At 36.3% G+C, this 121896-nt stretch overlaps 3 protein-coding genes across 4 annotated transcripts; 2 read left to right on the forward strand and 1 right to left on the reverse strand.

Moving 5' to 3' along the window:
* Positions 1 to 45049: 45049 nt before the first annotated feature.
* On the forward strand, positions 45050 to 67928 carry G2E3 (G2/M-phase specific E3 ubiquitin protein ligase). The gene is made up of 16 exons (XM_027720465.2): positions 45050 to 46033; positions 46949 to 47008; positions 48507 to 48604; positions 50560 to 50661; positions 52442 to 52566; positions 54056 to 54221; positions 54899 to 55005; positions 56039 to 56155; positions 57616 to 57740; positions 57831 to 57963; positions 58596 to 58721; positions 60147 to 60457; positions 61113 to 61294; positions 61448 to 61620; positions 63951 to 64150; positions 64720 to 67928. The coding sequence occupies exons 1-16, from the start codon at positions 46009 to 46011 to the stop codon at positions 64950 to 64952; spliced, it is 2283 nt and encodes a 760-aa protein (XP_027576266.2). The 5' UTR covers positions 45050 to 46008; the 3' UTR covers positions 64953 to 67928.
* A 265-nt stretch (positions 67929 to 68193) lies between these two features.
* On the reverse strand, positions 68194 to 70507 carry LOC120324291 (skin secretory protein xP2-like). The gene is made up of 2 exons (XM_039386390.1): positions 70398 to 70507; positions 68194 to 69037 (listed from the first exon to the last, which is right to left on the reverse strand). Exons 1-2 carry the CDS (start codon positions 70429 to 70431, stop codon positions 68247 to 68249), a joined length of 825 nt encoding a protein of 274 aa, XP_039242324.1. The 5' UTR covers positions 70432 to 70507; the 3' UTR covers positions 68194 to 68246.
* Positions 68544 to 120897, forward strand: SCFD1 (sec1 family domain containing 1). Of its 2 annotated transcripts, none has more exons than XM_027720443.2 (25): positions 68544 to 68604; positions 73848 to 73918; positions 74755 to 74843; positions 75829 to 75919; positions 76733 to 76855; positions 77929 to 78016; positions 80816 to 80905; positions 82029 to 82084; positions 83059 to 83144; positions 84886 to 84985; positions 88197 to 88336; positions 89310 to 89400; positions 89752 to 89825; positions 91281 to 91362; positions 98683 to 98779; positions 102584 to 102654; positions 103512 to 103591; positions 104141 to 104203; positions 105194 to 105269; positions 107435 to 107488; positions 112147 to 112199; positions 114682 to 114715; positions 115679 to 115744; positions 119696 to 119764; positions 120695 to 120897. In XM_027720443.2, the coding sequence occupies exons 1-25, from the start codon at positions 68574 to 68576 to the stop codon at positions 120716 to 120718; spliced, it is 1899 nt and encodes a 632-aa protein (XP_027576244.1). In that variant the 5' UTR covers positions 68544 to 68573; the 3' UTR covers positions 120719 to 120897. The 2 variants fall into 2 exon arrangements, with proteins under 2 accessions (XP_027576244.1, XP_027576250.1); XM_027720449.2 differs by having other exon boundaries at positions 102587 to 102654.
* The last annotated feature ends 999 nt before the right edge of the window (positions 120898 to 121896 follow it).

Raw genomic sequence — 121896 nt, forward strand, 5'->3', positions numbered from 1 at the left:
ATAACAGCTTTGAAATGACTGACGAAATAGGGAAGGTTCGAACAGCACTAGTTAATCTCATGGTTGACATCTGCAATACTGGGCACTGTGTGTTAATTATGTTGTCTGCATGGGTGGCAGGTCCCTATGATATTTGTGTACAAGTGCACAATTTTAAAAAATAAGAAATGTGGAAACATGGAATGTTGATAGTGATGGATCATTGAATTCCCAAGACAGAATATAGCTGGTATTCTTAAGAATTCCCAGTATTACATGTGACAACCATATAACTATTCCCATGCTTTAATCTCTTCCCGCAGTATGAAGAGTGGAGTAAGTCCAGTAAATTAATTTGGAGGTTATAAAACCATCATCCACTAAATCAAATTTTCTTCCAAAAACTAGAGTGTGTAAGGCAAGGTGGCCGTTGACCTGTAAAAAGAAAAGATACACATAGCATAAGTGAGCTAATGTGCAATGATTGGAATGTGGGAGACAGTCTGGTCCAGTCATTCTTTTCTCCCCACTCATCCTAAACTGTTTCTACCTACACTACTGCTTTTTGTTCTTTTGAGGAAAATAACCTGGGGTATATTGGAAATCAGTCAGAGCAAGAGAGAAACTTTTCCCCAATTACTATTAAAGGAGCCTGATCAAAAGAATTAGAGCTGGAAATTAGCTGTGATGGGATAAATAAAATCAGGTTCCAAAATCTGGTTGGGAAAGAACACCATGTTCAAGGGATGTGATAACACTTCCTTTGCAAAGCTTTTGCTGTTTCTTCTCCATATATCTACTTTAAAAATAAAAATGTTGTATTGCACTTAAAGAGAAGAGCACTGATTTTGTCTAAGTGAGACCAATTTCTTGTAGTGGCCCTTTGAGGCACCTCTCAGTATGTAGTTTGGGCTATATAAATTCAGGTATACTTTTTTTTCTACCTGTTTTTCTCATTATTATGCATTATACTTATATCACACTCTAATATCTAATAACATCTCTTTAGGCAGAAGTTACTAGAAAAAAAGAAATATATGTAAATTGTCTTATGTAAAATTTTTGGGGTTCGAATATATAGAACTGCTCTTCAAAAACATTTACTTCAATCTTGATTCTGTCTCTGATTTGCTATAAAATGTCAAATGCAATGTTTTCCTCAGATCTTCCAGTAACAGTGCTTTGGTTCTGTCCTTTCTAACGAGTCTATTTGGAGATGTTGGAGCATGTCCTCTGCCATTTCCCCTACTACTCAGCAAGTAAGGTCCTGTTTCTACTGATCACACTCATATAATATATTCCCACAGACCAGAAGGGGATGAGAGCTTTTGCAATCACCAAAAGATCATGTGCCTTTCAGTTGTTTGTACGCTTGTCTTGCCAATTTGAGCAACAGCGATATTATCATTCAGTACTGATAGCCATAAAGCCTCATGTTTTCAGATTGCTCAGATGTTGTGAGACAGGGCATCCCTGTTGCTGATTAGAGTCAGGTGAAGTAATTTGAATAAGGCAAAGTAATTATATCTGAATGTTCTTGGCTGGAAAACTATGTCACAGATTGAGCGTATGAATGGTAAGATTGTACCTTTGGGCTGGTTTATGACAGTGGCAAGTGAGCACTCTTTTATCCCTAGTGAAATCTGCTTACACTGGAGAGAGTTACCAACATACAAGAAAGGAATAAAGTAATGGTCCTGACAAATCTAAAATTCAATATTTTAGCTATTGAATTCAATAAATTTGAAGGAATCATCGGAATGGGGAGAAAAAACACTGAAAATAAACAATCTTCATTATTATTTAGGTAAAGAATATATAAGGTTACACTGTAATCAAGGCTTTATCTGTTCAACTAAAATGTGTGAACCTACATGGGCAAAAATGTAGACATTTTTGCATTAAACTGATGAAAACTTTCCAAATTTGCCCTCTATAATTTTTCATTTTACAGATACATATCTGTCAAGCTCATGATTACTAAGCGCAGTTCTGTCACATTAAAAAAATGTATCTGTGACAAAGATGAGATGACTGTGAACAAGGCCAGTGACACTGAGCTACAGCAGGACAGAATAAAGCAGAAGGTTTGATAATGAGAGATTACACTTTCCAGCTATTCTTGAGGACCAGAGGGAGGGAATTATTTGGTTTATGCTGGCAGCAATTTCCCTAAGCCATGTGAGATGGCATACCTCAAGCTGTTGCAAATGTAGGCAGAACAACCACAGGCCATGGCTCTTGGTTGGATCTAGATTCCCCAGGGTATAAAATATATTGAAAAGGCTCCTAAATAGGGGCTGATCACATAATTTGACTGTTTGAATGGAAGTCCCACATATTCTTCAATCACGAATCCTTGTTCACAGCTCCCTTGAAGCTTAATAATCACTTCTGATTATTTTTTTAAAATTAGATTAGCTGCTCATAGTTACAGTTTTACAACTGTAACGTATCAGATGTGTTAAGCAGAACTTATGGACTGTACCCTTTTCTAGGTTCTGTAAAGCTGCAATGGACAAAGGTTATTAAGTTCCTGCTGTGTTTAAGTTTCCTACCGATCAGTTTTAATAAAATGTTTATTTCTTCAGAAGTGTACAGTAGCCACATTAATCCTCAGTCCTTGAAAACTTAAAACTTAAGCCAAGATTTCCCAAAGAACGTTTGAAAACAGAAATATATTAGTATTCATTTATGGGTATTTAATTAGCTCATGATTTATATTTTTCTGTAAGGAAATTGTGATTAATTGCAATGGTTAAAGATTGCGTTGTGCATTTTTCAGAAGTGATAATACTTATAGTTTTTTGTCCTTTATACTGTCACTGCAAGAAAAAAGTCATTCAAAGTTTTCAGTTTTAGTGAACAAGAATCACCTTTAACGAAACACAAAAAACATCTATTCTTATGCAAATTCTATTTCAGACATCTAAATGACCTCTTTTGTCATTCCTCTACAGGAGCTGATTGATTCATGCTACTAGTCAAAAATATACATACAAATCAGAGCACTAAAAAAATTTTCTTTTCATAACGTCAGATAACGTAAACTTTATTATAAAATACTTCACAATTACATATATTGTATTTCAATTTAAACCCAGTCAGGTGTTCTGCAAGGATAATATGCCCTAGACTGAAGTAAGGTACTTATACTAAAAATGTACCAATTTTATCCACCTCATTCTGTGAAAGTAGGTAAGAATGTAAATGTGTGTATGTGTGTCTGCTTGTGTGTGTATCATGCAGACCACTTGTAAACTGTCATGAAGATTAGTCACCTAATTAGTCACTGTATATTATTTTTTAAAAGATCCTGATAGAAGATGCATTGGCAAATGTTCAGACCATCTTTATGTTATTATATCTAATTGTAAACATCAACACATTTAATTATCATGCAAGCATGAACAATTATGCCATTACTTTGTAAACATACATGAAAGGTTATTCATCACTGCCATATATTACAAAATATTAGTAATATCATGAAATAAAACCATATCAAACTTTTTCCCCAATCTTTGGTCTACTCATCAGTTGAGAAATTTATAGTAATGAGGTCACTAACATGGAAGAGTGTTTTTTCTGAGGGAGAATATATATCTGTTCTATCTGAAACTGAGATGTATCTGCATTATCTTCCCATTAATTCCTCTTTGAAGTTATTTATACAAATTTATACATCCTTGACAATATTTAGTCACATACACGCCACCAGAGGAAACAGAAGCAAACATCCATTTCCCTTCTGAAGAGGCCTTACGAAAACTGACTTAGACATGTTTCAAGAAACAGGGGAGAAAAGAATCTAGGATCATAGAAGCCAAACCAAAATCAAAATGCTTTTCAATTTGTTTGAAAGCAGGTAAGGAGTAGGCTAACAAAAAGGTAGTAATTTTATATTATCATGTTACGCATGCTCCTACACATAAAAGATACTAATTTTACTAAATATCTGGACTTAAAGTTGTCTAACGCTTTACCATTTTAATATTCAAATTTGACTTGCATTTCAATTTGCTAAATTTTCAAACTCTGGACTGAAATTTTCAAGTCAGGTGTTGGATGCCAAATACTGCATGGACGAAAACTTGCTATTATAAAATTCTTTCATAAGGAATTCTTAGCCCATATGTGCTTTGAAGGAAAATCTCAATTTTGTCCAGCCAAATACAGCCAAGTTATAAACTTTAAGATATTACAATTCATCTTGTACTAAGGAATATCACATACTAGATCTCAGTAAGAAGATTTTAGAATTGAGTGATATAATTTCCTGACCAATAGACATACTTAACTAACTCAATAATTGAGTTTGTGCACTAGGCATCCTTCAACTCTACCCAGCAGCCAACATGCCCATACAGTCCAATGTATTCCAATTTAAAAAGTCCAGAAATGGTTTAGGCATGTCAGCTCCAAACTGCATCCATTCTAATACACCTGCTAAGACCACAGGCTCATTAGCTACAGAGCATCAATCTGCCAACATAATTATACTATTTCCCACCTAATTGCTCTGGAATTCTTCTGTTGCGAGAAAAAATACCTGTGAAGCATGCTGGGAAAATGGCTGTAACATCAGCTTAAAGAAAATAGCCTATTACTTACCACCTATTTTTCCAGATATATTACTAAAGTTCTGTTCTGTTAATTACATACAAGAGATATATATGCATTATTACTTTGCAGCTAATTTTTGCTATTTATTTTCTGCAGGAAAAATAAAATCAGAAGTTGTATGTATTGCAGTACAAGAACGTTAACTTTCTAAGTTCAAAACTTAGGAAACCCAAGAAATAAGGTTGATTCAGCAATGTTAATTCAGCCCTCACATCTACATTTTAGTTTGTAGTTCCTTATTTATCTGTTCATGGAAGAATTTTTTTCACATTTTGGTTAATTAAATAGAATACATTCTGTTCTGGAAGCATATAAAGCATAAACCGTGAAGGACAATAATGACCAAAAGAAAACTGATTAATCCATCATATAACTAGGAAAGTCTGTAGGACCAGGGTATGTCTGGAAATGGCAGGTGAAGGATAATGGATTTGAATCATGACAGTGAGAACTGCATCTACCACAAAGTTCTAATGTGATGGTAATTGAGACACTTACACCAACATTTTCATATGGCTGCTAATGGCTGCTAAAAATGGCCACATTTTCTAGGTACCTATTTGAGTCATCCTTGGCAGATTCATAGAAGTGCCAACTGATCGCAGCTGTGGCTGAAATGAGTTGGATCTATGCTTGCTATTTAAAATGCTCTAAAAATTCAGGTCCAAACTTGTTCAATTAGAAAAATACTAGTGTAAACATGATAATTTTAATCTCTTTCAAATATTTATTTTCTTGCACAGATTCCTTAATAGTGGAAGAATTATTTTACAAGTTCTTGAGGTTTTAATCATCTTATGGTTTTAATACAAAAATTTTTTGTCATTTTGATGTAGCTTACATAGGCAGACTTAAATGCTCAAACTCAGCCAATAATACACCAAATTATCTGTGCCCAGCATCAAATTCAGAAATTACATTAATGCTTGCAATATTGTTTTCACTTTCACTAAGCCAGTTGAGCCTCCGAATGAATTTAGCACTGTAATGTTAGACTGACTGTAAATCTTAGCTGGTTTAATGAAGTTTCAGATGAGCATAGAGATGCTATTTCTATTGCATTTATCCAGGAATTCACTTTCTTGCTTGTTTTCACTGTTCCTACACCCACTGGAAATGTGGAGCTTCTTCACCATTTTCAGAAACTTACAGACAGCATCATGCAAGGACATATGTTGAAGACTGAGATAATCAAGCATACATCAAAGATTTCAGTTTCTGACCTCTGGGCTACTTCCAAGCTAGCTTTCATCTGAGATGTGTTTTTATTTTTTTAATTAATTAAAGTAACTGACAGTTTATTTCCTGGTGGTAACAAGATCATATTTATAAACAGGATATATCCTTTATATCCTATTTTGCAGCAACAGAATTTTAATAGGAAATCTTGGCTGTTTCTAGCTAATGAGAGAAATTAGCCTGGGAGGATCACAGAATCACAGAAGGGTTGAGGTTGGAAGGTCTTTAGTCCCACCCCTTACTCAGGCAGGGTCAGCTAGTGCAGGTTGCTCAGGACCATGTCTAGTCAGGTGTTAAGATTATCTCCAGAGACAAGGACTCCACAACTTCACTATACTAACATACCTGTATTGAAGTTAGCTTATATTTTTTCTATCTTATTTTTCTTTCTCAAATTGCTTAAAGTCCTTGCTACTAAATAGTTATACCATTATAACATAACAGGGATGAATATTCATCAGTTTTCATCAACCTCTAACCTACTTCTCGGACAACTAATTTATTAAATCAAATGCAAATTAAACACAGTACCTTCCAAGTCTGATAATCAGAAGCAGCAGACCAAAATCTTATAGAATTAAAGTCACAATGATTTTGACTGAATTAAATTCTGTATTTGTGGATTTTCATTCACTGTACAGATTTTAAACTGTATAGTCTGCATTTTCTACTCACGTGCTGAGGCTGTAAAGGTGTAACCTGTGCTTAAATTTAATGGATTTTATGTCCATTGAATTCCAAAGCATTACAGTTTCCTATGTTGTAAAGTTTCCATGTTTCACATGGTGGTTCTGCCATTGAAAAAGAGCTGGTGTTCGTAGTCTGAGAAAAAATATTTTCATTAATTTTGTTGAATATCATCTGTTCTTCCTGAAAATTGAGCTTTGAGCACTTACAATGTATGACCACTGATAAATTGATAGTAATATTTTTACTGTGATGGGTTGCCAGCTACTTTCTTTTTAAACTCGAACATATTTTCCAAGTTATTGCTTGGGCTAACTGTTTGGCATTCCTGTTCCATTATTGTTTAGGTAGGTTTTTCTGGATTGTTTTGCTACTGTTTACTATTTTTTGCTGAAGAACATACTGAAATTTGGTAATAAAGCGTATGCTCTTCTTCCTATAAAGCTCATGATTATTGATTCTGATTAAATATTGTGAAAGATATTGTAATAGTTCTGTACATTATTCTCTTGGGGAGACTGAAGAGATAGAAAAGTCTGTAGCTAACACAGGCAGTCTCCCTCCATGCAAAATTCATCACTGACTTTGTAGTTATATGCTCAGACTCTTCAGTCAGTAAGTAGTGCTGGTGGTGCAGGACAGGGTATGCATGTGTGAGTTGTAGGGCTATGGTGAGATATGGGCTTTATTATAAAGGGAAGTGAGCTTTCAATCAAAGGAAAAGCTTTGATCTTGAAAGGGAATGTGGGAAAGGAAAGAGAGAAGAACAATACCCTGAGCCTCAAAGTGTCAAGTGATGGAAGTTTCAGTGTTGAAGTGTTGGTCCTGAGTGCAAAATGATCAAACAGGAGGAAGAGGAAATGGGATAACATGAAATGGGATAACATTTCTGAAGGCAGAGCTTAATTTCTCTTGGAGATCTTAAGTATGAGCTCAAAATGGTTCAATTATGTTGTCAAAACTCAGAGTAGAAGAAAATGTAAAATAAATCACATATAGAATTGGTGGTGTGCATGTTGACATAAGAGGACAAGGCTTGAGCTAGATGTGAATGAATGAAATTGAGAGTGAAGACAGGGAAAAAGTGACACTGATAAAAATTTATCCCAACCTGTCCTTACTACAAAGTGTCACACTTTTCTATTTTAGTACTGAAAGCAAGATGAAGGGTGCCCCCTTTTTTCCGTTGGTTTTTTGTTTTTATTTTTGTTGGTTTGTTGGTTGGTTGTTTTTTTTTTAATTTCTGGCCAACTTCCATTTTCCCTGTGCCAGAATGTTTCCCTGAGAACCCCTGAACACAACACCCCAGTTTTTCACTTTAAAAATACGATCAGTCTGCAAGGAGATAGAAAGAATCTTCAGATTGCTACTGAGTTACCAGTTAGTTTGGCATAATTTTCCACATGACCTATCTTGGATGATATTTTAACTCACTTTCTGAATGATGCTTCCAAATGGAAACCTCGATCTTTAATGGTTGATTTTGCAGCACCAGACAGTCTCCTAATTTTGATCTGAGTAACATCTTGGTCTGATGCTTTTCATATGTGCTATGTTTGCTTTCAGCTACACCAGTGTAAATACACTCATATTAAGTGTCCCAGCCAACTGAAGTACAATTCATTTTGAATTTTGGTCTATCATATCACAAGGTACAACAGAGGTTCAAAACCCACACCAACTTTCTAGAATGTGGTTAGTCTTTTGGTAATCATCTACCTTCATTAGCTGATTGAATACTTAGTATATTCTATCTGACAAATAATTACTGATTTTCAGGCAAAATGATTCCAAATATCTGTCATGACAGCTAGAAAACTAGAATCTCACCAAAAGTCTCTGGATGTAAATATAGATTTGATGTTTAAAGGATAGAAGCGGTTGGTCAGAAAGGGAAATAAAACCATTCATCTTTGACAGAAAATATAAAATAGATTCTGATTTCCTCATCCCTAATTACCTAGGAATGACCTGGGAATTCCATTTGAGCATAAGTCCAGTGGGAAGAAAACAACACAATCTACATTCTCTTGGATCCTCAAACGTCTGCCATCCTACTGGGGTGACAGTTTTTCTTCCTCTTTTGGCAAAAGAGGAAAAGGACATTCTTCATCTGTTGTGCCAGAGAATATATTCCACTACCATTTAAAATGCGGTTTTCCCCCATACTGAGTAAGTTGTAGTATTTAGCTTCCTAAAACAGCCTCTGGATAGAATTGCAATGTGTTCCAATAGAGTTTGCTTTCACATGTGCAATTTGTTTGTGACTCATGAATCCCCATCAATATGCCTTCTGTAGAAGATGTTATAAATGGCATCAATCCTTTACTTGTATTTGAATCACATGCATAAGGCGCTGAGATTTCATAAGATACCAAGCAGATTTTGGGAGGACAGCAGTTTTCAGCTTCAGAACAAAAAAAAAAAAAAAATCATTTATGTGCAAGATTTCAGTGTAAATTCAATGTGAAAGAGCAACAGAAATTCTTGACAATGCCTCCTCCCCTTCAATCCCTCCTGCTGCCTCTCTGTTGTCATCCTTCTTAAGTATCACCTCTCCTTTCCATCAGGACTGGCACTCAAGGATAACAGATGGCAGCCTCAAGATTGTAGCACCCTTTAATGTCTGCCCTTTACTGTCTGGCAAAAGTGTTGACATTTCTGCCTTGAATGAGAACTGAAAACATGTAAAAATATATTCAACATGAACATTCAGTGTCTAAGATGTTTACACACTGCTAATGGGCTTTGACTTTAATAGAATGATCCTTAGGTCTGCAGAACCCAGTCAGGTGTGAACTGTATATTTTCTTCTGTTATTTCCACTGCATTAGAAAAATAACCAGCCTTGTTACCCATGGACTTAAGAGCTGTGCATACTATTTCCATCAGCAAATATGAAGGCACTGTTGTGGGTTTTCTTGCAAGCATCAATCAAGCTATGGGAGTACAATCTCCTAGAACTGCCCACAGGAAGTTCTGTCTCCTCCTCTGGGAGGAGTCACTAAATGGGTAGGATCAAGAAGAGATAAACTAAGAAGCTCAGGTGCTATTAAACACTGGAGTCTTGAGCAGTTACTGAATTTTAATGCTCATCATCACAGGTTTTTGTCTTTCATAGTGCACTGATGTCCAGAAGATAAATTGTATAAATGGCTCCTTGTTGCTGAAAGTAAAGTTAATTTATTTGTTTGCTGAACTGAGCACAGAAATAATGGACTGAATTGTTCATTTCTAAGAGTAAGCTTCAGGGAAATCTCTGGAATTATTTTTTTCTTAGGGACTCAAAATAGGTGCCTGAATTCATAAGACCAGTATTTCTGTAAAACATTAAACTCTCTCAACGTACAGTGGAGCAGAGCTACGTCACAGTATTGGGCATTGGCTGAATGCCCCCCTGGCACTTTTCAAGGAAGCACTGCAACTCCTGCAACTCATTTTTAGCACCAATTTATTTCTGATGGAAATTAAAAATCCCTGCCTCCTCTTCATCATAAACTATTAGATAGATCTTACCATAAGGTTTTTGAAACAGCATTTCATGTTTTATCCATTTGTAGAGGGTTTTTTTTGTTATTGCTTGCCTTGTAAGTATTCTCAGTTGTTATAAGGTAGAAATTGCCCATTAAAAATATATATGCCCCTTCAATCTTCAAATATGTGGAACAATTCAAGTCATATGGGTGACAAAATACAGGACATAATTTACCAACAAATCCCTCAGATTAATGTATACTGCTTAAAGATTTTGCACAGGAGGACTACACACGTCTGGGAAATGTGGACTACTTTCTGCTTGCAAACCCTGTATTTTGACAGGCTATATTATCTTGAGATAGAACGTCAGAAAAAGAATGAATAATTTAATCAGAAATAAATGAGACAAATTGTGTAAGGGACAGTACATGGATTTCCTTCTTGAAAGCTGAAGTCTGCCCATGCTTCACATGACTGGCCAACCATTCCACACTAAATGGTGAGCTGATCAGAAGCAGGTTTCTTCCTGCTAGTTTTTAAACCAAATAAATAAAACATTCAGATTGCTAGGAGATGCAGTGAGTTGTTCTGTGGATTTAAAGAGGCACATAGCTTTTAGTGCCCTTAATAAAAGCCTGTGAAGTAATTTTAAAATTACAACTACTATCCGGTTGATATGAAAATTTTTAATCCATTTTTATATTCAACAAAATAATAAAAACAGTAGGATTCACTTCCATAAAAATATTACATGGATTTACTTTTTTGCAAGCAAGCTTTTAACTGAAATAATATTCCATACATTCCATTGCTTATCTGAAAAAATTGAATACCTTTGTACTTCATTAGGCATCTCCGTTCTCTGCCTCAGCAACATGAGGAATTGTAGCCCAGAGTTATTTTTAGGTGCAGTGAGCAGTGTGAGAAAATCTGTGTCTTATTTAGGAAAAAATACGTATATTAAGAATTAAATGTGAATGGTCTCCTTTGATCAAAAGTGTTGGAATAAGCATGTGGGACACAAATGCCTGATGTCGAGGCATGCTGTTCCTGCATTGCCTAACTGTTCTTTCATGTTTCAAATGCTGTTTTATTTAATCTTCACATTAGAACATGCTGAGTGATAGGGTTAGAGAGACCTAGTGTTTTTAAATTTGCACGTCTAAACCCTGTTTATTGGTATTTTGCTGACATCTAGTGGTGACAAAACTGTTAGCCAGATTTCTGTCCTATGCTGATGTAGCAGGATCATCACATTATGAAGAATGCTTGTAAATGTGGGTGTAAGGCTCGCATTTTGTAAGACGCAGAAGAAAAGGCTCAGCAACCGTTCCCCTCTTTCACTGTCTAATCATAGGGAACAGCAAACTTCTGGTACTTTCAAATATAAAGAAACTTATTCTTGTAGTTTATTTTAGGATTTCAAAGTCAGGTTCCGCTGATACTGTCAAAAGGGGTAGCAAAATAGAAAACTAGAACCAGGGTTAGACGAAGCCATAGTGAATCTATGATAGCCAGCCTGTTCTTCAGTCTCCACCCACTGCCAACAAGTTAAAAATATTGTGTACAAACTGGAAGTGTTTGCCTGCAATAAAGCAATACCTGGTGCTGACAAAGAATCACACGGTGGTTTTGGATGTGTCTAAATGAAAGAGAGCAAATCTCAGCTGCCCTAGTTGTGAATATCAAACCAATTCTACATATATTAGATGGTTGCCCTTGTTACAATTCACCTATATATCTGCAAAATCGTCTCAGGCCCAGTGTATGTAATAAAATAAAAAAAAGGAATCGAGCTGTGAGAATTCTCTTCCCCCTCCCTCAGAGAATTAGTGTTGAATGAATAGAGATACTTTGGTTGAACAGCACTACTTGCTACAACACAAATGTTTTACTTTTAATAAATATTTATGAGGAGTTGGCAGGGGAGGAAGAGGTTATATTTTGATGATTAGAAAAAACAGTGATTCAATAAATGACATTAACTTACTAGCTTCTCTGCTTTTGTTTCAAAACTATGAACATGTAGTGAGAGAGTGTGTGAGTGTGTGTCTGTGTGTGTGTGTGTCTGTGTGTGTGTATGTGTTTGAAAGAGAGAGAGTGTGTGAGACAGGTGGCAGTGGGGTTGCTATAGCAATTACTTGTCACTAATGATAGGAGGGTAATTATTGCAGCAAATTCCCACATAGCTATTCAGCACACAAGTTAGACTATTTCCCATCCCAAAATATTCTTTCTGTATGTGCAGGATTACCTTTTTCACCAGATGGCTACTGGCTACATTTCTAAAATTTAAAATAGTGTAAAACCAGAAGTTCATTAATTATGGTTTCACTGGAATCAGCATTTAGTCTCCCCCATCAATTTTGCAAGAGGCAGTGAAGTTCTGTCCTAGGAGGTATACTTTTCTTAAGGTGCAATACAAAATTTTGTTTTTCAGAACACTTTTTGTAAGTTCAATGTCAAAAACATCTTGAGGTCACCTTCAATGTTGCATTCAAGAAATTGAGATTAGTATGTGATTGAGTCTGACTCATCACTTAATTGCACAAGATGTAAATCAGGTTTTTCTGCAGTGAACTAATAAAATTAAACTATTAATAACTGTGAAAAGAACTACAAATCAGGCCATGTTCGAAGGAAAATAGACACAGATATTGAGAAACTCATTGACAGAGTTTCTTTGCAATATGTTCATTAGCATATTTTTCATTCCCTTTCTTTCCATGATTTGTAGCTTAACAGTGGGTTATCACCTTATGCAAATCAGAAAACCATCTACATTGCGTTTCATTTTTAGGCTGGTTCATTCTACAGTATTTAAAACATTTCCAAAGGAATATAGATGCAAGTTCTTTGCTAACATATGTAATGAAAATTTTTGCTTTTGTATAATCTGCACTAATAAAATGGTCTCAAAAGATGTGTATCTTATTTCCACAAAAGCATGATGTTACCTAAGCTACAGTATTTCTTAATGATTCTTTCTATCCTTTTACCTTCCTTTTACTGAAGGAAATACAAATTACAGACATTATTTTTTAATTAACTGGTGGCAAATATGTGGAATTAAAAGCTGCTTTAGAGAGTTCATTTTTTGCCTCTCAGCTGGCTGGACTGTGATAATTTGAGAGAATATACAATATTTTCTCTCTTTTCTGGAAGATGAAGTAATGAATTTTAGAACTAGGGGCTAGAAAGGTAGCACCTGGGCTTCCTTGGTGGATGAGATTGTCTACTATGCCATATTGAACAAATGTTTGATTCACTCCTACTTGTGTATTTCTTTTTGATTCACTTGTTATGAAATTTAAAACTGTACATCTTTCTGGTTACTCATATTAAAAAACGGTATGAATCTGCTTAAGCTTAGTTCACTTTCCATCCAACGTTGCATTTTATTAATGTGAAAAGATAACTGTTACTTTGTGTTGATAATGCTAGAAGAAACCTTTATAAAATGCAACTGTTTTCAGATACTTTTTGGTACAGTTATTTCAATTCATAAATAAAACCAGGTGAATATGCTGGAAGTTAAAATCCAGCTGGTGACCTTGTACAAGTAAGTAAAATAATACTTGCTGTAACAACACGAATAATTGTATGTTTAATAAGGATTTTCACAATTTTGTTTCCTTTGTGTATGCCTCTAGTGAGGTTGCTTTATAATCTGCTTCTGATGTGCGAATCAGTAAATCTTATGAATCAGTTTATCCTCAAAGACAGCACTTGAATTCCCAAGGATTTAATGAAAAGCGCTTTCCATTTTTCTCACTAAAAATATATAGCTTGGTGCCAATTAAAATTCAGTGCACAGTGTATCCAGTAACCCTGATAATCAGTAAAAACATGTCAGAGAGCAAAATGGTTTCTCCTACTGAATGGAAATCTCAACGAGCAGTTAACCTACAATAGGAAGAAACTCATTACTAGGATAGCTTGCTGCCTTACAGCATTTGAAAAGCTGATTAAAGAAATAATGACGGGAAACTATATAAAATCCTGGCAAAAGTGACAGGGAGGATAATGACACATATTTCAGCTTGTACCAATACTTATTTTGCCTCAGAACAACAACAAAAAATGTTGATCAGACTGCTACATGTTACATCAATGTACAAGAATGACAATTTCTTCCCTAAAACGCCACACTGTTTTTATTGTTTCAGCTCTTTGACTCTTGCTGACTTGAGTTCAAGTCCCAAACGGACTTCTGATCAGCAGGGTAGCTGATTTCAGAATACGGAGAGAGAGAAAATGTGTAAACTTGGCAAAGTACTCCACAAGCTCCAGCTTGCAAACCTCACAGAGATTGCAGCCCATCCAGCTCACAAGCTCTCACCTAATATAACATGCTGTAAGTTGTGAAGAAATGTGTTTAAGTATAAATAGTCTCTACTAGCTTCAGGAAGTAAAACTGTTCCCTTAGTTTAGTCAACACATTGCTTGCTGTGGAAGCTGAGAGGCCAATGTCCTAGACTCACCAGTGATTTCTCCCTGTAAAATAAAAGTTACCAATAATTGTGTGTATAGTATTGTCTATTAGGTGGTGCATAAGGGCTTGCATTGTATGTACATACTGTAATTGTATAGAAAACATTACGGAGTGAGCCTGCTTTTAGCCTGATGCCTCATACAGTGGTAATTAAGGAGAACAGTCTTTTGATTTGCTACTATTTGCAGTTCTGTAGGAAAACTGAGTTTAGGCTATCTTGTGCTGTGCACTGTTGCCATGTTTAATCTCCTGATTCGCTAGGAACAATTACATGCGACACCTATGGGGAATTTAATTGCTTTGCTCCTGCCTTTATGGCAATTGTAATTATGGTGTAGTACTATTGGGGGGGTGGGGCGGAGGAGGAAGAGAGAAAAAAAATGTGATGTTTTTTAGAACTGAATAATATCAAGGTTAGATTTATACAACAGCATAGCTCCAAGAATTAGCTTCCAGAATTAAACCTGTGCTTCTTTTCATGAGAGGCCAGACAAAGTAAAGCACTGGTTATTGCAAATATTCTCATGTAAAGCTTTCCATTCAAGCCTATCAAATGCATGTATCCTCCCAATATATGTGGGAGTTAGCACAGTTTCTTTTTTTCCCCCTCCTTCTCCAGCTGAGGAAACTAAGGCACAGAAATGTGCTGCCTGATTTGTCTTTATGAAAAATCCAAAGGAGAGCAAATTAGTATGTAAGAAATTTTGAATTTCTAGCATTTCCAAGCTCCTTTTACTTTTAGTGGATGCAGCTTTGAAGGAAACATAATGGGCAAAACACATGGCTTTTTAAGCTATAAGACCTTAAAAAAAAACCTGTAAAATGGAACATAATAAATAAATGAAAAAATGTTGCCGTGCACTATTCTGCTGATAAATCCTGTTGAGTAGAATTGAAAATGTCATTGTCTGAATCATACTGCATGATCCCAAGCAAAGGAAGTTGTAGACAGGATTATCCTATTGCCTTCTGAGGGAAATTTTAAAAAGAATCCAAAGAGCAGTACTATATTAGAATTTCTTTTATTCCTTGTAGAAAAGAAAAAATGATCACTGCTTCATTTGCAGTAAGGCCTTTTGATTTCTTTTATCATCTAGATGATTTTCAGAACTGATCTTGATGGCAATTCAGTTTGAAATTAAATTCTCATCAAGAAGTCCTCCAGTGGCTTCACAAGTTAACACTCTTTGAGAAGTGGTGTACAGATCAAAACCAGGACAAATGCTCCACAGAATAGAGTCTGTTCTGGCTGAAGAACTCCATAATAATGCAGAGGTTTACTTGTCTCAAATAAAAGCTAATCAGACAGAAGTGAAATGCACTCACAATTCTCCATAAGTTACCTGTTCACCTTCAACACCTGCAGTAGTCCCTTTTAAATGATATACAACATGGCCAAACACGTGACCTATAGATAGCAAAAAGGCAAACCACTCCTTTGGTATAATTATACTGTACAAGAAATACATGTTTAAGATAACTACTGGGGTTTTCTCTTTGCAGCCTATCCAACATAAGTTTAGTCATGCCAGCGAAGGTATAATGCAACAATCGCCTGTATGAATCTTGGTAGCATTTAGACAATGTGCTGCAAAAGTGAAGGCACACAGTACATACCCCTGCAGATCTGCTGCTATGATTAACCTGAGAAATTTTGTATGAGAAAGAAAGTAACTAAGAGAAATGTGTTTTCTTCAGATAATTATCAACTTCTTTTCATACTGACATCAACAGAACTGACAAGATCTCTTTGAACGTCAAGAGTACCTTTCTGGAGGTTTTGCATTCTTTCTTACTAAAAGAAAAAATATCTTCCTTGACGTTTTAAGCTTTTCCCAATTTTCATCTTAAAAAAGCTAAGGAGTTGATGGAAGACCCTTCCAAGGCCAAAGGGAATAATTCTCATACAAGAGCCAGTATAATTTTTTCCACAGAGTATATTCTTTTTCCTTTCTCTCAGTTAGTAACTGTAACTCCATATAGGTATGAAAACAGCTATAGCCTTTTCACTGAGTTAACAGTTCCACGTGTAAACGATCCATATCCATTCTCCCCACCTTTTATTATGCTGTAAAAGGCTTCTGGACTGGTACAAGACAGGTCAGGTTTTCCACTCAGAACACAGTATGACTGTTCACAGTCAATGTGATGATCTCCTTGAGAAGTCAGCACATGGGAACTATCATTTGAAGGCCTGTATTTGGCCACTATCTGGCCAAACAACATTGGATAAGTCACTTGCAGTCTTTGTTTGAATTTCTTGTTTATAAAGCCATTATCGACCAATATTTGCAAATTGCTTTGTGTTTCTGTTAAAAGTCATTTTTGTTTTTACTTTAAAACCATGTTCTGACTTTGTTTCCTCCAAATTTACATATCTAACCCTCAATCAAGCCCAAACTGCATCCCTTGTTTTGTAATGTTAACAGTGCAGGCATAGTACAAAAGAGAAGAGACTCCAAACAGTGAATCTGAATGCACTTTTAAACGTGCTTTTCCATTGCAGATATTTACAAATGAAACCCTCTGATGCAGCATTTAATTCCCACAAGAAGTACTATTCTCATTGTATCTTCTGTCAGTATACAAGCTTCTGCTGTGTTACTTGTATTGCCATTTTCAGCAGGGACTCAGAAGAGAGAAAGGATAGGAACTCAGACAGAATTACTAAACTGAAACACAAAGATAATGAACTCTAATGCAACAGGACAGCAAATTAGAAGACTGGGAAGTTGTTAGCCCATGTAAAAATAGGAAGAAAAAGAGCTTTATTCCATACTTTTCAAGCATTCTTCAAAGCTCAGAGAGCCTACTAAACGACGCAGTCCAGTTAATCTGCCTAGAGCTCCTCAGTTCGGCTCTCTTTACAAAAGAAATCCAAGCAGACATTTTTAAGAGCAATTATTTTTTTATGAAAAGGAAATAACTAAGACCTAGAAAGGCACATTAGGGGCTAGGAGACAACCAATCAGGAAATGATTTAAAATGCCCATTCAGCTCAATTTGCTTTAAAGTATTTCAAACCCCCTGAATACAGCAAATTCTACAAATAGCCAAGTGGCTGGGAGACATAGTGCATATTGCCAAACAGATTTAAATGCAAAACCAAGACTCCTGTTTCCCAAAGCTGTGGAGGGTGATTTTAACACTGTCTAGTCTTAAGGCAAAGCTAGTCTCTCTGTTTTTATGCATTTCCCTACCAGTGTCCTAATGTTCCCCTTCTGTGCAAATATACCTACAGATAAACATATGTATACAGAAATTTGGTAGTTCCAAAAATGACATAGATTTGGCAAAATTGTGTCCTTTTTCACAAAATTATCAGCCACAAGCATTCCAACATCAAAAAATACCCCCCGTCCTTTGCTTTGGGGCCAAAATTATAAAGATTTGAAATTATACATTTAATAACATATTTTATTTACTTTCCATTTTGATAAGTCTTGTGAAAATCTAGATAATATATTATTTTTTTTAGAAACATGAAGTTATGAATTTATGTTTTCATTAAAACAAATCCTCAGATTCCCCCTCTATACAAATCATTTTAGCAGCTGAAACATACAGAAATGCATCACATATCACAAAACTGTGATAAAATTTGGAAGATGACAATATTGGATCCATGGGCTGCACTATAGTTTTATTATTCTAGAAGTTTATGGGTACTGTCATATGAAAGGGTACAAATCTATTATAATCCTGACCTTTTCAAGTAACTGACATTCTGAAAATGTTCTGACACTTATATGGAATGGGAGAATTTTATTTTTATTCTGGAAAAAAATAAGACATCTAAATCTCTAAGTCTGGATAGGAACTTGAGAATTGAAAGAAATGAAGGCAATGTTTCCAGATTTTTGTAGGGGAAAAAAAAAAAAAAAGCACTACCACTCAGGAAATCAGATACTCAGCTGTGTCTATGGAAAGCTACGACATAATCTTTCTGCAGAATGAGAGAGTCCTTTGAAAGGCTTCCAAGACAGAATAATTCAGAATATTTCTAACAAGACTATTGATTGCAAAAGCACATTTCCTTTCCACTTACCCACACTTTGTGATTTTAAAGGCCTACACGATAATGGTGAAGTTATATGAAGCCTAAAAACTAGTAAAAGCTGCATACAGAATCCCCGATATCTGATCAAAGGCAAGCTATTTCATAAGCAATCACAACTCTTTGAAAGATAAACTAAAACCATCTATTAAGAGATAATATTTGAAATAATGTCTGCTAAATAAAAATTACTAAATGGGTATTAAAACAGAATATAAATATAGTCAAATGGCAAATATCAGATTTTTTTCTAAGACACATGGAAACAATTTCAGAGATTTTCAGTAAAGAAGCACCATGTAACACGCAGTAAAAGCAGTCAGCTTCCATGTTTCAGCACAAGTTGTACCACACAGTGTAAAGAACAGCAGAAGTTTATTAATAAGCATGTAACTAGAAGACAAACCTGCCATGATGACCACAGTTGTGCAGAAAAAGATTCTTTCTTGGATTTCATAAAAATGTGCAGAAATTTTTTTCAGATGACATATTTTCCACATTAAAGAAGGATTAGGAATTATGATGACCTCATGGAAAAAGGTATAAATTATGCCTCTTTTATGTGTAGATGGATGTTGCAAATTCACAATGGCTTTTTTCTGGAATACTAACCATCCTTCAGATTGTGAAACAAAAGTCTCTGAATGCAAAACCCAAAGGTGGGTCCTCATTATCTGAAGAAAGAGGTGGGGACAAAAAACACCTTAACTAACTTGATGATGTCCAAAATTACAATATATGAAAAGTATAATACTGAAAACCATGTGAAACAGCTGTATTACATGTAAGATTCAGATTCATAACCATTCAGACTAAGTAAAAGCTGACCATGACTGAATTCTCAATCATGTGACTGGAAAATCAGCGTTTACCACAATAAAGCAAAACTATTCAAGAAGTATTATGGAATAAGAGCTCTAAGTAGGTGAACAAAATTCCTCTTTACAGAAGTGCTGTAGAACACAGTTGCAAGACATTGGTGTGAAAACAGAACTACGGTAAGAATGATAATTGCATGTAGACGAAATGTTGTGACTTCAACCTTTCCAAATAATGGTGAAGTGATTCATTCCATGGTCATGATAGCTATTCTTGCAGTCTGGTCACACTCATTACTGAGGATCAGTCCTCCAAAAAGCACCAAAGTTAAAGAAAACTAAAGCTTACAATTATGTCAGGATACTTAAAATACTACAGCCTATGTTCCTTCACTGACAAATTGTTACCTAATCACTAACAGTGAAAGTCATTGCACACACAGAAAAGAAATGCTATGATAGAAGTCTAGATGAATTAATTGTTTGGATAATAAAGCCCTGAGATTCAATATTTAAATCCTATGAAGAAATGTCTAGTGGAATGTAGAATCACTTTGGCTACAAATTTGCCTGTCTCCTGGACTGTGCTGCTAAGTGATTTTACTGGGCATTTGTTGCTGGTTTTATTTGGCATTATGTTTAGGTTTCATTTGCAGTAAGTGGTAAGCAAAATGAAGTCTCAACTTCAATGTTCAATTACTTTTATTTAAACATTAAAATAATTTACTGTATCAAGGAACCTACCTTCCTTTTAGCCAGGTTTTATATACTTTTTGTCATTACCTTTTCCTATCCTTCAAAGGATGTTTCAAGAAAAATGTTTATAAAAATCTCGTTTTGTTCTGCTAACCCTGAAAACTAAACATGTTTCATTTATTTTTAAATTAAGTGAAAATTAGCCAGGTGTGATAGATAAGTTTTCTATACACAGGTCTAAATATTGACAAAAGGAGACATGTCACAGGAAAAATCATCAGTCTAGCAATTATCACGTTAGCATGTTAAGCGGAAAAAGATGTGAAACTTCCAAATGTGTCAATACAGATTATTTCATTTCCACCAGCTATCAGCTATACTGTGAACATCAGTGCCTTAATGTCTACTCAGCAGCAAGTTAGTTTTTGCAAGCAAATATCTTAACGTGACACCCAGAATTGTCAGATCTCTGGCAAAACCATGTGTACCCCCTTAAGAAATCGTCTGCCAAGTAAATATTTGACATTTCTAGAAGGACAGATAGTACAGAGATAGAGCCAGAAGACAGGGACAGGAACAAACACTCAGCTCTCACAGACATGGCAGTGACTTTCAGGTCCAAACCTGAGTGGACAGGGAAAAGAGCAGAAGGAGCTCGTCACCATGTCCCCAGAGAGGAAGTAGTGGCACAAATGTGCTTAAACTCTTTTTAACAGTAGGTTCAGAAACCAGCTGCGATTTTAAGGGCTGGTTCTGCCAATTTAAATCAGGTCTCCTTCAGTACAGTCTTGATCCTTTCACATTTCCTTGCCTAAAACTTAAACAGGATTGGCAGCCAAAGAAGAAAGCATTTTCCTCACTTTCTTCCAATCTCTGCTACTCTTTCAGATTCCCTACATATTAATAATTTCTCATATAAGGAATGTATTTGTAATATTCATAATCTAGTCAATGTCACATTATTTCCAAGTCAGTTTAACCTTTTCTGTTGCTGCTGTCCATCAAAAATTTTTTCAAGAAGTTAAATTAAGGTTCTCTGATTAATGAGCAGCAGACAAAGCAAGAAAGATAGAAAAATGATCCATGTAGTTGAACAGGGGGCATTTAAAACACATATTTTTCTTTACAATGTAAATAATTAATTTCAAGATCCCCGAGTAGACTAGTGCTTAAATAGGTTTTAAGTTCTAACTCTTTCTCTGGTGAACAATAGTACTGGCAATTTTGTAGCAGCTTATGAAAGCCAGAATCACAGAATAATAGCTCACAGGATGCATTATTTTGGAGAGGGAACTTACAGAAGGTTGTCACCCCAGTGAGAACTAACGGCATGAGATAAACACATTTGAGACCAATAACACTTTCTTGCAAAGATCTCATATAATCTAAGAATTTTTAATATAATTTTTAAAATTTACTTTTGAAAAGCCAGTATTACATGATGTGTGCTCAAAACATGACATATTTTTGGTACTGATTAATCCAACAAGTATCAATATAAGGTCGGCAGCATGGACAGCACCTCAAACAAAGCCTGGGACATTACAGAGAAACAACAACCAATTTCATTGACTTTGCTTCAGACCATTACTGAATGACTCCAGACCACACGTGCAATTTGTATGGTAGTTTTGTTAAGACCTACAGTACTCAACTCTTGTTTTCTGTCTAAATTATGTCCCACCTTTGCAGACTAGGAGGCCCTGTAGAATGCATGTGGGCAAGATAGAATTTATGATGTAATTTGATCACAGGTGCTGAATTTGTTTTTAACCGCATTAATTGTACCATGGTCTAATAGACCTTTTTAGGTGAAGAACAACAAAATCTTCTTAATTTTATTTGTACTGCTTTTTTCTTAGAAGCATCCTTATTTGACATTTTAAGTCTATTTTGCCTTAGAAGTACATTATGCAGGCTGCTGGTGGGATAGGGAAAGCATTATTCAAAAGTAGAAACTACTTTTCCAAGGAAACAAATCTGCATATGCTAACTTCTAATAACTACTGGCAAATTATTAAGATGTATTACCCTCCCATATATTTCCTTCAAAATTTTACTATTCTTTGACTTCTAAGCAAGAATTCTCAAACACATAAAACAGTGACAAAGAGATTACTTTCAGACAAATATCATGATTTTTATGTAAAATGCCTCAAGGAACAAATGTTTTTTTCCTATTTTTCATTGTAAACAGTTGGCATGGTATTAAATTTAAGACATTGCAATCATCCCATTCATCTCTTTTTCATTGTCCTCAGGAGTCCAGGGCTTGCAATCCCTTGGCACAAATAAGAAGTATTTCAACATAAAATTTCAGAAGCAAACAAAAAAGATATTTTTCCTTTATATCTTTTTTTACTCTCCCTTGGTGCTCAGCATCAAGCAAGATTTGGCCCCAAGTCGTGGAGATTTTAGGCAATAGTTTCCCCATGCTTAAATTTTAAAAGTAGTTGCCATAGCAACTGCCAGACACGGCATATGGTGCGTCTGTTACCTCCAAGATAACAGAGCAAGTTCTAAAGAATTTTCTTTACAATATGTTAAGAACCTTTGTACTTTTTACAATTTTTCAGAGTGCAGTATAAGGTACTGTTGTTCCCTGACATTCTCTTCAAATTGAATGCTCATTTTGTAATTCTCTCTTTCATATTAGGGAAATATTTCCCTCTCTCTTGTATTTCTATTCATCCAATATTCAGCAAAACAAGAAAGAATAAAGTGGGGGAAAGGAGACATCTACTAAGTTTTATCTAAAGATTCTACTTAGTTTTGCTACAGTGTTCCCTTTCCTTCACAGTGAAATCCAAAAGACAAAAAAAAAAAAAAAAAAAAAAAAAAAAAAAAAAAAAAAAAAAAAGACACAAATCTTATTAAAATTTCTCTATTATATAGGTGCTGGGCATGCAGACATTTTGTGGAACTCTATGCAGCCTTCAACCTTTGACTCCTGTACATGCCCACCTTCTCATTTCAAATGAAGAATTAGTATCTGTGCTAAGCGGCCTCAAACAAGAGGAACTCAGAAACACACCTGTCACCTCTTGTTTGGTATGTAGTACATGCCCCTTGGATAGCAAAGATCTATACTGCAGACCCCCTTCCAAAATGGTTTGTCTTTGCTGTGTGCACCTCCTGAAAAGAAAACCCCTAGGACAGCTTGTGGGTGGGATGACACTTCCTACCTTCCTCCACACCCTGAGAAGATCCCACTGTCCAGCAGAGCTCCCAGTAGTTCAACCTTTCAGTGCTTGCCTTGCTTTGCAGGATCCCATGCAGACTCAAGAAATAAGGGAAATAGGCCTTTATTCCTCCTTCTGCACCTTTGTGGTTGTATAGATCGAGACAGGATTAAAAAGAATAGTTACTAGGATACATAATAATGTTCTGCTCTATAATTCTCTGTCCCCTGAGTCCTTCATTCTGACAACTTTCTGCAATTCAGGCACTTTCTGCATAAATCTTCTAAAAAATTAAAAAATAAAACCCCACCAAAACAGGATGTAAGAGTGCACATTTAACTCTCCCCCTGAGGAGAAGTTAAAAAAAGGAATGAACCATTCATTATACACTTCACTTAATGCACAACTACATGATGCTGACACTACTCTGATGAAGACACAAGATAGTGTAAGACCAGAGTAAAATATTTTAAAGGAGACTTTGCATGTTTGTGGGGTTTTTTCTTCTATTTATTCTTCATTTACCACAGTTACTTCTCAAGGATGGGGTGGTCATTTTGTATTTGGAATTGCATGTAATTGCCTTTAAGTAATACTTGTTTTGCAAAGAAATGCTTATATTTATTTAACAAGTTGCATGGTTCATTAGAGCAATTTATAGTGGAGATTTTTTTTTAAATCTTCTTTTGCTGCCTGGTCAAGGGAAGAGAGAGACTAAAGAGCATAGCAGCAGGTACTATTTCTGAGCTATATCTTTCAGTGTAGCTTTCAGTAAAGGCTGAATGATTCTGTTGTGAGGAAAAAAAAAAGACATTTTTGCTGCTGAAAAGAGACTAGGGACAGCATTTTTTTTCTCTAGTAATAGCAGTTGAAATTAACTAATAACAGGAAAATACAGGAAAAGCAATGGTAGGAACTTCAGATTTTCGCTACTAAATAGCATGTAAGAGAAGGTGGGTCATGTGTGAGTTTCACCTCATCTTGGTGATGCATTATTGATTTATTATTCTGTAGCATTTAGAAGAAGAAAATTACTCGTGGTGTCCTGACTGATTGAGGGATGGTGAGAAAAATATTATAAATATGTTAATTTTTAAAAAAATTATTGTATTTATCATACATAATGTAAAAATTGTGATGAAATGAAAATTCTGTAATGCAGGAGACATAGTTGTCACTCTCCATGCCTCACTTTTATTTTGTGCTGTAGACAATATCAGAGTGCATAAGTAGATCATCAGTTAAGTTACCTCAATACCCATGAATGCCATGTTTCTCTCAAATTGTAATTTCATAGGTTCTTACGCCTTAGTTTTCCTTGCCAGCCCATGGATGGCATTATTTGTTGCATTGGACATACACTTGACATTAGATCTCCACAAGTTCCTAAAGAAACACATACTTATTCACTTCCTTCTTCTAAAACAAGCTCTTTCCACTTAATTGTGATTTTTTTTCTAGTTCTCGTCTTGGCAATCAGCAAGCAAATCTCCATGGACATTGGCTGTCTGTACCAGCCAGCCACCAGACCACACAGTGTACAAGAAGGGGCTGAAAGAAGCGGTTCGTTCAGTCCTGAGAAGAATTAACAAAGGGAGATCTTAGTGACCTTCTTGCTGTCTTCAACTACTTACTAGGAGGGTATGGAAGAACAGAGCCTAAGTCCTTCTAGCGGACACAATTATAGGATGAGAGTTGATGAGCACAAATTGTAACATGGAAAATTCCAACTAGATAGTAGGAAAAATATTTTCATCATAGTCAAACAGTGGAACAGGTTTCCCAGAGAAGTTGTGGCATCGCCATCACTCAAAACTCAATCAGGCAAGGTACTGAGTAACCTAATTAAGTTGATCCTGCTTTGAGTGGGGCCAGATGACCTCAAAAGTTCTCTTCCAACCTGAATTATGTTGTGATTCTGTGATTCTATTCAGTTCAGGAGAGCTCAGCAGGCAGTGTTTGCCATTGAAAAAACTACTCTAATTGAAAATCTGAGTATGTCTGACAGAATAGGTCTCTCTTATAAGTGAAAGGGTGTGATTTATTTAAAGTCGTTTGTGCCACAGAGGGAGAGGTTGCTATTGTTCTCTTTTGGATGGTTTTTTCCTTTATTAGTATAGAGTATGTTGAATTTAGTAAAGTTATTCCTGGTGAAATTACAAATAGCAGAGAATCAACTCTTAAACATTAATTTGCCCAAAATAAAATAACGCTTAAGTTTCCTTTCAGTATGGCTTATTCTATTTCAGGAAACATAGGACCCAATAAGTTATACACAAAGCCGCTCTATAATTAAGTGTAAGTGAAGTATACTGCTACACTGTATTAGTGACTTGATATAAACATATTTTCCTCCTGAATGGTTATAAACAGGCTCACCATAACCTCATTTTTAGCTTTTTTTTCCACATTATAAATTCATTTTTCTCTTTGCAAAATGTCACTTTCTTTCCAGCAGGTTAATCCCAGGAGGCCTGGTAACTACAATTACTCCATTTAAATATTCCACAGATCTGTTAAGAGTCAAAAGAATTCTGTAGTGTCAGTTTAAATATAAATATATATAATTCTCGTTAATAGTCATCACTTCAAGTCTGTTATGAAAACTATTACTCATTCAGAGTGTGTGTGATGTTATGTATGCAGCATTTGTTGCAGCATTTTCATTGATTTATTGGTTAAAAAAACAACCATACTAATAGCAACATATCAATGACCTCATGCAGAAACCAATGCTTTACACAGGTTAACTGGTCTATAAGTGTTTTTTCTCATTACTTAAGGAAAGAGCACCAGAAAATTCCTAGCTTTTCATACAGAGAAATCTGAAAGTGTATATACTACTGTAAAAGCATATACCAGCAAAATATATTTGATGTTTTTCATGTCTATAACATTTCCATCTAAAGAAAATACTTTCATTTACCAGTGACCAGAACCTTATTTTTTTCTTGGTGGGTGGTAGGGAGGTTTGGAGAAGTTGACAATTTTCTGCTACCTTATAAATAGCATGAAAACACTACACAGTTAAAAGACAAGTCTCTTAATGGTTTCAAAACTAAAATTGTGATGTTAATCAAAAATAGAACACAGTTTATTTTCTTCAACTTTAGTGTGCTCATCAGGTGTTTATTTACTTATCCTGCTAGAATAGCCTTTGCAAAACAGGTAGAAGTGTAGCTGTTTTTACAACGAAAGTTTCAGAGTAGCAGAATGAATACCTTTATGCCCAGCAAACACAACCAATACCAATGAATAGTATTCTGAAGCTTTTTATCTCCATGACAACCCACCTCAGATTCTTCAATAAAATGCCACAAACATACTCATTTATATACACCTACCATGTGTTCATAAATATCACCAGTGTTGTGTATCTTAAAACCATACTATCAATGTCCTTCTCTCAGAAAACTAATCAGTCAGCACTCCAGCTAACAACTTCATTTGTATCCTTCTGCTTATATTAACTGTTGAATAAACAGTTTAGTAGAATAAGAGCACAAAGAAATACATACAAATTATGGCTCAAACATATAAGAACATTCCTCGAGTTTGGCAATCATAAGGAAAAATAAAGAAATGGGAAGAATTACTTCAAATATCTACACACCAGAATCACAAATTGCACAGCAGAACTATTCACAGTACTTTTTCTGTCTCAGAAAGGAAATAGCTAACTTAAATATTATAAGCAGAGTGTTCACTAAGCTGTGTGAGTAAGGATCTAATTATTGATACGAGTCACTTACTGATGTAAATGCCGCTTAAATTAAGGCTGGAAAAATCACAATAAAATGTTTAAAAAACTGTCCCAAGACCAAAGTTCAATTTAAGCCACTCTGGGAAATGCGATATTACAGACATCTACCCAGGTAAAGGAAACAGATACCCACTGCCATTTGCTCAGCATTCACAAAATTCAGCAGTTACAGTCCATTATCTTTCCTGGTTTGTGTTGTTAGGACTGATTCCCTGGGCCACCCATGCTGCCACAGCTGTAACATACGTGCTGGGGAGATGCACAGCATCAGTGCAGAGCAAAGTATTGTCACAAACAAAAGAATACTGTATGTTCAGGCCTGGATGCAAGCTTGCCAAACTTTTATGCATGGTCGGAATGGCTGTCATGAGTTTACTGTGGCCGGATTCAAACCCCTAAAAAATTGCTAAAAGGTGAGAGAGGCAAGACAGATTCGATGTGAGGAATAATATTAAACTTTATTGCTAACAGAATAGAAACTAAAAAGTAATAAAATACACAGTATTAAACACACTTTTAACCACCTTGGCCCCCTGCATCAATGAAGGAGGAAAAAGTCTCAGGGCGATAGCTAAAGTCTCTCTTCATCAGGGTGCGGGGGGTCTCTGCACCCCCCCAATGGTCTTTCATGGGCTGTGAGGGGACAACTCCCTTCACCATGATCTTCAGCACATACCACGGAGAGTTAAAGCTCTGAGTCTTTTCCCTGCTATGTGGGGTCCCTCCCAGGGGAATAAATTCTCGGGGGACCCCTCCAAGTCGGGTCCATACCTCCCCCCGGTCACAGGTTCTGGGGTTCATCTCAGTCTTTATACCCTGATAGTTTTCACCAGAGTCCCACTCAGAATAAACCTGCTCAGCGTGGCTTCTCTCTCTATCTCTCTCCGAGTTGCAAATTTGAGTGGCGGTGGTAGCTGTGCTGGCTGTGCTTCTCCTCTCCACTCCGCTCCTGGGTACGCTCCGTGCCATGCGCTGCTGCCGCTCCGGGCTCCATCTTCAGTTGCAGGGGGCTAGTAAACCCACGACAATGGCTCACAGTAGCTGCAACCCATACCTCCTACAGCCTCTGCCTTCGAGAGGCAGTGTGGGACCCCTGCCCCAACTCTCCGGAGCCTCCACTCCAGCACATTCTTGCCAGCATTTCCACATAACCTGTTTTAACAATCGCTCATATCTAACACCCCTACCCAAACACACAGACTTCATTAGTCGTGGTTAATTGCACATATTTCAAATACCATTTGTACCTGTTAAGCCACTCTGCAAGATAATAGCTGACAAACCAGGCATATCTCTTTTTCCTGCCTTCTCCCAGGGTGTGTCAAAGGGTAGCCTAGCATCAGCATCAATTTTGGGAAAAGCAAAAGAAAAGGGGAAAAAAAAAAAGTCAGAAGCAGCTTTCAGCTGTGGGAATCAGCCTTATCTGTGGCATCACAGGCCATCCCTCATTTTGGCATGAGTCTGCTCATCACAAGCCATTTTATCCCAATTTGTATGGTCAGTGCATAGTAGCTGACATAAAACACCTGTGAATCTCCCTGCCAGTCTAGAAGCACAGGTTATAAACTCAGCTGAGAGAACTCTGAAATACCACCAGATATCTTTAGTGATAGACATGAACGAAAATTCTGTGCGTTTTCCTCTTCTCTGGTCCTTTCTACCATCCCTGCACTGAACTCCACTACGGAACAACACCACATTTATAGGGGAACAAAGGTCACTTCAGCATATCCGTATTTCCATGGTATGTCACAGGACTCAGGGCATATTGAAGACCTTCAGCATGCATATGAGTGATTTGGTCCCTAAAAGAGTCTCAGAAAGCATTATGAATGCAGGCTAGTTGGCTCCTGTACCTTGCTAGAAGACACATAGAATTGTGCTTCAGAAAATGTGAGGGGTCAGGGCAGAAGGGGCTCTTTGCAGTCTTGGACTAATGAGTGCTGCACTATCTGGCTACTCTGAGACATTCTCCAGCAGTAATCTAGTAGATAAAATAACTCTGCCTCTGCATTTAAGATTAGCTGTAAACTCTTAATAAAAATGCCAGTTTTAATATCAGCACAAACTTCTGCTTTTGCTTTAGGTGTCCATCCAAAAAAGAAAAAAAGCTTCCTGCAGCCCAGGTACACCTCCTATAATGCATCAATGCTAACAATGCTGTCTGTCCCAAAAACCTCCAGTGTGGTCACTCCTATTCCTATGACTCTATCAATAATGAAGACATATTTGCATTCTAAAATGGCATTGCATTATACTATCAAATATTGTATTCCTCAAGTTTCATAGGTAACTGCGCTAAATTATTACATTTATTTTCGGACTTCAGTACATGAAGTCTGCATTCCATTTCACTGCAAGCCAACAAAATAAGTTTGTCAAGATGTATTCCTCAAAATTTCTTGCTTTGCCCTGTAACTTCTTCATATAACATTTTCCCTGCCTGAGAAACTGCAATATGAGCCAGAAACTCATCTTTCCTTTAATTAGACATTTGTGCTCAGTCTAAACATGGCAAAAGGACAGAAAGTCTAAAAGCCGAAAACTTAATTGTTTCCCTAAAGAAGACTTAAATATTTTCTCATACTAAAAAGGTTCTAGAGTGTCAGGGCTATATACAATACTTTATAAGGCAAAATGAAACCTTCCTACAGAAAACCCTCTAAAAAAACCCTTGAAGTTCTTCCTCCTGTAGCTTTTCCTCACTTATGGTCAGGTGCATCACTTCAAAGTTTTCATTACCATCCCTACATTAAAATGACAACATAAGTCACCAAAAGACAATGTACAATATATATTTCATGCATGTTGAATGCCACTTGCAGTGTCAAAATACTAATGCTTGATTGTACTATCTGTCTAGACTGAGCATCTAAATTTCATGCCTAGAGCTTCCCTGAAATGCTTAATTTTGTAAGCCAGTGCCGATGGTGCCAAAAAGGGCTCAACTACATTTTTTAGGTAGTCACTACTCAAGCACAACAAAAGATAGGAGTTATCTTTTATCTGCATTTCTAAGATGTAGACAGCCCAAGGTTGGGGAGCTAGAGCAACCACTAGAGCAGAAATCATTGTAGAATATAAACCTAAAGAGATTAACCTTATTGTTGTCTCACTGTTTCTTTAAGCCACTATTAAAATCGAATTAAAAAGACAGTGAGCTGAACTTCTCATGGTGCCTGAATATAGCTGAGAGTAGATTAAGAAAGTCACGAGTCCGGAGACACTAAATCTTATTAATCATAATGATATTTTTTACATTATAGCAACCACATTAATAACAACTTCATTTTAGATAAAAAACTCTGTGAACCTGTGTTTCTAATGGAAATCTAATATAGGGACCATAGGTTTTACATGGAATTAGCAGAACTTTTGAGCTGCCAAGACCCAATGCAGGTTATTAGAAGATTTAGCCATGTAACTCATAGTAAAAATAAGCACTTTCTTCCTACTGAATGAGTTTAAGTTCTAAACCAATACTTCACTTTAAAAAAAAAATGTTTTATCTGTTCATTTTATAACTACTGCATCCCAGTTAATTCTCAAGTCAAAAATACTGTTTGTCTAGGATCCTAATGACATTTACAAGGCCTACAATTAATGAACAAAAGATACTTTACCATCTCTCAGTGTCTTGTCCGTATAAAAATTACGTACCGCACTTCTACAGAAATGTATCTTTTCTTCTGTTTAGTTTATTACCTAAAGAAAAGAAGTTTTACATAACTTTTTATGTCTTGTAGCTGTAGTCTCTAAACTATATGCAGCTACTTTCAATGAAAAGAGAAAAAACTATAGTGGGAATAGCTTTAATGTCATATTTTTACTAGTGGGTGTGAGAAGTGATTTAACTTACAGGTACTGATTATTTAATTGTATTGATATAGAGCATAGAGCCTACCATGACTAGTGAATCATTCAGACTGACAAGAGGAGGTGTAAAAACCCTTCTTGCTTCTATTCTGCCACATCCTTCCAGTTTAACAAAAGAAAAAGCTTTATTCACAGGTGGGGGTTAGTAAGCCATTAAAGTTCTTGATAACAGCTATGAATGCATAAAACAAACATGTCAAATCCATGCAGTATAATTCTGAAATTGACTGGATAATCAAACAAACTATTCCAAGAGATGACTATATCATCAGATGCACAATAAAACTGACTGTGAGCCTACGGATGTTTTAAAAATAATCTTTGTAAACTTTACAAAATTAAGCATGTATAGTGTGTTCCATTTGATTTGTTAGTGTGTGGTCTTTATTCAATGCAATTGTTGTATAAAGCCATTTCTTTAGATTTGAAAAGATACCACAAACTATTAAAGTTTTAGCTACCTCGTTGTGTATGAAAGTAATTGTACTGTGTATTTTTAAACCTTTGGCCCTGCAGCAGTAGTTTTAATCAAGGAACCTGACTCTAGTCTGCGAAATAGTTGTTTTTCGGACAATACTTAACCAAAAACGAATATCAGTCACCAGTGTGCCCTGGCAGCCAAAAGGGACAACTGTGTCCTGGGGTGCATCAGGCACAGCATCCTGATTGAGGTAATTGTCCCACTCTACTCTGCTCACCTTGAGTATTGCATGCAGTTTGGGGCACTGCAATATAAGAAGGTTATAAAGCTATTAGAGAATGTCCAAAGGAGGGCTATGAAGATGGGGAAGGGTCTAGAGGGGAAGCCATGTAAGGAATGGCTGAGGTCACTTGGCTTGTTCAGCCTGAAGAAGAGACTGCAGTCTACAACTTCCTTGTGAGGGGAAGAGGAGGGGCAGACACTGATCTCTTCTCTGTGATGACCAGTGACAGGACTTGAGGGAATGGAATGAAGCTGTTTCAGGAAAGCTTCAGGTTGGATAATAGGAAGAGGTTCTTCACCCAGAGGATGGCTGATTGCTGGAACAGGCTCCCCAGGGAAGTGGCCACAGCACCAAGCCTGACAGAGTTCAAGAAGCATTTGGACAACATGCTCAGGCACATGGTGTGATTCTTGGGGTGTCTTGTGCAGTGCCAGGAGTTGGATTCGATGATCCTTGTGGTCCCTTGCAACTAAGGATATTCTATGATTCTATGAAAAATAATTAACAGAATTTAGATAAATTCTCAGTCTGGTTTTCAGCAACTTGAATAGAAAAAGCTACCTATAGATAGGTTTGAATATGACTATTTGTGTTCTACAGTAATACTATAAAGGAATAATAGAGCTCACATTTTAGATATTTAACAAAGCACAGGCTTCTGGATCAAAAAAGTCTGTTTTCCTTTTCTTCCTCATCAATTTTATCTTTTTCACTAAACACAAGATGATGAAAAGCAAACAAGTAAGGGATTCACCTAAAACTTTTAATCTCTTTTCAATATCATTTTATGATAAGGGTAATCAAAAATACAATGCAAATCATCTGCTTTCTTTAAATAGTTATAATTTTTATTATTTACAGCCAACAATAGATTTTCAAATTATACTTTTCCCATCGTTTTTTCTATAGTATTTAAATAATACATACTTTTCTGTTTGTGTGGTTTTTTACTATGTGGTATGCATATAAAAAATTTTTATCTTCTGTTTTCAGTATCATTACTATGTCCTTTATTGGTATAAATTAATATTCTAGAAAGCTGAGTAAAAGCAATATACTGAAGGCATTAACTAATGTGCCTAGTAAAAGAAACATTGAATGTAAGATGAGCTTTTTATTTTTATTCGGGTTTTTTGTTGCTATTGTAAGAAGAAACAAAGTAGGGTAAAAGCTGTATTAGAAGAGATTCAGCATTGGTAAAAGAGTTATGACCTAGTGATCATATTCACTAAAAGGTGAGAGCTCCTTTTAAGTACTGCCACGTACTTGTTTTGCCAGAAATGAAGCGGTTTCTTCAACAAATTACTAAAAATCTGCCTAGTACTTGTAGTCCAAGAAAAGCAATGTTATTGAAAGGAAACCCTATCTTCTTTTTTCATTTTGTACAAAAGATAACCCCATTGGGTCTATTTGCAGGGCCAAATCCTCAGAAAATGAAGCTGAGAATGGTTGTATATTCTGCACAACTTCAGAAGAGACATATTCAGAAGAGACCCATTGGAAGAAAGCTGGCATATCTGGACAATTCTTTAGTGAAAACAAGTTTTATTGTACAGAAGCTAGACTATACTAAGTAATGCAACATGAAAAAATTTTTACAATAATCCTGGTCTAACGTGAACCTTGCAGACCTGACAGAGGAATCTTTGTGCTTGTAAATTTAGCACAATTTACTCCTAACAAATGGGATTTCATGATTGATGACATCCAAGTTGCTTTTCAGAAGAGTGCATAACAGTATTTTTATTTAAACATGAACTAAAAACTATAAGTCTGGCAATTCACCCTATTTATCAATTTCTAATTAATGAAAAGGATGAAAACATTAGAATTGAACTTACCCTTTGAAATGACAAGGCTGAAGAGAATCATAAGAACAACTTGGATACATGAATAGGGAAAGTGAGCACTGATACAGGATGTTGTAAGTCTCATAAAGAATTCTATTCAAATATTGCTATTCGGCATCAAATTGTAAAAAATCCTTTTAGATGAGGTGAAAAATCATAGAATTTTAAAGCTCAAAGAACAGGTAATGCAATTATAACAAGATACAGGGGAGCTACATAAATTATCATATTCCACTTAACTCAGTGATCATAATCATTTTGCAGCTCTATTACATTGAGCTATGAAGAATAATTTAGAAAATCATTGACTCCATCTAGTGGTAATTTTCTGTAATTTTCACTTGCAACTCTGCTTCAGTAGAGAACTAAATTCCAAACTTTAGTTTTAATTTGTTACAAGCCAAGAAACAACAACAGATAACAATAATTCAGAAAATCAATGGGTAGTAATGCCCACATCTCTTCCAAAACCAGTGCCCAAGATATTCTGCAAAGAAATTCAACATCATTTTTCGTACACTTAGCTCGGGAAGCTGAGAGAGGGAAATTAGACAATTTTGACTAGTGCCAGAATGTGGACAAGAACCTCAGCTTCCCCAACAGAGTTGTCCCCCAGAGAACAAGGATGAGGGAGACAATCTTTCTCCATGCATGGCTTTGCCTCAGATCACCAGGTGATGGTGACTGATATGATGAAATGAAATTAAATTAAATTAATGAAACGAAATTGTATTTTTCTTTTTTATGACTTAGAGGGGGTAGTTGTATCACTACAGCCACCACCTCAGTCATTACAAGTAACCACATTTGCAGCCCTCTGAGACAATATAAAGACTCAGACTTCAGAATATGTTCTGCTTACTCAGACCCCACACAATGTACAATTGAATCAAAGTGACAGCATGGCATGAAGAAATTTACACTGCCACTCCCCAATCTACCTTATTCCATAAAACAGAACAACACCAAATAACAGGTCAAGTCCCCAGGGCCATAACTGTAATTTTTCAAAAGCATTTAATCCAGATGAAGTAATTTTGGATATTCTTGTTTATATAACAACTAAAATATAAGTATGCCTGAGAAGTCTGAGAGAAGTGGAAAGCAGTAGTCAGGAGGCTTCCACATGTTTATTCAGGGTCATTGAAATGAAAATTAAGTCTACAGTGATCAGAATCAAAGGAACTACAGAGAAAAGTGATTTTAAGATTTTGAAGGTTTGGGGCTTTGAGGGAATTTGGACATCAAAAAAGGTTAATTTTTATTTCTATTTTTACAATAATACTTGTTATATTCAAGCAATATGGTGGACCTCAGGAAGGAGGCCCAGTATTCATCTCCAGAGTTTCCATGACAGGGCAACAAAAATGTCATAAATACTGTTCTATTCTATGTAAAGTCAAATACATAACACTTCCCAATTAATAATTTGGAAAGCTATCAATAAATTTTGAACAACTACAAGAAAAATATCAGTTACTGACAGAAATAAACATAATTCCATAAGCACAAGGATTGGGGTTCAACTCAAGTTTGACCTGATTATCAGTCATAGTCTACACAGCCATAACACCTATGACATTGAGGAAAGGATGAGCACTATAGTAGACTGAGCTTTCAGAGCTAAAATTTGAATTATGAAAACATTCACTGGTGAAATTACCCAAAGATTATTTTGAATGAGTAAACTTGGCAAACAGAGTGGTCTCCTAAAGGCAGTCTAAATATTACATGTCATTAAAAAAGGTTACTTACCCTCTGCTGTTTTAATCAACCACAGTTGATTTACAGAATTTCTACACCTGAGCCCTCTCCCACTCTAACCTATCTTCCTTTGACAAGACTACTAATGAAAATTCACTGAACTGAAGAAATTTTTAGCTACTAGCATTCCTTCTCCCAAGCCATTATGTTCAGTGTTCAGTACATTGCTTCTAGGACAAAGTAGTCGTATTCTACATGCTGTCCTTGTCAACTCCTGTGAATGAACAGAGCATTTTTAAATAAATCTCTAGACAACTGAGAGTGACTCCGTAGAAAACCAGTTAAAAAATGCTGGAATTTCATAGAATAGTTCTCTCTCAGATTATCAAAACAAACAAACAAAAAAATAGAGGAAAAGTTCTTTTTTAAAAATTTTCAAATAATGGAGATACAGGGTGACTTCAGGCCTTCATATGAGCTAACTGCAGCCTAGCAAGGGGTCTGTCAGTTAGGATATATTACATCCTCCACGGCATCTTACTAATAATTTGGTATAAGTAGTTTGATCTGATGACGAGCTCGCTTCTGACTGTTTATAAATGAGATGTAGATCAACACGACAAATGCAGAACTTGAAAAAAACACAGTAACTATATATTTCATGGTAAATCATGCAGCATTACAGAGCTGTAAAAACCCCAGCTTATTAATGTATTAAAAATAGCAGTGTCAGGTACCAGCACTTTTCTATTTGCCTTTTAAATTACGCCACAGAGATGATCCCCAGTGCATAGTTCTAGTACTGCAGTCTTATAGCTGTATATTAGAACCTTCTTCTCCTATTACAGTCATACCTCAGAGAAAGGAAAATTGTCTGAACAGACCTCTTAATAAGCATAATTTCCCAGGCTTCTAGTTAAAAAACTATCTATTTCATAATAAAATTCTTCATTTGTAACTATTTGTATTTTTAAAAATAATAAAGGCTATTCTCCCTTGATAATGATCAATAAAAGAATGTATTCAAGGTATTAAGTAATCTCCTGCTATTTTCAATCTTTTGTCTACCCAATTTTCATATCTTTGGCAATTTGCAGAATGTGAGAAGTCTGGATAATCATGGATTGTGGCAGTGAGTTTTAGCTCTAAATTTCTGCAATGAGATAACACTTATGAGACAACATCTCAACCTAAACTATTTCTGTTCTCCAAAGAAGGTCTTCCTCAATAGAATAGAGGATAGTAAATTAAACACAGAATCCTTATGTAAGTGTACCACAGCTAAATTCAGGTGCAGAATATATCATAATCATTAAAACAATCAAGATTTCAGGTTGTCTAGCCATTTCAGAGTTGAGAATTTAACCTCATCTCAGCACTTGAGAAGAAATAATAGAGAGGTTTAAGAACAAATTTTCTTTCTCTGTAAATACAAAAGAAGACATTAGTAATAAATACACAAATGAAGACTCAGACTCATTTGTCACCAGTCAATAATGCTTCCTTGGCTGCTGTTTGCTCATCTGATATTTCCCTTACATCTATCCACAAACTTCATAAGCGCAGGTCCTTCTCCCACAGACTCTTTATTGGGGCAAAAAAAATGTAGATATCGCAACCCCTTGATATCTTCCTGCTTTTTACTTTTACCCACCAAAGCCACTCTATTGCTCTCCTCCACAACTGGATAGGGGAAGAAAGAAAATACAATAAAAAGCTCATGAGTTGAGATAAAGAACGTGAGAGATCACTCATCGACTGCCTTCACAGGCAAAACAAACTCGATTTGGGGACATTAATTGAATTTATTACCAATCAAAATCGGAGGAGGATAATGAGAAGTAAAAGAAAATCTTAAAACACCTTCCCCCCACCCTTCCATCCTTCTCAGGGTTCTACATTCTCTCCCTTCCCTCCCCCTGCCCCTCCCTGCTCGATGATCCAGGCAGGCAGGAAATGGGGATTACGGTCAGTTCATCACAGGTTGTTTCTGCCGCTGCTCAACGTCAAAGGAGTCCTTCCCCTGCTCCAGCGTGGCGTCCCTCGCACGAGAGCCAGTCCTCCACAAACTTCTCCAGTGTGAGTTCTTCCCATGGGGTACTGCTCTTCATGAACAGGCTGCCCCAGAGTGGATTCCCCACAGAGTCACAAGTCCTAACAGGAAACCTGCTCTAGAGTGGGCTCCTCTTGAGGCTAACATCTTAAGAGTCAGAAATATTTAACAATTTGCCCAGAGAGTTACAATGAATGAGAAGGGGTTATGAAACCGGGTCCTGCCTTATTATTGCAAAATGTGGAATATGTAAAAATTCTCTTAAGAAAGGATGTTCTTTGATGTTTGATCTTTGTATACTTTTAAGCCTAATCAACAAGAAAGGAGATTTAATCTGTCAATCAGATAGCAACTAAAAAGCAAGCTCTAAGTGATGTCCAGGTGTTAGAAAGACAAACTACTTGTTGGCCTTGTTAAGGTTTGGGACTTGACATGCTTCAATGATCTCAGACCTACAGGGAGGTTAACAAAGGTTGGGAAGAGTGTACCACTGATAGTAGACATAAAGAATGCAGAATTTACGAGCCACAAGGACTTTTGTCAGAACTCTCAAGATAAGGAAGAAACTAATAAAGCCAACTCAGCAATTGTACTGAAATCAGCTCCGACTGGGTAAAAGGTAACTCCGGCAGGGGTGGATGGCAACCACTGACTCAAGAAACTCACAGACTCAAAAGAAGAGAAAGACTCAGCATGCAGACTAATTAGCATGAGAAGCAAGAGACTCATTAACCACTAGAAGAGAGAATGCTAATTAAAAGAGAAATATGTAACTTGTAGCCAAGGCATATTAATGCCTTTAGTTGTTAAAATGTATAAAAAGTAAAAAGTTTTGATAGTTGGTGTGCTTGATTTGTGGAAACCTCCACCTTGCACTCTGCACAGAATAAACAATATCTCCTTTCTAAGCTAGACTCTGTGTCTGTATTTACAGAGCTCCTAAAATTGGCACACTGTCTCCTCGGGTCCCTGCCAGGAGCCTGCTGAGGTGTGGACTTCCCATGGGGTCACAGCCCTCTTTCAGGCATACATCTGCCCTGGCTTGGCTCTTCTCCAGGGGCTGCAGATGAGTCTCTGCACCCTCGTCGACCTCCATGGGTTGCAGGGGCACATCCCGCTAGCCCATGGTCTGCACCATAGGCTAGAGGGGAATCCCAGCTCTGTTGCCTGGACCACCTCCTGTCTCTGCTTCTCCACTGACCTTGGTGCCTACAGAGTTGTTCCTCTCACATATTCTCACTCCTCTCTTCTCTGGACACAATTATATCTGCAGAATAACTTTTTTTCCTTCTTAAATATGTTATCACAGAGGTGTTACTACCACTGCTGATTGTCTCTGCCTTGGAGCTGACTGGCATTGGCTGTCGGACATGGGGACAGCTTCTGGCAGCTTCTAACAGAAGCCACCCCTGTAGCTCCCCCCCAACTCCCTCCAAAACCTAAGCATGCAAACCCAATACCTTCTCAAGTGAAATAAATCACAAAGACATCAGTGAGGCCATCACCATTTTTCTTCTGCTTTTGTCAGACTCGAGAACTAATGTTTTGTGGTAAAATTCCTATATTATCATCTAAACCTTTTTAAAAGACACGAAGTTTTATAAATCAACAAAGTTGCCTTGGGCATTCTGGACCTTGAAGTTGGTATCTGCATTCATATGTAATTCAAAGGCATTTGTGCTGCACAGGACCACTACTGTACTCTGGACTGGTTTCTGTCTTGCCTGGGTCTGATGAAAACAAAGTGTTTGCAAAGTGTCCTGAAGGATGATCCACCGTTGCCTGTGAAGGCAAAATTAGTGTCTTGATTGTCACAGTTAAACACAAAGGTCTTAAGAAACCATGTATTTTAAAAAAAACAATAACTCGCTTTTGTCAGGGCAGCTTCTTTTTTGGTGTGTGAAGATTTGTCTGTACGTATCTGTAAAAATTGTGAGGAACTTAACCATCTTAGTTGTGAATTATGTTCAGAGCATCGGTATGAAAGGAAAAGAAAATATGATTGACTGGACATTAGGTGAAAGGAATTTAGAGTCAACTCTGAATGATGGTTAGCCCTCAATGACAATTCAGGGATGTGTTTCCCAGTGCCTCCACGCTTTCCAAAATCTGAGTCTTCTCACTGAAGATCAGCAAAAGAATAAGTCCTAGTCTATTAAGAAAGAAAAACTAGTATTAATCACCTCTCCAGTAGAGCTCCCCATGAGTTTTTGGCAGAAGTAACATGCTAACAAGGGAACAGACAAAAACATTCTTCAAATTAAAATTAAAAAAAATCATCATCTAATGTGCACTTTTGATTAATTTGATTAATATGAATTTTGACTGACTTCTCTGTCCAGTGACTGCTCCCTCATCTGAGTCTTCTTGGACAGCTTAAGGTAACCTGTTTCACTCTTCACTGTTTAGTTATTACTGGATGAATAAGCTGACTAAAGTCTACCCAACTGAGATACTTTGGTTCAGCAGATTTCAGCTAAATTTGCTTACTTCTGCTTATTTATAAAACATATTAGATTTCTACAATAAACTAAACAGAAAATAACAGCCCTTAAAAGAACAAGCCCTACCCACCTTTAAAATAAGTATTTATTTCAATGTTCAAAGACAATGTTTTATATTCTACTTAACCTTTATAGGTAAGATTCCGAGGTGGATTAGGAATTTTATAAGTAAAGCCACCTATCTCCGAAGTTATGTTAAATATTTGTATGCTCAAACAAACATCTCAAGAAATATTAAACTGTTTTAAAGGTTTAAGAAATACTGGAAGACTTCAACATGCAAAGAACTAAGTGGTAGTAGAACATGAAAACATTTTACCAACTAACTATTTCCCCTAAAGCTACTTACCGTGCAAAAAAAGATACACTTTTCTTTTGGAATATTTTGTAAGTCTCTGAACCAAAAGTATTTCTCTTTACAGAAACTAATTCAGAGAGCTGAGGAAGCTATATAAGACCACCTCTCTTTATGACCTAAGAGTGTTCTTCTATCCTTTAAAATACAGGGTGTATCTTGCTCTTGGAAAAGATGTTGTGGCTGGCTATTTGCATCTTAATCAAATACTTCATGAAGTATCATCAGCATCACCCACAATCTGCGATCGATGACTCTACAAAATGCTTTCTGCAAGATAAATATTAGCTGACATTTAAATATAACTTTCAAACATAAAACAAAACATGAACTATTCAAGTAAAACAACACATTTGCATCTACAGGCTAGATGTTCATTTGGATTGGGAGAAGTAGAAGTTTTGTGACTATTTACAGGATGAAAAAGGAAAAACTGTTAAAGTTTTTTTAATGAACCTAAAATCTCAATAAACTATCAAGTAAAGAAACAGAGATATATAAACAACTAGTCATCACATATAGAAAGACAATTTTAAGTGTTTTGTCAACTTCAGGAAGGGTAGCTGATACAATGTGTAATCACTTTCACCTCAATATCGATATCATGGTTGTTCTCCCCAGGTTCATCTATGCAACGCAACTGCCCCGGGCAGAGCACTGGCCATGGATCACAGCGTCCAGATACATCAAAAGAGAAGCACTAATTAAAATTTTAGCTTGGAAATGAAAAATTGTAAGCAATTTAGCTTCTGTCCCACCTGAAAAGCTGAGGAGTGGAACAGCGTTGTTGCATTTGTACAGGCACATTAAGCTCCTGACCCGGAATGAACACAGCAATGCAGGCAGCACATGAGCTCTGCAAGGGGAAGCCTCACTGTCTTGCTGCAGGAGAAATATCACCCCTAATCACTGCTGCTCACATATCTGCTTATTATCAGAGCAATCCTGTAAGTACCAGGAGACCTGAAATTGCTGTTTTGTGAGGCAGTTCCTGCTGCCAAGAGGTGGTATGTTTGAGCTCAAAAGACATTGAGAACATTCAGAAGTGACTTCATACCAAAACATTCAAACAAGAACCAGAAAATATAACAGGGGAGAACTAGGAAAAGAAACACTTGTGTTTTGTGCTAAATAATGAGCTAGTACTTTTCAAAGGGTTATGTGAGAACAAAAAAAAGAGGGAGTTCATAATTAAAAACAATATATAAAAATTTTAAAGTAGCCTGGCCATCTTTTTCTAAGAACAATTAAGAATAAGGACCTTATTAGTTATTCTTTTAATTTTATTAATATATAACCATGCAAATTGAGCATAACATGCTGTCATCATGGTTAGGTCCTAAAAACTTAATAAGCTATGCCATGACTGAGCACCTCCATATGTGATTTGGAGTTTTAGACAGCCTACCATACTTCAGATGTTTAGAGGATGATGTACTGCTACTCAGAGTTTTACATAAATATAGAAAAATATTTGAGGCTCATTAAATTAAAAAAAAAAAATAAATCCATAAAACCCAGGAAAACACATAGACACATTCAAACATTGATTCTTCCTTTAGAGCTTTTTCTCCCTTATGCATGACTGATAAAGACTGAAAAAAACGAAAAATGTTCCATTTTTTTTGACTGAGAATAATAATTTTTATAAGCTGAACCAAAATGAGATATTCTGTATATGGAACCTAACAGCATATAGCAACGAAAATAATGGTATATATTAAAAAAGATGGGGGTAGTAACATTATTTATTCAGTAGACCATTACTTCGGACAGTTATCCAGAATGTGGCAGACCGGGGGCCGACTCTCAAATGACAACATTAAAGCTTGTCTTTCCCATTGGTAGTGTAATATTTCCTTTTATATATTAGAATAGTCAGCAAGCTAGAGAGGATCATGGCTGGGCTTCGCGAACGAAGATTTGGGAAGAGAGGATACAGACAAGAATGATACTCTACACTTCTTCAAAATGTACATTTGTATCCATGTAGGAGAATGGAAGCTATTCCGGATTTTTCATATACCAGGAAGGTTGTCGGTTATTGGATAAAACGGCACACCCACCATACTGAGGTACATTTAGGAAAAACAATGTAATTTCTTTAAATTCTTTTTTTAACAAGCAAATAATTACATAGAATCTATCTCTACCTTCTGTCCTGTTCCCCATCCATAGACATCCTTCTTCTTTTTTTTTTTTCCTCAGAAGTACACACTGAAAGGGTATCTGATTAACAGCTGTTTAACATAGAAGACTTGGGCAACTAGCTAAGCCCCAGATACACAAACGCAGGATATAACAGAGACAGTGCCAATCGGAATCTCGGGCCACTGATGGCCCATTGAAGGGCCCAGTCTGAAGGAGATTAAACTGGAATTTTCTAACTGTGTTACAAAAGGTACACTGTGTGTGAACAAGCACAGAAAAAAGGCAGTGGGACAATGGGGCCAGTTATGTGAAAACGAGCTGCTGGTCAGCACACTTGCCTAGCCAAGTCCCACCGAGGTTCCCAGGTAAGTCCTGTGTTCTGCCTGCGTGTGCCGCTAGCGAACTTCAAACCAGGGTAGGTAGTGAACAGGGTTCGTGGCCTAGGACCTGGATACTGGGACGAGCTTGAGTCTGGAGCAACTGCAGAGATCCCGGATTCAACAGCCAAGCTACCGAGGGAATAAAGGTCTGTGCTAGGTACTGGAGAGACCTGCCTGGGTAGGGAGGTGGGGGCGAGGTGGGAGATCTCCTACCGACACTGTCCAGTGTATGGGTGTGGAACTGCACCCCGCTCGGCATTCCCACTGGGTAGACCTCGGGACTGCGGCAGCCCAGCTGTACTGGACAAGGAAGCAGCACTGCCGTGCGTCCCGCAGCCGCTGGAATGAGCTCCCTTGTGATGCAGTGCACTACCAGTGGCACTCCGGTGGCAAAACATCAGCACAAACATCAAATAAAGAGCTTTAGCTGGGAAACTATTTTACTGCAGCAAACGCACTCCGACCCACACTCCCGGCACAGCCCACGCCGTGCTGCGGGGCCCCGAACGCCGCTCCGCGGGCGGGGGCGGGGCCGGGGGTGGGGCCGGTGCAGCTTCCGGCGGACGGCGGATGTTGGGGTTTGAATTGGCCGTCGGTTGGTGCGCGCGGGGATCGCGGGGCCGCGCGCGGTGAGTGGCGCCCTCGGGGGCTCCGGGCTCGGGGGGCGGGTGCCGGCCGGCGGAGGGCTCGGGGCGGCGCTGGAGGGGCGGTGTGAGCCGCCGGGGCGGGGGGCGGCGTGCGGCGGCCTCTCAACCCGCGCTCGGGGGAGTCAGTGCTGCCTGGCTCCCGCCGCTTGGCTGGTGGCAGGAGGTGCATTAGTAACTGACCAAAGGGAGCATCTTCCTCTTCCCGCCACGCTCCTGAGAGGAAAAACTAGCGGGAGGCGAGCGGCGTCCCGGGGAGACTCGGCCGTGCAGCCGCGGGCGGGCGTCGCTGGCAGGACCCGCCGGGGCCCCGGTGCGGGCCGGGCGTCGCGGCTGAGCTCCCCCCGAGGTGCGGGCAGCATGGGCTGTCTCAATCCCGGCCGGCCGGGATCCTCGTGACGCGGCGGGAGCTCCCCCGTTCCCGCCTGTGGGGGGATGCGGAGGGACGGGTCTCTCCCGGAACGCGGCGCCGGGGAATAACGCCGGGATGAACTGGCTGGAGGCTGTGTGTAAATTCGGGACACGCAGGATGCAGGGATGGGCTCCGGGAGAGTTCCTTTGTGTGCTGGGGATACCACGTGTGCCTGGTAGGTGCCTCGTGGAGTTTTTGGGTTTTTTTCTTTGCCGATCCTGTAGTTAAAAGTCTCCAAACACCTTACGTCCCGGAGCAGTTAAGAGTTTCAGAATTTAGCAAAACCTAAATACCCACTCTGAGGACTTTTCTAGCCTGTTTAGGCAAAGTAGATACATTTTATTTACACTGGTTTTATAGACTCTGGGACATAACGTGTTCGTTCTTGTCTCGCATATCTGACTTGGCCGTGCTGATCCTCATGGAGTGAGGTGATCATTTTAAGGAACTTGGGGGGACAACCTAAACGTTCCAAAATCTGCCATAGACCTTTTCTGCTCACAGTATCAAAAGCCTTGGTGAGGTCGACAAAGGTTACATAAAGACCTTTGTTCTGTTCCCTACACTTCTCTTGCAGTTGTCTGAGAACAAACACCATGTCTGTGGTGCTCCTGTTGGCTCTGAAACCACACTGACTTTCAGGTAGGATTCCTTCTGCTATAGTGGGTATTAGTCTGTTCAAGAGTATTCTTGCCAGGATTTTGCCAGCAATGGAGAGCAGAGTAATAATACCACGATAGTTTGAGCAATCTGATTTAATTGCTTTCTTCTTATACAAAGTGATGATGACTGCATCACGAAGGTCAGATGGTAGTTCGCCAAGTTCCCAACAGCGCACCACAAACTCGTGAAATTTGGTGTGGAGTGCAAGGCCCCCATGTTTCCAGACTTCAGGTGGAATTCCATCAACCCCAGCTGCCTTGCCGATTTTCACCTGTTGTATGGCCTTGAGGGTTTCTCCTAAAGTGGGGGCAGTATCCAATTCATACTTTACTGGTTGTTGTGTGATGGACTGAATTGCTGAGTCTTGGACTACACTGTTGGTACTGAAAAGAGTCTGAAAGTGTTCAGACCATCGATTCAAAATGGAGGTTTTATCTGTCAGAAGCGTTTGCCCATCAGCGCTGAGTAGAGGGCTTTGTACCTGGTATGTAGGCCCGTATGCTGTTTTCAAGGCCTCATAGAATCCTTTGTGATCACCCGTATCTGCTAGATCGATCCACCACTTGTTCTGGATGTGACAGGATGGCAGTGCAAGGTGTGCTTGGTGAGCAGTTCTCTTCTTCCTCAACAAATCCTGGATTTCTTGATTGTTTTCATCAAACCAGTCCTTGTTCTTCTTGAGGGAGAACCCTAAGGATTCTTCAGAGGATTGCAGGATGCTGTTTTTAATATGGTGCCAAATTGTCTCACAAACAGACTGATGCATTGATTCTGTGAAAAGCCCCATAGGGGCCTCAGTGCATGGGGCCTCAGTGATTTTTCTCACGTAACTTTTAACTTTGAACTTCGGGTTCATTTCTCTAAAGAGTTCGAGAAAAGTAGAAGGAACTGCAGGTGGGAGTGGTATAGCGATTTTTTGTGTGTGTGTGTTTTGCTGAAGCCAAGGAAAGTTAGGAAGATGGTTTCTGATTTCAAGCCACATGTGTCCTTTTTGTACCTGATAAAGCTTTTTACAACAAAATCTGGTCTTGTGTGGTCATATACAGATAGTACTTTTGTTGTATTACCCTAGGACTTTGGTGACTGTGGAACTGACAGTGACCATGCTGGGGAACGTGTGTGAGCTTTGTGGTTGTCTTTTACTCCCTTTGTACCGGATTAAGTAGATTTATTCCTTTGTATTTTAGAAAGAGGAAAATGTGTTTTTGTGAAAACTGTAATCGGTTGTTTCATCTGACTGTCGGTGCGGTGTGTGCTTTTAAGAACCTCTTCTCCTAAATTGGTTGTGGTGCTTTTTGGTTTGTTCTCCTTTTAGACCGTTTTTTGGCAAAGGTCTTTTGTGTACAACTACTCCGGTCCTCTAAAAGTGCAGTGGCATAGAGCAGTTTCCTTATGCCTGAGACTTCTACCTCCCTTTTATTTATCTTTCTTTCTCAATAGAACTATCCTAAAACTCCAGTAAATGGCTGCAGTACTTTGTGTGCAATAGTTTGGATTAGCCTGAGGTTTCTTCCTGAAGCTGATATCTGGCAATCATCAAAACTAAGTACCAGACCACCGATAGGTCGGAGTCTGTCAGGCTTCTGGTTTGGACCTTGGATTTGTTGCCGGCTTCTTCCCTGCCCGCTTCAGCGTGTGAGGAGGGAGTTATCCGCCTGCATGAGGTCAAGCATGGATCTGCAGGCAATCACCCATGATTCTTGGCTTGCAAAACTTAGGTAATGCTTTCTTCAGCTTTCTAAGGGAAGGCAAGTCAAAGATCTATACATATGTTCCTAGAAGGTTTTTGATAAAGAATTATCATCTTAGTGCTGCAGTGAAGAAACAAGGGATTTTGCTTGTTTGTTGTTTTTTTTTTCCAAGGTGGCCTTTGATGCATGGCATGGCACATAGTGAAGGGCAGCTCATGTGATGCTTGAAAGAAATGTGAGTTAGGTCGATGTTTTTGAATAAATTATTCTCCACTTCAAAATGTTAAATGCATAGTTCTAAGTGATGTAAATTCCCCTGTATGCATGTCCCAATTTTGGATTCTTCTTTTCTTTTTTTTTTTGTTTTCTTTTGTTTTGACTTTTTTGTGGATCAGGATGTCTTTGACTAGGCCAGGATCCTTCATTTTCTCCCAACAGTAGAGACTATATTCAGTTGCACCATTACCCTACACAGTTCACAGTTATTTTTTTATTCCAAGTTCTTCGTGTTAGTACAACCTTTACTTAAGTGGAAGTCACAGCTACTGCCTAGGTTGTCCTTGGACCATTATTTTTGATGCTTAAAATAAGTAAGAACTCTTCTGTACAATTACATTTGTACATAATTAGCTGTTGCATTGGACTTTATTTTGTTTTTAGAAAATGAAATATATTGTGTGTTTGTTAGTTTGGGAAAATAGTTAAAAGCTGCTGTATGTTTCATTTTCCAGAAAAAATATTCTTAGACTGTTTGCATCCTGCTTTCTGAACCCTTATCTCTCAAAATAACGGTTGAATTCTAATATTCTTTTATTATAGTTCCTGCTTTTAGTTTATTGGGGTTATGCTCATCTTTACAATTTTAAATAAAATGTAAAAGAGGTATATAATGGCCATTAAGGTACTGGGTGTATTTAATACCTTGTTTCTTTTTCGTGACAGAGAGCCAGCCAGAACAACTCAGGATGAGTAAACCAAATAATTTTGACAGTCAAACTACATGTAAGTAAAGTTTTTATTACATAGTTTCAGAAATATTTAATCTGCATATATAATGCCAGTTGTAACTGGTTTTATTTGGGCTCAAAGAACAGGTGGGTTTCAGTAATCAAGTTACAGTGCCCAGTTCTGGCCCACTCAGTACAAGAAAGACAAGGACCTACTGGAGAGGGTCCAGCAGAGGCCCACAAAGATGGTTAGGGGTCTGGAGCATCTCTGTTCTGAGTGGAGACTGCAGGAGCTGGGCCTGTTTAGTCTGGAGAACAGAAGGCTGAGAGGGGATCTCATTAATGCATATAAATATCTCAAAGGCAGGTGTCAAGATGATGGTGCCAGACTCTTTTCAATGGTGTCCAGAGACAGGACAAGGAGCAGTGGCCATAAACTAAAACACCAGAAGTTCCATCTCAATATGAGAAAGAACTTCTATACGTTGACAGTGGCAGAGCACTGGAATAGGCTGCCCAGGGAGGTTGTGGGGTCTCCTTCTCTGGAGACATTCCAAACCCACCTGAGAGCATTCCTGCTCTAGGTGACCCTGACTTGGTAGGGGAGTTGGACTAGGTGATCTCCAGAGGCCCCTTCCAACCCTAACAATTCTGTGAAATTGCATTGGAACCACTTGTCTCAGGACATGAAAAAGAACCAACTTATAAACTTTGTTGGATTTGTTTGCTATAATTTGAATATTTTAAAACGGTGTTTTTCAGTATTTTAACCTTGTGAATTCAGCTGCCAAATCACACAGAGCTGTGTTTGAGATGTACCATTCAGGGCTTCCTTGGGCTGAAGCAGTACCCCTATTCTTGTCACTATTATGACTGTTCTTGCTGTTAGAATATTGTTAATCTGTCTTTTATATATCTACTGTGAATTAAAGGGAAGCTGTTAAATGTCTGTGGAGGTATGTTAGTCGACTAGGAACTTCAGTTAGTGAGTAATCCTCAAGGTTTTAGTTAAATCCAACGTTGTCTCAAAGCCTTCAGTGTTTTAAAAGCAGTGGTAGCATATGACTTGGCACTGTCAGGGTACCATTCACATGCTTTTCACTGTTATCACATAAGTAGACAAAGAAATAGTTAAGTCGATTCATGGATTCTAATATGGTGATGACTTTATGTACAATACTAAAAACAATTAGATTGCATATTTCATATGCACCTGGACATTGTTGGCCATTTGATATCTTCAGGCGTTTGGGGAAGAACATTTCAGTTGGGAGCACAAGCTGCTTGTGAATTTAGCTTGGCTCATGGACCTCTTCTGAATCAGCAGGCTGGTGAAGTATTTTCTTTTTAGTAACTAGAGAAGGAACAAATAGTACTCTATTCTGTATCTACTATAAAATTCAACATTAAGGAAAGGGGTATCTACTGTCCTTTATCCAGGAATCTACTTGAAGGTGCGTGTGATTAAAAGAGATGAAAGCTACTCCTCTATAGCTGATCAGTAGTAATTCCAGTACATTCACTGTGATAATAAACATGATTCTTTGTTTTAGTCTGTGTTCTCTGTGGACGAACAGATGACTGCCCTGAAAAGTATGGAGAAAAAAAAACCTTTGGGGAATGCAATCTTACTGTTCATTATTACTGTTTGGTAAGTGTTGGTGTTGATCTTGGAGTTTTCTGTTTTATCTGGGAAAAACAAATGTAAGTGCAAAAAGTATTTAATAGTAATAATCTGTCCAGTCATTTTAACAGTTTTGTTGTTTTAAAGCTTGAACTGTGAGCTTTAACTCATTTCCTTGAAGGCTTGTACTTGTCAGGTGAAGCAGATGAAGTAAGTAAATCCCAACAAGCTTTTATTCAAAGCTAAATTCTATTCGTGGTCCATTTAAATGAATTTAATTCTCCCAATCTATCCTGGCATATAGCAATGAAGGTACATGTTTGCACCTACATATTTCCTTCTGTAAAAGAAGTGTAGTTTGAAAATTTGGAATGTGAAAATTTCACCTCTTGTGGGAAAAAGTAGAGAAAGGTTTTCTTTTTCTCATTTAGTTCTTTTTTGGCTGTGAGCTATTCTCTGAGGTTACACAGGACTTTGTAACAAACAATAATCCTACTTCTCAGTTAAGTAATACATACCCTACTGATCATATTGCTACAATATCACTAATTAGTAAAAGTTTGTAATTTAAACAAAGCTATGGATATAAACTGCAGTTGAATAGTTATCACACTTGACATTTTTCAAGCTTCATATTCTTAAAGGTATACTTCAACTATCTCTCAAATTCTAAATTTTTGCAGGTCTTTAAAATAATATGACTACCTAAAAAAAAGCAAACCCACACAACAAGTTTTTTGTTTGTTAATAAATACAGTCCCCCAAGTTGAAAAAAACTCTCAGCAGTATCGGGAATAATTTGGGGGGTATGTTTTCTCAACAAGTTTTTTCATGAGTGTTGATTGCAGGTGGCTTTATAGGTTGGATACCGAATTTTTTAAAGACTAAGGAGAGTGGAGGTTTTCTGAAGTTAAACAAAGATAGAATTTTATTTTCTTAAATAAATTTGAAGCAGCTGGAAGGAAATACAGGTCTGTTTGCGATAATTCTGTCTTATATAAGGTCATATGAAACGATAGGAAGAAGTCCTATCCTGATGGAGCAGAACAGCTAGGAAAGGGCATGCTTGCAATCCTGAGCCTTACAATTTATAAGATATTTTAACTGCAGGAAGCTCATCACAGTATCTTTTATGGTGTGTCTACTTTTAAAAGCAAGCAAACAAACCCCCTTGATTTTAGTTAAATACAGTGCATGTTATATAAGAAAAGAGTTCTAGAAAGAGACCAATGAGTGGTGCAGTTTCGTTTTATTTTGCCAAAATTCTCACAGTTGGAAAATATATTTAATTGGTTTTAGTACATAATTTTACATTTATTTGACTAAAATATTGATAAAACTGTTTTTAAAACGATGCTATGTTGAAATTATAAAATGAGATTGTAAAGAATACAGAAGGCATCAAGTTGTGAAACTGTTTAGTTATTTGAAGATTGTGATGTAGCTACCTAACTAACTTTAATCTAAATTATCTTATGGCTCTTTTGATTTGCCTAGTTACTTGATTCTGTGTTTATTTGAATCTCCTCTAAAGCGAATTACTTTTCCTCTTAGGTAGCACTTCAGTACAGTTACTTCCTACTGTGCTTCATTATCTTCACAGCACAATTGTCATTCATGTTAACTCAGCTAATTTAATTTTACTTCCTCTGAAGATTTATATGCTGAAAGTAATTGTTTGACAATTATCTGAATAGTCTGTATACTTCAAAAAGGAAGGCAAAATACACTGTCTCGGGATCTAAAGTATTACACAATACTTTGATGTTATGAAATATTTATTTTCATGTTACTGGTTACTATTCCCTACTGTCATATCAGACAAAAATATGTAAATGTTTTGGATCAGCTTTTTAATCATTTAAATATTTGCATACAAGCTTTGTTAGACTGAACTTCTCTCTTACTTGAGAAGCACAGTGTACATCATTTTAAATCTTAAGGTAGGTAAATGTTTTAAAATACTTAATTTCTTTTCATAGTTGATGTCAAGTGGTATTTGGCAAAGAGGGGAAGAAGACGAAGGTGTGGATGGATTCTTAATCACAGATATTAGAAAAGAAGTAAACAGAGCTGCAAAACTGGTAAGAGTGATGTCTTTGGTATCATCGTAAGGGAAAAAGTAACTTTTAAGTGCATTTGGTGTTGCCTGCAGGATTTGTTTTCTTTTTCCAATGGACAGTGTGCTGAGCCCATTCAAGAATCTGAATTTTACATTTAAGTAACATGTCTGTAAGTTGTGACGACCCACCCTTAAAGGGCAGGAAGCACCTAAGATTCATAAATGCTTGTTGGGCAAAAGGAACGACAAAAGTCAAAGGGTCTGAAAACAACTAGAAAGTTTTGTTAGTAAATTATGTGCTTGGCATGGAAATTGGTATGTTAGTCCCTGACCTACCTATATAAGCACACAGCAGTGGGTTTTGGTTAAAGGGGTAGGGTGAAAAGGAGGAGAGAAATTAAAGAGGGAAAGATAAATTAAAGAAAGAAAGGAAAAGGATTAAAAGAGAGGATTAAAGAAAGAGAGAAGAGAGAGAGATTACCAGTCCTGGTTCCAGTATTGATCCAGCTGAGAGAATGTCAGTCCTGGTTTCAGCATCTCTCCAGTTGTGTCAGTCCTGGGGGTGCTGCCTGGGCTTGAGGAGGGGAGGTACTTTTTGTGGACAGGTTTCTCCACCAGGAAGATGAGTTTCTCTGCCCTTGAAGATAGATCTCTTGCTTTCTATGTAAATTAGTTATCATGCGCAGTCCATTCTTTCCAGCCTTTCTGAAAATGGGTTGGAGGGCTTTGGGGGTCTTTGGTGGTCTTAATCCTTACCCTATAATCCATGCTCACTTCCTGCCATTTATTCTTGTGCTTGTGCTGTACTGTGTTGTGGTTCTTTCTTACAGAAAAGTGTTGCCCCATCTTTGCCTGGCATCCCTTTTCCAGCCAAATCTTGTTCTTTCCCATGTTGTGTTAATACTAATAGTCCTTGGTTATTACCAACAACTCTTGTCTTGTATTACTGACAGTCCTTGGCTGTCTCCATATCCATCCAGTTATTAGTGTTTGAGACATACACATTAGTCCCTTATCTTCTAGGAATTGAGAGCTCAAAGGGTCTCACTTTGGACCACTGTTTATAGGGTCACAAGAAAGTGGGTTTTAGTCATAGTAATTTTCCATCCTGGCCGCAATTCGAGTCAGTAACTTTCTTTGAAGGTTCAGTAACAAAAGTATTATTCCTCTTGGGTTGTTACTCAGCCAAGAAAAATATGTTTCCAAGGGTATTTGTTAAAAAACAGGAGCTCATTAGATACCTATTAGTTCCTGGGAACAGTGTTTCTGATAAGCTCAAGAGAGACTTAGTCCAGGTACAGTTTATCAAGGCCAAGGTCTAAAGAGCATTTCTCAGATCACAGTGTGGCCCGGGGGGTGAAGATTTGCTACCACAATGCGTCCTGCAACCACAGTCAGCTTCTCTGGGCCTCTAAAGTTTGCAAATATTTTTATTCCCTGGGTATGTTGCATATTAGCAAATTACACATTTGTAATACCTCCAGACATTGTGCTGAGCCTCAAGCTGGCAGTATATAATTTTATAGATGCAACTAAACTATAGATACTAGTAAAATAACTTGTATTTTAACTTACATGTCATGAGACAATATGCATATAAACCAATACATGAAGTCTGTGAAATAACTATATATATTTACTCATTGAAACAGAGCTAAACCACATTAGTCTTGTCATAGTTACAATCTATTAACCGATATTCTTTCTTACACAATATTTATAATTTTTCTATTGGTTTAATTCCTGTAATTTTACTTGGACTTTAGATGTTAATATTCTTTTATTTCTAAAATTATTTTTAGAAATGTAATATCTGTAAGAAAAAGGGTGCTTCGATTGGATGTGTAGCTCCCAAATGCAAACGAAGTTACCATTTTCCTTGTGGGATAAAAAGGGAATGTATTTTCCAGTTCATGGAAGACTTCAGGTGAGTTTTGGGGTTTTGTTGTTTTCCATTTTCAATTCATTATATTTATACAGGAGATGGCTTGTTTTTTTCTTGACTTGTAATTGGATAGGCTGTTAACTGTTAATGACATAGGGTTATCTAGGAAAAAAATATTGTATTTGTGGAAGACAGGGAGGCCAACAGTTATATTACATACCTAATACCTAGAAACTAAGTTCTCAACACTTCTAAATACATAATTTAGTGCTTCTACAAGTAGTTAAATTGTTTATAAAATTGAGCATTAAATTCCAGACTCTGAAATAAACTGCATAATGACTGATTTGGGGTTTTTTTTGTTTGCCTATCTCCTGTGCCTTTGTTGAAATGACGAGGTTTGGGTACCTATATCTCTTAGCAATCACAACACTGTGTGCCATTCTGTTGTGTTTCGAAGCTTACTGGAGGTGGACTGCAGGAGAAATGGATTTAACATCAAATGTCTAAAAAATGTTTATTTGCGTTATTCTGCCTACTGTGAGCTGAGTTTGCAGGGTGGATGGGTTGAACTCTGGCAGGCACTTCAGCTTAAAAAATGACTCACATTACATACACATGTAAAGATTATGCAGTTTCAGAAGTTTTCTTCTAGAGCTGCACTTCTTGGATGTCTTATGTCTTTAAAAATTTGCTAAATTATAAAATTTATCACACTACCTAGACTCTGCTGAATCAGTATGCAAACTCAAAGTTTCTTCTTTAATGTCATGGTAACATTGAAATACAGGAAGAACTTGGAGTTCTGAGGACAAAAAACACGTTATTTGGACCAGAAGTTTTGAGAGAAAGGACATATATGACCTCTATAATTTAGAGCATCAGTTGGCACCATGATTCTTCCTTACTGTCATTCTGTTGACTTGCTCTGTTAGATACATAATTTGTTTACATGTGTTGTAGTTTAACCCAGACAGGCAGAAGAGCAAGCACAGCTGCTTTCTCACTACCCTCAGCAGATCAGGGAGAGAATTGGAAGGGTAAAAGCAAGAATACTCCTTAGTCAAGATAAAGACAGTTTAAGTAAAGCAAAAGCTGTGCATGCAAGCAAAACAAGACAAGGAATTCATTCACCACTTCTCATCAGCAGACAGGTATTCAGCTATCCCCAGGAATGCAGGGCTTCATCATGTGTAGCAATTAATGTCTCCCCTTCCTCCTTTCCCTCAGCTTTATTGCTGAGCTTGATGTCATGGTACAGAATATCCCTTTGGTTGGTTGGAGTCATATGTTCTGGCTGTGTCCCCTCCCAGTTGCTTGTGCATCCCCAGCCTGCTTGCTCCTGGGCTGGTGTGAGAAACAGAAAAGGTCTGGACTCTATGCAAGCACTGCTTAGCAATAATTAAAACATGCCTGTACTATCAACACTTTTCTTCACAGATCCAAAACACAGCACCATCCATTCAAGCTGCTATTAAGACATTTAACTCTACGTTATATTGATAACGGAACTGTAAATTATTAATTTTAGATCTTACTGTTGGGAACATAAACCAGTCCAAACTTTTATGGATAAAGAATCTACAGGAGCGTCACAGTGCACAATATGTCTGGATTTGGTTGAACATCTTCCAGCATACACTGTATTGAAAAGTCCTTGCTGTAAAAGTGCTTGGTTTCATCGAGAATGCTTGCAGGTAACACAGGTTCTCCCTTGCTTTTTGCATCCACAGAGATCACATTTCTTCTCTGTTTAAAAACAATGGAACAGCTGCTTAAAATTGTGTGAAATTGCTTAATGTTAATTGAGGTAGTTGGTATGGAAATAGGTTTGAAGGACAATGCTAAAATTGTGTTACGGAGACAAAAAAGGATTTTGGTTTTTTAATGCTATTAATTTTTCCTCTCCTCACCCCCACATGTTTCTGCATGTGTGATACACACTTCATGCCTTCACTTATGTTTAGGAACTGAAGTTCAACTTAGGTAGTTACTTTCTTGCAAATCTGAATGCTAAAAATGTCATTTGTCCATCATCAGTTCTCTTTGCCTAAGTCCAAAGCCAGAAAAAGTTACAACGTTCTTTTTGTAAATTTATTCTGGATTCAGAGGTTGACTTGAAAAGGTTTGTGCTTTTGTTTATGAACCTTGATCTAGCATGTGATCTCTCTCCCTTAAAGGAAGAGAAATGCTCACCGTTTGCATCAGTATCAAGTGATATTATGATTGATGTCAGCTTTAACATCCGTGTGAGGATTGCATCCTTGAATGTAATGTTCATCAATATTAAGACATTTATTGGCATCTTAAGGATGGTAGTAATTCAATAATTGGTTTGGTTTTTTTGTTGTGTTTTTTTTTTTTCTTGACACAGTATCAAGCTTTGAGTGCTGGGATATTTTTCTTTAGGTGCACAGTATGCAATAACAAGGACAAATTTCAAAAAGAAATGTTGAGAATGGGCATATACATTCCAGAAAGGTAAGTAATTTTGTGATAATCACTCCTCTACAAAAACTTTGATACTCTATAGAACTGCATCTATTAATATGTGAAACTTTAGTTCTACCTTCAGTTGTAGAATTGTTCACTTTGGTAAGGAGTAGCCTGTTTCCTTTTAGTTATGCATAAAAATTGGCAAAGGTCAAATTATCTCAAACATAAAACAGAAAGCTCTGAAAAGTCATTTTTAATGCCATGATTCAACTAGGAATCCAATTAAAAGATAAAAGCACTTCATAAATACAATAATTTTGCCTTAACATAGAGGTTGCTCGGAAGTGTGCTTTCTGTGCCCAGGTTTTCTAAATATCTGAATTTCTATCCAGACAGAATTGTAATTGACTGATTACTTAGCCATACAGCTTCTATCTTCTGCCAAGGTATTGCTAAGGATATGTTTAGCATAATAACTGCTTCCAAAATTCTGAGTTGTTTTTCATAAGTTTCTACCACTTGATGAGGCTCAAAATATGACAGAAAGTGATCAGGATGATGTTTCTTTGTTAGAAGTAGTATTCTCTAATAACTATTATTCTTCAGAGAGTACCATTAATTTCCTCGAGTCAGAAGCTCAAGATTTTTGAGAGGAAGTAGAGTCAAAATATTTGATGAACTTTGCCATACTTGCCTGGAAAATTCTGAGTTTACCTTTCATGAGTCCATTTTCAGTGGTAACTTGAGTAGGTTACCTAAACAAATATCTGTGTTTCTTGTGAGAGAGAAAGTGAAATAATGTGAATCAGAGCAAACACACACTGAGGTCATGTGAAAAATAACAAATACTTCAAATCAAAGTAACTGTACACAAGAAGTCTGTCTGTATTTTACAGTATTATTTTAGTTACTAGACTTTTTTCTTCCCCCTCTCAGTTGTCTTAACCGTTGCTTAGAACATTCCATGGTTGAAATATATTCATGTGTTTATTACATACTCTGTATTTGGAAAAAGATGTAACCCATTTAAACAATTGGAAACAGAATTCTAATATCTGATCTTCGGCCTTGTTTATAGGGACGCGTCTTGGGAACTTGAAGAGAACGCATATCAAGACTTACTGCAATGTTATCAACACTGTGATATTAGAAGATGTCTCTGCAAGAAAGGAAGAGACTATAATGAACCTGATAGGTATGAAGCTTTAGCAGGAAAGTATAACCTACAATAGAATAGTTCTTTGGTGTGGTTTGGTTGTTGTCTTTTATTATCATTATAATTTATTTATTTAAATCCTTTGATACTTTTCAGCATCAGGTTTTAATGTCAAGCCAGCACACTGTCTAAATAAAGTGTTTGTTTTACTCCATATTTCAGTACTAAATTTCTCTAACTAGGTTATGAAAGCCAAGAAAACCAACTTTAATGGCTTATCGGTTATCTTGTCCTTTTTCTCATTTGATACAGAGCTGAAATAGAATTTGTGCATCAGCATAACACGTAGATTAGCTTGTACGTGAATGAACGTTGTGTGTCTTTCATTGAGTTTAATTCTGCAATTTAATAAGCGCTAAAATACTTAGAGCCTTTACGAGTAATTATTGTTAAAGTACTAGACTTATGTGAAAATTAACTAGCTGTGTAAAGGCTAGTAAAACCAATCTAGCTGCAAGCTGTCCTGCTGCATGCAAGTGGCAGATAGAATACTGCTGATAGTGTAATAAGAGGTCATGTGAAAGGCTTTATTCTGCTCTACCACTTGCTTAATTTTTTTTAATAAGTTCATTTTCTGCATGAATTTTTGTTTTGTTTGTGTGCTTCTGAAATTTTTATTTTTCACTGGTGTGAGTATGCTCAAAGCTGTCAGAGCCTCTACTTTGAAGACTTGTTTCTGTAGTACTGTGGTGGTTATTCCCTGTAGACATTAGCTTTGCTTTATATGGTTTTCACCAAGCATTCCATGGTTCATTCATGGTAGGTGTGCACCTCAGGATTTACTTTGCCTTAAAAAGTTGTACCTTAGGCTTCCAGTATTTGAACTAATCAGTCACATTTTTCCATTGTATGTTTAAGCAAAATTGAAGAAATCTAGACAAAAACATAACAGTCATTAGTAAAAACATAAAATAAAAAACATAACACTGTCATTAATGAAGAGTTTTCTTCAGAATGTAAGAATCATCATAGCATCATAAAATGGTTTGGGTTGGAAGTGAACTTTGTCCTGTCACAACAGGCCCTGCTAAAATATCTGTTCACCAACACGTCAGTAGTTTGAATTTTTCCCAAGAGGGCTCTCCTGTAAAAAAAATTGCCATTTGGAAAAGTCGACTGGTGGATACCCATAAGATAAAGAGGATTTTCCTGACTAGCAACACAAGGAGAAAATATTGCCTGTAAACTATTGACTTCAAGGCAGGGGAGCACACTAATTCATAGCTTCATTCAGTACAAGATCCTGAAACATGAGCTGCTTTTTTCTTCTTGTAAGTACATCTTGTATGAAGAAAGTTCCCCTTGATTATAATAATTTCTACCAGACTGATAAAATTATGTTTTGTTAAGTTTAGTGTCTGGATTGCACTTACTATTGAATAGCCTTCATTTTAACTTTTCTTCTGTCTAATACTAAATACCTAAGTTTTTAATTTTAGTAAATGGGAAATAAAACGTTGTCAGTGTTGTGGTTCTCGTGGGACTCATTTGGCCTGTTCATCTCTGAAGTCATGGGAGCAAAACTGGGAGTGCATAGAATGCAGAAGTATCTTGGCAAAATCAGGTAAAGTTATGAATGTGATAGTGACTTTTTAAACGATAACTTTAAGTTACATAAATGTACTTTACTAGTTAATATAATTTAATCATACAGGGAAGTACAGCAGAAAGAAAAAGCGTGCTTTGGCTACCTCTGAAGAGACAGATGGGACAACTTGTTTGATGGAAGAGCCATCTCCAAAGACCCCTCGGCAGTCATCTGGATCCCAACGCAATTTTCTACTCCAGTGTGTAATTTTCTGTTTTCGAGCAGAAACTGATTATTACATAATATTCAAACATGAGGAGGTGATGGCTTATTCTGCAGGAGAAACTTCTTACGCTAAATTGCTAATTGATTAAAACTAGAGTTTTTAGTGATTGAAGTTTTCTGAGTAAGCCATGAGCAACAGTTATATGGATTTGGTGGCATGAAAACCACTTTTTAGTTTGATAAAAATAGATTCTTTTTAAAGGAACCTTAACAATTTAGAGGTAACTGAGAATATACAAATGGCAAAATTTTAAGTTTGTTTATTGGGTTTTTTTCCATTTTAATAGTGTTCTAGAAATCTAACTTACAGATGTTTATAATAATAATTTCCTGTCCTGAATTAAAATTTTGTCAAGTCTGTAGAAATTAATGATTTTAGTTTTTACTTAATGTATCAGTCAGGACTTCCATCTCATCTATGGGATGCAACTAAAAGCAGATCCTGAAAACACCATGTAATAAAATACTGAATTATTATTTTTAAAATTGTAGTTCAGGCACTGGTGGACTTCATGGTAGGGGGAAACTATACGACTATCTTCAAATAAGAAGTGGTTATGCATTCTTCAATTGTATCTCTTCTTAAAATACTGTTTTGACTTATAGATCACCAAAGATAATGTACCAGAACAACTTGTCACCTTGCTCACACCTAGAACATCCAGCATCCAACAGAGTGACGATGTCCTTATCTCCACTGATGTCAAACAGAAAGTGGTCCCTGAGGCAAAAGTATTTTCTTTTAATTTTTCTTACGTTGAAGAGTAATCTAGCATATGGCTTTATACCATAATTCCAAAATATCAAAGGGGGTGGAGAGAGGAGTGTATTGTACTTATATGTATTTGTTTGCATGTATGTGTGTGTATGTATATATATATATATCTCACAGACCCCAGCACCTGCAAAAACATTTTCCCAGGGGACTTTACAGCAAACTGAAGTTTGCTCTCCTCATGTCCAGAACTGAGGTTTTGCTGGCACCTCTCCTCCTGTCAACAGAGCTTTTAAACTCAACTGTCTCATGGTCACTGTGGCCAAGACAGCCACCAATCTCCACTTCATTCACAAGGTCCACTCTGAGTTGGCTCCCTTAGGACCTGTTCCATAAAGGTGTGATCCAGGTTTCTTAGGAGTCTTCTGGCCCAGATTGTACCAGCTGTGTGATATATTTATATATATACGTATGTGTATAGATGTATGTATATAGTCACTGGAAAAATGGAATGACTACACTGAAAACCTGGAGTCATAGCTCGATAAAGGCTTCTACTTTTTATAAATGCTAGAGGGGTGCGAGGAGAAAAGAATGATACCTATTGAGAATTTTTAGGTCAGGTAGTAAGGGGATGAAAACTCAGAAATGTATATTCGTCCTTACTAAAGCATGGCTAGTTATTCTTTAGAAAATAGGGAATAAAAAGAATCCTAGTTGCTTTCTTCTAATTAGACATGTTTTGAATGTTCAAGGTTTTTGCACTTGTAGCATAGGCATAGTTCATGACTGTACTAAAACCAGTGCTAAAACAACATGTTTTAATATAAAATATTCATTTTAAGGATGTAAAATTCTTTATCTGGCTGTGAGTAGTTAATTGATGAATTCTACCTTATGAGCTAAAAATTCTGATGAAGGAATTAGTTACTTCTAGTAGATCGGGTATTTGAAACATTTGGTTGGAAGTTAGAAAACAAAGAAGAGGTGTTATTTTTTTATATGAGAACTGCAACATTTCTTCCTATTCAAATGTCTTTTTGATTATAGCGACAAAGATTATTCTGATTTGGTTGCAAAATATCGCTTTAACACAAAATGGTAAAGTTCAATTTCTCACTCCTTTTACATTGTTCAAATGTAGACTGACTGTGAGAATTGTTTGTCACTGTGTTGGTGTCATTGATTTATAAAAATCACTACTTGTTTTATGCCTCCTTTTTTCTAGTTCTTAGAGGTACTTTAAAATTTACTACTACAGAGTTAAAATTTAAAAAAATCTACACTGAATATTTTACTGATATAATTTAGGCAATACCTGAATGTGCCATAGTGTTTAAAGAAGTGTTCTTCTTAATAGATTTGTAAGAATGTTTCCTGTATAACTGTTGATAATTATGAATCAGAGATTTCATCTGAAAATGCATCTAATTTTCTCATAGGCATGTAAGAGAGCAAAGAAGGGAAGTCTGTAATATTCTGAAGGAGTTAAAGGTACAAGTTAATACAAAAACAACAAGGCTTAACATCAATGCAGACGATATCTGGAATAGTGCTTTAAAAGGATTTAGACAGCGCAACTTCAGTCCTACAAACACCATTGAAATAAATTTCACAAACTGCAAAAATAGATCAAAGACAGATACTTCTGCTGCATCAAAACACCATTTCTTCCAATTATTAATGCTTCACCTTCAGAATTCATCACTGTTTGAGGGCTCTTCTGCGAAGAATTTGTCCCTTGATTTTCAAGGTAATTAAATGCTTTGTTCAAAAATACATTGAGAACTGTGTAACTTTAAACATTTTTTAGTCTTCACCCAGTATGAGTGTCAGTTCACAAGTATCATCTTGATGACTAAAAATTGTTTGGATTTTTTGTTTGCCTTTTTTTTTTTTGTCAATTCTGAAGGCAGTTGGAATGTGGATTTGTAATAGCAAAAAAAAATTGGTTTAGTTGGAAATGATGACAACGAAGGAAGAAATACAGCAAATAATTAGACTTGTTCTTGTCAAGTGAATTCCTTTCTTCCTTACTCACTTTCTCTGCTACTTATTTTCCTTTCCTCAAATTTCTAGAACGTTATCTCTTATGGCATGCTCCCTAGAGACCCCAAGTTACCTTCTTTGAGTTCTTATCCTTCAGAATAAAATGTGCATGTGGTACAAAGTGGAAGAGGAAGTTACATCTCCCAAACCTTGAATAGTGGCTGAAGAGTTGAAGTAAAATAATATGGTACTCCTATGTAAAAATGTGATCTCATTCTTTCAACCATCAGGAGATAGCAAACCTCATTTGTTGCCTTTCCTAAAATAAGAAGAAATTGCATTATGACACTTTCTTTTAAAAAGTGAGGATCACAAATCATTTCTATGCATAAATAGCAAATATCTTTTTCTATTTGCAGCTGTAAAAGAAAACCTTTATTTTGAAGCTGGTAAAATGATTGCAGTTTCTCTGGTTCATGGCGGTCCATCTCCTGGTTTCTTTTCCAAAACACTATTTGATTGTCTTGTCTATGGTCCAGAGAATGTGAAGCCAGCTTTGGAAGATGTTGCTGATGTTGATGTAGCACAAACAATAAAAATGGTAATATGCAATAAGTTATATTTCTAATTCGAGACTATATTTGGAGATAAAGACTTACTGAATAGAACTTTCATTGAAATTAAAAAGCTTTTTTTTTTTCACATATATACATACATGTAGTAAGCAAATTCCTACTTTTGTCTTTTTATACAGATAAAATATGCAAATAGTCTGTCCAGCCTACAGTCTACAATACATGACTGCTATGAATTCCTTGCTGCTGCTGGATGTTTTAGACCTATAACAGCTTTGTGTGATAAGAACATGCTGGTGAATGACATATTGATCCATCATGTAATCAAGAGAATTATTTCACCCTTAGAAAGGTTTGTTTTGTTTGAGTTTTCATGCTACTTGGGTTTTTTCCTCACTGAAATACTAAATAATATGTCGCTAAAACTATCTTTCACATGTTCTTACTTATTCTTCATTTAAAACAGTGGAGTGTATTGTAATTTTCAGTGGATTAATTATCTGAAGGACTAATTAAACTGAAGGACTGAAATTATTTCTCTACATATCTGCTCTGTTCCACTTTTTGGTTACATTCCTTTTTCAACCTTGTGAAGAAGGCAGATTCACAGTTTTTAAACTTTTTTTTTTTTTTCACTTTTAAGTTTTTAAAGCATCACAAAGACTACAAAATCTCTTAAGCTTGTGTTCATTTTTAACTCAGCATTGTTTGAATTTAGAATCTTTAAATTTTAGAAATGTTAAACATATGTTTCAAATTTTAATGAGTTTTCCAGAGTTCTAATCAGGGAGTTTGTGTTTGCCATTAGGAGGGCAATAATGTCAACAGGCTGACCTGCTTAGAACATCAGCTTTGCATTGATGTTTCCGTGAGGTAGTGATGACCTCATTAGCTGGAAAAGCTGCAGCTGTTGACTATTCTTTGATTAATCACTGACATTACTTCCAGTTCTTCATCTGCTCAGTGAAAAGGCCTTAGATGCTAATTATTCTAATATAGCTGGATTTATACTTAAAACATTTATAGTGTTACCTTTGACAAATTTGAATCAACTGAATCTCCAAGAGCTATAAAAACTAATTTTGAATGTAAGGATTTTTTTTAAATAAAGTTCAAAGCAATTAGTCTTTCAGTCAAGGCCCTCTGGCATATTTGAACAATATATATCGTATTTTAAAACTTGTCAGTTGGAAAGTAAAACATAATAATTAGCTTGTTTGTTTATGGGATAATGTGGTTTTGTGCATTTTTGGAAATGGGCTTAAACGTGCATAAGTGAGTAGAACAAGAATTTGCTTGTCACTATCAAGGACTGAGAGTAACTAAAGAGTTGGTTATTTTAGCTGTTAAATATTCTACACCCTGACTGTACACTTTCAACATGTTTATTCTGAATTTTATTGATTCAGCCTATTGGTATGTAAGAAATTATGAGTAAACACCTTAAGTAAAATTTTAATTGTGATTATGGCAGCCAAATTGTAAAGCCAGTTGCTTGAAATGTTCTTCCAATGCACAGTAACAAGTGAAATTTTTTTCAACCCACAGAGCCGTTGGGTTCTTTGCTTTTGTTTGATTTTGTTTTTGGAGAGGCAAGTGTGTTTAAATGCATGTAGTTAAATTACAGAGTCAGATTGGTGTGTACGGTGGAAGGGACTTCTGGAACTTATCTTGTCTACCACCCCTGCTTAAGCCAGGCCATCTAGAATCAGTTGCCCAGGACCATGTCCAGACAACTTTTTATTAATACCTCTGTTGATGGAGGCTTTACAGACTCTCTGGGCAACCTGTGCCAGTGCTCGGTCACCCAGACAGTAAAAAAGTGGGTCCTGATGTTCGGATGGAACCTTCTGTGTTTCAGTTTGTGCTCAGTGCCACTGGTCCTGTCACTGGGCACCACCACTTAAAAGAGCTTGTCTCCTGACTTCCTTGCACACTCCCTTCAAATACTTGTAGACATTGAGATTCTACCTGAACCTTCTTTTCTCCAGGCTGAAGCATCCCAGCTCTCTCAGCCTTTCCTCATAGGGTTATGCTCCAGTCCCTTAATCATCCGAGTCACCCTTTGCTAGTGCTCTTCTCCAGTGTGTCCATTTCCCTCTTGTGCTGGGGAGACCAGCACTGGACACAGCATTTCAAGTGTGGCCGTACCAGTGCTGAGCAGAGTTAAAGGATCATTTCCTTTGCTCTGCTGGCACCATAATTCCTAGTACAGCCCAGGATACTGTTATCTGCATTTGCCACAGGGAGAAATAATAGCATATAAGCACACGCAGACTTGCAGAAGCCAAGCAAAGGCTATCTTTTAAGACATCTCATTTTACCTAAAGACAAGGAATTTTAACTGTTTTCTGAAGAGATGTTCGTAAGAAAGAGATTTGTTATGTTTTATGTAAAAAAAGTAAACTTTGCACACACAGTCAAGTACTAGGAAATAATTTCTGCATATCACTGGTATTTCTTTCATCTGCCCAAAAAGCTCCATAGAAACATCTAGATTGTTAAAATGAGAGTTAAACATATTTTGCAAGCTAAAATGGGACTACTATGTAGACCTTATTGAGAAGACTTGGAGACAGCAGATGGAGATTTATTGTATCCAATCTTGCAGCTTTATAAAACAGAGAGTTCTGATGCATGGTCACTCTTTTTCTTTTTTTTTTTTTCTTTTCCCTCTCCTAGTTTTAGGCAAGGTTTGAAAACTCTTGGTATTCTAGAGAAAATGCAAATGCATCCAGATGCATTCTCTAGCATATTGTGCCACAAACCCGAAAGACTTTCAGCAGAAACTATTTGTGATCTCTTTTCAATCCATTCCTCATCAGATGTAAATAAAGTTAAAGGTGCTGATTTTTGGATGGGCTATTTGCAAGATGTGGAAAGTAAGTAATTTTTTTTTCTCTCCCCTTCCCTGTTCAGGGTATATATAAACCCTGGTGTATATATATATACAGGGTTTGATTTATAGAGTTCAGTGGGATAAATAAATCCAAGGGTTTGCAGTCACTGTCAGTTCCTAATTGTTGTTCTTCACCCTCTTTCTTACTAATTAGAATTTCTGAAACTGTTGTCCAATTATAATCAAACTTTAGAGGGGTCAATAAAGGAAAGCTAGGAACTAGAGCTCCTGTGAATTTAAAAAGAAAACAGAACACAAGTGACACAGAAAAATCCTTTATTAGATAGTTTGTCTAAAGTCTTCAAGCCCACTGTTTTCTATCTTTTTCTTACAGAAGAGGCTTTTTTCTATTCACTTAAGATTTTTCAGAACTAACCGAAGTGAGTTTTGCTTGTTAAACATTTTCTTATTTAGCCATAGAACTGCATATTTATTCAGCATATTGATCTCATTTTATGTGGGCTTTTTTTGATCTAATGCTTAGCATGTAGGATAATGGTTTATGTGTAATAGACCATCAGTGATAAATAACACCTAATCCTATTTTTTTAGGTGGTGAGTCTGTAGTGACGTTTGAGGATATTCTGCTGTTCGTAACAGGCTCCTCTTCTATACCATCCATTGGTTTTGATCCTGAACCTACTATTAAATTTTTGCGTATAAGGTATCCCATTGGAAACAGACTCCTTAATTGCTTAGAACTCCCTATAACAAATACATACCAGCAGTTTAAAAATAAAATGGAGCTCACCATCAGAAACACATTAAGAGTTGAAAGTGAATAAGTATTTTTGCTATTAAACTGGATGTTGGAAACTTCAGTTTTCTGCAAGAACATCTACTTCCAATTTGCTACTGTATTTTTGGACAATGTGCTCTCAGTCTTTTCCCACTTTTCCTCCAAAGATATGCTAAAAGTAGTAATATTGTAAGATGAAAAACAATTTTCAAATCAGAATATGCTTTATTTCTTGAATAATTCTCCTTTTGAAGTTGACTTGAGTCAGCAGTCTCTTGCAGAAGTATTTTAAATATCTACTTTTGCTGTAGACAAGTATAAGTACCAAACTGTGTAACAGCTAAGTCTGTGGATTGTATCACATACTTCAGTAACTTATTTATCAAAGGCAAGTCGGGCACATCTTGAAGATAATTTCTGTAGAGCTTTGTTTCAAGTAAAACTGTGATGCAGGTGTTTTGAAATCTTTTTTAAACTGCTGCAGCTTCTCTTTCTTTCTTGATCCTGGGAGAGGTGCTAATCTTTTTATATTAAGACCTATTTTTATCACTGGGTAACAAAAGCAGGTATGCCACGTTGCCCCTTAATTTTTAATTTTTTTTTTTTAATTTCAAAGTCTAAGGAAATTATTACAAGCCTTTGATGAGATTAGATTGTTTAAGCCACTTGAAAGTAGTGAGAAATATCTGATCTAAGTCCCATCATTAGAAATTTAAGAATATAAGAAATTAACACAGGACTAACAGTGTTTTTTGGTTCTTAGTCAAAAGCATATTAAAGTCTACCTTAAAATTAATGTATGAACTCTTAGAGAATGTAATTTGACTTGTTTTATATACTAAGCATTTTCTCACTGTCTTCTGGTTTTTTCCTCCAATAATATTCCATGTTTCTCATCTCCGCATAATTTTTGAGTCTCATTCTTCCAATAACTTCTTTGTAGTCTTAGCCTTCAGAATGGTCTATTGCCATTATAAGGAGAATGGCTTGGTGCAAATTTGTTTGCATAATAAGGATTCATATTGTATGTTTGTATTTTTAAAATACAGCAATGAGTCCTGCAAATATTGTACTTCAAAAATGAGCAGTGTACCCAGTGCAGTATTCCTTTTTCTTGCCTAGTTAAAGATAAATGTCTTCTGTAATATTATGTGATTTTTCTGTGTGAGAAGTACAGAACTCACAGGAGTACCAAACAGAGTGTGAATAATTTTAATGGACAATTCCTGGACTTCCGGCATCTGCAGTGACAAGGGAAACTGTTCAGAACTTGGAACTATATAAACTACATTTTAAAACCTTCAAAGGAGAAAGAAATACAAAGATAATGTGAATAGAGGGCTTCAAAAACATACCTGAGATTACAAAAGTAGAGTTCACACCTTTTATTGCTTATTTCCTTTGAATTCAGCAGTTGAAAGGGTTTTATGTAAAGGTAGAACTAACCTTTAGGTCAGCTGTAGGAAATGTTAACTTCAAAACCTTCTGCTATACAATGCTATATCCAAACACTGAATTTGTAAAATTATGTAGTATCTAATATTGCTTGAAAGGGTTTCTCTAACATAGAATTGGTTCCCATTTTCTAATACTGATGTCTATGCATTCAGGACAAGTTTTCTTTCCTTTTTTGTTGGTTTGATCAGCTCTATCTAGACATTCCAGTACATTCCAGTTGTATTCCTCTCCTCTTCGCATTTTCAGCATTTGTTTATATAGACCAATCTTGAATTTATTTAAACTGTTCATTAGAATTCCACTGAATAAGCTAACTACCGATTCATCAAAACACAGAAAGGTCTCCCTTGTCCTTCAAATGTAAGAGCAGTTTACATAGCTAAAAGGACCGTCAGGTTTTTTGTTATTATAGCAGGTCTCGAAAGTGCAATATTATCGAGTAGTTTTCATTTTACATAAACATAACCTGAGGCACACCTGGAAATTAGGGAATTTGCTTAGTTTCAGTATTTCTGTAACAGAGAGAATAATTGTATATACATTAGTTATGTAGTAAATATATTCTTACGGAATTTGCATCCTCTGTAAAATTTGTTGGCAGTGCTCTTTGTGTTTGGCCACAAAACTTCACCCCACAGTTTCTGCATCAAACCCAAAGCATCCATCTGGAATTAGCATATGAAATAAGCTATTTATTTTCTAGAGTGATAATTTTATACTAAACAATAATATATTAGTGGGTTTAGTATGGTCTCCTTAACAATGCACATAGAATAAAAAACACCCTCAAGTATTTTAGCTCTATGTTTGAAAAGCAAAGGAATAAGAAATTTCTGACTTGCTTTCACCCATTCAAAGGATGCTTACCAGAAAAAGCTGTTAGCATTTTTAACTAACTGGCTTAAGAGTGAAATAGAGTCAAAAGGAGAACTTCATTTATACTTAAAGTCTAAATGATTGTGTGCTGCAGTTTTGACATTTTTCATTAAGATGTTCAGCCTGTGAAGACCTGAGGGTTTTGAGAGCATTGGTCATTAATTCAGACTCGCATTTTACATATATATTTTGAAAACAGTATTAAAAGAATATTTTAAATAGAGAGAAATGCAACTTTGCAGCCTACAAAATATTAAAGTTTATCTTGATTCTGTATTATACGGTATAGCATTTTAAAGCTCAAACTTTACTGATTTTTACTTAAGGGAGTTCCTAGCTGGACAAAAGAAAAATTAAAATGCTTAAACTTTTGAAGTGTCAAATCATATGCATACAGAAAGTAGTTTTTGAAACATCAATGTATGTAAAAAAACCCAAACCAACAATTCAATCCTCTGATTTTTATATTGCATAAACAATGTTCTTTTTAAACTTATGGTAATTAAAAAAATGTAATTTTGTAAATATTTTTAGCTCTAACTTGAACTGCAGGATCAGTACCTGAACTGTTGCATCTTCAAGCAACATTATATGTGACAGGTGTAGCATCAATGTTGAAATAATCAGTAATTGCGGGAAATGTTATGTATATGTTCAAAGTGCAATAAAGGGTTAAATATGGAACTTTCTTCAGCGTTTGTTTTTTTTTTTGTTAGCACTTACAGGGTTAAAACCCATTAACTTATCGCTATTTTCTGTAATTTCATTTGTGTACCTATATAAATATATAGCATGTTTATCCAGATACCTTTGTATCCAAAACTGTGTTAGGGCGAATGGGGCTCTTCCCACTGTAGGATGCTGTAAGAGCATGGAGAATCCAAGGAAGGCTGCCTCTGGAGATGTGCTGCCTGGGGCAGAGGCAAGCAAACTCGAAACTATTTTTCCTTGATGACTTTATTTATAGCTAGCTGGCTGGTTTTGAAACTTGAGTCCTTTCATGTACTCAAATCCGAGTGCAGCTCAGCTGCTTGCATCCGAGCTGTTCCAGTTCCCTCCATGAAACTTCAGTGCGAGAGCAAACACTGCTCCTGCGGCTTTTTGCTCGGGGGTGGGGAAAGGTGGAAAATGCCGCTGTCAGCCGGGCTAAAGCGCAGGCCCCCCCGCCGGACCGTAAGCAGCAGTTCCCGCACGGCCGCTCCCTGCGCACCTGGCGGGGCCGGAGGCGCGGCCGGGCCGGGCCCGCCCCCCGCGCAGGGGCCGCCACGTGTCCCGGCGGCTGCGCAGGCGGCGGGCGGGGCGGGGCGGTGCGGCCGGGACGGCGGGCGGGAAGATGGCGGCCGGTATCCGGGACAAGCAGACAGGTGAGCGCCGGCCGCCGTCCTCGCCGTGCGGCGCCTTCCCGGGGCTCGGGGCAGGGAGGGAGCCGGGTCAGCCGCACGCTGCCGCCGGGGGCGCCTGCCTGTCTCCCTGCGGGGCGGGGTGTGGGCGCCGCCTCGCCTCCGCCAGGGGTTCGCACCTTCTCTCCTGGCTTGGGTCTCCCGGCAGGTGGGTGGCGGCCCCTCCACCGCCCTCTGCTTCGGTGGCAGCTGGGGCGCCGCTCCGCCGCCTCTACTCGGGGGCCTCGGGCCGCGGCTTTCGCCGAGGAGCCCCGGCCCCGCTGTGGCCCCCGGGCCCCGGCCGTAGGTGCCGCCGGGGTGTGGAAGGCGCCCTCGGGGAGGAACTTGAGCGGGTCCGGGACGGGAACGGTGTCTTCTCCCACGACCATGGACGCGCATCCTCCGTCTTGGTTTCCTCCTGCCCGTGAGAAGGATCAACGGGAAATAGCGTTAAATAAGGCTGCTGTTGTGATGCTCGTGTTAAGACAATACTACGTACTGACTGTCAAGAAATTCAGAACACGAGGTTAACAACTAATGATGCAGGTTTTCTGTGAGTAAAGTGTTTGTTATTCAGTCACTTCTTACAGATTGCTGAGTCCTTAATTGACTCTTTAATCTCTGTAGAGCTTTGAATTTACTCCTAAAGCATAGAGGATGTCGACTCCGCAGTCCTCTCTACTTCCCTTGCTTACCAAAGTTGAAAGTAGTTTGAGCTGTAATCCTGTCAGTTTCTCATTGACAACTGCGGTATCTTTGGTGGTATAGACGATTCTGGATGCATTTATTTAGCATGAAATGTTTAAAATCATCTGACTAAAAAAAGTCAGAGTCTCTGTGTGTGCCTTAAGTATTGACTAGTATGCTCCATCTTTTTGTACCAGGAGTCCTTTCTGCAATCTCATTCCTATGTCCATCTGCTATTGACAGTGCTACTTGATGTTCCTTTCCAATCTTTTGCTTTTCTTCTCTTTTCTACCTGTCTAATAAAGCCCATTTCTTTGTGCTCATGTTCTGTACAGCTTTATTCTTTTCTGTTGTGCTTCACCATGTTCATGGAGTGGGTTGGGTTAAGGATCATCTAGTTCCAACCTCTTCCCTCTCTCGGCAGGGACACCTGCTCAAAGCCCCATCCATCCTGGCCTTGAACACTTCTAAGGGATGGGGCATCCACGTCTTCTCTGAATAACCACTTCTAGTGCCTCACCATCCTCATAAGGAAGAATTTCTACCTTATATTTAATCTAAACCTACTCTCAGTTTAAGGCCATTCCCCCTTGCCCTATCACTACAAGCCCTTGTGAAAAGTCCCTCTCCAGCATTGTTCTAACCTGCCTTAGGTACTGGAAGGCTGCTGTAAGGTCTCCCCAAAACCTTCTCCAGGCTGAACAAACCCAGCTCCCTCTGCCTGTGTTCTTAGAAAAGGTATTCCAGCCTCCAGATCATTTTGCTGGATCTTTTCTGGACTTGATTCAACAGGTCCACATCCAGAGCTGGATGCAGTGTTCCAGGTGGGGTCTCACCAGAGCAGAGGGGCAGAATCCCCTCTCTTGCCCTGCTGACCACGCTGCTTGTGATGCAGCCCAGGATACAGTTGGCTTTCTAGGCTGCAAGTGCACATTGCCAGCTCATCCACCAACACCCCCAGGTCCTTCTGCTCAGGGTTGCTCTAAATCCGTTCTCTGCCCAGCCTGTATTTGTGCTTGGGATTGCCCCAACCTAGCTGCGGCACCTTGCACTTGGCCTTGTTGAACTTCATGAGGTTTGCACAGTCCCACCTCTCAGGCCTGTCAAGGTCCCTCTAGATGGCATCCCTTCGCTCCAGCTTATTGAGGAGGAATTTCTTCACAGAGTGGATTGTTAAACATTGGAATGACTGCCCAGGGAGATGGTGAAGTTACCATCCCTGCAGGTGTTCAAGAAACAACTGGACGTGGCAATTGTGCCATGGTTTAGTTGACAAGGTGGTGATCAGTCAGCAGTTGGACTTGATGGTCTCAGGGCTCTTTTCCAACCTAAATAATTCTGTGATTCTGTGACCTCATCACGCAGCTTGATGTCATTGGCAAACCTGCTGAGGGGACACTCAGTCCCCCTGTCCATTTGCTGACAACTGTTACTTGATTATTTCAGTCAGCCTTTACCACTGAACCTGTATTGTCTTCTCTTGTGTCTTTTGCAAGGAGATAGATTCAGGAACTAAAAGATACATGGAAAAAGGGAAAGATTTATTATCATTTAGTGTTTGTATTACCACGTATGTACACCATCTGTTGTGACCTTTATCCTGGTTCATAACCAGTCAAAGCATATCATTGTGCAAGCACAGTAAAAATATGATCCTTGCCCCAGGGAACATTCAGCATAAAAGTAAATGAAATGGCAATATCAGTACAAAAAAACAAACTCAGAGACTTGCTGAATGTTTATCTTGATTGTCACAGCACATAACTAGTCTGATTACTGTCTTCCTTCACAGAGAGCTTATGCTAAGTTTTACTTTAGATGATAAACTGCAAAGCAGCTGTTTCAGCTCCAGTAGTACCAAAATACATAACCGTAGAGCTTTAAAAAAATTGCTCACATTGGCTGAAGATGTCACCAGTGGTGAGGGACCAAAGAATCCAGGAGTAGTCTGTAATCAACTTTCAGGACTGCTCCATGGTGTTTAAAAAAGAAGAAAATAAAAAAGTATGAAGGAAGTGGAATGCTGGTTTCCAGGGAGACTCAGCACTCACTGCTAGCTTGGATTTTCCCACAGTCACGTTCCACTGCTAGTAATGCGATTTGAAAGGACAGTACCCAGGAGGAAGCAGAGACAGGCTGGATGTGAATAGATAGTGTTAGGAAAGCCAAAGTTCAAGTGAAGTTGAACGGTGCAGCTACTGTCTAGAGAAATGAGAAGTGCTTCTGCTGCAACATTAGTAGCAAAAATGTGAATAAGAAAAAACGTTGGCTCATTGCTAAATGGACCTGGTCATTTAGTGGTGATAGGCACAGATAAGGCTGAGGAACACAATGCTGCCTTTGCCTCAGTCTTCAGCAACGATCTTCCAGCCTTTGTGTCACTTTGGAGTCAATCATGGAGTGAGTCCTATTGGAAAATACTTCTCTTCACATGAAGGAAAAGGCAGGCATGGATCTATGTATGGTAAATCATGTCCGACCAACCTAATTGCCTTCAGCGAGAAAATGACTGGACTTGTAGGCAGTGGGACAGTAGAGTGTGTCATTTACCTTGACGTCAGCAAGGGGTTTGATGCTGTGTTCTTGTATCCAGGTTAGGATGTTACAGACTGAATGGATGAGCAACTAGATATATAAAACAAAAAGGCTGGATGATCAGGCTCAGAGAGTTGTGATTAATCAAACATAATGTACCTAGAGGCTAGTAACAACTGGAGCACCGCATGAGCATATTCCGTGACCTCTCCTGTTTCAAATCTCTTACTGGTCACCTGGAGGAAGTGTCAGAGCGTACTCTGATTAAGTGTGCAAGTGACAGCAAACTAGGGGAGTCTGTTCTACTTGAGGGCAGAGCTGCCACTCAGAGGCACCTATATGGGCGAGAGGAATAGGCCAGCAGAGATCTTATGGAATTTAACAATGACAAATGTAAATTCCTGCACCTAGAAAGGAAGAACCCCTTGCAACGTACAGGCAACAGTGTTTTGTCACACTAGAGAGCAGTCTGGGATTGCCAGACTGATTGATGGAGAGCAGCTGCCAAAAAGGCCTGCAAGGGGTCTCAGTGGATAGCGAGCTGAACGTGAGCCCACAGTGAGCCCCTGCATAGCAGCATCCTGGACCATGTTCACAGGAGCACAGCCAGTAGATGGAGGGGAGTGATTATTTCCCCTGCCCAGCCCCAGGAGACGGTGTCTAGATGCTGCATCCAGTTTGTGGCTACAGTGCAGGAAAGCCATCCAGCAGTTGGAGGGAGTCAGTGGGGACTACCAGGGTTATCAGGGGCTTGAGCAGTGAGATGAGGCTGCAGCAGTAGGGCTAGTTCTGCCTGAAGGAAAGGTGGCTTCAGGGGTAACCAAACAGCAGCTCCCCAATACCTATGGGCAGCACTGAGAAGATGGAGCCAGGCTCCTTTGAACTGGTGTATGGCAACAGGGTGAGGGACAACTGGCATAAACTACATAACATAAATGAGATGTTCAAACTGGATATAAGGAAAAACTTTTTCCCCACAAGGACAGTCAGTGCCACAGGTTGCACAGTGTGGTTGTAGGATATCCACCCCTCGAGACTTGACTGGATAAAGCCCTGAGCAGCCTGGCCTAGCCTCACAGATGACCCTGCTTGAGCAGCAGGTTGCACTGGAGGTTTCCCAAAGTCCTCTCCTGCCTGACCCGTCCTGTGATACTGTAAATCCCAGGGAACTGCACTGAGTATGCTCACAGGCTTCATTCAGAAGTTAACTGTTTCTACTACTTTCTGTTTATGAGCGAAGTGATATACATTGCTCTGATTTTCCTCTTTGCAAAACATTGTGATGATTTTGGTTATGAGTTTGAAGAGAATAGCCACTAATTTATAATGATGCAAATAGTCCTTTGCTGTTAGTCAAAGATGGGAGAACAGCACACAGTGTGTTGTTTAATCAGGTAACTGAGGAAGGACTCATTACTTAATAGATTTATACATTAGCAGTAGGTGAAGGAATCTGCTTTGTTTCTGTGTTGAATGGCAAGTTACATGAGAGTTCATTCCTGTTTCAAAGAGTTGTCCTGCTGCAAATTAAGGATATTTTTGTACCCCTTAAAGCAGCAATTTCCTCTTATGACTTCTCAAAATGTTTTAAAATGTGTATCAGTTTTAGTCAGGCATAAAGGTATTTTTTGTTTGTGTGTATAGTGTTGTTCCAGTGGAGTAGGAAAAGCAGATCAGGGAATAAAGCAAACTAGTTCCTAGTGTCTAGAATGCACCTTAAGGAAGATACTGGACTTATTTTAACGCAAACCACGTCATATAGCTTGTATAACTAAGAAGAGTTAATGTTTTGGAACTTGCTTTTCCAGTGTCTTCTGGACCCCATAAATTCTATCTGATATAAGCCACTTGTCAGTCAAAGCTGTATAAAAGTAATGAAAATTTGATTTGTTGCCTTTATATTTTATGATGGTTTTCCTCTCAAATGAAATGTTTAATAAAACACTGCTAATGTGTTTAATCACTGTTGTTGAAATGTAAAGAGAGTAATTTAGCTTGTTTTCCAGTGGCTTTGAAACGTATGCTGAACTTCAATGTCCCTCCTGTTAAAAACAGCACGGGAGAACCAGTGTGGAAGGTAAGAACTATTTGAACAGGAATATGAGAATTTTATAGTGTTCAGAAAAGTTCAGATTTGCAAATTTTAGCTAACTCGAGTTCATCTTCCCTATGTTAACTTGTACGAAATATTTTTTCCTGTATTATAAATATACAGAATTGATTATCAGAACTGCTGAGAAGAATTCAGATGTTGTTTGCTTGATGACTGAAGGACTAAATGACTGATTCTTTAGGCAATATTTTACTGAGTAACTGAGGAGGATATTTTTGAAATATACTTAGATCTCATTCATACCATTGACAGAAGCTTGCATGATACCTTATAGGTAAACTCAAAGTCAGAAAGAAGTCCATACAAAGGGAAGAACTATTGTTAGCCTTGAACAAGTTGAGCTACCTTTATTACCTTTAAAATGTGACTTGCAGTTCATGAGATGTTGCTACTACAAAGCGTATATTCTGTCTCTTCATCTGTTGTCTTTTTTCACTAATTCCTCTCTGCATCTTCTACTGTTTTCTCCCAAATGCAGTCAGAAAAACTCTGCACGTACAATAACAAATTTCTGACAGCAGACTTGTTTGTCAAGACAGTTTACAGAAGATAGACGTGATGGTTCTTTTTCCCCCTTTTGTGACTGAGTTTCTTTTGTTTTTTTTTATATTTTATTTATTCATAAGCACAAATGGAAGTCCATGACAAATTAATGATTTATTTTAAATTGGTAGATGTTTAAGCACTTTTCACGTTAGGGTAGTAGTTTCCTAAACCTGAGTTGCTGCATCCACTGTATCCTATATTCTCCAGTATCCACTTTTTACAGCACTTTTTAAGATGATGTGTATCTATTTCAGGTTCTCATTTATGACAGATTTGGCCAAGATATAATCTCACCTTTGCTGTCAGTGAAAGAGCTGAGAGATATGGGGATCACTTTGCATCTGTAAGTGTTTTTTAAAAATTTTGATTTTTTTCTGAAGAGAACTTTATTTAATATTGCTGCAAATCATGAACAAAATAGTGAAAAATAGCTACTAAAGTTTATATCCTGACTTGTTCCTAAAATCTGATGGCATTATTCAGAATCAGGGAGTGGAGAGAGAGTTCCAAACACTGTTCAGTACAGTTTCTTGCTAAGTACAGGAGGCCCCTGTTCAAAAATTACCCAAGAGGTATTCTTTTGGAATCTGTCTTTACAAATGCCTCTGTAATCATATATGTTAAAATTATATTGACACAAACTGTTTCATGGGACTGTGTATGTTTTCTGCTTGTCTTTTTACGCATAGAATTTAATTGTCTGCTGTCAAACATATGGAATCTTTAAGTATTATTTTAAGACATTTCCCATTTCTCTTTCCCCAGATTACATTTACTTAGCTCATTGTTATTCCTTAACTGTGGTCATAATCATGAAGAAACTTTGAAGATACATTTATTTTTTCAAAATTTGATAAACTTTTGCTAAGTGAAGGCTAGAAATAGAAACACGGTTTAACATGTTAACACATTAGCAGATATGTGAGAAAAACATCTAAGAACTTTACCTTTAAGCAGGAAAGGCGAGTTTAATAGAATGAGATATGCAGAGGTTTTTTATCATGTCAACAGTTTGCATGTGAGCTTTGTGGATGCAGTATTTTAGCTTCCTCTGAATGGATAATCTATTTTTTAAGATTTCTAAAGCCTTTTCTCAAGCTTTGAATAAACTTCGGAGACATCTATTAATATATTCAGCCAAAAATTATACAACTGTGATTTTTTGCTTTTCTTTTCATGTCTCATTCTTGCTAAAAATATAGCTAAATATAGGACAACATTGTAGAAAATTACATTTATCTGTACAAATAAAAAATTTCTTTAACTTTTTTAATTTTACACATATCAGAGAAGCAGCACATTAAAGATGGATTTTTTGTTCCTGTCAGGCTTTTACATTCAGATCGGGATGCTATTCCAGATGTTCCAGCTGTTTACTTTGTAATGCCAACAGAAGAAAATATTGACAGAATGTGCCAGGTAACTTGCATGCTTAATGTTTCAGATGAGTGGGCACAACAGTGTGTTAAGTAATTGTGCAGTCACTGGAGTGTGACTGTTCTATATATAGTTCTTGTGTATGTCTAAACACCTTTGCTGACATTTTCCACACGTAAGCACATATTTGTCATAAAAATATTACCCGAAATGTTTACGTGCAAAACTTCAATTTCCCAGAAAATAGAAGGGTAAATATGTCTTATGTGTTTCAGAGAGAGAGTGTAGGGAGTGAAAAGACAAGAGACAGCGGGTACAAACATTCCATTTAAACATAAGAAAAAGCTGTTTTAATAAGCGTAGACAAACACTGGAACAGATTGCCTGGAGAGTCTGTGGAGTCTCCATCCTTGGAGATGTTCTAAACCTGACTGGACACAATTCTGAGCCACCTGTACTGTTTGACGCTGCTTTGAGCAGGAGGCTTGGGTTAGGCTAATCTCGGTTTTTTACGTTCTCTGGGAGGAGATGGAAGGTTGATATCTTTGCCAAAGGAAAAAAAAGAGCAAAGGGTAATTTTGGTCAGCAGTAAGGTGGGGAATAGTGATTGCTGTCTTTTAGATTAAATTTCATTTCCTGTTTTTTTGCAGTTCTAAGTTAGGTTGTTTATATCTGGATATGTAATCAAAACACTGTGCAGAGCTGTATGAACAGACAGCCAAGCACTTCCGAAAATTCAGTTTGACTGTGGATAATTGTAACACCACATAGTAAAAGTATGGATTTTTTTTTAATTAGTCAGAAATATATTAGTACTTTTTCAGGAAAAGGGTTGTGTTTTTCCTTTTTTTTTAGGATCTTCGAAACCAGCTTTATGAATCTTATTATTTAAACTTTATTTCTGCCATTTCAAGAAGTAAACTGGAAGATATTGCAAATGCTGCTATAGGTGCTAATGCAGTAACTCAAGTGGCTAAGGTAAGAAAGTCTCCCAGTCCCTAATGTTAACACCATTTCAGGTGTTATTGCATTCTTACTGTCAGGCATCCTGGGGAAAAAAAGGGAATCTACAGTCATCTCATTAATGTAGCTTAGTACCATACTTCAGCTTAGTCAAAAGTCCAAGTGCTGCAAGACTTTTGTGCTAAATGATAAGAGGTTTCAGAGTATTCCTGATCTCATCAGCTAACAGAGTACCTTCAGTGCATAGGTGTTGAGGTGAGGTTTTAGCTCCTAAGTACACAAAAAGAGCAGTATGAGTACAGTTGTCATTTTAAATAATATTTCATACATACACACTCTTATGAGTACACTCCCATACCTTTCTGAGTTAAAGGCAGATGTTAGGTATTTATTCTTTTGTTGGATGCCTGTACCAAAACCTGTAAATTAAGTTATTATTTTCATATATAATTAAATATATTTGCTTTTTCTCACTCCAGTTAGTACTACTGGCGTGAGACAATCTGTTGTGAAATGAAATGAACTCTACTTGTGTTGTTTAGGACTTAGATCCTCAGCAGGAGTAAGTTGGTGTAGCAGTGTAACCTAACTTCCTTAAATCTGTTTTTCCGGTGTGATATCCCATGAGTAATTTATTCCATAGAGAGATTTAATTTTTTTCCTGAATTTATGGGTATGTTACAGAAAAGTTAGAATTCATCAGCTGTAATGTTGTATTTTTCAGATAGTGCCCTCTTCCCTTTCTCCTGCCCGAGAGCTTAGTGCTGCTTATGTTGTAGTCCTTCATGTTCACAAAAAATGAACCCATAATATTGAAATGTCCTCCATATGTGTTTTTTAGTGATATTTGGCTACTAAAAATTTGTCCACAGAAACAGTTGAACTGTTCTGTCACTTTTCAGTGCTCTAATATTTTGTATTAATCACTCAATCCTTACACAGGCTTTTTAATTAATAAATTATATCTTGCATTTCTTTCTTTGAATAGGCATTTCTGTGAAATGTTCAAGATTAGGTAGCAGTAAATCACAGATAGGTTTTTTATGCTTCACTCTGGACTATTCTGACCATTATTCCTTAATTTCTAGGTGTTTGATCAATATCTTAATTTTATTACTTTAGAAGATGACATGTTTGTATTGTGTAACCAAAACAAAGAACTTGTTTCATATCGTGGTAAGTAAAATTTATATAAAAATTTTATCAGAATGTCTGAATTTAAAATTTACTTTTGAAGTCGTAGCTAATAACCAGAAGTGATTTTATTTTGCTTTGATCTGGTAGGGATGAGAAGTCTTTGTATGCCTAACATTTAGCAGTGAGATTTTTCTCCTCTCTTGCGCAATTTCCAAAGAAAATACCTTTCTTTAAAACTAGATCTGTAATACTCGGTTGTGTCTCACACTGGGGATTGATTCCATTGGCAGAATGAAGGGCATTTTTGTTTGAAAAGGAGACTTTAATTTTTTTCACTAAAAACTGCTGTTAAGAGTTTTAATAATAGTTGTGTGATGTGTTCATGTGTATGTAAAGACTGGTTCTCATAAGATTCCTTATGCTAACAAGGAATCTGAATTAAAATGACTGAAAATGTTTTGCACCCATCAGTTTCTGTGTGGCTTGTTTTCCTCTCTTGGGCTGCTGAAATTTGCCACACTATGTATAAACCATCTGAAAGTTTGCAGTTTCCAAAAGCTGATCGAACAGAAATCTGATCTCCCATAGAGAGTGATGAGTTTTCCAACAGAGCACTGAGACAATCTGTCTCATTGTGTGAATTCTAGATCTGACACAGAGAGGCAGTGGGAGTGCAGGGGTGAGGAAGAAGTGGTCTTTTTTGCCTTTGGAGAAAAACCGTAGCAGGAAACTGCCGGTTTGTAATAGTTTCATGATCTACATAAGTCAAAGTAAATCTGAGGGTAATGGAAGACAGCTACTGTTCTTGTAGCAGCACTGCCATGTGTGGCCCTTAATGTAGCTGAATGTGTGAACTAAGAATAAATATAACAAAACAGGTTAATTTTCAGAAACCTGATTTCTTGTCTGTAAGACTGTGTTTACAGAGAGGTAATGTTTGGGACAAATAAGCGTGATAAAATTCTTCAGTTACGTGAAAGGCTTTCATAGACAGAAAAGACACAAAAGATTCTCTCTGTTTACAGAAGTAACGAGCTTAAATTGCAACAAGCTTCTGATCTGATATTACAAGCACTTTCTAACATTAAAGGTAGTGAAATATTGCCATAGATTACCTATAAATGTTACGGTATTTTCATGACTGGGAATCTCTCTGAATTAGTTTAGATACAGTAATTGCATGGGTTTAACTCATCTTTAAGGTAAGAGGACTGAGTAGATAAACCCTTAGGCTCTCTCTGGTTCTGTTTTTCTATGACTGTGTAGAAGGAGAGTATATGGGTAATATTAGTATAAAGTCAGTGTTTGAGGCATCCTGTTTTGTGCTATGCAAATGCTTCTTTACCATTTTTTTGAATTTTGTAAAACAACAACAAAATGTAGGAGACCTAAGCTTACCTCTCTATAATAAATGCATTCCCCCTAAGCTTGCTACAGCAGAGAGAGAGGAACATATAGAAAACATGATAGAACATTTTACTGAAAGGTTATTAATGGAATTTCTCAAAGGTTGACTTAACAAGCAGTAATACTGAATATCTGCGTTGATTGCTATGGTACAAAAAACAAATGTGCTCATGAAATGCATGTTACACAAAATTAGAAGGCACTGACAGTATGCAGATTACTGGACCATCATAAATGAGTACTTTTTAAAACTGGAAAAGGCAAGAGAGTAAAAATAAGGTTATTTCCCCTCTGTAAACTGGGAGACCACTGGTTGGAGGTAACTACAGAATGATAGCCCTAGTTATTTTCAAAGCTTTGTCATTACAGAAAAAGACAGATACTGGGAACAGTCTGCCTTTTTTGGTGCTGATATTTCAGAAGCTTGAAACTTCTATTGCTGCTGTCATCCTAACAGCCAAAGGCAAAACTTTGGCTTGCTAAGTATAGTTGCTGATAGAAATTGCCAATATAATCCATCTCCCCTTAGAGGAGAAAAGATGAGGGGAAAAAAAGCACCTTTAAAGTTAGAGAATGGTTATGATTGGCCATGCATAAATTTAGGATGGAAAGCTTATTAATGTTTAGAGCTTTAAAATTCATTTTTGAAGAAAGAGGAAAAGACAGGCAATTATGTGAGAAATTTTAAAGGTAAAATAAAGCAAACAAGGGTGGAATTTATGGCATGAATCCTGAGATAGTGCTTGACTTGAGATCTGTGATAAGATTTGGTTTGATGTTTCCTGTTGGCTATTATATTCCTGTCAGTGTTAGTTATTTAAGAGAAATGTTGCTATGTGTCTCCTCTTCTGACCTAAATGTATGAGGGAAATCTCTCTTATCTGTCATATGAAATGTTTTATAACTTGATAATAATCCCTAATCTAGAGACTGACAGTAAATTTGTTGCAAAAAAAAAAAAAGAATCTCCATTACAAGAGGTGGAATTTAGAATTTTTAAATATAGATAACTGCATACTATAATTCTCTTTAAATTGCACAGGTAATTTTTTGAGGATTTTTTTCCTGAAAAATGTTTTCCAAGTGGATGGCCATTTCTCTTCCATAACATGTAGTTTCCTAGGAAGTATTTAGTAATATAGTACTGACACAATCCAAAAGTTAAAGTATGCAGTCAGAGAGAGTTGGAAACAATTATGTAGTGTTTGACCTCAGACAGTAAGCAATAATTTTCTCCCAATTTTTTTCCAAAAAAAAAGGGAGCAGAAACTAGTATATGTGCTAAGAGGGGCATTTCATGATTTAATCTCTTCTGCAACAAAAGCTGTTGACTATTAACAGCTCTCAGGTAAGAAAAGGATTGTTTTCTCTGTATGAAAGTGGCATAACCTTGCTTAACCCTATTCTTAACTCTTTCCCTTGCTATTTTAGCCATTAACCGGCCAGATATAACAGACACAGAAATGGAAACGATAATGGACACTATTGTTGATAGTCTCTTCTGTTTTTTTGTTACACTTGGTAAGTTTCCAAATTCTAGCATATTTTCCATATTCAATGAGGCAACTAGAAGTTTAGTGATTTAATATAGAAAATTAAAGGCAGAATTAAATCTGTGACCAAAATCTCAATAATTCACAGGGTGGGATAATGATCTTGCTCAAATTATTGCTTTATATCACTGCAAAGTCCAATAAAGGCTGTCCCTTCATGGAAGTTGAGTCTTAGTCTTCAGTATCAATGGGAGAAGAATATTGAAATGCAAAGATTTGGAATTACTGTTTTTACAAGATCCTAGTTTGCAATAAAGGTAGTAGTGCTTTGAGTTTGGACTTGTAGCACTCAAAAGAAACCAAACTCAAAGAAATAGAAGAAAAAAACTCACACAAACCCTGCAAAAATCTAGCTGAAATACTCAAGGAATAGGAAGGTACATTAATTTTACTTATTTTATTGTGAGTTTTCTTGATACTTAACTCATACATTTTTCATAGTGATGATGTTTAATCTAAGTTCTAACTGAATTTGGTCAGTCTGAGATAGCTTTCCTATAAGGGGAGCTGGGGATTGCTGTGGGGCAGTGTGTTTAGTAGAGATTCTCTTGGACCTGTTCAGTTCTTTCAAGTGTTAGTGTGATACAAATTGAATGTCTTTTACTCAGTCACTTAAACTCTATGGTTTTGGAATTTTCATATTTGTGTAGGTAAGTGAGAAACAGTAGCTAAATATTTTGAAACCTGAAAGCCAATGGAAAATGTGCTTTTGAAAATAGCATTACCCTACAGTGATGGATATATTGTGGTGGTGGTGATATAATACTTCCTATTGTTTTCAGGGGACTTCTGACCTTTTGAAAATAACTTTTAATGCTTCTTTGTGAGATAGTTTGTCCCCTCCACAATACAATAGTTATCTTTCTAGTGCGCACTATATTTCTCGTTGTCTTGTATGAGGTATTCACTTACTTTTGTAAAACTTTAGTATTTCTATATAGTATTTGTTTCATAGGTAAAGACTGCAAGAGAAAAATTTGAAGTAAGTTTGTATTTATCTCAGAATGTTAGTGAAATTTGTTTATGAAAAGTATACTGATTTATAATCTGAAAATTATAATGCACGTAGAAGTCAATATATCTTTTATTAGGCGCTATTCCTATAATCAGATGCTCAAGAGGAACTGCAGCTGAAATGGTGGCAGTGGTAAGAACTGTTTTTCTAAACACTTATCATTGATTTAAAAATTTCCTAACACCATGTTTAGTTTTCTCAATACTAGACAGAGATCTAGTGTTATTGTATCCTTTTCCTTATGAAGGAAATAAAACTGGAAAGGAGATACATCCATTTTCCTTTCTGCTTTCAATTCCATGGAACTCTTCTGTAGAAATTGAGAGCTATGGAATGAGATGATTGTAAACTTAAATATAAATAATCAGTCCTAATCTAGAGTTTATCAAGATTTTCTGACATTATGATTAAGATACCTCTACACAGTTTAAAAAGTGGCTGTCTGGCCTTGTGTTTTTCTGTGTGTCTTAGTGAGAAATTTTTATCTATCTTACTGGGAAATCCCATAAGTACAAGACATTTTTAGTAAATCAAACTAAGCTGACATTGAACTTGATCATCAAATAGGGACGAAATGACCAAACTAAATCACAATGAACAATATCTACAGCACTGTCTTCATTAGGGGTCGCTGTGCTTCATTTCTTCCGTCTTCTTCACATCTTCTTTGTCAGTGAAACCATGATACTGATTAAACCTAAGCATTCAGTGTGCATGCATTCATATTGAGGATAATCTCATTTTTATGAAACACTTGTGTGGCAGTATCTGACAGCCCAATTTGCTGCTTCTGCCTCTTGGTGCCTCCTGCTGGTATTTTCTGTTTGCATGTTTAGGGAAAGGTAATTGTGCTGACTGTCTGGGAAGAGATTAGTGGACATGAAGGAAATATCTTCAGTGTAGTCCTGGATATAAATATAAATGCTGGAGGGAGAAAATAGAATTAAGATTGATTTCTTTCCCATGTGCAGTGGACCTAGTCTTCCTGCAGCTAAGACTTTTATAAACTACAAAAACGGCACAATAAATCTTTTAGTGTTGATCAGATAAAGAGGTTAGGAAACCACTGTTTTGTTAAAAGTGGTTTTGTTTTTTCCTCTCCTCAGAAATTGGATAAGAAGCTCAGAGAGAATCTAAGAGATGCCAGAAACAGTCTTTTTACAGGCGACACACTTGGAGCTGGGCAGTTCAGGTATTGTGTTAGTAATAACTATGTATTTTTATTTTTCATATTTCTGTTGCCTGAAATATCTCATTAGGATAAGTCACCACTGTACTGAAAATTGTATTTATTAGAATTTGTTTCAATATTAAAACAGTTTATATACTCTTAAAGGAGTTTTTCAGTCTCTTAGCATAACCCATTTTAAAACTTTTATAGCTAATAAGTGTACGGTCCTAGGGCAGGAAGTCGAAAATAATCTAATGAACCAGTTAATTTTGTTCCCTCTCTAAACCAAGCTTATGCAAATACACTGTTTGCAGGACTATGATACGCACTTGAATGTCTGAACATATCTGTTAGCAACCTTTAGTCCATTAAAAGCAAGAAAGACCCGTTTTCTTATTTGTGCACACTGTTACCAGTTGTAGTTATGTCAAAAGCAAGTGTTTCTCGGCTGATCCCTATATATACCAGAGGAGAACTGCTTCAGGACGGACGACCACTTGGATAATTAGATGGTTAAGGTCTGTTAAATCATGACCATTTGAATCCTTTGTGGATGCTTGCGTGCATCTGATAATGTGTTGTCAGTAGCGTTCCTCTGTACTGTTGTCCCCAGATAGTTGAATATTCCACAGGCTGCCTTAGGAAAGTGTATTATGGGAGTTTATACTGTACATGAAAAGGTGAGACATGTATTGGCAAGACTGTAGCTGAAGGAAACTGTTATAATCTAACTGGATATAAAACAGTCTTTTATATCAAATTAAGAGCAGAATTTGGATAAAAGGCACAAAAAAATCAAGGGCGGCAAAATGGAATGAAAGGAGGGAGAATAGTTGTGAAATACCATTTCCCTCATTTTCATGGGAACTGAATTGTAACCACTGCTTTTCCTTCAGCGGCTGTTTTCCTGATAGTATAGCATCATTACCCACAAAATTTAAATGCAAGGAAAGGGAAACATTGGAAGCTTCAACCAATTAAATGGGTTCAGGTCTTTAGTTTGGTTTTCAGAATCATTAAGGTGACTAAGGTTCTTGAGATTATGTATTAAAGTGAAAATACTTACTGCAAGGAATTTACATGCTTTCACTATGTGCAAATATACTTCAGTTGGCATGTTTACTGTAGGGATAATGTGCTTGAGGGAAATGGTGATAATTTTCTGTCAGTTCACAATCTTCCTGTCTTTGCTATAGATTTTTCATGTAGCCATAACCCAAGACCTTTAGGCATGAATGCATTCTTTTATCACAAAATTGAGTATTGATAGAATTACTACAGTGCATCTCAGAAGTTCATAATTTTTTTTTTCACAGACTTTATGTCCAAGCAAAGAGAAAAATGAAATTAAAAGCTCTTGGAAGAGAGATTTTATATTTGAGGTTCATAATGGGGATTAAGGTCGAATATTACCCACTCAGACAATTGTTTGGAACTCAAATGTGTATCCACACAAAAGATGTATCAGTTAATACTTAAAAGGCTAGTTGCTGTTCAGTGTTTTGACTTCTGTTCAATATTTATATGTTGGTTCACTTAGTACAAAATAAAATCATCTTTTTATCATTACTAAGATTTGATTCCTGGAATTTCTGGCAGTGATCAGCCCCAGTGACTTTGGGGAAGGCTAGAGGAGCTCAGCAGTAGGCAATTCTGCTTTTAATTTGAAATATGATGTAGAAGGTGGCTGATATCACTCAGGATGTTACGGGGGTGTTTTAATCATGTTTAAAGAAGTACTAACACAGTGTCGTCTTTTCAGCTTCCAAAGGCCCCTATTAGTCCTTGTTGACAGAAACATAGATTTAGCAACTCCTCTACATCATACTTGGACATACCAAGCTTTAGTGCATGATGTTCTGGTAAGGATAAATCTGATTTTTTTACCAAAACTATTTTTTCACTCAGTTTGTTCTTAATACCACATTCTCTCTTGATCCAAATCTATTTTGTCTGTTTTATTTGGAAGTTATTTTAGTAAAAAACACTTGGAAGATTTTCTCTAAAAGGTTTACTTAGCAATAATTTTTAAAATACTTAAAAAGTTGAAATCTTGATGTCTTCAAAAGATAGATAACTCAGCAATCCTGGCCTTTTCTTCAGTAGTTCATAATCTTTATGTGCTGTAATATCCAAACTCCACTAAGTGCAATTCAGTTTTGAAAAAATAAATGCTTTTAATGTATTTTTTAACCAATTTTGGTTTTAGTTTGAATTTCTAAAAACATGTTTTCCTGTTTTTCTCCACAAGGTGGTGTAAGTGTTCAATACAGAGATGCCAAGGGATATATAACCCCACTGGAGGAATCTCAAACAGATTTTTTAAATAATTTTTTTGAAATTCGTATAGCCTTAAACTGCCTTTATTTCCTCAAGTTTATTTTGTAATACCAGTAGTAGAAATGTACTTGAATGAAAACTAATACTGCTTACCTAAGATTTATGCCTTTTGTGTCTAGGTATGGAGTAGATAAAAAATAATAAGAATAATTAGTATCTGGAGGCTTTTTTATACTGAGAGTTTCTCATGAAAATCATTTCAGTATCTGCTTTGAGAAGTATTTGGAGTTTATTTTTGAGACTGTTAGAGGAATACATGAAATATGGACGTGCCCATATGTGTTTTTATACAGGGTTGACTGTGAACTTGCCATGTGAAAGGTGTTTGGTTCCCTGATCATCCCACAGAACTGTATGGTCATACATAGAGTGCTGTCCAGAAACTTGCATTGCTACAATGAAAATATTTCAGCACTAGTGGGATGTTTTAGGACATTTGTGAATTCTATTTTATGTGATTAATTCCTTCTGACAAGTGCCTTTCTATTAACTTTAAAGAGTGCTTTTTACAGATAGAGAATTTTTGGCCTAGTTTCTTTAGGGAAGGCTTATGTGAAAAGAACAGTTTGCACTGAGTTTTCTCCAATAACTGGCTAGAGACTTGTCAGTAGAAGTGCTGAATTTCTGCAGGTTTCTTTTAAAAATAGTAAAGAGTAGGGTATGGAAACTCAAATTACAATTTTTACAGGTGTAAATGCTATTGCACAAGGTCTGTGCTAATTTCAGTTTGTCACCTGCTAATCATTTAATCAGCAAACGCTCACAGCGGTAGTAAAACCATGTGAAGCTCCATCTATTTGACTCCAGCTCATCTGCCATGTGGAGAAGGTAGTGTTGGGTGGCCTCAAGCATGTGTTGGGATAGGATTTCAGTGCACTTCAAGTGATCATATACTGGAAACTGAGGACAACTAGTACTACAAATATGCTGGGGTATCAGAATAACACTAGAAGAATGATTCGAGGATTGTTGGATATTTGTCTGTACTGCATCAGGCTTCAGTAGTTTCTCTGGAACAACTTGTTAGATGTTGCATCTTATTTTTAACTGAGTGGATAGGATTATGAATTTGTTTAGTGAAATTCTAACCAAGTTGTCTGTGATTCCATGGCAAGGACAAAAGTTTAATTTAAAAACCAGTCAAGTTATTCACCTTAAAGGCAAGCTTGCCTGGCTCTTCATGCACCGGGCATAATATTTCATGAAAGAACTGCAGTAGCATTTTAAGAGACCATGAATTGTAACCGTGAAAGTGTTACTAAGATGTTGGTTATGTGAGCTGTACTTTGAAACAAATTGTTTTTCACATAAGGTCTCAGTTACAATAGACCAGGAATTCTGTGCAGTGTTGAACTGTATGCTAACCCAGGCACAAAGTTGAGTGTTGCATCTGTTTAGTTTATAACCGTGATGTTTCTACACATAAACAGGCTTATGAGAAGAGATTCCTATTTCTAAATAAAAAAACCTTTCAGGAATGGGTACAGAAAAATGAGAGGTATGGAAAGAAAGCCTTATAAGGACAAAATGGGGAGTTAAGAGGAGGAACACTAATCAATAAGAATTATTTTGGGAAAATTCCGTGTAAATGCAAAAACTAACTTGAAAACTCAGGTCACTGGTGAGTTAAATTGAGCCAAAACATAGATCTTCATTAAAAACTACAGCTAAATTTGCAATCAAATAAATTTTTTCCCTTCAAGTTTTTATTGAATATATGTACTTGAAAAATACTTTTCTATTCCTAAAACATTAAACACATCTTGTAAGATGAGGTTTGTGCTCATTGACTGCATGAGTTTTCTTTGAGTAGCTGCTTCTACTAGTTTTACTTCTAGATAGTTTTGTTTCTATTCTGGCATGGATCATTTGTAGTATTTAATTTTAAGTCCTTGCCAAGGGACAACTAGGAAAATTTTAAAATTTTATTTGACAGTTTCACTTACAGTGTTCTGTTTCTGTATACTTTAATGAACATAATGAAGTGGGGTTTTATTTCTGAAAAAAATACCTGTTCTAAAAGGTTCATGACAGATTCTGTTTAGCTGAAGATTTGATTCTCTTTATCATTGTTTGCCAAGCAAACGACACCTTTGAAATTTCTATGTTCATGCATCTGTGGAAGAAGAAAAACTGTGTGGAGAAACAGCAGCTTTTTTGCAAACTTTTGCTTTAGCATGCATTCACTATTTCACTAGTGTTTAAAAAAATTAGGGAAAGAGCTGTGAATGTGTAGCTAAGTAGTCTTCACAGTAAATAATGCTGTTGTTGTTGTCCTGAGCTTCTTGGCAGCTTTGATACATTTGTTATCCTTGTATAAGTGAACTTCAGCCTTAGAAACACTTTTTGTCTGCAACACGGGCACCTTTATGCTTTAGTTTTGGATGGTTATTAGAGCACAGTTTTTGCTAAATAACATGTTTTCTGTCCAGAAAGCTGAAGTTCAGTGTCAGGAGATTGCTCACATATGAGACAATCAAATGTCTTTGCTTAATATTTGTTGCTTGTTGGGTGTATTTTTAAGTAACTGTGAATACTTTTCGAGTTCTTATATTGCTGTTGTTATTATCTAGTTAGCTAGTAAACTGTTTTCTGCCCTCTTATGAAGTTCTAATAAATAGCTGTGTTAATATTTTTTTAGAAAATATTCTAGAAGATATTGGTTGAGTATGAAAGACTGAATAAATAATTAAAAACTGTCAAATATTTACATAAGATTCCTCTTTATTTTAGGATTTCCATTTGAATAGAGTTAACTTGGAAGAATCGATAGGAATGGAAAGTTCTCCAGCAGGTGCTAGACCTAAGAAAAAAAATAAGAAGTCCTATGATTTAACTGCATCTGATAAATTCTGGCAAAAGCATAAGGGCAGGTAAGCTGTGTAGGTATGCAGTTTATAATAATTTAGTCAAAACAAATTCTAAGTATTCTTCATATTATGATAGTTCTATTTTTAAGCTTATTTGAAAATATTTTATAAGTTTGGAGGGGTTTTTTAAGGTGTATTGGGTCTGGCTGAGATGGAGTTCATTTTCTGCACAGCAGCCCTTACAGTGCTGTGCTTTGCATTGGTAGCTAGTAAGGTGTTGGTAACACACCAGTGTTTTGGCTACTGCTGAGCAGTGCTGGCACAGCATCAAGGCTGTCTCTCCAACATTACCCCTCACCAGTAGTCTGGGCATAGGCAAGATTTTGGGAGGGGACATAGTCAGGAAAGCTGACCCAAACTGACCAAAGAGATATTCTGTAACATATGATGTCTGTTCAGCAATAAAAGCGAAGAGAAAGGAGGAGGAAGAGCAGGGCATTCGATTTTTTTTTCACAACGTTTGTCTTCTGGAGCAACCACTCTGCCTACGGAAGCCTTTCTTCCTGGGGAGTGGCCAGACATCGCTGCTAGTGGAAAGTAGAGAACCAAATCTTCTGTTTTCCTTTGCTTTCACACACAGTCTTTGATTTTTTCTACTGCCTGTATCTCAACCCATGAGTTTGGGTTTTTTTCCATCTTATTTTCTGCCCGCCCAGTCCTGCTGAGAGGAGTGGCTTGACCCAACCTGCTCGAACCAGGGTCAACCAACCACATCATTGTCAATATTTGTTGCCCGTGTTAATTGTTTATGAGCTTTTTGTTACAAAGCTCAAAAATGTTCATACCAAAATTACATAAAATTATCGAAAACAGTGAATTTATCTTAGAAAGTTTAAGTAAACCTACAGTGAGATGTCATTTTCACTGATTTGATACTGGTGCATGATTTCTGTATTGTTATTTCCAAAAAGCTTTGGTCTGGTTCTAGTGTTTCAATTTGTTATTTAACTGAGCCTAATGCAGAGTATTGCATTAGTCCTTTTCCAGAGGTAGCTGAGTCTGTTCAGCAAGAACTGGAATCTTACAGAGCCCAAGAAGATGAAGTCAAAAGACTTAAAAGTATCATGGTAAGTGTATCACCTGTATGTTCTCTATGTAAAGCATTATAGGACTTTTATAGATGCTTAGCACACCCTGTCATCCCACACACAAAAATTGCCAGTGCATGCTGAATTTTAGGCATAATACAATCTTAAAAGTAGGACTAGAAGTACCGTATTTCATGAGAAGGCTCAATTTCTTGTGTTTAATGGCGTTGCAGTTATATAATTTCCATACTAACTGAAAAACGCTATCCAGACATTAATCCCGTTGTGCGAAAATAGATTCTAAATGTATTGACTCTGTATGCATGTGTGATATTTGTACTTATTATGACTGGTTTTATTCCTCTTTCCAAACCCTTCCTCAAAACCCAGGGTATAGAAGGGGAGGATGAAGGAGCAATAAGTATGCTTTCAGATAATACAGCTAAGCTAACTTCAGCTGTCAGGTAAGTGATCAATAATGCATTATTGTTTAATTAACTGGGAACTATTTCTGATTTCTTCTGTCATTGCACTTTTAATATTCTTTGAAATAAATAGCTTTAAATGTAGGCTATTCAGCTCAACAGTGTAGTTTAAATGTTTTATAATTCTGATAAAGTTAAATGCAGGATAAGTGTTTGCACATGTAACTTCCACAATATGTATGAGCCATCTACACATGACTCTGCATTCTTTCATTAAGAAAATTGTTAGTGAAATCCACTTCTTGAAGTATCTTCTTGCTTTGCACAGTGTGTAATTAATTACATTTTGATTCATGTTTACAAGATTATAGTTATTAACAACTCTGCATGAGAAACTTACTCTCCTGCTTAAGTCTGAGATTTAGACTTGTTTCTCATTGTAAATTTGTTTTTCATTCCACTGATGCCTTGGAGAAGGGAGATGTTTAGTTTGCTGCCTTTCACTAAGACCCAGTCAGAAGGAAGAAGAAACAGTAATTATTGTGAGGATAGACGGGGTGATGTGCCCAGTGTACTGTGAAATCCAGTGTGCCTGCATTAGTTAGTTGTCTCTTAGTGAGTTTCAAAAGTTGTTTTGTATGCTATGCCTAGCTAGGATTTGATTGGAATTACAAAGGATGTGTGATGGATCAGACAGTTTCCAAAAACCAAGCAGATATTTCCATGCTTCCTATAAACTGAATAAGACACTGAGTATCCAGAGTGCTTTTGGATGTGAAAATGTGTAGATCCCAAGCAGTCTTTTATAAGTGTGATTGCTAAGTGCCAGCAGTGGAAATCATGTAGATCATAACACTTTAAGTAACAATTTTTCTACAAAGTAAATTTAACCATTCTGTTTCCCATTTCGCAAAAGAAAATATTTCAATCACAAATCCTACATAGAGAATTATGTTCTATGCAGAAGCACCTGTGACAAATTTCAGGATATCTAGAGGTTCTGTATTTATTTGACAGATGTTATTATTTAATATAATTTTATAATTATTTGACAAAGTTTGATTTTTTTACAGGTATTATTATTTGGCGGATACTGACACTTCTATATGTACCAGAAATGAGCTAAATGTAGTAGATTATTTGTTTAGGTTAGCAGGGCATGTATCTGTTGTTGGTCACAAGCTTTCAGTGGAAATATTGAATTACCCTTTATGTATATTTTTTGCTAGTCAAGGTCAAAAACCTAGTTTACTACATTACGTGTGACTTATGTCTTTATGTTATTCTGTTATGGTTATGAGAATCATTACTTCTGTACTTTGTGATTTCTTAGTTCCAATCCTATTCTATAATTTTAGATTTTAATAGTCTTTAGAGATTCCTTCCAACCCAGAAAGTTCTATGATTCTGTAATTCTTTTTGTACCTACTGTATACAATACACAATTCAACTAATAGTGCAATGGGCAGGTTAGTTTGTATTTAATCTCTTCAGCTCTCTTCCAGAACTTCTGGAAAAGAAGAGGCTCATTGATCTTCATACAAATGTTGCAACAGCTGTTTTGGAGCACATAAAGGTATGGTTGCTCTCCAATTTCAGTTTTCTATTAGTACTGCTCCTTAACTGGAGGAATATATTTGAGCTGGTGAAGATAAGAAAGTGAGTCTTCTCAATTGTGCTACCTTTTCAGAAATTCCCGTGTAACATTACTTAGAGTTGAAGGGTGACAGAGAATTAATTTTGAATGCCTCTGCATGGAAAATGAAGACATACCAATTCTTTTCTTATCAGAATTTACTAATATCCTCTCAGTCTTTTTTTAATGGTGGCCACAACTGCTGTTGTGGGTTGAAATCTTCCTAAAATAAGTTTCTGATGGAAATGTTTTGTTTATTTTAGAGATGTGTCATGGCAAGTCATGACTTCAGTCTAAGCAATTTTCTGCTCTGTATCTGTTTATCAGAAGGGCACTGTTGACTCCTCACCAACAAAAATAATATCCAGAGGTGTGGCAATTATGACACAAGTTACTGAAGTGGTCTTTCCAGCAGGGTCTGTGTTAGATGTCTTGTGCATAATTTAAGCACTTCAGAAGGATGCTTGTTCTCTTTTCTGTTTAACTATGCTGCTCTTGTGTCAGAGACCTCACAGAGTGTTTAGTATCAAGTGAAGAACATGGTTACTGCCAGGATAACTTGGAAAATGGATCTGTTTTCACAGTATGAGAACAGAAATTATAGATGAGGCTTTCAGAAACACTGAAATTCTGTTTTTGGAAAGTAGTTCAAGTACCAAGTTTCACTGAAAATCAATAATTAGAAAATTTTACCCCAAGCTGTTTATAATTCATGGAAGGCAATGTGTTTTTAAGCTAGCTTTAACATTTGTAAAGGGCCTAAGATCTGTCCTCAGTTATTACTGCTACTGAATTTTTTAAAGTACAATATATGAACAAAGAATTCATTCTGAAACTTAAAGAATAAATTAATTTATGTATTTTTAAAGTTGGGGAAGAGATATTAGTGTGTCTCTCTGTTTAGCTTATTACTATGGGGCCAGTTTATGTGCTTTTGCAGTATTAGGCTTGTAAATTTTCATATCTGACAATTTTAAAGCAGTACATCAATACCCTTGACAAAGTAAAAGTCAATAATGTCAGTATTTTGATGCCTTGATGTAAATTCACTTTTCTAAGAAGATACTGCAGGCCCACACCAATAGTGTTTTATGTATTATTTGCTGGAAGGAAACCATCTTTCAGAGCAAGATGTAGGATGGCAGTAACATCAGTTTTGATCACCAGTGTCCTGTTGGCAACGGACTGAAGTCAGATGCACTTGTTCATTCTCCATTAGGTGATAGCAACACACTTTTGGTTAAGTAGAGGTGGAGGGAATCCTCCTACAGATTACTACAGCACTCAACTAGCCCTTTGGCTCACTGCTCTGACAGGGAGCCTGCTATTAGAGAGTTCTGTAGGACTGCTCATCCATTTCTCCATGATTCTTAATTGTGGAACTGCAAGTGCTCAGGCTTCTTACCTTGTTTTTGTATAGCTGTAGAAGAAGATCATGAGACAAATGGCCATGCAGTTTCTTCAATACATTGATGATATGTGCATCTCTATCATCTTTTCTTTTGATTTAGAAAGCATCAGTTCATCTCCAGATGTTTAGGAAACTGTCTTAAACTAATGCAGAAGCACGTGTTTTTTCTGTTGCAATTTGCCTACACTAAAGCCTTTTCACTGAATGAATGTCAAATGTATTCCAGCTGCTTTCTCCTGACCATTTTCTCCTCTTTTTTAGCCCTTTGGTGTTAGAAAAAGTAACTTTCTGTCTTGAAATGTGAAATTTTAATATGCAGGATGGTACGCTACCTAATGGATTCCTCTAGAATACTGTCAAAAAAAGGGCATTGTCTCAGCCAGTACTTTTAAAAGAAATTCTCATGGCACCTTGAGGCTATGGTTAATAGGTTTTATGTACAGTTAAATAATTAAACCAGATTAGGATAAGAGAGAATTTTTTTTGCAAGTGCTGAAGTCATGAGGAACTAGTGAGGCACCATACTCTTCTTCAGGTTACTATAGTTTCTCTTTTAAAATAATCTGGGAGTGCATTCATACCTTAAAATAGACTATATGCATTATCCATTGTGGTTTTTTGCTATATTAATGATTTGATTATTTTTTTTCACTACATATATGAGGATGAATGCAAAGAGTACTACAAGACGTGCTTTAGATACACTGAGTGAATTTAATTTTTCTTGTGGTCATATTTTAATGTTTAGTTTACAGCTGCTTTCTACATTCTGTTGGATTGTTTTCTAAGACACAACAAGAGGAAACCAGAAATTAATGACATACTTAGGGGTCCTGGCAGTTTTCTGGCTTAAGTGTTTAGTGAAATAATGGAAAGTATGCATCACTTTTTCACTAAGTGAACCATCAAATATTTGTTGTCAGTGCTTAGAATAAATGCATCCTTGTTTTGCACTGATGGATTTTTTTTCTCTGCTGAAGCTGGTGACTGAAGGACTGGACCCAACAGAAAACAGATTTAGGGCTAGAATTATGAATACCTAGCTGCTTTAGAGTTTCAAGTAATGCTTATCTTTGCATGTCATTGTAATTTGAATACTAGAATTACTGATGTATGTTTAGTCATGACATATAAAAAGGTGTACATATACATTTTTCAAAAATGATTAGTTGGAGAGGGGGTAGATTAGGTAACCTCTTGCTAGAATTATACATGTGAATTTATGTGGCAGATTTTATGTGAATTATCTGTCATAAATTACATTTGTTTGGTTTAGGTTTTTTTTTTTAATTCCTGCATAATTTTTTTCATGTATCTCTGCTTTTGCTTGATCTCAAGGCCTGATATTTGAGTGACTCCATTATTGGGATTGACAGTAGCCTTTCAAATTTTCAAATTCTTATTTTATAAAGGAATTCCACTATTTTAACTACTCTATTTTAAATAAAGTTACATTTTTGTCTTATACCATGTGTAGTGGGTTGACCTTGGCTGGATGCCATGTGCCCACCAAGCTGCTCTATCACTTGCCTTCCCAGCTGGACATGATGGGAAACCTGTGGATTGAGATAAGGCAGCTTAATAAAGTAAAAGTGAAAGTTTGCATGCACACAAGCGAAGAGGAAAGTAACAAGGTTTATTCTCTGCTTCCTGTCAGCAGCAATGTCCGGCCACTTCCCCAGAAGCAGTGCTTCAGCACACTTAGCAGTTGCTCCGCAGGCAAACATTGTAAATGACGAATGGCCTCCTTCACCCTCCTTTCCTTAGCCTTTAAATCTGAGCTGACATCATATGGTATGGAATATCCCTTTGGTTAGTTTGGATCAGCTGGCCTACTTGTGTCCCCTCCCAGGATCTTGTCATCAATGGGGGGAGGAAGGAATATTGAGAGTGCTGATGCTTTTGCCAGCACTGCTCTGCAGTAACCAAAACACTGATGTGTTATCAATTGTTATCAACACCCTTCTAGCTACCAATGCGAAGCACAGCCCTATGGCAGCTGCTATGGGGAAATGAACACCATCTTAGCCAGACCCAGTACGTTCTCACTCCCATGGTCATCTGTGGGCTGCATTCATTCTCTAATGTTGTTCAGTAAAGTGAACGTTGTTCATTGTTCAGTGAAGAGAAACGTGTTTGTGAAATATATATGTTGCAGTGGTCCATGCTGGTTTTTTGTCATTCAATAACCTTCCAGTAAAAACAACTTTTTCTGAGTTCAGTTATGGTGACCTTTCCATCATCATTCTGTGTGGTTCAGTGGAAGGGAATTGGCTATGACTGCCACTTCCAGCCTTCTTCCAGTTTCCCTTCCTCTTGATAGGAGCACACTATAATTACCTGACCAGCCTCACTCGTTCTGGGGGCAGTTATTTCTGATTGTTTTCAGTCAGCATCTTTGAGAAATTCCTCAAGTAGTTTCTTAATTTCTTCTCTCTTCTTCTGCATGTTCTCTCTCTTTGTCCCTAAAGTTAAGAACTTTTGTACTGTAAAAAGGATAGGAGAGCTTCCAAGTCCTTACAAAAATGACCCTCTAAGATATTTCATTGAGTCCTGCTTCCACTTCTTTGCTTAAAAAAGAAGGAATTTTATGTTCATTTTGGAGTACAGCACTCAAGTAGACTTTCCCATGTGCTTCAGTAATTTTCCCTAAAATATGTTTTGGCTTACAAACAGCCTGTTTCTAAAGATGATAAGTTGAAAGCTTTCACAAATATATTTCAAAAAAAGCAAGGTAGTGTGGCACTTTAACTGCAATACAGATCCTGTCCCTGAAATGGCAGCCAGAAAGGTCTCTTGAATGAGATTGGTATGGAAAAGATGTCATAGTAAGAAATCAAGAACAGGAGGCAGAAAAGGAATAACTGTAAATGTAAATGCATCCTTATTTTATTAATTTTTATTTTTATTGATTTTCTTCACCTTGCTTGCCAGTTTGGCACCCAAAAAAACCTCTCCTTTGCTGTGTTTTTTTATTGAATCTACAGGGTTGTTTAGCTCCTAATCCCCAGCTTTTCCTCTTGGCATGTCTGTGAGTTTGCCATTGAGTGAGCAAAATTGCATTTACTTAAATTAAATGAGACATCTGCGTCTTACCAGTACTTCCTAGACAAGTTGGCTCTTCAAGAAGTAACTGTCTGGTTGGTGTGGCATGTCTGGGATATCTATCAAAAGGTAACTAGTAGTGTTCAAGGCTATTCAGTAATCCCTATAAAATTTGATTAGGTGTCCATCTAATTCCTAAAAACCAGTATAAAAAAATACTGCCCTAATTAGCACCTTTGCTAGTAACTTTCATTAGTTATCTAGTGAAGAAGCAGCTGATTAGACATATCATAATGATCCGTCTCTTGTTCATTGCATCAAAAAGAGTCTCAAAAATTGTATAATGCTGCTTATCTCTGATGTCCCTATTGTGAATAGAAAAAAGAATAGGAAGTGGATAGAAAAAAATGTGGACCTGAAGTTTTAGGATTTTCAGTTTGTTTGGGTTTTTTTTCTCCAAAGAGTGCTAAGTTCACGTTTCTTTGCTGCTGTTAATCTGTTTTGTTCAGCAGTCTTAGTCAAACAGTTATAAAGTTGCACGTGACTGAGAAGACTCTTACCTAGCTTGTGCTCCAAGTAAGTTAACAATTGTGAATCTGTTTCTACAATTCAAAGTAATTCATGTTTGAATTACATAATTTTCTTTAAAAGTTGATCTGTAAACAAATACAGAGAAGTAGTGAATCTTTTTATGTTGTACATTTTTACATGCCATCTAAATAAATTTACCTTAAACAGATCACCGGCTAAGACAATATGGGCATGGCCAAATTCAACATTAATATATTTATCTTAATAAGATTAAGTTTCCACATTTCAAGACAATCTCTTGTTTATTGGATACCTTTTGTCTGGGAAAAATAATTTAAACTTAAAACCATTAAATTTAGCTTCATGTAAGGAGATACAAATGTAGTTAAAACACAAAAAGTAACTGAATGTAATGGAAAGACTAGAAAAATTGTAGTAGTTTCTTTGCAATTGTTTTATGTCTCTAGAGAGATTATGGGAAACTATAATGCAGATAGTCTCCAAGATGCTGTAGAATTGAAGTCTCAGAACATGTCTGATGTGCCAGATAACAAATTGCATCTGAATTTAGGACTTGGAAAAAGGCTGGTAGTTCAGTTCTATTCAGACTTTAAACTAGTGTAACATAACCACTGATAATCACATTAACTTTGGCTAACTACTCTTCTAACATAAGCTCAAGAAGAAGCTCTATCTCTCTTTTTTTTTCACTTCATGCACCTTCTATGTAGTTACAGTCACTATGACAATCAAAAGAAGACATTCTTCTGCCCCTAAAAGTAGCAAAGGGTCATTTTTTGAGCACTCCTCAAGGTAATTTACTTTATAAGCTGTAATTACAAGCTTCCACAAAAGGTTTAAATTAAGTTGCTGTTTTGCAAGTAATTGCTTGTCAAGGAGTTCAGTAAATGGTGACTGAGAAATGGAAGTGTTGTATCACCTGCATCATAAGCTGATTGCCAAATGCTTTCAATGTAAAAATATTCTTTTATTTATCCACTCCACGTCTTTACAGTACTCAGAAGGTGAAATATCTTAATATCCTTAGGTTAGAGAAGTACCTTTTTTTGAAGGGTGGGGAAATAACTTTTTTGAAATTCCATTTTCTTATTTGTGATCTCAGGAATAATTCTAAATAAATTCAGAAACATGTGAAAACCAGACTTCTAAAGTTTTTATGTTGCTGTTGTTACAACAACTGCTGCAGTGGGTAGAAGGTCCCATAGCAGTTTTGCATGCTTCGGCATTATCAGGCAAAATTCCCTGAATCACTTAACCCAAGAAACGCACGGGTGACTCTTGCCTCACTCTGGCAGTATCATTTCAGTCTCCCAATGGGTATGCTGTGGAGCTGAAACGCTTCCAAAGCATTAAGATGGAGATCTATTCTGACAGTTTCCTTTTCGAGCCAGTACATAGCTGAATATGTCCAAACACCAGGATTTAGTTAGTTACCAGATATTAAGGTTTTGTAAGCTGAGTAGTTGTAACGTTTGTTTTGATGCTACGTGTTAATGTTCAGACACACATAATGATTTGCATTGTAATGGAACTTTTTAAAATAAGTTTTGGATTGCATTTTTCTACTTTTAGATTGTAAATCCATGATCAAGAAGTGCAAAGCTTGTTTGTGCAGATGTGCTGCAATGCAGTCATTAGTTGCATGGCCATGTGGTATATTCCGGAAAACTTTTGCCTCCATAATTTTGTGTAGTCCCTGTGCCATCCTCCCTAAAAGAGAATTTTCTCAACGTCTATATGTCATTGTATAACGACAGACTTGTTTTCCAGTGTTAGGAAGATAATCTAATAATAAACCTATCTATCTTCGTTGTGAATGAACTATTCTAAGTCTTTGAGCTGAGGTAGTATTTCATTACCAGCCCAAGTTGGCAATTGCCAGCTTTTCTCTGGGATGGTACCTTAATGTATAAAGGAATTTCCCCCACTTACCTGCATTGAATAATTGTCTCCTTGACTGAGAGACTGGAGGTTCAACATAAATCTGACATAATAGTTGCTGACCATTATTTTTTTCATTCACATTGGACATCCCTTTCTTAACTTGCATTTTCACTTTTAGTATGATAATTACATATACATCAACATCCTGAGAGTTAATAGCAGCATATTATAATGCAAGGATTAGTTATTTTTACTGATACTTTATTTAAAAATAAAATTTTAAAAAGAGTCTTGCTACATACCCTTTTAAAGAGGAAATAAATATTCTTTGTGTTGAGATGTTAACCCTAACACTTACTCCTAAACAGAGTCGAAAGCTGGATGTGTATTTTGAATATGAGGAAAAAATAATGAGCAAATCTACTCTGGATAAATCTCTTCTGGACATGATTTCTGACCCAGATGGTGAGTACTTTAAATCTGAACTTTGTATACACAGTAAATCTGTACCTGCTTGGACTTCAGGGTTGGTAGAGAGCTTATGTGCAACCTGTGCAAGACTTGTAAAGAAAACAGCTTTTGATTGATCTTCAGCAGCAGTCTAGAGAGTTTAGGATTTCAGTTGAGTAATATCCAAAATATTAGCAACATTTGCAGCTCCAGTAAAATCCTTTCCCAGCTCCTTGTTTCTGAAAGTCAAGATATTTTAATTTTTGTACTTTTCCAGTATTTGTTAGTATAGCATGGAATTCTGTTGTCTGAAGAGTACTGATCCTTTAAAATCCTACTGCATGTTTTGTAATGCATATATACCTCACAAACAGAATGAAAAATGGCATTTCATAGAATTTGGTTAGATCAAGGGGCTGCAATGTAGGTAGCTCTTGCTTGTGTGAGGAAAAAGATAAAAGGGAGAAGGTGGAGAGAAGGGGAGCTAGATGTAAATTGGCCAGTTCACTGAGACTCAGCTGAAGCTTTGCATGCATTGACCCAGCTATGGCCTGTTTTCATTGTCTAAGAGCAATGCATCCCAGCTTCTGTTTCAGATGTGGTTCATACATAACAGAGCATTGTACACTGAGGTTACTCAGATTCTCAATTAGCAGGAGTCATTAAGGGTCTTTCTGTGAAAGCTTGAGATCCAAATGAGTTCTCAGCTTTTTGTAGTATCATAGCATCAACTCGCATTTCAATCTCTCACAACCTGAGGTATGTCATAACCCTCTGATGGATTTCAGTATGATCGGATACCAGTTGGGTGGAACAAAATAACCTGCAGAGCAAGATCGTAAAACTTAAATTATAATCACTGACCTGTCTGTATATTGGCAAAGTATATTGGCAAATCCCACATACTTAGAGACCCAAGGTTCCTGCTCTTTTCCCGGTATACTCTTTAGAAAATGTTTTGTTACCGCATGCTTATGTGTATAGTCTTTTAGCTACCTACTGGACTTAATGTCTACTTGGAGTTTGTATAAAGAGTTTGGATATTTATATAAAGAGTATATATACATCCTGCTAACTTTTTACAAAAGTCTTTTAGTAGTGTCTGTGCTATATAATTAAAGGCAGTAGAAGATTGGTAGAAGTCTTGAGTTAAAAATTTACAGATCTCGTATTGGATCAAGTCTAGAAACTGAAAAATTTTCAGAAAATTTAATGTCAAACATCAATCTGTAATTCAGTACATACATTAATTCTTAATATGAAGTTAATAAGAAAATGTATAATCTGTACTTTTATTAAGCAACAATACAAACCAGTCCTTTTCAATGTTAAGAATTAACTTTTCATGTACTATTTTGATTCAGCTTTTACATTTGCATAAACTTAGATATGAAACAGAAATTTTTATGCTTGTTTGTATGTCCTACTGGATCAGTTACTTTTTACCTGAATCCACATTTTCTATGCCTTTTTAGATTGCAGTATAAAGCAAATTGTTTTCCAAGACTGATGTATCATCTCAACATTCCCATTAGCAAGATTCCTGGGTTTTATGCAAGAGAAAGATTAGATTTACAAGCTCGAGTTTTAGTTCGTAAGCTAAGTATTCAGGTTTTCATGGTAGTATGTTAGCATTTTATGTGCATTGCCTAGTTTTAAGATAAGTTCATATAACAAAGGGATTTAAGTTAAATCACAGTGATTATTCCTGGACGTGCTTCTTGTAAAACTGTCCAGACTCCTGTTGTGTGATTCACTGAGAAATACCAACTCAAAACATTTTGAAGGAATAATATATCACGTCTTCCAGTGCTTCTAGCAGTGAACTATTTGTTTGCATTATCTATGGGGATACTTGTCTTGTGGACTATGATATCTGCAGAGCTCTTCACAAAAGTACTGAGCCGTGATCACTTAACAGCTTCATGGACTAATCTGCCACTCAGGGCTATTAGTTGCCTCCCAGTTCAGTGGGTATTACTGTATCATGGAGTGACAAAATGGGAGCTACTGGCTTTTCTTTGCTAGTAGTTAGCTAGTACTGCTAGTTAGTCAGTAGCCCTAAAGGCTGCCTGCTGGTTTTTGAGTGGAAAATACAATTGGTCTGTTCTACATTTGCTAAGTTAAGTTTCTTCAGACTGTTTAGCCATTTGGCTCTCTGTGCTGTCACAGACTACAGCCTAGAAAAAAAGTAGTGAATATTTTACAGGCAGCTGACCTGAGTCTTTAGGCTGTTTACTATGATTACATCAGTAGTATGTCAAGAGTAAAGTACTTCTTCCAAGCAAAGTGTTTTTCCTACAATTTAGTAAAGTATACACAATACAGTCACATTTATTATTATTATTATTATGATGATTTAGTAAGACAAAATATCACTTAGACTCATATGTGAGTGAGACCACTTACACTTCTGTGAGCACAAACTTTCTAGGAGCATTGTAGGCACTGTAGACAGACCTGGAGAGGAAATGCTATTACATGCCAGCCTAATCCAGTTGAAACTGAAACTTAGTGATGAGCAAAGTACTGAAAGGAGCCATAAAGGGGCATGCTAGAATCCAAGTTTCCAAGTCAGTTACAGAAACCAGAGTCAGTTACACTGTATATTTAGAATGTTTAAGTGAATTCCAGGTGGATGTCTACCTTGAAAGCTGGCTTTTGGTTTAGATAAATACAAAGATTCTTCAGTTCTTGATCTTCTAACTTACTGGTATTTGGTAAAGGTTAGTAAAACCTACTTTCCAGAGAAGATTGTACCAAGTCATAAATGTTCATTTTAACGGCACTTACTCTTAACTTCTGCCAAACTAAATATATGCTCACTTACAAACAAATGTTGCAGATTAGATTAGATGATCTCCTGCTAACATGATCCACATTCCATAGCAGGAGAAAAACACCCAAAACAAACAAACAAAACAGAAAAAGAAAAAATAACAAAAACAAAACAGAAAAAAAGTCTATTTTCTTAACCATGAGTACAAGAAAGTGCATTCTTATATTGTACTAAAGATATCAGGTTTTTTAATGAATTTTAATTTGAAATGTTTGTTTTGAGAAGTTGTACTTCTGAAATCTTCATTTGAAATTATAGTCTTTATTAACAGTGATTCTCTTATAGACAAAATAGAAGATGGTGTTCAAAATCTACTGTAGTAGGTTATAGTTCAAGTCATGACCACGTCATCATTTTGGTTGGAGAGGCAAATTTTGATTGTCATATGCTTCCTAAGAATGGGAAGTGTTTTTCTCCAACAGACAGTGTGACATATGATTCAGGAGGTGAAATCCTTTCTGAAGAGAAGTTGGAAATTCAGGCTTTTTTTTCCTGACCAAAAGTTCATATAAATGCTTTTATGAATCTCAAGTTATTTCAGTACAGTCAACCATAGAGCTGTGTAAACAAGTTGTAGACGTAAACAAATGTACTGTGGCTTTTACTTTTATGATTTTTCTTTAGTCTGCTTTTTCATGGACTTACTCGTAGCTAATGCTTGCAGTCTCCACATGAAACAAGTAATAATTCCACTGCATAACTTATTTATTAAGTTATTTGAAGAATAATATTCACTACAAGCAAAAGGCAAAAGTGTAAAACTTTCAGAAAGAATAGTATATCTAACCCAACTTGTAATAACGTTGCTGTATGTCGTTCTACCAGTTGAACAAACCCCTTGTTATAGATATAACAGTTATGGTCATAACAGTTATGGTCATAACTAAAGGTCTGCATGTACATATATATGATTACTGAAGAGCAATTAATGTAGCAGCATAGTTATAATTGAAGTTTTTTATTATTTTTTTTTGCTGCAGCAGGAACCCCGGAAGATAAAATGCGATTATTTCTCATCTATTACATAAGCTCAGCTCAGGCACCTTCAGAGGTTTGTATGTTCTTTACAGCTTCCAAAACCAGATTCTACCACACAGGAATTTTTGTATTGTTTCAGCAGTAAGTAGATATTTCTGCTTCTTTTTAAAGAGAAGTATGAAATGCCCAGGAAATATTAAAACTTTAAATAAATTTCGTAATGTTACAAAGAAGTCTGCTCACAAAGCTTTAGCCACCATTTCAAAGGATATGAATGGCTAGTAAGAAGGAATATTTAGATCAGAGTTACTGCAAGACTCATCTTAGCATGCTGTCAATTATTCTACTCCACTGCTCAATAGAATTAGATAAAGCAATATGACTCTTTTCACTCTATCTTTGTATATTAAAGAATAATTGAGTCAGTTGACTAGCAGATGAATAAAGGAGAAATACATCTTGTGCCAATATCTGAATAATTCAGGAAACAATTTCTTAATATTTCTTTTGAATTTAAGATTATTAATTTCAAGGAAAAATCTTCTTGCACTGTGGAAATGTTATGTTATGGAAAAAATGTTTGGTTAGGCAAATAGAAAGTGTTCTTATAAATGTATATTAGCTCCTCTTCATTTAGTATCTGCTGTTGTGATATTCTACAGAAACCAACATTCTGTCAGGGTTTTTTTAAAAATGCTGATATAAAGACTGTTTCCATATCTGAAAGTGCACAGGATTTAATGAGAGCTGCTGTTGGCAAATTTTGTTTTAAGTTATATTTTCATACTTCATAGGAAATAGAATTAAGACTCATAATTAGTTTTTAACTTACTTTGGTTAATGCTATAACTTTGCACTGCTTGCTTAATATTTAGATACAGATATTAGAGTACCTTCAACCTCAGGTAATTCTCCACTTCATAATTGCAGATTGATTTGGAGCAGTATAAAAAAGCATTGATGGATGCAGGTTGTAATCTCGCTCCTTTGAGCTACATAAAACAATGGAAGTAAGTATTTTCTTTTTTATCCTATATGAGGCTAGTGGGTCATTTTGCAGAACCCAGCATTGTATTCAAGAGTTGTGTTACTTCTTATACATCATACATTGTCCTTAAACATTCATTCTGGTATAATTTTTTACTGTTATGGTACTACATGCAAATCTTATTTTAAAACTAACCTCCAGTAATGCCAGAACACTATTGAACAATGACACGTAGTAGTGCCCTTAATGATCCAGGACAGAAACAACTTACTGAATTAAATGAAAAGTTGTGCTAATTCAAACTCCAAAGGTTTTTTTGTTCATATCAAAAGGTGATGCTGCCTATCAGTTTTTCTAGTTTTACATGGTAGCAAAATAAAGTGTTTGTTTTTTAAGTATCAAATCTAATTCCTATTGTATTTGTAGACAAGAGGGATGCATATAATAAATAGTTACTTCCCAAAAGAGTTTGAGATGCAGAAGTTTTTTCACTTTCAGATGACTGGGGCGAACATTCTACAGCCCTATGTGCCATGAGATAAATATTTGATTTCTATCACTGCTTTCACAGGGCTTTCACTAAGATGGCTTCAGCTCCAACCAGCTATGGAAACACAACGCCTAAACCATTGGGGTATGCTTTTGATTAATCTTCTGTAAGCCTTTGAGTTCTTTTAGGTTATTTTAGTAGTACTGAAAGTGTGATTAGTACTATACATGGCTCAGAACAAAGTATCTCTCTATTTGTAAAAGTTTTAAGTTACAGACAATTACAAGCACTCATCTCCCCTTAACAGTGCATAGGAAACACATAGAGGAAAGTAAATGGATCTGTGACTAAATCCACAAAGTATCTTAATATTGTACTATCTTCACTTATACATTAAATTCGCTCTCACAGGAATAGAATTCAGCACCAGGAACTGGATCTGTGACGTCCATCATTTTAACCCTAACATAGTCAATGGCAGAAGATAAGAACAGCCCTGAATATACAAAATCAGTTCTCTCTTGGTCTTGGACTGTCAGGGATGCAAGAACACTCTGCTCTTTCATTACAATGTCATGGACAGGGTGTCTTGTCAAAAGGCATAGTTATTTGTGCTAAGGGTACATATATCCCATCCAGGGTATAGGACTTGAGTCTTTCCATGCTTGAGAGGATTTGAATCCTCATACCAACTTTACTTTCAGGAGTGCGCTGTCACTGTCATAAGGAATCCGTGGCGCAGTATGGTTGGAGAGAATTCCGGTGCTGTTTCACTTGGAAAAATTGTTGGAGGTGCTCAGCATCTCTGCTAACTCTGATTAGGACTCTGTTAACTGTGATTAGAACACCCACTTGAACACTCAAATGCTTGCTGAAGTTGTAAAATAAACTATTCAGTGGGTTAAAGACTAGAGCTCAAGACTCCTCTTGATAGGCAAGGATCTAACTACCTGATTATAGATGTATTCCCATACATTTGCTTGCTGTGTGGTATGAAGAATATATTTTATGAAAAATTGAATTACTTGGTACTTAAGTCCCATCAACATTAATGGAAGTTGGATGTCAGTATAAAGCTTAAGAATAAAAATATAAAAAAGGTCTTACACATCATCTTTATTTTGTTTTTTTCAGTCTGTTTTCACGTGTTATGAATACAGGATCACAGTTTGTAATGGAAGGAGTGAAGAATTTGGTACTGAAGCAACAAGTAAGTTTAAAAAAACAATAAAAAAGTCTGTTACGTGAGTATTGTGAATACTTGGGAAAACAGATTTCAGTACCTCTATCATATTAATAAAATCCATTGTACAGTAAAAAAGTAAACATAAATCTCTGGATAGATCTATCACTTTGGAACTTCCTGTTTTTACATAAGTAACAAATAATGTTCACATTTTCTTTGAATCCCTCTTTGTAAGGAATTAGATTCCAGTATGTGCAATTAAGACTGATTTCAGCATTATAAGAAGAGTAGCTGTGGAATACTCAAAATAGTGTTCCACATAAACATAAACAAAAAATCTGTGTCTTTACTTAGAACAGTATGTATTAAGTGAATCTATTCCAGAATGATTGAAAGGCTGAAAAGTGTAAATTCTCTGTTCAGTTACAGTTCAAGCCTTTCTAGTTTTCCCACATAAGTAATGTACAGTAACCATAATCTTGTAATGTGCATGAAAATCAAAGTGTGTTTATAATGACATGGCCACCTTCAAATATTCACTAAGCTTTATAAAATATTTCTGAGGATAATTTGCATGCAAATGTCAATGTACACCCCCCAAAAGAAAACAAACAACAACAAAAAAGAAACTGGTTGTATAACTTGCAGCTGAAATTTTGAATTATGGTTCCCAGAAGAGCTTCCCTGTAGAAGACACATTATTTTCTCCAATATGTACTTTCATCAGATGCCAATAAATCAATATTTAGTTTATAATCTTGATTCTGTAATATTTTGGCATCAGTATTTCTAAGAAAAAGATCATCAAATTCTTAGTTGAAAAATAGAATTTAGTTTAGAAATACAGCATATCAGAACTAATTAAAATGAAATCTTAATTAAACATTTATCTTTTTGACTTACTTAATCTTATCATTGCCATTGTTTGTTTATTTACCCTGTTAAACATATAATTTACGCATGAAAGGTATCAACTATCTTGTAAAAATGGGATCTTGCTTTTGTAGGTTATTCAGTGAAGTGAATTGTGCAGGAATTTAACTGTGACTAGATATGATAAGTTGCATTACAAGTTACAAATCGGTAGCATACCACCAAACATGGTTGAGGAAACTTTTAAATATGCAGCTTGCTTGAAAGTTATATTTTATAGAGAACTGTTCAGATGAACTCTTACTTGTAATAATAGAAGATAATTATATTCTAAAGGAGACTTCCTGTTCTTTTATTTAACATTTTGTCACTTCTTTAAATGTGTGGCTTTAAAGAGTTAGTATTATTATTGACAAAATGGCTTGCATTGTTTTGAGTTCTGAGTGAGAAAGAAGTCAATTTGCCAATGTTTTCAGGATATGCCTTTTCTGGCTTTTAATTCCTTCTCTGAGTATTTTAGCTTAGCCAAATAAAATACTGTTCTTCTCATGTTATTAAGCCTAATGTAAGTCTGTGGTATTTTTATTAAAGTTAACTTTATTTCTCCTTCAGTCATTTGGGGATTTACATTCGTTTTTTACTAAGCGTTTTTCAGGGTAGTGTGTAGATCGTCCTTTGGAATGTCCTTTTGATATATTCTGTCAACAAGACACATTTCCAATTCTGTTGCTATGTAAACTCACCCTCAGTTTATTATAACTGAAATAGTTTGACTGTTTAATACTTCAGATCTTTTGTCCAAGCTAAAATTTCCCATCTTAAATACGGAACAGTGGTCTTGAATCTCGCCTCAGTTTATTCCTTTGCAGTTCATCCAAACATTTGTTGCCAGGGTTGCTTTTTTTACCCATTTCTTTGACAACATTAGTTCTTGCTTAGAATCACACCCTTAATTATCATCTTCAGCTTTAAAATTCTTTCCTTTAACTGCAAAGAATTTTTTTAATAAAAGTTCATGTGTGATCACGTCTGCATATGTTGCTTATACCTAAATACAGTTCTGTTCCCATCTTCACACTTTTTTTGTACTTTACGTTCATCCTCTGGCTAGATGCACCTCAGATGTTTGCATTTTCTGTACAGAAGAGTAATTTAGGTGATGATTAATATGCTTAACCTTTACAAAATATAAGAGGGAAAATGTTGAAATTAGTATTTCAAATGCTCTGTAAACTCTTCCATAAATAATAGTGTGCCTGCAAATAGTTCTTAGTAAGCATTTCAGCATTCCATTAACTTCACATTATGTTTTACAGAATCTGCCAGTCACACGCATTTTGGACAATCTCATGGAGATGAAGTCAAACCCTGTGAGTACAACTGCATTCATAGGGAGAGAGGTGGAACAAATGAAATCTTGAGGCTGGGATATATAATATAACGGGGCTAATTTTTTTCATGATAATGCAGTTAAATCCAATCATGCTGTATTTCAAGAATAGAACCATTTTCATAACTATTTACTAAGACTTTTTTTATTGAAATTGTTTCTAAACAATGACAATTTATTGTGTCTCGTTGGAACTAGTATTTTTGAGGTTTTTCCTGGTCTGAGCTTCTATTACTCTTCTACTGTACTGAGCTTCTGTTGCTCCTAAATTTCTGTGTTAAGCTGTGGGTTGAAATTTTCTTTGCATCAAGGTGATTTTTTTTTAAAAGAGCACAATTTCATAAGTAAAATAGTTACAAAGAGGCATATTAGAGAAAATTTCATTTCCCACATCTTTAAACTGTGCTATATAGAGGAAAATATTTTACTACTGATTCAGTCATTCTGTTTACAAGCAGAGATGGTTGTTGTCGGGAAAAGTCCTCTTTTTGGCTTGTTTCTGTGAAAATTTACGCAGACTATTTGAAATTTATATATTACAAACTTCTGAAATGCTTACGTGTTAGCTAGATAGTCAAGGCATTTCCTAGAATTTACATCTAAAAATAGCCCTGTGTCTGGTTATGCCTAGTATATAATCAATGCAGTCATTTTTCTTGCCGTGTATTTAGTTCCTATATGACCAACCTGTTCACATACTTGTCCTGAAAAAATCACCTGTTAAAAGTTATTTAGAAAGCTTTAATATGTTTGCCACATCATATCAATCTTCCTCATTTAATGACATCAGCATCAGACATTATATTTATATATTATATATTTCTATGTATTATATATATTATAATTGTATAATTATAATATCTCACACTTGTTAGTAGATTCAAAACATTCTTAGTCCCTTTTCACTTTCAGGTATTAACTATATATAAAGGGAGAAAAGTAATGGTAAAATATGAAAATTATCAACATGCAAGTAATCCTTTATTCTCTTAAACTGTACTTCATTGATGATATGTGTCATGATTCTTAAGTGATAATTTGCTTTCTCTTAACAAACAAAGGAATTGACACTGTTTTCAGTGTTAGTGGATTGTTGTTCCTATTTGCAAGAGTTGCAAAACATGTACAGAGCTAATTTTAGCTAGTCAACCAGTAGATGTCACCCAGAACACTTACCACAGAAAGCTGAAATTAAAACTACAGAAAACTTACAAGGAGGTGAAAAACAAAACAATTTTTTTCAAAATAAACACTAGCTTCCTTAGGCTACAAGTTTAGGAGTTGATTTGGAAAAATTTACAAGTCATATAGGGTGGGGGTTCTGACTTGATATTGCCACATTTTACTTAGTAGAAAACAGCCAGCACCACTTTGATAATTCGGAAAAAATATTGATCTTCTGACTTAAAAAAGCAGTCATTGAGCCAGTCTGTCAGTCAGCAGCTTCATGTTCCACTGGCATGTCAGAGACTGATATTCATGGCCTGAAACAGGGAGAACTACTTTTCAAGTCATAGGAGAACAGGCAAGCCCTAAAAAATGATTTTCGTAACCTGCAAGAAAATTGACAGCAAGTTTTGGAGTAAATTTCAGCTAACAGAAGCAAGCCAGAGAGTCATTGTGGAATATATTTAGATTTGCTGTACCACCAACAGAAGTGAAATTGTATCTGGAAAAAGTCAATGCGTAGATATACACCATTGTGGCGGCTTCTGTGTTTATCTTCTGATGTTTGGAGTCTTTTTCTGTTCCCCAGAATAGAAAACTATTGCACTGCAGGCAAAATACAAAGGCAGGGGAAAAAAAGCCCTCGTGATTTAATATTTTTACAACACAGAAAAAAATCTCTATTATGGTTCATTAAATCTTATTAACCACAGTGATCAGTGTATGAATAAAAGTTGTAATGCAAGATTAGAGCAGATTATTGAGAAGTCAAACAATTATTACAATGAACATAAATAATTTAAATTAATTTCTAGATATGAACTGCAACAATAAAGTAAATATATAAAATGTACAACTTGTACCACAAATATTCACAAATATTATCAGTTGAAATCTTAAACCTATTTAGAATGATACCCTATGCAAAACTCTCTAAGGTTGTCTGTAAATCACTTTGTGAGTTACTTGTCCCTGCTATTTCTTTTGTCTCACAAGGACAAGCTTACCAGCAAGGACATATAAGTCTATACCTGTGCTTTCCAAGTTTTTCAGAAGCAGGAACAGCTAGAACCGTTCTTATGGGCAATAATACCATCTTGTAATTTTTTTAATTTGTGTAGATTAACTATAGTTACATTTTTTTCTTGAAATACTTATTCAGAAGCATTCCTTGATGACCTTAAAGTAATCCGTTACTTGGGGGGTTTTAAAATAATAATATTTGTTGGTCAAAGCAGGTTTTTAAGGAATTGCTTTTAAGATAATGTTTTCACAAAGGAATGTTTTGTTCATAAATCTGCTAACATCTTGCTTTGTTTTGGTGTCCCTTAATAGATCGATTAAAACCTTAAATCTTCCTAAAACAAAACAAAAAAAATCTTATTGTCAAGTATACACGAATTTTAACCCATAGGTATGAAAATGACCCTCATTTACTATAGAATTATGGAGGTTCTTTTAAGTATCTTCTATAAAATGATTTGATTATTGAGTTAGGACAATCTTTGATAAGTAAAGCTTTGCAAAGGGGTTTAGCTTCAGTGAATACAGTATGTACATTTGTACTGACTTAAGAGGTAGACAGATCTTATTTGTGATATATATTAATGAAACTGTATTTTGGTTAATACCATCCCTTTTAGTGTATATGGTATCTTTCAGATTTGGGATATATTGTAGGATTACCTTTCATGCATTACAAAATAAAATTCTAAAAATAGAGGGTTTCCTTAATCCAAATTAGTCATCTTAGATTCTGCAGAAAAACAAATACATACTGAGGGTTAATGACATTTCCATGGGATTTTTTCCATTTTAATTTGAAATCTTGACAATCAAGTATGCAAAAGTACGCATTTTCTTCTTGAATTGTTTCAGGAAGTCACAAATTCAGTTGTGTGTAAGGAAACAGCTATACAGTTGTTTTTGTTGGCAAGCTAGCTGTTTCTTAAAGCAAATAAAATCAAATAGAGTTTCTTTTCTCCGTACCCTCAGAACTGATTTCAACAGGAATGGTGTATTTAAACAACAACAAAAAAATAAAGTAATTTATAACATTTAGATTTCTTAGCCACTTTTCATGTGTCTACTTATACAAACCAACAGTGAAAAAACACAGGAGTAATACATTCAGGAATAAATGTTTGTAATATGTGTATTAACTCTCATTTTTAGTTCTGGCATTAATCTGTAATTCATTCTAACAAGCAGAGAAAGTGCAGTTCTTTATCCTAGGTAAATGTTTCTCAAATACCTCTCAGTTTTAGTTTATCAATCTCAGTCCATTCCCAGCTCTCTCATTACTTCAAAGTCACTATATCACCTTTATGTACAAAGCTGCCAAAATCATGAATGCTGGCAGACTACAAATGTAGTTGAAATTGCCAGTGGAGCATACAAAAGCTTTTTACAGAGGTTCAGTGTGAAATTAGATCTAAATTAATTTTTTTAAAAACCAAACTTCAGGATAAGAGAGTTATTTTATGTAACTACATAAAAGTTCTTAATATAAAATAGATTTATTTTCTGTGTGTGTAACCACATGTATATTAAATATTTTTTAGTATTAGAGGTAGTTATGCTTTGACTCTAATAAATTCCCCAGATAATCTGTCTGCTACTCAAGAAGTATTTTTTCTGTAGTACAGAATCATCAAAACAGAGGTCTTTGCATGTATGCACCCAGGTGAACTCAATTGTAGTTGTGCATACAGTTTATCCACAGAGTACCTAGATGAAAATGTAGTGTAGAAACAGCAGAAAGCCAAGTAGTTGTCAAAAGGAGTTACTAAGAAGTTTTGTTTTTCGACCATTATAATTGGTAAAAATCCTGCTTGTTGCCAATAAAAATATTGGAAGTACCTCAGTGTTTTGTGTGAAGAAAAAAATTTTTTGTATAGTTTAGACAGTCAGACTTTTCAAATGCTTGTGGAACACATTTCTTCTTCAAGAGCTTAATTTTGGTTTAATAGTAGTCATAAATCATGAAATGAGAAGGATAAGTTACATAACAGTAGCAGATTTTGATCTGTCTTGTATTTAGCATTCATTGCCACAGAAGTGTTTTGTTTTATAATGTTAAAACAATAGCAAATCTCTGTAAGCTGGAAAATTTTAGCATTTATAACTAACCGTGTGGTGTTCCTATAAAGCTGGTAACACCGTAATTTTTCTTTCTGCATACTGCCTTTCTCTTGGGATTTATTATGCAACCAGTGTATTTTTTGGAAAGTGTGTGATAGTCAATTTTAGATGAACCAGAAATAAAAAGCTTAATAGTACCCTTACAGCTTCTCACTGCTGTTTATTCTGTATTGGTTCAGTTACGTCCAAACTTTATAAATATTAGTGGACACCACAATTAATTTTGAATTATGTGATGGGAAATTATGTTGGTTTGAACTATGTTTAACATAATAGATACAAGCCAAAAATGCCAAACTTTTGAGATAAAAACATACTTTTTAATAGGAGACAGATGACTACCGGTATTTTGACCCCAAGATGCTACGAGGCAGTGACAGGTGAGTTTACTATGAGTTTTGCTTCTTTCCTTGTACTCTGTGAAAAGGCTAACTTAAGAAATCTAGTTTTATATTACTTGCTGACTACAAGTAATTAATTTTAGTCATTGATTCTAAGTCAAGACAGTTGGTGTTGAAGGAATTCACAATGGGAACTTGGATCAACCAGATATATCTTGTAACACTGCAAAAAAAAAATCTTTGTTCCAGTGACTGAACATGCTGCTAACATGTACATCAGTTCAGTCATGGGAATTTGTACTAGTATTTAGCAATAATAAATGTTAGAGTTATTCATAGTTGTACTGCTTGGTTTCTCTGAAACTTTGTGGTTTTCCACTGTTTGAAAAACAATCCGCTAAAAGTTGACTGCATTTGCTTTTGTGTGGGTAGGTGCACATTTTATGTTCATGTGCATATGAAGGGAGATTTGGATATAGTTTATTTTACCAGTAAAAGAGAGGAAGAGAGATTACACTAGAAGTTTATAAATTTTTATCTTTTGCTTTGTATCTTTGATCAATAACTGGCTGATAGTGACACCTAATTTAATATCCTAGAAACAGAGAAGATACTTTATTTTAATATACCTTCTAAAAATAATTTTCATCAAACCTGTGGGAAAACAATCATCAGCTCATTTAGTTGCAGGAGTTTATTACGGGACAAATGTGGACAAAGTATGTCCAGACTTGGTTTTATTTACTTGCTTCATCTGTTCTTGAAACATGGAAAGTAAAAAACAAATTTCAGATAATATGTAAGTTTTATTGAAAAGTATTGCAGATTATGTAGTTTCAAAGATAAGCAGATTTTGAAAGTGTCAGAGAAGAAAATCGCTAGTATTTTACATTTTAATTTTAACTTTCGTTGTTTTGTAATGCTTTTGTAGCATTTCTGGTGGATTTTGTGCAAAAGTGCAAAGATTTGTTTCACTAAAGCCAAAGGGTTTTTCTCATGTACATATGCTTTTTTACCCACTCCGTATAGTTCTTATGTTGCTCTAAACAATGTAAAAATAAGCATTTACAGCAGTTCATAAATGTGCCATTCTGTGTAGCTGTAATAGTCATCGCAGGGAAAAGCTTTTAATTTCTGGTTTGGGGTTTTTTTGGGTTTTGTGCATAAACTTAAGTTATATTCCTTAAATCATATTTGAGCATGACAGCAAAACTCTTAATATAGCCATATAGGGGTTTGTCTAATTCTCCCTTCAAATATTTATGTAGATGATAAAAAACATAGGTTAGCTGGCATGACAAAGTATTACTTGTTTAAAATAGTGAAATCAAATAGTATAATTAATGGGACGATATTAAAAAGTGACTAATTTTATTTTCTAATCTAGTACTATTTTAAAAAATATTGGCATTGCTATCTATTATGTTTTAAATAGAGTAGGAACTGCATTCCTGTAATTCAGTCTTAGCTAAAGAGTATCTTTATATCCTGTGTAAAGCCTATGTCAAATATAAACAGGCCTCGTCCTCTGAAAGGATGACACAAAATGTATGTGGATTTGCTATATGATATTCAAAAGAGAGCATTGGGGTAACACTTCTACTTATGGGGAGCCTGCAGTATTCATGACGGACAAAGCAACGTATTAGACATAGCCATTCCCTTTTAAAACCTGTTTTTCTGGTACACTGGAATCTGTGTTGAGTCAAGTTTTGTTGGTCTCTCAGAGAAAACTTCTTGGAATAAGAGAAAAGGTAAGCTGAAGGGGAAAATGTAATGCTTTTAATCCGTGTTAGAACATAAGATGTATTTGACTACCTGGGGCTACAGATAGGAAGGTAGTGGTAGTGTGTGAGCAAAGGGCAGGAGGGCAGACTGACCCTTCATAGCCTTTTCTTCGCTTTCCCCTTCCTCCTGAAGGTGCAAGGTTTCTCCCACTGTCCATGCTACCTGCCTGTGAATTCAAATGGAGAGGAAGAGTCTGTACCACCAAACTGTAACTTACCTTTTCCTCCCTAAATAATTCTAATCCCACATACCTCCTGCCTAGAGTAGTTTTTGAGATTTTGAAGCTATATCCAGCCACTGCAAACTGACTGGCTTACCTGCTTAAGATTCCGGTAGGCAGGATTTCTAAGTACCATGAACTGTGCTAATGCTGGTGACATTTTTTACTCATGGTATTTGCTCCTAGGTAACAGCACCATAGTTAGAGCTTTTAAACTCTGGAAGAGTTGTTGTCATAAAGCTTATGATTCAAACAGCAACCTTAAAAATGATGAAGTAAAACTCCTATTTACTCATGTATTCAGTCCTGTAGAATGAATTATTTTCTATAACAAATAATTTAAATAAAATACTTGGAGGATGAATGCACAAAGGCAATTATTGTTCTATTTTATACTTTTGTCTAATATTATATAGTATTTCATAAACATGATGTGTATATTACTTATTTTGCATATTTATATTCATGTCTAATAAAATTTGAACTGTATGTTTTTGTGTGGTTTTTTTATAGCTCAGTTCCAAGAAATAAAAATCCATTCCAGGAGGTAAGTCACATAGGAATTATTTTTTCAATGTGTTAAAAATAAATACATCCTGAAGTACCAGTCATTTTTGATAATCATGATTAAGAAAATGAGAGGTCTTGTTTGCAAAAAAAGCACTTAAAACTAATTATATCTAGTATTAATTATAATTAGCTGTTATTCTGAAGAAGGCTTTTCATCTTCAAAGAACTGTATAAGCATGAACTAATACTGGAGAAAAAAAATCTAGCAAATTCTTCTGAAGGTAATACAAGGACTTACTAATATCCTAATTGGGTACTGAGCAATTTAAAACCCCATTTTTATACCAAATCTTGAGAATGCTCTCTAGATTTAATCCTCTGTCCAACTTAAACAGCAGTGTTGACCACTGATGTACATAACTATTTTAAACAGTCTCTGCAATTAAAGGAAAGAAGAAAAATAATTAATGTTGTCATTTCATACAAATGCCTGTAACTTTCAGTATTTTTCAACATAAATATTTGCAAATAGTAGAAGTCTTACCTGACCTGACCTGACTACCAAGGTTCATAAGCAAAATCTTTGCCTTGGCAAAGACATACAAAAGTCTCAGATTTCTCCTGAAATGTTCTAATTATCCTCCAGAACAAAAGAAATACCATGTGGTATCATATATATGGCTAACAGATGGTCATAGCAAAAATGTCAGTAATAATAATACAACTATTAAGTCTCCTTTGTCTAGTCATTAATTGTTCTCTTTTAAGCGTAGCCCAGAAAATACTGATGGCCTTTATCTGTAATATTATAGATTTTTACCAGTAGTAAGTGGGGAGGGAAAGCACAAAAAAAGTAATGTGTTGAAACCATGTCTGTATCAAGTACTTCTTAATAGAAAATTGTGATTATTTCTGTTTTGGATTTAATGATTTGGTATTTTACTACTGAAATTATGAGAATTTCATTGCATACTCTGATAATGTGTGTGTTGCCTTTTAGGCCATAGTGTTTATAGTTGGAGGAGGCAACTATATTGAATATCAAAATCTTATTGACTACATAAAGGTATGTGTACTTCTTTGGTTGTACTGTATAACTTACTGATAGAAACCAGTCATAGCAGGTTGTCTGTAATATTTAGCATTTGGAAGATCAAGTCTATGAAATTAGCCTTAAAATCCTTGTTCTATACAGAGTCTGGGAAAAAAGTACATAAGAAATCAGTAGAAATTGTGGATTACTAATTCAGACCAAGAAAGACCTGTTTCTACTATTTTGCTCTGTTGCACTTTGGAATTGAGTAAATAATATGCATTCTTCTTTATTTTGTCTTCATACACACCAGCATGGTTGAAAACTGTAGCAGATGTAGTTAAGTGAATTAACCTGTCTTCTGTACTGCTACATTAAATGCTGTCAGTTTGGCTGTTCATACTGTTTTAGAGTCCTGTTACTAGTTTTCATTTGCTGTTCTTAAATAAAGCAGCTGTAGCATATCGTAACCTTGAAAGTAAGGAACTGCTCAGAATTCTTTAGTTTTCATAAATATTACAAAAGAGATACCACAATGCTTTTTTGTATGCAGCTTAGGAAAGTAGAGTCAGTTCAAAATACAACCTGCAGATTACAGTATCTTATTTTATGACAATCTTACTTGAGTGTAAAGGGTTTCAAAAGTCAACATAGTGTAAATACTATCTGTCAAAGCAAATATCAGATTGGCATCAGTATCTAAGTGCTTATTACTTACCCACATTTAAAAGTTTTCACTCCTGAGTAATGGAAGCTCATTCTTGTTACACTGCATCATTTAATTCTGTGTAGAAATTATAAGATATGCACAAAGAAAACATAGGCACAAAGAAGAAAATACGTAACCAACTGTGTAACAGGTCTGATTTCTCTGGTTCCAGATGACCAGTCTAGCAGAACACAAAATCAGTGGATGGAGAAAAAAGTAACTAAATCATTACAGTTCCTGGGGAGCGGGGATGGTATTCCAGCACTTTCCAGGAATAAAAAAATACAAAAGGAATCTTAGTAAAATTTTGAAGAAGGTAAAAAATTATTTAAGAGCAGCAGCATACCATTCTTTTTTTCTGATCCTAACCTTATTCATGGTACAATTGTCCTGTTCTGTAGTAGACTGGATTGAGGCTTTTCACACAAAAGAATAAATATGGAGCATTAGTCACTGAAAAACACTTCTTCCAAAAAACAAGCTCATGAGGGCTTTATGTCCAGGTAAATCATGAAGAATGAAAAGTCAGAACACATGTGCTGAGTTTTCCCCTCTAACAGGCAGCCATTTTGGAACAAAGATGGTCTGGATAGGGGAAAGGATAGAAGAGGAATGTAAATTAAAGTCATTTAGACTTATCACCATCCTTGATAACTAATTCAGTGAGGCATCTGCCTGTAGCAGAGTTCATTGTCAAACATTTAGCTTGCTCCTTAGTTTACCCAAAGCCACTTCAGTACCATACAAATTCAAAAGATACCCAGCAACATGTGTATTTGTGGTGTATATTTGTTACTTCCTACTAAAAAAAATCTCTGAATTCCCTAGAGGCTACTACACTTCACTGATTATAGCTGCACACTGTCAGAACTGTGTACGTGTATATACAGGGCATTTGTAAGATGACAAGTTAAGCACTCGGCACTTCATGCAAAGTGACAGGAAGCTGAAGTTTCTGAGAAATAAGAGGGCAAACAGGAAGTCATTTGATAAACAGAGGGAGAGTACAGAAGGAACTGAGAACTACATGAATGGTAATGTTAGATCTTACGGAGAGTCAGAGGTTGAACATACTTTTTCTTCTCCTGGAACCTGTGAACAGTTGTCACAGCTGAAGGGTGCTGTACGTTTCTCTAATCAGATGGTGTACGTGAGCAGTGGGAGATGATCTCCCAAGGGGAAAGACACCTTCACCTTTATTCCACTTAGCCATTTGCTCTTCAGAAGACAAGATTATAATGAAAACCTTAATTCTACCTCCCACCACCTAGAGACTTGGGTGCCTCTCCCAGGTGACTCTTGCAGGCTTATTCAATAAAATTTGCTTTTCCATATGGTACACTTCCAGCATCTATAGTTTCAACAGATGTATCTAGCTTATTAATTATTCTCATATTCAATCAGTCTTCCTCCAGATTAAAAAAAAGAGAAAAATCAACAGCCCTTGCTTGAGAAAAGTCAACATGTTCTTGCAAGCAGATACCACAGAGATTTTATTCACTGCTTTATTTTTCTAAGCACTATCTGTTTTGCCAGTTTGCATCTGAAAGCACAGAGAAAATATTTTAAAACTTTCTAAAACAGGAAGCAATGTTCATTCAGCTTTGACATTCTGAGGGTTTTTTTGTACAAGAATTAAGAGGAACACTCAAATCCAATTATTTGCAGTTCAGTGCTAGAATGGACTATCTCACAATATCAAAAAGCAAATATTTATAGTGTCATTAAGGCAGATTGTGCCTTAAAATAAATATATTGGCCAAGATCAGTTCAACATGCTGAAACCGTGTCACCAGAATTGCAATCCATAGGAAACCTCCAAGGGAAGGCTAGCATACTGGTTTGTACAAAAGAATGTAGCATATCCTTTCATTTCCTTTTGTAGATGGTTAGAAAAGTACTACTTGTTAATCTGTTCCAATCACAAGAAATTTAAATCAATCATAGTTTTTCAGTCATTTAGAAATACTGGACTTTGAAGAGTACTGAAGTTTGGGGTTTTTTTAGATATAAAGCAGTTTCAACTTGGCTCCAGTCATTATTTGCAGATATAGCTCTTTGTTTGAATAAACTAAGAAATGAACATGAATTACATACACATATTTAAAATTACACTTTTAGAGTGTGACAAACTCGAAGTGTACCTTCATGTTTCTTAGAGCTGCCTGAAAGGCAACAGTCTCATTTCACAGTTATTTGTATAGTTTAAAATTTTAGTACAAGGCAGAAGCAAATGTTCTCAATCACAGTATGGAAAGGGGAATCTGTCAAAATACTGGTTTAGAACACAGATATCAAGATTTGAAAGAATGGCCTGAAACGTCTGAAGATGAAAGCTCAAGATCCTGCTCAGCAACAAGAATAGCTTATTACTACAAAACACTCAATAAAGATGAGAACTTGAACCAGGATTACCATCTCCCCAATAGGCATCCCCACCAGCTAAGGTCTGTTTAAATCTGCTTCTGGTACTTTCTGCTGAAATGGCACAATTAGCAGTTTATGTGAAACAATCATTTTGTCAATGATTCCTATTTTGCTCTTTAATAGGTAAATTTTACCTAACTAATATGGGAAAAGGCAAAATAATTTAACAGTGAAACAGATTTCTCAAGCCTGTGCTAGAACTCTGAAGACTCAGGGAGTTATTAACCCAACACTGGAAGTAAACTCAGTCTGAAACTATGAATAACTTAAACTAATTTTCACTTCCCAAATGCTAACATTGCACTTTGGTAGCCTTACTATATCTAGCAAATACTGTTAAACTGCAAACTAAGTTTGTTATGCATCTGAGGGAACTTAACATTTTGTTTCAGAATTCCTCTAAAAAAAAAAGGTGCTGTTTTAATATCATCATCATATGGAAATAAACTACAGGTGGAAGTTTTCAGGCTTTAACCCAAAAGAAACAGTAATTATGTTGGCACTATTCTTAGCGAATCGCCCAGTTATTTTGGGGAGTAAGGCTTTACTCAAATAAGGTTGTTAGCTTCCTGAAGCCATTCATAGATACATCGGAGAGCTTTGCATTCTAGTGAGTTTAAATGTATAAGATGTCCCATTTTTCCACTTTCTACCTCTGGTCCTTTATTTTCCACTTCAGTTTATTTACAGGTTTTTTTCCTGCAGTGGAGCAACTATTCGTTTTCCAGCCAAAAGTGTAAGACTTCAACATCATCAAGATTTTACTGGGTTCTTCTAGTATATAATTAGTTTAAGCCACTTTTGCTCTCTGTTAAACACTTTATTTCTTATGGATTTTTCTTTTTTAGGGTAAACAAGGCAAACATGTCCTGTATGGCTGCAGCGAACTTTTTAATGCTACACAGTTTATAAAACAGGTAGATAACTTTGATAACCTCTGTAATATTTATTACTTCTTTAACTGTATATTGACTTATATAACTCTACATCTCTCCATGGATTTTTACAAAAAAAACCCCTAATTTGTGAAGGATTAATACATATTCTTGTTAACCATTTTTGTTTGCTTGAAGTGGGGGTTTGAAGCCATTATTTTTCACTATCTTTTGAAGACTGTGTTGTGAATGTGAGTTCACAGGTAATACAGGAGAACAAGTTCATAATTGCCTTTTTAGAAATCCTAGTGAAAAAAATTGAGTTAGTTCTTGATACATTCACAAATAACATGTCTTTCCAGGCTGTTTTTGCAACAGTTTAGAAGATCTTTAAACCTTTGTCCTGGTTTATAAATATGTGTGTGTATGTATATAAATGCTGGCCTAGTGTAAGCTTGTTGTCCATACCTATACTAAAATCTGTATTTTACCGTTTTTAAACATCATCATCACCATTACTTCTCTATGCCTCATTCCATTATAAATACAAAATAAAAATTATTCATGGTAGTCAGCAAATAGCAGCCCTTCAGTAGCTGTCACCACCTATGGTTTTATGTCCTACTAAGATGAGAATAAGTTGTTATTCAAAACTACATTTTAAAGAATTAAATTAATTTTTGTTGCACTTGAAGGAGACGAATGGTACTTAACAGCTTTTAACTCCTCATTCAGCTTAATTAACATTTTTGTTGTCTTGACTGTGTACCTCTGAGATTTATTCAAATCTGAAGATTTGAAGCTCAGATCCTCTCCTCTGAGGGTATGCATTAAATATTCTATTAACAGCATACTTTTGGTTGTCAGAGACAAACAAAGCTTATAGGACAGAAATATTTACTGTATGAACTGGATATTAGTTTGAAAGAATAAGATTAGCAACCTAATGATTTTCTGTCTCTTCATGTTTAGCTGTCCCAGCTTGGCCAGAAATAAGACTGAAACACCTGGATGGCAGTGTGACAACAGAATTGTTACCACATTCAGATATCTTCATATCTTTAATTTTGGCATTATATTAAAACTTAAACCCGTTTCACTAATATGATAACTTTTAAAAAAATGTGTAATTAATACGGTGTATATTAGCATTTCAGAAATAAACTTTAAAACCTGATATATTTTTGGTGGGGGTCAGTTTTACATTATTAAATTTTAAATGCAGTATTAACTATGGTATATGACAGAGATGGCTGAAAAGCATGGCATTTTCAAGTTCTTATATGTAAGTTTCTGATACAGTAAATAGGGCAATAGTTTCAAGAAAAGGTCAAATCTGAGATATTCAGAGATATGTTCTTCTCAAAGCCAGAATACCTTTATTTAACAAAATTGAAAAGGACGGAACTACCTTTTAGGGCCACAGACAAACAGCCTTAGTGCTAGAGAACTACTTCTTCTAGTTCCTACCCTTTTATTTTAACCAAAGTCCCTAGATCTGTGCAGTCTTTGTTTGGTGGTCGAAAGATGTACTTGAAGATACCTTCAATTCAAGTTTCTGATGCAGTAATTTAGCTTTTCTCTTAAAATTGCTTGTCTACACAGTCACAGTTTCAAACTGTAGGACTTAAATCTTTAATTTTTTCTGCACCTTTGTTTGTAACTGCATTGACTGTTGTGTTTGGGAAGAACCCAAATCATACTCACAAAACAGCTTTTAACTGTTTTATAAGCACATATTTAAAAATCAGTTTTTAACAATTCCATTAGGCAGGGGCAGTTTAGTAGTTCAAAGAATCTCATTATATAATTACGTTTTGCCAGTAATGATAGCTTTGGAGAGTGCATAGAGGAACTGAGAGAAGGTAACAAAATTTTTTTTATAGATGTAAGTCTCTGCCTCTAGAGACTCCAGAGACATCCTCTCTGGAAATAGCACTGCTACAGGTGAAGTAATAATATGCCTTCAAAATGAGGCTTAACACACACAAAAAGCAAGAAGAAAACACTTCTCATGAATTTATTAACAAACTGTGAAATTGTAAGAATTACTGGCTTACTGTAAATTTTTCAGCAGTGTTTTTTGCACCATTTTTCAGTGTTGAATGTTGATTTTGCACTAAACACAATACCTTTTCCCCAGCTAGATTGTTTTTCATAACATTTATACAAGA

Source organism: Pipra filicauda, unplaced genomic scaffold (genome assembly GCF_003945595.2).
Source record: "Pipra filicauda isolate LSUMZ 115617 unplaced genomic scaffold, ASM394559v2 scaffold11_size5308982_pilon, whole genome shotgun sequence".
Lineage (NCBI taxonomy): Eukaryota > Metazoa > Chordata > Aves > Passeriformes > Pipridae > Pipra > Pipra filicauda.

Bases quoted from the DNA above. Each gene is read 5' to 3' on its own strand.
- G2E3 (XM_027720465.2), top strand. From the start codon at position 46,009: ATGATTCTTGGCTTGCAAAACTTAG. The intron at 55,006-56,038 runs GTAAGTAATTTT...CCTTGTTTATAG, and splicing joins GGCATATACATTCCAGAAAG to GGACGCGTCTTGGGAACTTG. The intron at 60,458-61,112 runs GTAATTAAATGC...TTCTATTTGCAG, and splicing joins TTTGTCCCTTGATTTTCAAG to CTGTAAAAGAAAACCTTTAT.
- SCFD1 (XM_027720443.2), top strand. From the start codon at position 68,574: ATGGCGGCCGGTATCCGGGACAAGCAGACAG. The intron at 84,986-88,196 runs GTAAGGATAAAT...TCTTTATTTTAG, and splicing joins CTTTAGTGCATGATGTTCTG to GATTTCCATTTGAATAGAGT. The intron at 89,401-89,751 runs GTAAGTGTATCA...CTCAAAACCCAG, and splicing joins AAAGACTTAAAAGTATCATG to GGTATAGAAGGGGAGGATGA.
- LOC120324291 (XM_039386390.1), bottom strand. From the start codon at position 70,431: ATGCCATCTAGAGGGACCTTGACAGGCCTGAGAG. The intron at 69,038-70,397 runs GTGGGACTGTGC...TCTCACGGGCAG, and splicing joins GACCTTGACAGGCCTGAGAG to GAGGAAACCAAGACGGAGGA.